General features: G+C 38.3%; 10 protein-coding genes across 14 annotated transcripts; 3 read left to right on the top strand and 7 right to left on the bottom strand.

Moving 5' to 3' along the window:
• Nucleotides 1-13,173: 13,173 nt before the first annotated feature.
• On the top strand, nt 13,174-14,784 carry LOC115633943 (glucose-6-phosphate 1-dehydrogenase). The gene has a single exon (XM_030531460.1). It carries the CDS (start codon nt 13,200-13,202, stop codon nt 14,709-14,711), a length of 1,512 nt encoding a protein of 503 aa, XP_030387320.1. The 5' UTR covers nt 13,174-13,199; the 3' UTR covers nt 14,712-14,784.
• Nucleotides 14,785-65,960: 51,176 nt separating this feature from the next.
• LOC115634447 (actin, larval muscle) lies at nt 65,961-67,714 on the bottom strand. Its single transcript, XM_030532157.1, has 3 exons — nt 67,647-67,714; nt 66,612-67,558; nt 65,961-66,549 (listed from the first exon to the last, which is right to left on the bottom strand). Exons 2-3 carry the CDS (start codon nt 67,534-67,536, stop codon nt 66,344-66,346), a joined length of 1,131 nt encoding a protein of 376 aa, XP_030388017.1. The 5' UTR covers nt 67,537-67,558; nt 67,647-67,714; the 3' UTR covers nt 65,961-66,343.
• Nucleotides 67,715-69,919: 2,205 nt separating this feature from the next.
• Nucleotides 69,920-81,155, bottom strand: LOC115621856 (delta-1-pyrroline-5-carboxylate synthase). Its single transcript, XM_030515678.1, has 12 exons — nt 80,874-81,155; nt 76,532-76,696; nt 76,262-76,402; nt 76,094-76,201; nt 75,825-76,001; nt 75,546-75,734; nt 74,828-75,023; nt 73,984-74,225; nt 71,912-72,169; nt 71,611-71,836; nt 71,258-71,536; nt 69,920-70,452 (listed from the first exon to the last, which is right to left on the bottom strand). Exons 1-12 carry the CDS (start codon nt 80,967-80,969, stop codon nt 70,190-70,192), a joined length of 2,340 nt encoding a protein of 779 aa, XP_030371538.1. The 5' UTR covers nt 80,970-81,155; the 3' UTR covers nt 69,920-70,189.
• Nucleotides 81,156-83,750: 2,595 nt separating this feature from the next.
• LOC115620071 (chitin synthase chs-2) lies at nt 83,751-93,799 on the bottom strand. Its single transcript, XM_030513228.1, has 10 exons — nt 93,748-93,799; nt 93,436-93,674; nt 93,211-93,380; nt 93,020-93,146; nt 92,367-92,573; nt 90,990-91,165; nt 90,371-90,913; nt 86,864-87,107; nt 85,105-86,334; nt 83,751-85,053 (listed from the first exon to the last, which is right to left on the bottom strand). The coding sequence occupies exons 1-10, from the start codon at nt 93,786-93,788 to the stop codon at nt 83,906-83,908; spliced, it is 4,125 nt and encodes a 1,374-aa protein (XP_030369088.1). The 5' UTR covers nt 93,789-93,799; the 3' UTR covers nt 83,751-83,905.
• A 7,125-nt stretch (nt 93,800-100,924) lies between these two features.
• LOC115630910 (solute carrier family 22 member 3) lies at nt 100,925-104,868 on the bottom strand. The gene is made up of 7 exons (XM_030527492.1): nt 104,742-104,868; nt 104,282-104,574; nt 103,961-104,222; nt 103,461-103,564; nt 101,724-102,496; nt 101,485-101,666; nt 100,925-101,425 (listed from the first exon to the last, which is right to left on the bottom strand). Exons 2-7 carry the CDS (start codon nt 104,518-104,520, stop codon nt 101,240-101,242), a joined length of 1,746 nt encoding a protein of 581 aa, XP_030383352.1. The 5' UTR covers nt 104,521-104,574; nt 104,742-104,868; the 3' UTR covers nt 100,925-101,239.
• A 4,407-nt stretch (nt 104,869-109,275) lies between these two features.
• On the bottom strand, nt 109,276-117,630 carry LOC115629781. 3 transcript variants are annotated; one of them, XM_030526339.1, is made up of 7 exons: nt 117,443-117,630; nt 115,309-115,642; nt 113,038-115,003; nt 112,575-112,979; nt 110,601-112,038; nt 110,442-110,535; nt 110,040-110,377 (listed from the first exon to the last, which is right to left on the bottom strand). In XM_030526339.1, the coding sequence occupies exons 2-7, from the start codon at nt 115,604-115,606 to the stop codon at nt 110,040-110,042; spliced, it is 4,539 nt and encodes a 1,512-aa protein (XP_030382199.1). In that variant the 5' UTR covers nt 115,607-115,642; nt 117,443-117,630. The 3 variants fall into 3 exon arrangements, with proteins under 3 accessions (XP_030382217.1, XP_030382199.1, XP_030382208.1); XM_030526348.1 differs by having other exon boundaries at nt 117,492-117,630; XM_030526357.1 differs by lacking the exon at nt 117,443-117,630 and having other exon boundaries at nt 109,276-110,377; nt 115,309-115,606.
• Nucleotides 117,631-119,136: 1,506 nt separating this feature from the next.
• On the top strand, nt 119,137-120,581 carry LOC115633896 (pancreatic triacylglycerol lipase). Its single transcript, XM_030531400.1, has 4 exons — nt 119,137-119,278; nt 119,354-119,516; nt 119,575-120,212; nt 120,352-120,581. Exons 1-4 carry the CDS (start codon nt 119,137-119,139, stop codon nt 120,579-120,581), a joined length of 1,173 nt encoding a protein of 390 aa, XP_030387260.1.
• A 2,012-nt stretch (nt 120,582-122,593) lies between these two features.
• Nucleotides 122,594-126,266, top strand: LOC115630034 (DNA polymerase eta). The gene is made up of 3 exons (XM_030526671.1): nt 122,594-123,090; nt 124,057-124,556; nt 124,622-126,266. The coding sequence occupies exons 1-3, from the start codon at nt 122,641-122,643 to the stop codon at nt 126,129-126,131; spliced, it is 2,460 nt and encodes an 819-aa protein (XP_030382531.1). The 5' UTR covers nt 122,594-122,640; the 3' UTR covers nt 126,132-126,266.
• A 400-nt stretch (nt 126,267-126,666) lies between these two features.
• LOC115623156 (larval serum protein 1 beta chain) lies at nt 126,667-129,239 on the bottom strand. Its single transcript, XM_030517371.1, has 2 exons — nt 129,030-129,239; nt 126,667-128,958 (listed from the first exon to the last, which is right to left on the bottom strand). The coding sequence occupies exons 1-2, from the start codon at nt 129,237-129,239 to the stop codon at nt 126,808-126,810; spliced, it is 2,361 nt and encodes a 786-aa protein (XP_030373231.1). The 3' UTR covers nt 126,667-126,807.
• Nucleotides 129,240-129,531: 292 nt separating this feature from the next.
• Nucleotides 129,532-132,547, bottom strand: LOC115623163 (solute carrier family 22 member 3). 3 transcript variants are annotated; one of them, XM_030517393.1, is made up of 6 exons: nt 132,204-132,547; nt 131,898-132,144; nt 130,966-131,069; nt 129,954-130,905; nt 129,722-129,901; nt 129,532-129,638 (listed from the first exon to the last, which is right to left on the bottom strand). In XM_030517393.1, the coding sequence occupies exons 1-5, from the start codon at nt 132,449-132,451 to the stop codon at nt 129,725-129,727; spliced, it is 1,728 nt and encodes a 575-aa protein (XP_030373253.1). In that variant the 5' UTR covers nt 132,452-132,547; the 3' UTR covers nt 129,532-129,638; nt 129,722-129,724. The 3 variants fall into 3 exon arrangements, with proteins under 3 accessions (XP_030373253.1, XP_030373242.1, XP_030373246.1); XM_030517386.1 differs by having other exon boundaries at nt 129,569-129,664; XM_030517382.1 differs by having other exon boundaries at nt 129,563-129,901; nt 132,204-132,546.
• Between the last annotated feature and the right edge of the window lie 11,632 nt (nt 132,548-144,179).

Raw genomic sequence — 144,179 nt, 5'->3', positions numbered from 1 at the left:
GACATAATTGCGTTCATAGAATTGACTGTCCTGCGTCAAAACTACAATTGCGACATGACTAGTTTCCACCTGACTAGTTTCCATCTGTCGGTCTGTATGTATATTATATTATTACATTTCCTTGACTGAGAATTACGGGATTCTGGGAATTGTTTACTTAGTTACATCGGGGTGGTACTTAGTACCAAGTTTCATCGTGATTGGTTAATTTGAAAGAAATGCCACGCAATATTTGCCCAAGCTCTACCCACACCTGTTCTCGTTGTGGCTGCTTTGCATCAATTCTCTACTCTACACACACACAAACACACACTTGCATAGCAAAATAAACACACATACATATGTATGTAGATGAAACGTTGAAGCTAATTTCTGATAACGAAAATGCACGTTAACTATATATAGTTATATATTATTTATATTATTAACTACGCTTAAATAATTAAGTTTGTTAAGTTGAATCCAACAAATATTTTCTTAGTTTTCGAACAGTCAAGAACAATTTGAATTGAATTCTCTTTAAACTCGACTACTATAATATTGTATAGGGACATGCAGTCTACTTCCTCAACATTTTAAGGCTCATATGAAATATATTTAAGCAATAAAATATTCGAAGTGCTTTAAATGTATAACAACTCCGCGCGCTTATTTATGTTGTATTCAGTAAATTGGAAAAGCCACACCTTCCAATTTCCATAAGCTTATAAATCAATCCCGATAAGCAGACAACGCGCGATTTTGCTTGCACATATATTTCATTTTATTTTAATTACAATTTTAATTGATTAATTCAACAGTCTCGTTCCGCATGTGGTTACTGATTTCCGACTGAGGATGTGTGTGATATATACATAAATAAATAATATAGAGCGCAAGAAATGGCGGATAAATCTTGTCAATTTCATGGAAGAGATTAAACATTAAATGCCAATTTTTATTTGATGTAGGCGGCAGAGGCTTATCTTCATTAATGTAATGTATTTTTTTAATAAAAGTACGCGTGAAATGATCGTGTTATTGTTGCCAGTGTTTCGCATAATAAATTGCATCTGAGAGTGAAGTATTTCCCAAAAGCTTTCGAATGACAATGTAGCAGTTAGAGACATGGGCGCAAAAACAAAACCCCTTAGCAACGAAACAAAAATAGTAAACGAAATACTGGGAAAAAACATTCAAATATCAGTCAGTAAAACGGAAAAGCAAACAGTTGGCAGCTTATTTGAAAGTCGAGCCGACAGATGACAGAAATACTTGTGAATTATTAAAAACGCTTTTAGGGCAGGTCGCGATTGGCTTGCGCGAGATAAAGGATAATGGATATGCCACACATATGTTAAGACATGCTTAAATTTTCATGAGAGCCTTGCCAGTAAATGTTGATGATTTTGATTAGATTTTATGTATGTAAATGCTGCGGGCAAGCAACAATGCATGTACAAAATTCCACAAAGTCTGCCACGTCGCGACGCAGCGGAGAAGCTGCAGATGATGAGACATGCTCGTATAGACATACGAGTACTGGCAAAATACGGAAGACATACTGGCAACATAATAAAACAGCCGGCGGGCGAGCCAAATCAAATAAATAAATAATCAAGCGGCAGCACCACAAAAGTATGCCGCGCTTTTTAAATTGGAATAAATGTGCCACACAACAGGGAGTGCACACAAAGCCAAGTGAAGCAAGGCGAGGGGGCCAGAAGCCCCTGCCCTGGCCCGACTCTGACTGATTGTGTGCGCCTCGCGCCAAACAACAATCTTACTTTACAATTTGCCAGTTACTTGTATTGTACATAGATAAAGCAGGAACGCAGGTACTGTTTTGTCAAAGACTGCTGCGAGGGCGCTCCCAAACCCATTGCTGAGCAGGACAACCATTAAACTGGCTCGCACCACAGCACGGCCCAGTAGGGAACAAAAAAGTTGTGCACAGCTTTTTTGAGGAGCAGTGGTGTTTAATTAATTGAAGGTGTTAATATGAAGAAAATGCGACATTAGATGGTGTTTCGGCATCCGCTCTACCACCTGTGTGTTTTCAAAAAAGGGAAGGAGAAAGGCGTTCAGATACTTTGCGCCTTTACGCTGACTAATCGTGTGCTCCAAAAGTAATTAGGTATAGAGAAAGGGTGTTATATGTTGTTGTGCTGCAAGCTTGCCACATCCACAAAGAAGAATGGTAGGCCACCCTCTATATTATAAGTTTATATATTATGCATTATGTGTGTGAATGATCAGCATGATGAGACACAAGCCATATCACAATCTTCCTCCGTACTATTGTATGTTCTCCACTCGTAAGCCCGTTATTTATTTATTTGAAAATTAAAAGCAAATCATACTGCCATGTTTGACAACAACGAACAATCTTGAAGCATTATACAACAGAAATTAATATTAAAGAAATGTTTTAGATAGTTTGTGCAACAACTCACAGCAACTGATTAGAACTGCATTAGTGCATGTGTATTCAGGATCGATTAGATATATTTAACAAGATGTTTCTGTCTAAAGCACTAGGAGATTGATTAGACGAGATAATATTAATACAAGTATGTCAAGATTCACGGAAACAAAAGCTTTTCTTAAATCTGTGTAAACAACGCCAGTTTGTCGATTTTTAAAATCTGTCGAAGAAAACTCTATAAGGTTAGTTGAGGTTGGTTGGGATTTAATAAAACCATGTTGAGCATCAGAAAAAATCGATTTACGGAAATGTTGTATCTGAGATGTAAGCATTTTTTATAACATTTTTGGTATGCCGATAATTTGGCAATAGCTCTGAAGCTCTCAACATCTGCCTTGTTCCCGTTCTAGAGATAGCAAATTAGAATTTATAACTTGGTCTGTTAAAAAGTTTTAAGATAGGGGGACTCCACGAAGGACCACAGTATTTTAAAACACAGCAGGATACCAAATCAGGGCCAGTGGAAAAAGAATTCTTGAAGATTTGCAGAAAATGGTCAAATGGTAAGAAGTTAAAATAATAAAGGTAGAAGATCTACAAGTTAATTGAAGAAATGTATCAAAAAGATTAGAAATGACACCAGCAGAACCAGCTTTTCAGTATTTACTAAATTAAATTTGAAATGTAAGCTAAAATTCTTTTAAATATTTTAATTCTTAATTAGCGAATTTTGGCATTTTTGGGCTTAGCCAAGTAACGTGTACGCCATGGGGGAACAAAAACATCAAAAAACCCGTACAGTGTTTGGTAAAATAGGGTTGTGGCGTCATCCAACCAATCAGTATGTCACAACATATACATAATTCATAAAAGGATAATCGCATTATTTGTATTAACTACTCTTTCCATAGCTTTACAGCCATTGCGCAATTTATAATATGTCTGTCAATAAAATGATATGATTTTAAAATGTGATATGATTTTAAAATTTTGAGAACAATTGTCATATTCAAGGGTGTTGGATAAGTTTTGGAATACGAATGCTGACAATGAATGACCGATTGTGGAATAAGAAGAAAATGCTGTGTTGACAAATTTTTGGGGCACATATATACATACATACACACATAAATACGAATAGATGGGTAGATTGGCGATGGCCATACATCTGCTGGAAGTAGCTTTAACTTATAATATACAGTAGGATTAAGTAATTCATTATTTCTCGGTTTTTGAAAACTGGCACGAAATCAATATTTTGATGAATTGAATTTAATATTAAATTCAAATTTTTTGTAATGAAATATTTGCGGAAACTGGTATCTAAAAGTTAGAGCCCCCATTTTGTACATAATGTTTGTAATATTTACTCACTTTTTTACGTTTTTCTTTTGTTCTTTTAATTCCTTGGAGGCTGCTTCTAGGTGTGTTCCACTATGTTCTTTTTTTGTCGTAACAATACAATATTTACAATTAATCCTTTATATATACTTGTATTACTCATTAATATTTTTGGAAATATATGTGTGGCGTCGAGTTTTATAAATGTTTCCAATATGCTTGCACTCGTATGTTGGACACTGAACTGAAACTGATAATTGGTTTAAAGTTGCGCGCGTAATTAAATTGATATTTTTCAGATAACTTTGCTGGCTTTCGTTTATTAAATTAAATATTCTATCACGCCATTATATTTAGAGTGGTGGTCTGCACTTGGCACTGCATGTCCTCGCCCAACGCGTCATCCAAAGTCTTGGCCACTCGACAAGACGTGGATTCTCTCAATGTGTAATGCGGAGATCGAGGCAGAGCACACACGTATTCACAGGCTTTCAACGGGGGCGAGCAGCAATTCAATTTGTTTAGAACGCGCCTGCAGTTGAATGACCACCATTGTCAATAGTGAAAGAACTTTCACTTTAACCGTTGCCGCCAAGGGCGAAGCGCTCAACTTTAAGTTAGCTGCGGCGTTTCCGATGCGAGGGCCGCTCTCATGGGGTACACACACGTCCAGATGTCGCCACAACGAAAGCAGAACTGAACAGCGACTGCGACTGCGACAGTGGCAGTGGCCGGAGCGAACTCTGTCGTCCGTTGTTCGTGCCATCCCATCGGTTCGGCGCTGGCCTGACCCGTGTCATGCGCATGGCGTATAAGTCGATAAAGCAGTCCCCGGGAAGAGAGTGTTTGCTGCTCTTACGCGCGCTCTCGCACTAGCTTGGCGATGCCAAACTGTTGATTCTTCGCTGCGACCGTCAAATGGATGGTTCGTTCGCTAAATGCATTAAAAATTCCATCTTAAGCCGCTCGTTTAGCTCAATTCTTAATATCTGAAATTCCTACTGGAAAGGTCAAATTTGAAATTGCTTTGCAACAACAACAAACGACCTTGTAAATGATACTACTAGTAGCTTATAAACGCATTTTGAAATTAATGCCAATGCTTGCGAATGGGTCCTTTTGAAGAGCAGTTAGTGTTGAAAAAGCCACTGCTGTAACCAAATATTTATTTTAAATTTTATTTGTCGACCTGCAATGCAAATTCTCAGCAGTTGACAATTACTTACTTATTTACCATTTAAATAGTAATTAGTTAATTAGTAGGAAATGAAAAGTCAAGAATTCTCGATTATCAAAATATTCTGTATTCTTTTAATAAACATTTAAAATTCTATGCTGCTCAAGTACCTGCATTTGGAACAACAGGATGTTTTGTTCGTGGCATAAAGTGAACAAACAGCACTCAGCATTCAGATGCCACCATTGGCGAGCCGATCTCCTTGATTAAGTGTTGCACATCAGTAAAGTCGAGTACATCCTTCAAGCTTAGTCTAATCTCACAAACCTCAACAGGCCATATTTCTTTATAAGCGCTGAGGCTTACTCCTGTGTATATACATAGCAGTAAAGGTGACAGGGCGGTGGACTGCTGAATGTAATCAATCTATGCGAGTATCTGTGGATAACTTCTTGTGTATGTACTTAAGTATTTATGATAACATCCTTTGACTTTGTTCCGACAATGACACTATTAATCGGAACTGTAATCAATATAAATACATGGACGAGCAGTGGACGAGCAAATTCATTCCTAGGAACCAACACTTTGATTTGATTACAACATGGTAAAAGGCTGACCAAGTCTGTATCAAACCATGATACTAAAACGCCTCCTCTTCTTATAATGTCACAACAACTACGGCCGTGTTATTTTTTCATTACGATTTTTCAGTTTTGACACGTGTGCATAATTTGCCACGCACTTAACCTGAACAAGAGGGAATGCTACAGTGGAGCCAGCCCGACAGTGAAAAACCCTAAACCCAAACTGCCGATACTGAGTTATATGCGCCCTATAGCAGAATAACAAAGGAGAAGAGAAGCCAACTTAATGCTGCAGTTTGTGGAGGTAGTACTGGAGTGAATTGGTTTCGCTATTAACTTTTGTTACAATTAGTAGATAATTGTATATACTTTTTGGGCACGAAGAAGGCTCCTTCTGCCTATTACATACCTTGCCGAAACCCTTTTTAGCCTACGCGTACTCGACTCGTCTTGTCATACTGATCAAGAATATATACGTATGTATAGGGTTGATATCCAGGTTAACCAGCAGGTAATCATCGAACTATCGCTATGGCTAGTCCGGGGTAGGCTAAGAATGTATATCGATATAGCAGTAAGAGTTTGAGTTCAGAAGCGAGAAGACGTTGTGAACAAGTTATGAATAAACTTTACTTTAATTTAATTAATTAATTTAATTAACACAATAATATGTATTGTACTCGATTGGGTAGGCTAAGAATGTATATCGATATAGCAGTAAGAGTTTGAGTTCGGAAGCGAGAAGACGTTGTGAACAAGTTATGAATAAACTTTACTTTAATTTAATTTACATAATAATATGTATTGTACTCGATTTATGAAAACGACGAAGTGTGGTTATTTACGGAGTTTCTGGAGCAGATTTTTACTCACTCGTAGGAAACTCACCAAGAATCTTTTCGTATATATGTATATGTATGTGTAGGGCTCTGTCACGATTTCTTCTGCATGTTACATATATTAATACTAAACTTTGCCATCACTTAAAAAAAAATTACGTACAATTCTGTAAGAGTGTTCTCATATACTACATACTATAATACAAATTTAATACATTTAACCTTTGAGCCCTTGTTTCAAATGAATCAAAGCATATAATTATAACTTTTCTGAAACAATCAAGTAATAATTTAAATTGGTTAACTTCTTATTCATTTGCTATGAATTTAATTTGGGTTTATTCATTAAAATTACTCATCTTGGGAGTTGCACGACCTTTTCTTATAGCTTTGCTGTGCTATCTATTAGCTACTATATTAGATCCTAGTGCCTAACTACAACTGTATACTATATGTTCTTGTAGAATACTTAAAAGCACATATACGCATTGTAATCGGGCAAAAGACGGTGCACCCCCGAAGCTAGAACAAAAACTAAAAATGCGTAGACACACATTTATAAATATGTATATACGAGTACATACGAGTACAAGAGCACACGGGCACGGACAAATTTGAATGCTGGCTACAATTTTCAATCTACCATTTGTTATTAACACTTGAATAAGCAATAAAGAAAAATGAAAAATTTCACTGTATTTTCTGCATATGAAAAGAGCTGCCAATTACAATGGCCACAAGCTGGACAGCCAATCGATACACAAAGTGCCTTCTATACATATGCATTTATGTATTGCGAATTCAGCTTAAATGGCGTGTCCGCCCGACTCTTGAATACTCTGTGCCCACCCTTTTCATGTTAAAACCATATACTACAAGTATATGTAACTAAAATATATGCGTACTTTGTTGATGCAATCATTGAGCTATTTATATATGAAATGGTCAAAATGTTGTATACCCTGTTCCCAAAACGTTAAAGGATTTACGAGCTTAGTGCGAATTTATGAAACATGCAGAAGGCGGCGTGGCAGTCCCTCCAAAGTATATATATTCTTGATCAGTATGACAAGTTTAGTCGAAAGAGCCATGTCCGCCCGTCCGTATGTCTGAGTGAAAGGATCTTAGGAACCACAAAGCTAGAATGACCAAACTTGGTATCCTTCCTTCCTTTCCTCTCAGCTCAGGCTCATATTTGGTAATTACATCCCGTTAGTGCATTTGGAATAAGTTTCATCTTGATAGGCCAACTGTTAAAAAACTTATAGGCAAAAATAAAACCTCCGTCCATGCTCCGAACACATATACACAACATTAATATAAGTTTTTCTATCGAAATTGTATGACTCTATGTACATATTATGTATTTTTAATTTAATATTTAAATATATTATTTTAAAAATATAATAAAAAATCAATTTATCCTGTTTTTGGAGGTGGAAGATAATACATACAATACACATAATCTCTATTTTTGTACAGGAGGGTTACAGGCCAGATGGCTTTACTACACCGATAAACTTTTACCGATAACATCAGTGGACCCTAAACTAAATATGTAGACGTGTCAGCAAACGAGTTCAGACCAACAAGCAAATCAGATGAGTTTTCTAATAATATTTTGATGTGTCGTCAACAATGCAGCTACAGGGAATCGATTGGCTGAGCAAAGCTAATATTGGTTGAACGACTGTAGATGAGCAAAGGGTAGCTGCAGGATATTTAGGAGCCGGGCTGGCACGACTTTAGCGTTCAACTCGTTGCTCTTGTATTGTTCTGCATTGGTTTCTGTGTGTGTGTGATTGTGCAGCTTTTTGGCATAAATGAATTGGCATCTTTTGTATGCCTGGGCACCGCTTGCTGCCCTGCACTGCATAAATACATCGGTGGTTCGAGCAGTTGGTTGTTTTCAAAGTATCCATTTGCTATTGGCGATGAGTCACAAATTGGTCCGGTTTCATTTCGTGGCTTGGGATGTTGTTTTAAATCCCTTTACAGAAGGTATTCAAAACGACCTCTTTTCATTTCGTTTATTTTAGGTGCATTTTGAGTCAAGATGCTATGGAGTCATGATGTTATGCAGCTATGTTCAGAGATTGAGTGATTTTGAGTTATTTATTATTATTATATTTTTTTTTGAAAAAGCTAAAAGTGGTTGTTAAAAGAAGAAAACAAGAAGTTTAGTATGAACCGAAAACATGTAAACTTACCTATTTATTATCACTTATAAGCTTATGTGTTGTACTTGTATTTATTGATTTTTTTGAAAGGAATTACTATCAAGTAACAGTAAGGAATAACTACTACTAAGAATGGTTTCTTTAAGTCGTCATGAATTGTTATTCCCACGCTGGTTATTGGAAAATTCTAGCATCGCCCATCCCTACTGTGAAAAAATGTCCGCCCTTGTGCCGCCGATGCACTGAACTAGAAATGCTAAAGATAGACGAATAAGGTTGATGTTTTTCTGGTATAAGTATCTATATATATAAAACAGTTTGTCCTGACTGACTGACTGACTGATTGGTGATCAACGCACAGCCCAAACAGTAAAAGCTAGGAAGCTGAAATTTGGGCTCAAGTATCCTATCATAGCGTGCGCACTGAGAAGGGATTTTGGAAAATTCTAGCTCCAAAGGGGGGAAAACGAACTCCAAATTTTGTTTGATAAATCCTCATTTTTCAACCGATAGACTTAAAACTTGGTTTAGTAAAAGAATACAAAGAAAGTTGTATACTTGGTTTTTTGAATATTTTCTTGGAGACTGAATTATTGGGGCTTTTTTGGGGCACAAAAGGAAACCGCGTCAACAGCCCACAGCCCAAACGGTAAGAGCTACAAAGTTGAAATTTGGGGTCAAGTATTCTATCATAGTGTAGGTTCGCACTAAGAAGGGATTTTTGAAAATTCGAGCTCGAAAGGGGGGAAAACGAGCTCCAAAGTTTGTTTGAAAAATCTACAGTTTTCTACCAATCAACTCTAAATTTGATTTTTATAATCTATAAAAGAATACAAACAAAACTGCATACTGGGATCGCAATTTGTGGTGGAGCTTGAATTATTGGGGTTTTAATATTAATTCACCTTTTCAAATGAAAAGTTATGTTATAAATTTTTTCCGACCGATTTCAAATTTGGGGACTGTAATCTACGTAACTAAATCTACAACTCTGCATTCAAGGATTTTCAAAATATGCATTTTACAAATGCAGGCAGAACAAACAATACAAAATATCAAATATTTGGGGACAACTAGGTATACATACACACACACACACATACAAGCAGCTGTTCGTGTAGTTGCGTGCAAACGATTGAAATAGCCAAAGCAAAATGTGAGACACTAATGTGTGAATGTACACACATACATATGTACACATCTATGTACATGTGCATATCTATGTATGTATGTATGTTCATTCGTCTTGCACTGACAGAGCAAGAAATGTTAATTAATTGAAAATTATATAACATTTTTAAAAGTAATTTTGTCTTTGTTTAGTGCATTTGGCATTAGGGTTTTCATTAATAGCTTTATGCAGGAACAACAAATATCAAATAGTTGGGGACATCACATACACACACTCACACACACAACAAGCAACAGTTCGTGTCTATGTGTGCGGTTCTCTACGTACGGTTGAAAAAGTAAAGAGAAACATACATACATATGTATTCATTCGCATTCGTATTAATGTATGTATACATTGGGCAATCGAACACAGTTGTTTGATTGTAAATAAAATAATGCTCTAAAAACAACAACAACTGCAAGTCATTAGCTCGCTCTTCTTTCATTTTGACCATTTAATGTTAATTTCAAAAGCAAAACGCCAAAAGTTTACAGTTACCGTCGCTAGGCAACGACTGCGTAAGCGATAGTAAAGCAGAAACCGAATATCGGAGCTACGCATATTCTGCTTCGCATTGCGGGCAGATGTATGTATGTATATGATTTGTTCTTATTGATCTCTATAAATAATTCGATTTTATTTTTTAAATATTCTGCTTATTGCATTCAAACTTCGATATTTTGATGACACTAAGAAAGGGGGGAAAACGAGCTTTAAAAAATATAATTTTTTGTCAAGAACACAAAATGTTCATTTAAATACCTTAAATGCCTTCCTACTGGTAACCTTTAAGGTGAAAACATATGGGTAGGTTATGCACACACAAAATAAATACAATTGGAAACATTATATTCAGCCGGGTTAAGACGGGCAATACCTGCTAGTATAGTATAAATGCTTTTAGTTATCTTAGTTCTTGTTTCTGTCGTAAGATGCAAATCGACATTTAAATAACGCAAAGCATTTTTATGACAATTATTTGTATTCTGTGTAGCCAAAAGGGGAAGTGGAACAGACATAACGAGGCATAGCAAAGTGTACATATTCTGGATCAGCATGACAAGACGATTCGATTTAGCCTGTCTTTCTCTTTCTCCGACCCTCCATATGAGCACATAGATTTCACAGGCTATAAGAGCTGGAGATTTTAAAATGTTCCCTTTCCCTACCTCCCATATATAGTATATCTTGACTTTTGAACTCAAATTTTCGAGATGTCAATTTAAAGAAAGGTATAGCAATTAATGCCCAAGCTGTGCCCCCATCTGTTGTTGTTGCTGATTTCGCTGAACTCTGTATAGCACAAATACTCACATACAGCGACGCATCGACATACATACATACAAGGGTGTACGCATTTGCAATATGAAGTCGACTACACAATCAGTATTATGGCGCATATTTCGCCTTAAAATTGAACTAAATTGGATTTGTTGAGGTTTTTTATCGATCAATATTCAATCAAAATTTTAATTATTTTGGCCCTTCCGTTGGCAAAAGCTGGGTAACAAAACAATTCCGATACAAATCTGCATTCATAGTCCTCTATTTGTAAGTTACAAACGTTAAGAGACCAGAATAGTATAACTTCTTATCCTCTGCGTGCAGTATATACTGATGCAAAAGGCTTCCTCAACAATACAAAGTACCGATATAAAAGTTTATAAATATCATGTCAGGATAAAAGTATTGAAAGCATATCACAGTTATCCCTATATAATTCACATATATTTTAAGCCGAGTATTGGTTCTGAAGTTGTCCTTTAAGTACACACTCGAAATCAGCTGATTAGTATGTTGTGCTCAAACAATGCCATGGCTCATTCGGCACTAATAATAAAAACTAATCAACCAAAAACTTTAATTGTTATTCTATTGCCTAATTAAATAGGTCAACATTTCGGCCGTCCTTACACTCTGATCAATTTATTGCATATTTCGGTATAATTATGTGCCTATTAGGCTGCATACATAAGCGCTTTAATATCTTTAGGCTTATAGTACAACATGCATGCCAAAGGCCAGGAACACTGCTGACTTAACCAAAGTTCCAACTTAAAAACCGGCGTCGCTCAATTGTTACGTCACACTTGGGCCGGCCCAACCCTTACGGAATAGCAGGCAGTTCGCCATGAATTATTAAAGAAATTAATTAGCAGGATGGTGGAAGGCGTAGGGATAAGTGGCACGTTAGATAAACAGCTTCCCTTAACGCCACGCAGCCGCCTCCTTTATAATTAGCCATATTCATTGCCTTGCCAGTTTGTCCTGTCTTGCCGGGTCACTTGCCAAAAATAAAGTGTACTTTTCATTATCATAACATTAATGAATTTATTGTTGAACTTTACGTGTTGGTGCCCATCGCATTAGGCAGACCTTTGTCTCGGTCCCAAAACCCCAAAACCTCCGAACGTTTAATAATAGCATAAGTTGCCACATGATCCTTCAGCTTATGACAGTTCATTTGCTTATCCTTGCGTAAGCAAACGGCATAAGCCTAATACAAGCATATTCAACAGTATATTCTGTGGGACAGCAGAGCATGTTAGGACAAATAGGAAATTGATTTCAAATATGTTTTGTTTTATTGTACGAGTTGCTTGCGTGCTCAACAAGTGTTTGATGATTCTGGCTTGGTAGCTTTGTAACTCGAGAGGCTGCCTTGCATCCCACTGTTTTATTATTACTCCCGACATGGGTCCTTATGCCCAGTTCGATCGAAATGGAAATTATAGCCAGTAGCTGCTGTTGTTGTTGTTTAAGTTTAACTCTACTGAACACAAAAGTAAAGTAAACCTATATGACACTAATATATAGCCAGGGTATAGGGTAAAAAGGGTATATTAGATTTGTGCAAAGCATGTAACAGGCAGAAGGAAGCATCTCCGCGATCATAAAGTATGTATATTCTTGATCAGCGTGACGAGAGAAATCGATGTAGACATGTACGTTTGTCTGTTTGTCCGTCAGTCTGGATGAACGCCTGGATTCCGGAAACGGCTGAGCGCACATTAACCAAACTTGGTATGTAGACGCTCCGAGTCCTTAGGCTACACGAGTTTTATTTTATTTTTTTGATTTTCCTCCCCCTTGCTCGCTACAAAATTTCGTCAATACTGACACATTTCAAAAGCTTTATAAACCAATCTTAGCACACGTCATTTATATACAATTATCTATTATTTCAAATTTCATCTAAATCTGTCAATTCCAAGAAATATTATTAGCGAAATACTTTCACTCCAATACGACGCCCTCAAGTTGCAGCATCAAGTTCGCTCTTCTTCTTCTTCTTCTTCATTTTGCTTCTTCTATGGGCGCATATAGTTCAGTGCCGGAAGCTTGTCTGGGCGCAGGGTATTTCACTGTCGGGCTTGCTGGACTGTAGCGTCTCTCTTGCTTATGCATGAAACGTACAACTCATGGCAACCGTTCCATTTATTTTCAAAATTCCTCACTTTTTTCGGTAAGCTTTTCCAAAATTAAGCCGCACCATGCAACCTCTCGATTTGCAAAACGAAACAGCCCATTCCTTTGTCGTGTTTGGCGCTTCGGGCAAATTGGCAAAGAGGAAAATCTTTCCAGCACTGTGGGCGCTCTATCGAGATAATCGCTTGCCACAGTTCACGCAAATATACACCTTCAGCCGCACTATGATGCACACCTCCGAGTTCCGCATCTGGTGTGTGCCTTACATGCATCTGGACAGGGACCGCGATCCGAAGAAGTACAACAGTTTTTGGACGAACGTGCACTGCGTGCAAGGACAGTACGACCAAACACAGGACTACATAACGCTGAATGAGACCATGAGTGCTTATGAAACCAAACACAATATGACATTGGCCAATCGGGTGTTCTATTTGGCCCTGCCTCCCATAGTGTTTGATGCGGTCACACTGAACATCAGTCGAAAGTGCGTCTCCAACACGGGATGGAATCGCATTGTTGTGGAGAAACCATTTGCCAGGAACGACATTACCTTCAAGCCCTACCAGACACAGCTCTGCCAGTGCTTCAAGGAGTCTCAAATCTACATGATCGATCACTACCTTGGCAAGCAGATGGTTCAGGATATGATGGCTCTGCGATTTTCGAATTGTTTGTGGGGAGATACGTGGGACAATCGCCATATAGCCGCAATTATGATCAGCGTCAAGTGCGACAAGCCAGTTGTGGCACGTCCCGACTACTTTGACAGCTACGGCATCATACGAGACGTTATGACGAACCACATGATGCAGTTGCTCGCCCTGATAGCCATGGAGCCGCCGTACACCGGCGACGTGGAAGGTGTGCGTGAGGAGAAGCTGAAAGTGCTTAAGGACGTAGTCTCGCCGGATTTGAGCGACGTGATTGTGGGGCAATATGTTAATAATGGGCGGGAGAGCGATCTGTTTAAGGTGGGCTACTTAGAGCATCACTATATACCCAAAAATTCCATTACGCCCACCTATGCGATGGTGGTGCTGCGCATCAATAATAAGCGCTGGTCGGGAGTGCCCTTCATTTTGCGGGCAGGCAAGGCGCTCAACGAAAGCAAGGTAGAGGTGAGGGTGCAGTACAAGGCGATGGAGTGTGAGATCTTGGAGGGCATGGAAACTAAGCGCAATGAACTCGTTATGTGTCTGGCACCCAAGGAGCATGTTTTTATGCGTGTTATGCTCAAAAAGCCGGGGGAAAAACTGTGCCTGCAGGAGTCCAACTTGAACTTAACATTGAGGGATCCGCGTATTTGTGTGCCCCAAAATTTCCACAGTCTGCTATTGGACGTGCTCGAAGGGTCACAAATGCTGTTCATGCGTTCAGACGAGCAGTGCGAGATCTGGCGTATCTTCTCGCCTCTTCTAAGTGCACTGGAAGCGGACCGTATTAAGCCCATTCCGTATGCCCTTGGATCCTGGGGTCCAATGGCAGCTTATCGAAAGGCGGTGAAGCACGGCTTCCTGTTCTACCACTCAGCCGAAGCCCACGAAGGCCGTCAGTCACTAACCCCCCAGTTGTAGGTAAAGTTGTCGTGCATTTATAAATGGGTTTATGGCGGACTAATAAACAAAACAACATAAGTTTTTTAATTAAGTGTGCGTGTGGCTGTTCTCGACTGCAGCTTCTACCCAGACGTCTGTCCACATTTAGACTGGCTTAGTAGCTTGCGTTAAGTTTCATCACGACAGTTCAAATGTAAACGAACTTATAGCCATAAGTGTAATCTCTCCCCATGCTCTGCTCTCAGGCACGCAGACACAACTTTTACAACTTTACTTTACTTTTATTAATTTTATTTAATTAGTTTTCTTTTACAAAAATTGGAAAAATTCTGGTTTTGTGGGATGGGTACAGGGTATTTAAGAGTTTCCAAGCTTCATATATTATAATTTCGCTTAAAGCAAGCTTAGTTGTGGTATTTAAGGAGTTGAGACATGCTTAAGTCTATAGACTTAGATCTGAAAGTCTATTATTAAAACAAGTAAAAAAGCTAAAGTCGGGTGTCCCGACTTTGAAATACTCTGTACGTATGTTTACAATAATTATAGAAAATAAAAAAATTAAGCAAATAAAAAAAATTCAATGATCGATTTTACCTTTCTCGGTATTCGAACTCACGTAAAGGTTGTATAATTGCACATTTACATAGCAATTGCGTCTGTGTGAGTGTATGTATGCCTATGCGCATCTATTCGTGTCTGTGTAAGCATTTTCGCAGTCAACCAAACAGCAACATCAACAACAGCCGCGGGCAGCGCTGCAGCAGCAAATATATTTATGGCTATAACTTCTCGTTAAATCGGTCTATCATAGTGAAACTTGGTATACAGACATATAATAACCAACTAAGGGTATTTACAAAATTTTAGTTCGAAATTCCAAGAATTACGGGAGTTACGATTTGCTGGGTAGAGGGGGGAGGGAGGGAAATTCCAAAATATATATTTTCTGCGTATTCACATAAGGCATCTGGGACTAAAATTTGGTGTTCCTAGGTCTTATAGTCTCCGAGATATAGGCGATTATACGAATGGAAAATCGAGAAAACCCCCATAGGGGGGAAGTGGGGGGGAAAATCAAAAAAATAAAACAAACTCGTATAGAATACACACATAACGCATCTTTGTGCAAAATTTGGTGTCTCTATCTCTTATAGTCTCTGAGATCCAGGTGTTCATACGGACGGACAGACGGACAGACTGACAGACGGACAGACGGACAGACAGACAGACAGGGCTAGATCGACTCGTCTCGTCATGCTGATCAAGAATATATATACTTTGTGGGGTCTGCCACGCCTCCTTCTGCCTGTTACATTTTTCAGCTCCCGCAAACCTAATATACTTCTGTACATTTCATGTACAGAGTATAAAAACTGTAACAGCTAGACACACCAAATTTCGCACAGTGCTGCCATATACTCGTATGTGTATACTGTAAAATTTTATTTAATTTTTTTGTGCCCCTCCACCACTCCCCTTCTATAAGTGATTTTCCAAAACTCAGTACACAGCCACAGATGCCTCTTATCTGCACGCAGTAGAAGTGCATCAGAAACTTGTCCTTTCCAGGAATTTGGAGAGTCTGGATAGCATGTTTGGTTGTACTAGCTTTATGGAATTTCCAGGACTTCTATGTGTTAAATACAATCGCACTTAACTACTTAGTATTCCCCCTTACGCTTTGGGTACAGGGTATTAAAATATGTCTATTCAGTACAAGTAAGGATGCGCTTGGCTTTGAACGAGAACACTTGTTGTTTGGGTATTCATAAATGAACACCTTGACTAGACGAATCGCTGCCAATTTCCCTGTTTAAACGCAAACTAGTAGTATTAGTTTAAAGCTATCACGCTGAATAGGCTTCCTTTCCTGCACTTCACTCTGATGCTAAAGTTGATGTTGTTTTTATTACACCTTTTGTTGATGTTGTAAACGTAGGTTTACAGCCTTGGTAGCTCTGATATACATACATACATTAAGCCCATGATTTGGTTGGCAAGGTCTTGTAGTGCACATAAAAGTCAGCTCGTCGTGTTGGCTGTGAGTTTGTTAAAGAGAAAAAGTAGCTTAAAAGGTGTGAACAGGAGAGCAGGAGAGAGTAATAAAGTTTCTTTGATTTCTGAGCACAACTTTGGCGAACTTGGGTGCAGTTGTCAGTTCATTGCTTTTTGCCCCGCTGTAGCTACTATTTTAATGTTGTTTCCTTGTGAACTCTTCGTATTGCTTTGTTTTTTGCCTTCGTTTTAGTTTAAGACCGTGTTTATTCGACCGCGAATGTGATTTCCGTGTGTATACAAGGAGAGCTCTAATGTAAACAGGACTTTAAAATAGGAAAGCAAATCAATTTTTTATTTTAAATAATCCCCTTCGGGCTGCATAGAGTGATTTGCGGGTTCTAAAAACATGTCTGACTATTTGGCGCAGATGTCCTTCAAAATATCGGCTCAAGTCTTTTGGGTGGCTTCTTCGTCCAAATAACGCTTTCCGTGCATCGATAATTGCATTCTTCAAAGGGACTCTTGATATGACTAGATTGATTTGTCTCGTTATGCTAACAAAGAATATAAACTTCATGGTGTGGAAGATGCTTCATTCTGCCTGCAATGTACATACATATGTATTTACATTTGGCCTTTACTTTTTACACTTCGGCTCTCCTTTTCGGCACGACATAGCCGAAACCACGCTTAAGGTAATTAGTCTACCAGATAATACATAGCTACAAACAATATGTGAAAATACGTTATATTATGTACATAAGCATTACTATCAAACATGTCTAACAAGGAGTAATTAGTATTTGTTCAACAACAAAAGGGCAAGACCGAATATACTCAGGCTTTTTACTGTGGGACCAGATGTTTCTATGTAAACTGCGCACTCATGGAACTCTATAAGGATCAATCAGTAGCAGTACAGTAACTGTAATCATACACCAAAAAAGTTACCCAATTAGATTTCGTGTTATATTCTTAGTGTTAAAGTGTACTACAAATGATCAACCTACTTCCTCCCTACTTCTCCAGCACTCGAAAAAATTTACCACCCGACCTTAACCGTACTTGGAACCACCGTACTTACAACACATATAGCGCAGTCGAAGGACTTACTTCCTTGTGCACGTACCATATAGGCATCACTTCGCCCTCCTTTTACCTCCAACACACATCAGACCGACTTCATTTCATTTCAATTTAATTCAGTTAATTATAAATTATTTTAAATTACTTATTAAGTATTAGCATAATTTAATTACAAATTTAATTTAGTTTTTTTTACGTTAAATATTACAATTAATAATTTTTACTATTTGCCTTAGCATTAATTATTATTGTTATTATAATATTACCATTTGTATTATTTATCATTTTATTTTTTTAGTTTGTGTTACTAATTTATTGATATTATTATTGATACTAAGTATTATCTGCAGCTTAGCTAAATTTCAAATATACATCCTCGTAACTAGATTTGCGATAAATAGTGATATTTTAAACATTAGTAACGCGATTATCCGCAAAGTGGTACAGCCCTTGCATTAAAGAAGTGCAGTTCTGTAAACTTCCTCCGCCTATTAATAAGTGGCACGCAAGTAAAATTCAAACAACTTGGACCACTTTTCATTTCAGTGATAATGTATTATGACAACATACTCGTATGTATATTTTCCAGGTGCAGAACACACCACACCACATCACACCTCCAACCTCAACGGAGACAAACAGCAACCATTTGTCAAAACTTGGATTGCATACGGTGCGGTTTATGCAGCTTCCGGCGCGCAGCACTTGGTTACGGATAACAAACGAATACATTAAGGTAATAACCTAGCCATGAGTTATGCGCCGGCGACGAACGCCACAAATTTGCGCGCAAATATTGCACTGCGTTTGGTAATTTGTAAATGTCCGTTTCGGCAGCTTTCCCATAACGAATAATTAAGTCAACGCAAGCCGCAACTGTTTCCGAGCACTTGTTGCCTCACAGTCGCCTACGACTGACCGCAGCTGAAATAGCTTGGCCACATGCCATATGAACTTTCGACGCATTACCACACTTGCAACAAGCGGCATTAAAGTGTTGGCAAACTGACACCAGTCCAGCACAACTTTGTCCGCAAGTTGGTTTGTTCAGACAAGTCGAGCAGTATTCACAGCATCTAGTAATACTCTTGTGCCTTATCCTGCACAGCTCTTACTATTTAGTAATGGTCCCAACTCATATTTTTTATTTTTTGCCAAAATTCAAATTTTTTAGGATATAAATATAATAGTAAAATACTAGGACACGTTAGTGCTCAAATTTTAAAAACCCTGTACATATTCCAAAAAGTTTTCGAAAATTTTATTTAAGAAGTCTCTAGTCTTAGAGTTTCAAATTTTGCACTGATCAATGAAATGTATTCTTCCTGCAAGCAGAATAATTTTCAAAACTAGCCACCACATCCTAAAAAAGAACAAGAGAGAACGCTACAGTCGAGCAAGCCCGACAGTGTAATACCCTGTACCCAGGTAAACTTCCGTCACTGAGTTATATGCGCCCATAGCAGCAGCAAAAAGAGGAAGAAGAAGAGCGAACTTGTTGCTGTAGTTTGTGGGGGTTGTACTGGCGAGAATTTGTTTCGCTAATAACTTTTCTAGAATTGACAGAATTCAATCAAATTTAAACAACAGTAGATAATTATATATATATATGATGTGTGCAAAGTTTGGTTTAGGTAGCATTTCAAATGTGGACGCTATTGACGAAATTCTGTAGCGGGGGAAGGGGGAAAATTCCCAAAAATAAAATAAACTCGTCCTTTCTCGGACCTAGGAGAATCTGGATGCCAACTTTGGTTATTCTAGCTTTTATAGTTTCTGAGATCCTTGCGTTCATCCAGACGGACGGACAGACGGACGGACAGACGGATGGAAAAACGGACAGACAAAAGGACACGTCTAGATCGCGTTCTCTCGTCATGCTGATCCATATATTTATACATTATGGGGGTCGGAGATGCTTCCTTCTTTCTTTCTTTCATACTTTGCACAATATAATATGCCCTTTTTACCCTACGCCTGTACCCATAAACATCAAGATGCAAATGCCCTTAGTTAGTTATTATGTGTCCGTATGCCAAGTTTTAGTATGATAAATATATTTGCTGCTGCAGCGCTGCCCAAGCCCTGTCCGCGGCTGTTGTTGATTTTGCTGTTTGGTTGACTGCTAACATGTTTACACAGACACAAATATACGAGCATATACGAGCCCTAACCACTACTAATTGGTACGGCACGGTTTTTTTCGACAGTGCAACTTTCAATGACTCATATTTATTTGTAGGCGATGATTGCCCAAACATATTTATACTTTTTAAAAAGGTCATTGAATTACCTTTAATTTCTTATCAAAACATGCACAAGTTTCATATCAACAAAATGAAAAAACTCAATTTAAATAAAACAACTTTCATACTACACGAAATATTTTGACCATTATTAATTGGTACGGCAACATTATTTTTCTTAAAAAAACGGTGAAAAATGTAAAATGTAAACAAAAACTGGACAAGTAACGGTAAATAGAATATTGTGATGAAGGAAAAGTAAAAACATATGACATTTAGTTGTAGTTTTAGTTTTATTCCCTGATTTATGAGCACGATGGCACGTGGCAAGCCAGTTTGTGAGGAAGTTCGAGCTAAAATTCTAAAAAAATTAAATTTGGGCAACAGCTATGGTGAAATATCGAAAAGTCTTATGCTTTCTAAGTCTACAGTTCAAAATATAGTGAAAAGCTACAGAAAGAATGGCAATATACACTGTAATACAGCAAACAGAGGTCGAGTCTCAAAAGTTACTTCGCGTGACAAAAGAGTATAATAAAGGAAAATCGGCGAAGTACTGTGAGAGATATATCGGCAAAATGGTCTGCAAAAATTGGGAAAACAGTGAAACGAGAATGGACTCGACAGCAAATGAAAAGAATTGGATATGGCTTCTATAAGGTATGATTGCGGTTCCTGCTTAGCATAACAGATAATTTTTTCTGTACAATTAATATATGTTGGTGTTTTTAGGCCAAAGAAAAACCATTGCTCACAGCTTTGCAGATGAAAAAACGATTGCTATGGGCAAGACAAAGGCAGAATTGGGAACAGAGGCGTTGGCATTCTATAATTTTTAGCGATGAATCCAAATTTGATGTGTGTGTCGGTGATGCTCGAAAACGAGTAATACGAAAACGTACGGAGGCATATCACAAAGATTGTCTTAAACGTACAGTCAAGTTTCCAACGAGCACAATGGTGTGGGGATGCATGTCAGCCAAAGGTGTGGGACAACTTTACTTTATAGATGGAACTGTAAATGCAGAAAAATACAAGTGTATCCTTCAAAGTAATCTCCTTCCATCAATACCAAAGCTTTCTGAGTGTGGGGAATATACCTTTCAACAGGATGGTGCATCACCACACACCGCAAAAACAACCAAAAATTGGCTTCAAGAAAATGGAATTGATGTCTTAGATTGGCCGTAATCAAGCCCAGATCTAAGCCCAATAGAAAACTTGTGGGCAATCATCAAAAGAAAGCTGAGGAATGACCCACAGCGTACTCTGTCAGGACTAAAATCAAAAATTCAGGAAATTTGGGATTCCATAACTCCAGAAGAATGCCTAAAATTAGTAAATACCATGCAGAAGAGAATTCAGGGTGTTATTAAAAATAAAGGAGATGTTACTCAGTTTTAATGAATATATAATGTTGCCGTACCAATTAATAATGGTCAAAATATTTCGTGTAGTATGAAAGTTGTTTTATTTAAATTGAGTTTTTTCATTTTGTTGATATGAAACTTGTGCATGTTTTGATATGAAATTAAAGGTAATTCAATGACCTTTTTAAAAAGTATAAATATGTTTGGGCAATCATCGCCTACAAATAAATATGAGTCATTGAAAGTTGCACTGTCGAAAAAAACCGTGCCGTACCAATTAATAGTGGTTAGGGCTCGTACATACATACACTCACATAGACGCAATTGCTTTGTATATGTGCAATTATACACCCTTTACGTGAGTTCGAATACCAAAAGAGGTAAAATCGATCAATCATTTTTTTTGTAATTCTCTTGCTATTTTTAATTTCAATAATTATTGTAAACATATGTACAGAGTATTTCAAAGTCGGGACACCCGACTTTAGCTTTTTTACTTGTTTTTTTACTGCATACAATCACGCATAAACACGATTCTGATGTAAATGTATGCTGTTGAAAATTGTACATAAACACTTATGTCTGTATGCATGTGTTAAATATTTTATATTTAATTAAATTAATAAATAAATTTATTTTTAAAATAATTTTTAATTTTCCCGTTTTGTGGAGAATACAGGGTATTTTACTGTCGGTCTTTGTTTTAATTGTTTAATTGTTTTTATTTAAAGTGACTGTTGAGAAGCATTCACAAGAAACACTTTGTTGGTTTTATCTCAGCGGTCAAAGCAAAGTTTGAACAGTATACAATTATTTGACAGTGAACTATTGATCTTGGTTGCCTGTCCCCCTCGTATTTTAAAAGCTGAAATAAAACTAACTATAGAGTGGTCATTTTCTGTTTTCCTAACAAATGAATTTTAAATTTAAATACAAAAGTGTTAACTCGAGGCTTAGTCAGTTTCCCAGAAGCTTTCACATCCTATTAAATTTTGACGCTTAGTTCAGTAATATTTCAAACTACTGTGTGCAAATATGGTCCGAAAATGTGAGCCTAAATTCTAGCGGGAGCCTTGATGAGGAGAAATCCTTTTTTAAGTTAACCAGATGTTGTTTACTTGTAAATGCATTTAGAACATGACTTGTTTTTGTAAGAAGCGGTTTTAATTTAATTGCATTTTATGCTGTCAGGCAAGAACTATTTGCCATGGCATGACACAAAAGATATATTTTTCATTTACTTATTATTATTATTTAACTCACAACTAACTAGAAAACTTTTAATACTTTGATAACTTTGTCTTTCCAGTGTTCGGAGCCGGGAAGAGGCAAAGAGTAAAAGTTTGGAAGCGATGACGACGTCAACGAAACCGCCACCGGCGCCATCGTCCTGCTGCTTGCATCCTCGAGACAAAAACGAAAACTTTTTTTTTAATTAAATAGGATTAAATCTCATAAAAATGAAAATAGTTTTTTAGCATGTGCTCGTGTATGCAATAAAGATAACATTGGATGAAAACATTTCTCCCATTACTTTCCCCATGTTGCTTAGTCAGCAAATATTTCGATATTTATTATCTGGATTACATTTCTCACATCCAAAGAGAAATTTTTGTCAAAAACATATATACCATTAAATACAATATACCAGGGACTTGGGAAAAAATTCACCACACATTGAAAGGGTATGTTATCAGAATATTGGTAAATCCCTATGTTATGTTTGTAACTCCGCTTAATTTTTTGTTTTATTTATTTATTTATTTAAATCAACAAGTAGTTCTGTCGATTTATTCCAAAACAATATATATGTATTAACATATTATATATATATATATATTAAGATTAAAATTAAAAATACAAATATGATTAATATAACAAAGTCTGAACTTACAAGATAAGAAAGTCTACAAAAAATACACAATAACGTACAATAACGTCTATAAATGCCCCCGACACGTTGGGGGAATTTTATTTGCCAGTTGGCCAGCTATGCCCCGATTCACAGCCATATGTGGTCAGAGACATTATAGACCTGACAATCTAAACAAATAGTATGTAGAAGAGGAAAATTATTTCTACTTAGGAGCTAATTAGAAAAAGCAAGGAGTAGAAAGAGACAGAGGTAAAGAGGGAGAGAAAGGAAGAGGAAGAGAAAGGGGAACAGAGAAACAGGGAAAGAGAAAGATGGAACAAGAAAGACAAAAGGAGAAAGAGGGAAATCTCCAACCCGGTGGGGGAACGTTTTAAGCCAGTCCGGCCAGCTATGCCCCGACTCACAGCAGTATGTGGTCAGAGATTTCCACGGAGATAACTATAAAGAAGAACTTTTATAGAATAAAGAGAGAGTTCTGTTGAAAGTAAATAAGAAAGCTCATTATAATTGGAACACATGACTCGAAAACGATTGTGCGCAGCGTAATCGGTTGTGCACCTAGACAAGACGAATGGCAAATAATTCCTTGTTGGTCTACAAGGAACTGAAAAATTAAGGCGACCTAATTTAGACTAAATTGAAACGATTATTATAGTTATTATTATTGTAATCAATCATTTAATCAGTTTTGATCGTAAACGCCAAGAAAAAGCTTTGATAAATAGTTAATGTAAATAAAACTAATAATTACCACAATCATTATATGTTAAGTCTTGAATCAAAATTGATTACTTAAACGCGGCGAAAGGCTTGGCAAAATGGAGAGTTCTATTACTTATTGACAACAGACAAGGGCAGGAAACCATTTCCAAGAAAAGTAACAGCTTTCTTGCAAATGCAAAGGCAGAGGTGACCGAGACACGCTATTTCCCAACAAAGGACCTGCGGATTATGTGTTAGGCAGCGAAGCATAACTTCTCTCGTCATTGTGCACATATGGTACAAAGCAAGAAGTTTTGAGTGCCTTTGGCAAGCACTGCATTCTATTAAAACACCTATTTAAAAACCTTACGATGAAAACGTACAAGTTGGAAGTTATTATGCAAATGCGAGTGTCTAGAGGAGATATAGCTCCGCCTGCAAAGTGAGCCCAAGAGCGGATTGATCTTAAAGAGAGATAATGTACATAATATCCAAAGCAAGCATACGCCAAAACGCATTTACTTTACATGGGAAAAATTTGTTTGCTCTTGAAATATGAAAGCGGAAAGGAGAACATACTGCTCTTCGATGGAATAATAATTGAGTTAACAGACAATAAGCTGTAGCCTAAGATACTCGATGCAAAAAGGTAGACAACGTTGGAAATAAATAAACGTTTTAAATAAACCCACACCTAATAATAAGTCCCTTTTGCGAAATGATGAGCTTTGAAGGAGACACCATAAAAGGCCATTGAATCTTTCTTTCGACTACCGTCCATGGTGATATACTTATTAAGCTCAGTAGGCCTCACACCAATCGGCCGCTGAAGTCAGCGCGATATATGTATATACTTATCTGACGTATCTTTTTTGGACTTCATAAATTGCAATGCATTGCACATTTAAGGGAAACATTGGCACTTAAAACCTCATAATTAACAAATGAATTTATAATTCGCCACCTCAAATCCTCCTCCTCCCCCCATTGACCGTATCAAGCCAGTCAACAGCTGCCTTTGTACACAAAAGGCGTTCCAAGCACTGCGCTTGCAAGGCAATTTATGCGTATTATGCTAATTTGCATGTCTCATAGCCTGATGCACATCCCATGCATGCGCTTACAAATTAAATTCTTGTTGTTCTGCCTTAGGCTGAGCTTACCTTTTTCGCTTTGTGGCACGCGCAACTGCCGCTGGTGGCAGAAGCAGCGCTGGCTGCTGGCCTAATGTATACATATAGTTGAGTATACGAGTATGTCTGTGTATGCGTTGTGTCGGCTAATGCATAAATTCTGTGCTACAAAAAATGTATGCCTGTGCAAGTAACAGTTTTCTCAGTCCCCTGTCTATGGGCCAACCGACAAAATGGGTTTCTCGCATGTCTGCCGGCAAATGCAACTTTATTAGACGGGTCATAATTGAGGTGAAATAGTTTGCATAAAAATGCAAATAGTCACATATCCTGTGCAGGCTGCATCACCGCAACTTTGCCAGTGTTGGTATTTCATCAAAAAAAAACTTTTTTCCTTGAATGCTATTTTGCAGCTAATGTGTGCTAATTGACACTCAACGGAGCAGCTATAAAAGCGGTAAATTGTTGGAAGAATAAGAATTTAGAAAGGAATTTTCAATGTGAATATATTACTTAAGAATAACACAGAGCGAAAGTTGAATTAATGCAGAAAGGAATGCTCGCCTAAACGTTAGATTCAATAATATACGCACTCTACATACTTTCATATAAATAATATATGTATAATTTATAAATAATAAAAACTTGTATTAAGTTAGTTTAATATAATGTTATGTTTAAGTTATTAAGCTTTATGGGTATTTTATTTTACCCGATTTACACTGTCGATTGTTGCTTAACTTTTTATTTTCCCAATTTTGTTTAATTAAGTAAATTTACCTCACTTGAAAATTGAAATTGAAAAACAACATAAATATATACGTCAATTCTGGACTCCATGGGAGTCCATCTGTGAGACATCTATATAGTTCTTTAAGTAAATTTCACATTGTCCTTAAGTAGCTGTAAATTGTGTTATGGCCAATGCCATTAAATGCACTTAGAACTCGCTTTCATTTTGTTATCCTGGCTAACACGATGGCCAACCGCAGTGCTATGACAGCAAACCACGCCAACATCGTACGTGTGTAGGTGTTCGTAATTGTTCGAGTAATGTATGTACATATATACATACAAGTATATATGTATGATGTATGAGACTTGTTGAAGGGTTCCATTGTAATGTGTTCACATAATGCATATATTCTGGGTCACGCGTTTACACCTTTGGATATGTAAATATTTACATTAAGGTGTTCTTTTGCTGAAATTTTGAAATACTTATATGAGCTCCTTGTCCTTGACAGTTTAGTCCTTTAAGACTTTATCGAACGAAATTAACTTTCTTCAATGTTCTTAGCGTCAACAGGAAGCAGATTTGATTTTGTATCCTTTTCTTTAGCTACAGAATTTCCTTAGTACTGTTCACTGTATGATAGTGGAGTAATTTTTGTAAAAGACAATAATGGATCAAAGGCAAAATAATATATATTAGGCAAGTGCACCGAAGAAGCTACAAAAAACCTTTGAATCATTATCATATATGAGTAAACTTAAAAATGTTGGCCTGCGCTGATGATTTAAAATACACTATGAAGCGTAAGTGAATATATTGCCAACTTCCTTGATTTACACAATACTCTGCGTATACGTAATATTCTTGATATTAACATTTTCCAGATTCGAATAATGCGTCCAGCCTGGTGCACACGTACAAGCATATAGCCTTTATTTGTACACCATAAGCCTGCAGGGCAGCAGCGCTTGCCTGGTCGACGGCATTGGAAGACTCCATGCGGTGAACTGAGTTGATTTGCCGGTTTGGCTTTCATGTTACTGCTGCAAATGCAGGATAATTGGCGTAAATATCAAAACAGCAAATTGCCATTAACTATTGAAAAAATGTGCGATGGGTGAGCTTGCCTGGCTCCTGAACGAGTGCACAGGTCTGGGTTGCCTGTGGCTGATCCACAGGGTTTCGGCTGGTTCTGAAGCAAAGTCTGCAGCTGCATTCCACGTAGATGTCGGTGATTACGCGAAATGTAATTAAAAATTTTTAAGCTCCTGCAGAAAGGACAACAACATAAATATATACATGGTATTTTTAAACCTTCAGCTTCTGCCAACAGATTTAAGTTTATTATGCGTTTTTTGCCATCGCTTCATGTGCATGATCTTTGGCTTTATTTAAAGCTTAACATGATGCATACAGGACGCTTACTGTGCCTATAAGGCAAGGCTTTAAATCATTGAGCAAGAATCTTTTCATTGAAATTCTATGGATAAATGAAACAAACAAAAAAATTAATTATATCAGAAAAATAATTATATAATACTATACTTTCGAATATTTATCCCTGTACCCAAAGAGTAAATGAGTATACTAGCTTAGTGCTAATGTATGTAACACACAGAAGAAGGCGTGGCGGACCCAAACATTATATATGTTCGTGATTAGGATAAATAATTCTTGCAATTAATTAATTATTAAGTTGCAATCATATATGTCTGTCCAAGCTCTGCTCGCAGCTGTTGCTGCTTTCGTTCAACGTTCTAATGCACACATACATGTAAATGTAGCTTTCCATAAACATATGCTCCTAGCTATGTATTGAACATTTTCTCTTTAATGTCACTAATTTACTTTTTGAAATATATTTATTATTAAAAATGTTTAACTCATCTGAATTGTAATATAAAATTTGTCCACCCAATGCAACATCGCTTCTGTAGCCAATGGATCGGGGTATATTTTGCACTTTCAAGGCATACTACTATATCATATCTATACTCTATATTCTCGATGAATTCGTTGCTTGGAAGAAATATCCTAACGGCTTGAATTTTTTACTGTATCTCTAAAAGAGCTGAAGGCGACAACATTGAATATATATTCGAACCGCTGGTGAGTTTTAAACATCGAAATTCAAATGTTATAATGTGAGCTCCGTGTAATATTGGAATTTGTTCATTTAATTGAAACTTCGAAGACATACATATCAATAATGTGCAAGAGTTGTTTTAAGGTTTAGGCATCCAATTATTATTTGGAATGTTTGTGAATGAAACGAGCAAAGAAATATTTTTTGCAAACTAAGAGGACCACCAAAAAGCATGTTTAACACTTTTCAAGCGGCTAATAATAAGATTATAGTATTTAACATAATGTTCAATATTAAATACTAGAAGTAACACTTAAAGCAGCGCAAATTTGAAAAGGAAACCAAGTTTCTTTTCCTTTGTTGAATTTTAAGAAAGTAACCTCATATTTTGTTTGACCCCATACGATCACGATTTCGCTTAAAACAAGGTTTTCTAGTAACGGAACCTCCTTGTAATGCGAGGCCTAGGTTTATATACATACATATACAAGTAATTATAGTAAAGGTGAAAACTAAGAGCCGTCGAGTGACTTTTGGTGACATTTGATGACATTTAAATCCGCTTTTAAGCTGAAAATGTCATGACCTTTAAATACCGCATTGTACTTTATGTTAATCATTTTGTACTTTTGTCCTTGACCAGACATAGATCCATCCGCCCCCAAATGATTATGTGGAGTGGAACAAAGTTTGGGTAAATGGATAAAAATTCGCAATGGGACGAATTGCCAAGAATTGCGCTCACAGTGCTATTGTTATTTGTAGCCATTATTATTGCTTGAGGTGATTTTATTATTATATAACAGAGGCTAACAATTAATTCTATTGGGTACTTTTTACTCCCGCCTTGCTTTTGTTGTGAGGTCCGTGGGCACGTGAAAGCATTAATAATAGAGAAGTCTTTACAACAATCAACAAACACGATTCAAACTCATTTCAGTCTTCGAAAGTGTGCCACACAGAGAGGGCTACATAATTGTTCCTGCTTTTAATGGGTTTTTGTACGTTTGTTATAAGTTTAAAAAATCGAATAAAGCAACCTACAGAGCATATTTATGTGACAAGACGCCTTATAATGGGCGAGGGTGAGCCTTAAGGGGGTTTTAAGGTTCATCCTATAGTGGAGATATTGACTGTCGCATTAGCTTCTTCAGTTAGAAATTGTGATCTTGGAGCTTTGAGACTATGATGAGATATACATACATATACAAATATATATTGTGTTCGACTTATTGCTTAATTATTTTGACAATAGAGTAGTCTTACAAAAACAAGTTTTGAACATGGCGTGCAAATATACTTAGTATATTAGCCTCATTTGAAGGCTCTGTGACAGCCTAGCCCACTTTTCATGCATTATTCATTATTAAAAAACACAGTCAGTTGATGTCGTGGACCATGAACAACAAAGTATCTGACTGATGTTGGACATAAGCTCACAGCTGAGCGCTCTCAATATTAGCTACAGCTGCGTCAAGTAATTTTGGGTTAAGTTTAAAGCCTCTGTCCACCAAAAGGCAATGGAATTATTTCTTGAAACTGACAATGAGACACTTACCACAGCAGCTGTCACCAAACTAGTTTCGACCTGACCCCAACATCAATGGTTATCGACCGCAGCGCCACGAGCAAACGAGGGCCGACTGGTTGACTGATTGATTGATTACAGGTGTTTTGCCTGGTCGAGCTGTGTAATTTTATGGCTTTTGCTATGGCTTCCCCTGCCATATCAGACCTACAACTTTCCCTTTTTTCACACTCTTCTCTTGGCCCAATCGAGCGACTGCTCGGGTGACTACCCACCCAAGTAATTGCATTTGAGTTTAAGCATTGGCAATTGATTTTCTAAATGTTCTTCTATCGAGTGAAGAAAGAGGGGAAATCGACTGGAAATTGAATTTCATTTCCAGACAATTTTCTTTAAGGTAGCCACCATGTCGAACATATAATTACCAGGCTAAGCCAACGACTGAAGTTACTTCGTTCCTCCATGTTTGTGTTCTGTATGAAGTTGTTTGTACTGGGCGGGCTATGCTCAATTGGGGACGGGTGCGTGTGTGCTTCCCATTAAACCTGTTTGCTGTTTAATAGAAAACCAACATATGCAGGAGTAAGAGAATCCGATGCACCGATTGGGACTTTGTTAGTGCTTAGATGTGTTGTTTCTCATTATTATACATGCAAATATGTTTTTGTTTCATTTCAGTGATTTTGTTTGCTATTGTGATATAAAAGGTGAAAGGGGTGTGTCTCTACACCTATTTTAAGTTCTTACTCCCTTCGAGCATTTCGAGACCCGAAATTAATTCCTGATTAGCTTGAGAAGATTAGTCCATTTAGCCTAATCTTTCTGTCCATCCGTATGACCATCTACTTCTCAGAGACTATATATGTAAGCAGTGTAAGTCGTGGTGGCATATATAACAATTATCGTCTTTGTATCAGTTTCGTACAGAAATTGTGAAGAAGCCGTCCCAGTTGCAAAGGAAACAAAAAGCTGTTTGCCATATATGAGTAGTTGTGATGGGAAAAATCCATCATTAGTAATACTTAAAATATTCTTTTATTTTCGGTTTTACCAAATCTTTCACAATAATATAGGTACATATTAGCAATATTTGATCATTTGTGCTACAATTTCTAGCAAATATTATAGAACTGCTTAACAGATTTCTTAGACCTACAAAATAAATCGTTTTTTAGTTTCACATAAACTTTGACCGCTCTTTCAGCCCAACTGCGGATCGGATTGTCTTTAATTGGGCATGCACCTAAAATGTGAAAAGTTGATATCAATGCTTTGTGAGTAGAATGTTTTTCGAATTTAAGGGAATGCGTTTGCTCTCTGCTTTGTCGCTTTGGGAATTGCAACCGTACTATCGCCACTGTGTATTTACTTCACCAATAAAATATAACGTTCATATTCATTTTGGATGGATTTAGTTTTGTAAGCTACTCTATCTATTAATAATTGCAATAATATTTTTGGGTAAAGTATGTAACAGGCTTACGTTTCGGATTCCCAAGTTTGGTAATTCTAGCTTTTGACCTTAGTATAAGGTATACAAATATTACCGTCTATTTCGGACAAGTTAAATGACAACAAAGACTGTCTCGTTCCGCCCTTCAGTAGTATATCTCCAAAATAAACTAATAGAGGTTTAATAGAGGGCCACGAACGTCAATTGTGTTGTCTTATGGGACGACAAAACAGAAGCAACAAACAAAACACTTCTACAAGTAATGTGTTGGGGCGCTTAAATTAGATTTACGAGAGCATGCAGTACCTATTAATGAAGTGTATCAATTGAGTCCTCAATTCATTAGTCTAATGGAACTTTGCTTGGCTGAGCACTGCGCTGATCCAATAGCCTTACGTTCTGCCTTTTGTGTTTCCTTGAATCTATTTTCGTTTCTTTTCACGGCTCCAATTTGTATCTAAGTTTGCCCGTTTCAGATTATATACTTATATGGTATATACTTATATGGTGCATGAGTTCTGACTTCCGCTGCCTATTTATTTAATATTATACGGACGCTTACATATGCAAATTGGGCCGACATCGTCTAAATGAAATCAGACGTGCCTATCTGTCAGATACAATGCTCATGTATAGCTACCAGGATTTATATGTGTTCGAAGTATCACAATGACTGTAGTATTCGAGACGATAATTTCGAGTATGAAATCAGCATCACAGTGGTTGAAGGTCGTAGCAAGAATTGCCAGCTTTTGCTTTTCAAACAGAAGCCAAGGTCAATTGAAAAATATCGAAGAATGAGAGTAAGTGAAAGACTTCGTTTGTTTGCTTAGTTGTCTGACCAGAGCAGTTTACGAATATATTGAATGAATTTCAGTCATGAACTGCCTAGAAATTTTGCTGACACGTGCCTCTTGATTGATGATGATAGTTTTAATATAAATGTACAACAGTTGTGCATTAAGAAGCATAAGACGTTAGACAACATTTTGCCATGATTAATGAGCAACTTTAATGGTTGTACTATATTTTACATCACGTGGTCGTCATAAACCACATCTAGTAAATATCACTTCCTAATTAACTTACAAAACATAAATACAACTGACAAATAGACTGGCACTCACAGCCAAATTGCCCCAAGTTACAGACACTTTATCAACATCAACAGCAATCATACCAGTGGTACATAACGCTAACGAAACAGTCAGACCACAATTAACGCTGCTCTGAGTCGAGTCGACTCGGGTGCACCTGGGCGTACAATTTAACTGCAAAATTGTAGTGAATTCGCCGGCGTTATGACGCAAGTTGGCCGCACACAGCCCAGTTTCGCGTTACAATAACAGTTACTTCTGTACTGTTCTGGCAGAGTCGACGGAACCAGAAATTGGCAACAGCGCGTCAACAATAAGCGACAGCAGAATTTAGTACAATGTCACAGAAGGCTTTATTAGTGCACTGAAGGCTTTATAGCGCAGGAACGAGCAGACAGCGCAGCAGCAAAGGACTAGGGCGACATCCGATAGCTACATTTTATGACAAACTAAGTATATTTAGTTGTTACAGGAGTGACTAAATTGAATTTGACTGCAGTTAGGTAGCACGATAACACAGTCTTAGAATATAAAATGCATTGTTAGCTGAAATTAAAAGGCAGCACGTACGCAGCACACGGCGTGTGTGCAATGCCTGAATGTTATGGGACATTACCACATACATACATACATAGGAGTATGTACATCTATATATATAAAACAGTTTGTCCTGACTGACTGACTGACTGACTGACTGACTGACTGACTGACTGATTGGCAATCAACGCACAGCCCAAACGGTAAGAGCTAGGAAGCTGAAATTTGGACACAAGATCCCTCTTATAGTGAAAGTGAGCACTAAGAAGGGGTTTCGGAAAATTCGAGCTCCAAAGGGGGGAAAACGAGCTCCAACGTTTGTATGAAAAATCTACAATTTTAATCCGATTAACTTCAAACTTAGTTTGTATACTCTCACAAAGAATACAAAAAAAACTGTATACTTGGATTTTAAATATTTTTCCTGCGGCCTGAATAATAATGATTTTCCGGTGGAAAATTCGGTAAACGAAAAGCTATGTGCAATCAACGCACAGCCCAAACGGTTAGAGCTAGGAGGCTGAAAATTGGACACATGTTGTCTTCAGTGGTGTAGGTGAGCACTAAGAAGCGGTTTTGGAAAATTCGAACGCCAAAGGGGGGAAAACGGGCTCCAACGTTTGTATGAAAAATCTACAATTTTCATCCAATTAACTTCAAACTTAGTGTGTATACTCTCAAAAAGAATACAAGAAAAACTGTATACTTGGTTTTTCACCATTTTTCCTGGGGCATGAAAAAGGGGGGTTTTCCGTGGAAAAATTGAAACACAATCAACACCCCACAGCCCAAACGGTAAAAGTTAGGAAACTGAAAACTGGGCTCAAGTATCCTATCATGGTGTAGATGCGCACTAAGAAGGGATTTTGGAAAATTCGAGCTCCAAAGGGGGGAAAAGTAGCTCCAAAGTTTGTTTGAAAATTCTGCATTTCTGAATCGATCAACTTTAAATTTGGTTTTTATAATCTATAAAAGAATACAAACAAAACTGCATACTCGGTTTTTCAAAATTTGTGTTGGAGCTTGAATTATTGGGGTTTTAATATTTATTCATTTTTTCAAATGAAAAGTTTGTGTTATAAATTTTGTCCGATCGATTTCAAATTTGGGTAATTTGGGTTTAACGATTTTTAAATTATGCATTTTACAAATGCAGGCAAACAGTTGGGGACAACTAAGTATACATACACACACACATACATATATACAAGCAGCTGTTCGTGTAGTTGCGTGCAAACGGTTGAAGTAGCCAAAGCAAAATGTGAGACACTAATGTGTGAATGTTCATTTGTACAAATGTATGTACATATGTATATACATACATACATATGTATAAAAGTACATTCGTCTTGCACTGACAGGGCAAGAAATGTTAATTAATTAAAAATTATTAACATTATAACATAAACATTTTTATGTTATTTTTTCTTTGTTTAGTACATTTGGCATAAGGGATTTTAGGACAACGGACTACAAGGGCGTACGCAGGTTGGGCAGGGGGGACATTGCTCCCCTTAGAAAGAATTTCGCATTATGAATTACACCAGCACCATATGTATTACATACGTACATACATATATACATACGTCTGTATGTATAGTATGTACATATGTACATCAATAAGTATGTATGTACATACATACATTCTTATATACATATATAGGTTTGTATGTATGCAGTGGGCCATCGAACACTGTTGTTTAATTGTAATAAATAGTGTTCTATGTTTTCAAATCAAAATTTTTAAAACAACAACAACAAGTTATTGGCTCGCAAAACTTCTTTCGTTTTGATAATTTACGGCTGTTAATTGCATACGAAAAATGCCAAAAGTTTACAGTTACCGTACACACACAAATACATTTGTATGTATGTATGTACATATGTGTACAGTGAACAATCGAATACAGTATTATAGTCAATAACTCTCAAACGATGTTTTTCGATGTATTTGTATTCGACATGTATTACGATATATCAACACAAGTATCGATATTTTCGATATATCGCATTTAATTTTATTATTGGGGTTTTAATATTTATTCACTTTTTCAAATGAATAGTTTGTGTTATAAATTTTGTCCGATCGATTTCAAATTTGGGTAATGTAATCAACATTATATCAACAAATTGGCATTCAACGATTAAAATATAGCAATATGTTTTTTACTTGCCATATATCAAATATCAAATAGTTGGGGACATCGCATACACACACTCACACATACATACAACAAGCAACAGTTCGTGTCTATGTGTGCCCATGCATACATACATATGTACATGCATATGCATGTATGCCTGTATATGTATGTAGCATGTACATACAAAACAACAACAACAACTGCAAGTTGTTGGCTCGCACATCTTCTTTCGTTGTGACCATTTAATGTTAATTGCAAAGGCAAAACGCCAAAAGTTTACAGTTACCGTCGCTAAGCAACGACTGCGTAAGCGATAGTAAAGCAGAAACCGAATAACGGAGCTACGCATATTCTGCTTCGCATTGCGGGCAGATGTATGTATGTATATGATTTGTTCTTATCGATCTCAATAAATAATTAGATTTTGTTATTTAAATATTCTGCTTATTGCATTCAAACTTCGATATTTTGATGGTATCGGTGGCTTCAACTATCGAAAGTTTTACTCTAGCAAATTCAGATGAGAATTGTCAGTGCTTTTTGATCGTGGCTCATCGCTGCACGGCATTGACACGAGTGCCGTGTTTCATATTCCGAGTTTGTGCGTGACCGTATTGACTCAATATGACACGAAAAGGCTCAAATGTGAATTTTAAATTAGGATATACCCTTATAATTATTCCCCCTTTTTTGCAAATCGTCTATCTTAAAACGTTGCGTTATCTCTATATATAAAACAGTTTGTCCTGACTAATTGGTGATCAACGCACAGCCCAAACGGTAAAAGATGAAATTTGGACTCAAGTATCTTTTCATAGTATCCATCATAGTGTAGGAGCACACTAAGAAAGGCTTTTGGAAAATTGTAGCTCCAACGGGGGGAAAACGAGCTTTAAAAAATATTAGTTATAGTGGTCATGTTCGTTGAACGAAATAGTTTGGCAAGAACAAAAATGTAACGGACTACTGAACAATTTTTTGTCAAGAACAGAAAATGTTCATTTAAATACCTTAAATGCCTTCCTACTGGTAACTTATAAGTTGAAAACATATGGGTAGGTTATGCACACACAAAATAAATACAATTGGAAACATTATATTGAGCCGGGTTAAGACGGGCAATACCTGCTAGTATGTATATAAAACATTATTCAATACAAGTCCGTTTTGAGAGCATTTACATTTTGATGACGACCCAAAGAAATATTTCTTTCGATCGAAAGTTCGTTCCGCATCGAACAGTGAGAGAAATAGCCAGTGGCATCTGGGGCCCGTGCCAATTCTTTTGATGGGGCCCTATTATTGTAATCAGTTCAATTTTAATAAACTTTGAGATTTTCAGCGTAATCAATTACACGATTATGTCCCACTAATGGCCATAGGCCTCGTCTCTTAGGCGATAGGGAACTTTGGAGACTTCACATTCATCCATAGAACATGATATCTCTAACATTCATCATCATTTTCATACATTTTCAATGAAATAAAAATAACAATTTAATGTTAATAAGATATACATGTATTTTTTATATATCTCAACAAAGTCTAGAGCTTTTTTTAATAGGATCAGTGTCATTTTAATCTTTTAATGTGGAAGGCTGCCAAACACTGAAATTTGAAACAATTTCATTCATTGGAAGGAATCGCGATTTCAGTTCGTTTATAATTATGTCCAATACTCGATAAAATATGTTCACTTTGAACAAACTTTCCGGATCTTGGAGACGCTCATCTTCGCAAAGCTTATCAAAATGGCGTTTTCGCTCTGACGAGTTTTAGAAAATTCAGGGGTGATGGACCATTTCTCTGCTACAGTATTTGCTTCCATTTTTAAATTTTCAAATTCATTTGATACCTTTTTAATTCTTCTTCCAAATTTTCAAACGGTTTAAGGCATTTGAATGATCGGTGGCTTTAGACTAAAGTGCTTTAGAGGATGCATCGATAGTAAGTAGGATCTTGCAATGGAAAACCAATAACATAATAAAATTGAAGTGTTCTATCTTCTTTTTGAGTGAAACAGCTTCATTCTTTAATCTGATTTGCAATTTAACAGAATTGTTTTCGTTAGCTCTGTTTGGTCTTCAACAAACCGAACTTTTAAAGCAAAAACGGCATCATAACGTCCTGCCCATCTAGTAGGGTTTAATGTTTTTAGCGTTATTGAAGTCTTGATAAAATATTCCAATGTAAAAATATATTTTTGAGCTCGTGGCCTCTTGGGTCGGGGGCCTGTGGCATTTTGCCAGCCCTGCCAGCCTATATGCAATTAAAAAAAACATTATAGCTTTTTGATGAAAGCCAATTTGTTTTATTTGGATGGATCAAGGCTTGGCTAAAGGTTTAATACAACTGCCAAAAACATTGTATTTACTTTCGATCCTTGTTGCATTTACTTTCGCTTTACTATTTATTTATTTTATTTTATTTATTTATTTTTCATCGACAAGCAATGCAGTCGATGTAAATAAAAAATTCAATACAATAGAGGGCTTAAACTAAATAAAACTAAAGAAATAAAAAATCTTCTAAAAATGACAAAAATATCTAATAACGAATCCGACACGGAGAGGAAATTTTATTTGCCAAACGGCCAGCTATGACCCGATTCACAGCAGAGAGTAGTCAGATACATTATTAGACCCATCAAAAAGGAAGTGAAGATGAAAAACTAAAGCAATAAAAGATAGAAGAAAACAAATTAAAATTAAAATATGTACTTAAACAATAAAAGATAAAATATAATTGCAAATTAAAGGTGAAGAATCACTGACCCGTTGGGGGAAAATTTATCAGCCAGTCCGGCAAGCTATGTCCCTACTCAAAGTGCTCCTTCCAGTCAACCATTCAGTGGTGCGCGTTTACTCATTCATTTATTTGCCGCTGATCTACCCTGTCTCCTATACTCGTAAAAAAGCTGGTAAGCCCCGTACATGTACTTATTATGTCTCAGTTTTTGTTATTGCCTGGCCGCTGTGACTCTGAGTGTGTAGGCTTGTGTTTTCCCCTTGTACGCACTGCAAACAAGCTGTTCTGACCGAAATAACGAAATGTTATATTTAGACGCCTTCACCACCAACGAAAAGGAGGCAGAAATGTGGCTGGCGTGTTTGCATGCGTGGCAGGAATTAACAAATAACAGAATTGAACGTTACTTGCCTGAAAATTACTGACGATTACAGAGAATATAACAATGCTTATCCCGAGTTTACTGAAATGTTAGCGCTAGCTACTGTTTAATTGACAAAAGGCCTTTTACATTCCTTTCCCTTCACCCAGGTCATGGCTTTTCGAGTCAACAATTTCGAGTTGGGTCGTTTCGTACAGAATAATTTCCTTTTCATACTCTGTACTTTAAGGGTCAAAGAGTATATCAGCTCAGTTTGAATGCTTGCAACAAATGTATAGAATATATGACAGACCCCGCAAAGTATGCATCCATACATAAATTCTTCATTAGTATGACTATTCGAGTCGATTCAGTTACTTTCGTCCGTTTATCTGTTTGGCATTCATATTCTTCTAGGCCGTAAATGAATTTGTGTTTAAACTCTGTAATGAAATAAACAATATATATTTTCTGAATCAGCATGACAAGACGAGAGAAACTATACGAATTAGAGACACGCACAACGATATTTTATGTGTGGACGCTGTGCAACATCTCCCGATAATGGGACAGACAGACATACTATATCTTTATTAACTAATCTCGTCATACTAAACTACAATATATTCTCTGTGGCGTTAATCAAATAAAAATGTAACTAATGTAAGTACAAAAACCTAGAGACCCCACTTCACGAAATATTAAATGCTTTTCTAACATAAATATTTAGGTGGGTGCTCAAACGTTAAGGAGATTGCGTGTACGCCATGTGTGCCTGCTATTAAAAATTTAGGAGCATTCAGTTTGTTATGGCCGCCACCTTAACCTTAGCTTTTCTAGCCATAACAAATAGAAAGGACTCTGAACCGCAGGCGTTGGCGTATCCGCTCGCCGAAAAGTTAAAAATACTTTTCTTTGGCATTCGCACTCTAGGAACAATACGCACAGGAAGAAAAACACCAAGCGCTTAACGCACACTTTTAATTTCCTGCTGCACTTGACTGAACGCCCAGCTGGGAGCAGCAGTAGTTTAATTGGTTTGCTGTCCTGACAGTGTAAATAAACTAAATAAAAATTTAAAACGCTATTGGGGCGCTCTGGAATCCCAAAAGTTAAGTAAAGCCATGGACGCAGGTCGTAGCCCGGTACTTAAGTTCAACAAAATAATGCACGATATACGGCATTAACAGCTGATGTGACTAGCTACTTATACGGCTTAGACATCAGGAAAAAAGTTATATCAATTTTAGTTATAAATAAATTAAATTAATATCAATGTTTGGTGATATAAATCCTCAACATTTGACCACAAATCCAAATTATGTGATCTACGACCCTACATTTGTGCCAATGTCCATTCACTGCCTTTAAAGTTTGCGAACAATCTGCCCAATAGAATTTTAATTTTGCTGACAATCTTTAATGGACTTTTGGAATCTGCCAAATTTTGCCGAAAATCTTCTTAGCCGTCTTTTGACACCAGTCTTAGCATCCTAGTGATGGCAATAGAGGATGAACTCGACTATTGGATATTATAATAAATCAAACAATGGTAAGTTGTTTCGGGACGGCGAACACTTAAGTCATATAAAAGTCAAGAAACCTGAAAGCGTATATACCACTAAGAACAAGAGAGAACGCTACAGTCGAGCAAGCCCGACAGTGTAATACCCTGTACCCAGGTAAACTTCCGTCCCTGAGTTATATGCGCCCATAGCAGCAGCAAAAAGAGGAAGAAGAAGAGCGAACTTGTTGCTGCAGTTTGTGGGGGTTGTACTGGCGAGAATTTGTTTCGCTAATAACTTTTCTTAGAATTGACCGAATTGAATAAAACAACAGTAGACAATTATATATAAATTATGTGTGCAAAGTTTGGTTTAGGTAGCATTTGAAATGTGGACGCTATTGACGAAGTTCTGTCGCGGGGGAAGGGGGGAAAAATTAAAAAAAAAAAAAAAATAAACTCGTCCTTACTCGGACCTAGGAGAATCTGGATGCCAACTTTGGTTATTATAGCTTTTATAGTTTCTGAGATCCTCGCGTTCATCCAGACGGACGGACGGACGGACAGACGGACAGACGGACGGACATGTCTAGATCGATTTATCTCGTCATGCTGATCAAGAATATATATACTTTATGGGGTCGGAGATGCTTCCTTCTGTATGTTACATACTTTGCACAAACCTAATATACCCTTTTTACCCTACGGGTACAGGGTATAACAATACACTAAAATGTGGATTAATAAAATTGTACATGCGATTCTAGATTCATAGTAATACTTAGAATTAAACAGACTTTATTATTTCGACATATAATTCTTATATATTAGAATATAGGCTTATGTCTAAGCAGTAAGGCCAGCCAACATGGCCACAACAAAGCTTAGTTGCGTGGCCATATTCGAACATTAAACAAGGATTTTGTGCATAGACTACATTACCAAAATGTGCACATACTTACACTCAAGTATGCAGCATGTACATACTATATAAGTACATACGAGTATATAGGGAATGGTCATACATAAATATAAGTATTAAAAGCAATATGTCTGGGCTCAAGCAAGGGCTTGTGAAATCATTAAAGCAAACCATCAAGAAGAACCTACTTGTTAAGTGAACGATTCGACATGAATGTCATAATTTCTGCTGCCAAAAGAAAAGAATATGGCCGAAAGTAGTCTTATGGTAAGCGAAGGCCGAAGCCTAATTAATTGCGAGCCTTCCGTATCCGACCTATTGCCTGTCTCTCCATCTGTGAGAGCGTGCATCTGTCGTGGCCAGCTTTTGGTAGCTTGCACTCATTTTGATTGATTAAGTACCTGCCGTTGACTCTTAATTGACGTGGCTCCTATGTGCAGGCACCTAGACATTGCCTGGGCGCCAATACTGAGACTTCTTTGTTTTCCGTAATACACGGAAAAGTCTCGATTGCTGCAGCGCGACGCTTAACACATTGCAAACAATTACAGCTTTTCAAGCGTTGACTTACGTGTCTACGAACACTTGTTCTGACACTTTTATACACATTACATTTATTAATATTATGCCACACAAACGCTTTAAGCGCCCTCACCGCAAGGCATGTGACAAACAAGAGACTTCCGTTTGGCCTGACAAAACCGCAGGCGACAAAGCCAAGCAGACATCCGGGCGCCTACCGCCAGTCCGTGCCGTGACATAGACAGGCACCGTACCTACCCTACCCTACCACCTCCGAACGAGCCCCTGCTCATTCACGTACACGTATATTGTTCTTAGCATCAATTTATACCCACTGCTTTATTTATTTATGCAAACAGCGCAACATGTCAGTGTCAATATGGGGCTGGCGTCTCGGTGTGCGGAAATGGGTGCCCGGAATCGCTCTGATTATCCTGTGAGCAGGGATGGAAATGTAAATGTATGAACTAAAAATTAAGAACGATCAAATAAGAGCAAATGGACTTCTGAAAGAGTGTGTTATTTAGTTATTAGATATGATACCGTTCTCAACTTTCAATGTGCTTAATATATCTTTACAATAAAACGAATGATAATCTTACATTCGAGTCGCTACTGAAAAAACACCTCTGCGGCTTCGAAGGTGAAATTCTTTCACAATACCTTAATTAAAAAATGTAAATAATTGGCTTTTCATTAATACTAACTGCTTTTGTAAAATTAAGAACGATCAAGTAACAGCAAATGGGTTTTTAGAAGAGTGTGTTATTTATTTATTAGATATGATACCGTTCTCAACTTTCAATTCGCTTAATATATCTTTACAATAAAACAAAAGATAATGCTAAAATCCAGTTGCCACTGGAAAAACACTGCTGCAGCTTCGAAGGTGAAGTTCTTTCACAATACCTTAATTAAAAAATGTAAATAATTACCTTTTCATTAATACTAACTGATTCGCCGCATTTTTCCCACGAGTACGAGTTATCCACCTGAAAAGTTTCTCACAGCCATTTGAGGATAGAAAATTAGCAGAATGTGAACACTGCAAATAATCCATTAATATTTGACTTTGAGTAGTAAATTGATCGAATAGTTACCTTCAAGTTAGTCGTAGTTTTAAGAATTTGTTTTTAGGGTATTTTCTATGGGATTGAAGTCCGTGCTCTTACCTAACCAATCAAAACATCAATACCCAATTAATCTTTTAAAAAACTAGCAATCAGTTAAATATTGACTAGGGAAGTTATTGACTTGTTAAATGTTCTGAGTTTTCCCTTTTATACCCTGTATATAAAATGAACAAGGTTGTACTATATTGGGTTTGTGCTAAGTGGATGAAGGAAGGAGGCATGGCAGCATGACAAGATGACTCGACTTAGTCCTGTCTGTCTGTCTGTCTGTACGAACACCAAGAGGCATAAAATTTGGCAAATGTTTTTTATGAATATGTACTCAGTACAAGTGTATTTATGAGTGATTTTCTCTAACTCCCGCAATTCCTGGATTTGTTTCGATAATAATTTGTTTTTTTGTTTATTGAAGGGGAAAAATGAAATGAAATAAATGTGTTGTCTAGGGACTAGGAGAGTCTACATATTTTGTCCAACATTTAGGCGTTCATTCAGAAGGACGGATATGTGTGTAAGAACATATACTTTTTTGGCGACAGGAATACTTGTGACTGTCACATGTACCCTTCTTGTGCAGGGTATAAGAATATTGGAAAATATTCACAAAATTCAAATATTGATTAAAAAATGCGCGGCGCGTTAAAAGTAACAATTTATGCCCATGATCAACAGAAATACTTTAACAAATCCAACTCAGTTCCATTTTAAGGCGAAATAGTGCGCCATAATAATGAATGTGTGCTCGACTTCAGATTGCGAAATTTCTTTTTAAAGAAGCACCCTTGGACATGACTATATCAACACGTCTTGTTATACTGATCAAGAATATTCTTTGTCTTCCACACTTCCTTTTGTGTGTTACATGCCTCACACTAACCTAGTTACATATGTATATCCTTTTACCCTTTGGGTACAAGAAATAAAACTAAATAAACGTGAGAGCTATGTAGCTTTGCAATATTTTTCGCAAAACTGTTATCTTTGTATGCATGATGTTGCGGCTGAAGTTATACGAACCGAGTCCGCTGACCTATTGAGCCAATTCACATCCCTGACTCTCGTCGCACAAAAAGGTGCCGCCTCTAGAATAACCTATTTATCTCACATGCCTGTGCAGGCAGGTGCGTTCTTATTATATGGTAAGAAAATATAGCTTAAAAACGGAAACCAGGTGCTCAGAGCTGAGTTTTCCAAAAAACCGCAGTAAACAAAAATAAAGTTTTGACAAGGAACACTGACATTATCGTTTAGCTTCCCGTCTGGCTTATGCAGAAATCTCTAAGTTCGCGTGTGTGCTTCTGCTTGTTTGTCTTTTTATTTGCTAGGCAGGCGGCCTCGTCTGTCTCCCCGTCTGCCAGCACGACAGCGCTCTGTTGCCGTCTACCTCTGGAGCAGTCCATCAGTCACAACCGCAGACGACAACTCTTTGTGTCAACGTGTGTCGGCTGCATTTTTCAGCACTTCGGCTATGTCGTCGGTCATTTGCTTGCTCATGTCTAAGCTCTTGATGCTGACAGATTTAACGCGGCCCATTTTCGAGTGTGCGTGTGCGTGTGTGTGTGTCTGTGTGAGAGAGTGTGTATGTGTGTTTATGTGTGTGAGAGCACTTCGGACGCAGCTGCGTGTGGGAGCACATGCGGATGTTAAGTTTTGCAATTCGAATTAAGTGCTTGTCAGAGGCGGCCAGAGCTGGCCCGATCGCATGAAGGATTTCCTGCCCGGGGTTGTGTGTGTAGGGTGCATTAAAGCGGGGCGACAAAGCTGATGCTTTCATTCCGATTAATTACTCGCTTACAGCCAGTGCGTTCGCAAACTGTTTGCAGGCCATTAAAATATACTCAGTCGACTCTTTTTACAATGCGACTGGGCAACAAGAACTTACATTCGTAGGCGCGCCAACTACTGATACTAGCTTTTAAAATTTAGAAAAACATTCACTGCAAGCAGAGTGATGTTGTAATTAGTAGTAAGTAGAGTTCCTCGTATATTTTGCCAATAACAAACAAACGAATATGGAATTCACAAGTTTTTATTTCAGATCGATATTTAATCTATATACATACCGACTTAAGTAAAACAGTTCGTCCTGACTGACTAATTGCTATTCAACCCACAAGATTCGTTTTGTGGTGTAAATGAGCCCTAAGGTCTTAATTCACGAGTGAAGTGAAATTTATGTATGATCTGTTTAATATAAAACATCCAGTTTTGCAAAAGCTCCCAAGCATTTCTGCAACCTGTTCAAAAAATTCTAGCACATTTTATGGTTACAATTATTGGCCATAGCGGAAAAATAACGTGCTGGAGTCGTGCGGGCCCAACTCCTAAGCACACAGTACCCACCCCAGTAAAAAAACAAAAAAGGAATGCTAGAGTGGAACGGGCTGAACTCTTAAATACCCTCTACCCACTTCAAAAAAAGGAACTATCAATTTTTAAAAGTATAAATAAATTTTTAAAAATTAAATTAATTTTATTGATTAATTAAACTATATGAAAACAAGTGGGAAAGTCAGTTGTTCCGGCTTTGAAATACTCTGTACATATATGTAGAATTATTATAAAAATTAAAAAATTAAGAAAAACAGATCAAACAATTTTTTGATTGATTCCTCTCTCAATCACGTAAAGCGTGTATTACTGCACATTTATGTATATAGAAATTGTGCCAATGCAAGCCTATAATAATGCAACTTGACATACGGGCACATAATCACTAACTAGAGGTATTTGTAAATTTTAATGGAAAATTGAAAAGAATTTCAAGAGTTTAAGACAGTCACTAATTGCGGTGGAGAGAGAATTTCTGAGATACACATTTTCTGCGTATTTATGTAAAGTATCTTGGAATTAAATTTTGTGTCGCTAGGTCATATAGTTTCCGGAATATAGGTGATTATACGAACGGCGTTACGGAAAATCCCCATTATAAAAATTGGGCGAAATTATTTAAAAAATTAATTTTAACAAATTCAATTAAGTAAAAAATATTGAATATATACTTACATTATGTACAGTTTGAATATCATAATCGTGTCTATGCGTGTTCTTGTGCGTGTATAAGTGCAGTACAGAATTAAATCAAAGCAACCACAACAACAACAAACGCGCGGCAGAGATTACATTTATGGCTATTACTTTCTTTATAATAGACCTATCATGATGAAACTTGGCATACGGCCACATAATCACAAACTGGATGTAATTACCAAAGTTCGAAATTCTGAGAATTATAGGAGCTATGGAAATAGACTGGAGAATCTGAATACCAAATTTGGTTATTCTATCTCTGGTACTTTCAGAGATCCATGCATTCATACAGACGGACGGACAGACGGTCGGTCACATTGCATAGACCTAATATACTCTTCAACCATTTAGTTACAGAGTATAATGACCTTTCTGTCGCAGTCGTTCCTATTGTGAGTATAGTTGTTCTTGTTTTGCTGGGAATTACTGCCCAGTCACCAATGGACATTGGCCTGCTTTCGGCGCACGCTTTCATTTTAATTGCTCACATGCTTATCATTTCAACAGCAGGAGGAAAACCAGCAACAATAACAGCTCGCATTATATATGCTACATGTTTTGTGTGTGCGGTTTGCGTGTATGTGTCCGGGCAACAAGGATAACAGCTCGTTAGCTCTCCATGCAAAGAGGAAACAACAGCCTCATCGACAAATACAGAATGGAATTCAAAATGCTTCCTCGCAATTTTTGCAGCGCAGTTGTTCACAGTTTTTTCAACGTGCCACGAATTTACAAATTCGCTGCAACAACAAAATAACGACGACGTCAACTGTTGAATAGGCAGCAGGAAAACCATAAAAGTCAGATCCTTAAACGCCATTTAGCTTTAATGCGAGCGAACAACAGGAACCGCAGCAATACAACAATAACAACACAGTTAAAAGACGCTAAAGTAGCATCAACAACAAATAAACAAGGGACGGCTCAGGCCAGAAAACAGATTTTCAAGTCAGAGTTGGCTATAAAAAAGATTAACTTGCAATATTTATGACTTTATCCAAGAAGCGTTGATGCAGCAAAAAAAAAAAAATAGTCTAAGCAAGTCAACTTTTTTGTTTTTCTCCAACAGCGCATTTTTTAAAGTGGTTGGGCACTGCACGGAATTCTTCCTACTTGAAGTAGGTTTCAGAGTTCCACTTAGTGCAATCAATAGAGCACTTCAGTTACAAAGCAGAGATTAACAAAACTTAGTTTTTATACCCTGTACCCGTAGGGTAAAAAGGGTATATTAGGTTTGTGCAAAGTATGTAAAATGCAGAAGGAAACATCTCGGCGCCATAAAGTATACATCTGTCTGGATGAACGCAAGGATCTCAGAAACTATAAAAGCTAGAATAACCGAAGTTGGTATCCAGATTCTCCTAGATCCGAGAAGAGTTTGTTTTATTTTTTAGAATTTGCCACCCAACACAGCCAAAAATGGTGAGAACTAGGAAATCTGAATTAATCAATCGTTCGAGATTTAACTTGATCTGTAAGGAACAAAACACTGCACATTGGCATATATATTGAGCCGGGTTAGGACGGCCCATACCTGCTAGTATTGGTATAAATAGATAATGCTATTGTTTGACTAATCTGAGATGGTAATAAATTTCTAATAGAAATTTGCTAATTTGACAAGCGAAATATGTAAGGAGTTATGAATCGTATGAAATATAATAACGCAAGAAAGGCATGCTAGAGTCGTTAGGGCTAATAACCTTTGTACCTCCAAAAAAGAAAAAAAATTTGTTTAATTATTATAAAATAATAATAATAAATTCATTAAATTTGCATTCATTAAATTTAAACAGCTGCAGGAAGAGCTTGGGCAGATATTACATTTATGGCTATAACTTTCTTCATAATTGACCTATCGTGATGAAACATAACATCATTCCAAGAATTGCAGCAGTTATGGAAAATAACTAATTACGGGGGAATATACGTATATACTTTGTGGGGTCTACCCTACCTCCTTCTCTGTGTTACCTACATTCACAAAACTAGTATAGTTTAGTTTACGCATTAGGGTACAAGTTTCCAAATTTTTTTAAAAAAGTTATGTAAAAACTGATCGGAATAGCTGCTCGCAGACAATGGGCAGATATAATATTTATGGCTTCAACTTCATTTAGATTGATTTATAACGATAAATCTAGACATGAGTACAATTAAGCACCTGGCTTAATTGCGGATGCCACGCCTCCTTCTCTCCGGTGCTAGTATATTCGCACTAAACTAAAAGGGTATCTTTTACCCTTTTGGGTAAATGGTATGAAAATCGTCAATGGCCATGTATCGTAGTTTTTTCATCCTAGCAGTCGTAGTTTCAAGTCTCCTAGATAACGGTTAACTGTTATTAAATACGGCTGGCAGATGTAGGATATCGAATAATAGGGCAGTCCACAAAGGGTAAACAACGGGCATGAAACAACATTGATGCCATTTACAAATCGCTTTAATTTCTTTCACAATATATACGCGACTTGTTTTTTCTGAAAATATCAGATAGAGTTGCAGGAGTTAAAGGATATGAATCTATTGAGCTTGTGCACTATTGTCTGAGTTTGAATTGAGGATGGCTTGGGGCGTGGAGTGGCCGTATCTGAGTTCGTATTTCTGTCAACGTCACTTTTGTTTCCCTTGACGAAAATGTGGAAAAAAACTAAAGGTGTAGTTGCCGCACTTGGCTGCCTCTGTTGTTTTGCAGGCATTCTTGTTGTCTCTTGTTCTCGGTACACTTATGAAAAAAAGAGCCGCCGATAACTGAAACTGTTTAATGCTGAGCGGTCTGAAAAATAAGAGCATCAACTAAAAACCGAAATAGCCGCCACGAGTCTGTGTTGGCAGCTTTTTGTGGCCTAGAGTTGGTGAGTTCTCCTGGATATTCGATATGCAGATACAACACATAACCAAATTTATGATGTCGTTATTTACTTTTACACACAGTTTTTGCGCCGTCTGTTTCCCGGTGCCAATAGATTTATATATTTTTTTCATTTTTCATTCACCTTGGTCTTCTATCTCCACTGCTCTACCTCCCACTATTTCTGGTACTTTTTTATTTTTTCCAGTTTATGCCTTTTAATTGGATTTTGCTCTCAGCCAACATTTTACTGAATCGAGGCTTCCGATTTTTGCATGCTACTATATGTTGTTCTTTTGGTTTGTTGTCGTTTTCACGCCACGCCGATATAAGCTATCCAGAATTGGCAAATTAAATGCTTGGTAAAAATAACAGACAGTGGAGCAGGACTGAGACTGTTATTTGTTGCTTTGACAAGTTGTGGCAGGCCACAGGCAGAGCTGTGACAGAACGTTCACGCAAAGAAGGCAGCTCCAAGCCGCCAGCACGTACTTTTCAACAGAACAAACTGTGACTAGTTGCTGAAGACAAGGCTGGTATGAACGCCCCGAAGGGCATTAAAGCACACACATCTGTTCAAAATATTACACCCCGTAGTACTGCGGATGCAAGGCTTCCCCAAATACCAACTGGTCGTTAGTCAATTTGTTAATGCCATTTGCAATTTTTGGTACGGTCGTACAAAATTAATTCGGAATCTTAATTGCTTTTCAACACCAAAAACTTTTAATGAGGTAGTAAAAAACAAGATAGACTTTAACTTTCTTCAGAATTGACCTATCATGATGAAATTTGGCACACGGACACATTAGTACTAACTGGATGTACTTACAAAAATTGATTTCTAAATTAATTACGGAAGTTATAAGAAAAAACACGAATTGCGGGGGAGTGGGGGCGGTGCATCGAAAAAAAACCCAAACTCTTACTTTCTCGGTCTTAGGAGAATATGGAAACCAAGTTTGGTTATTCAGACGGACGGACGGACAAGGCTATATCCACTCGGCTTCTCATCCTGATCAAGAATATATATACTTTGTGGGGTCTGCCACGCCTCCTTCTGTGTGTTACATACATTCGCACAAAACTAGTATAGCCTTTCACCCTTTGGGTACAGGCTATAAAAATCGAACATTTGATCCCAATTTGCGCCGAACGATAAACAGCATTGCTTTCCAGAAATTCAAGATATCAATGAAAAAATATAAATGTAGCAAAGTTTTTAAAAATGTTTTTTATTTGAAGAAAACTACTAACCCCAAAAACGCATTAGATGCTTTCACAAATACAAATAAGAATTCAGATATTATATATATGTATAACTAGCTGGTCTTTGCTGGGAAAAGTATAGTATTTTTTACAAATTTAAAAGTATTTACTACATGATATTTCTCTTCAGTTGCTAAAATACTGCGCAGTTTATCTTGTATTTTTCCTTAGAGTGAATAAACCAAGTATAAAGTTAATCGGATTTCTAATTTCCTTAAACCTTCTTCATCTTCTTAGAGCTCACTCCCACTTTGACAGGAAACTTGTCCAAATTTAAGCTTCCTAGCTCTTAACGTTCGGGATGTGAGAGTATACAAACTAAGTTTGAAGTAGATTGGTTTAAAAATGCGCATTTTGTATTCAAACTTTGGAGCCTAATTCCCCCTCAAAAATGTGGCGCTGTCTATGCATTACACTAATCATTAATAACAAAGAAGGCCATGGATTTTCGAAACCCACTTTCCCCCACTTTTGGTTCAAATTGTCCCCTTTTTATTGCTCACCTACGTTATGGCCAATTTGCGTAGCTCCTACCATTTGGACTGCACGTTGATCGCCCATCAGTCAGACAGCCAGGACAAATTGTTTAATATAAATTGACTTAAAGCCCCATACACAAGCCTGGACGTAATGGCGTCCGTTGAGAAACTTTAAAATAGGAAATAAAACTGTGCAAATGGCTTCTTGATCGAGGTCACATAATGGATCATACACCCGCTCTCAAGTCGACCAAATTTCAATGAATGATGCTACATACACAAGGCAAACAAACGAGAAAAGAACGAGCCGAAGGACAGAGTGCTACTTAAATTTGTACAATTTGCATCAAGTTTTTTGTTAAAGAAGACAAATGCTAGTTTGTGCGTGAGCGTATATATGTATGTACTTATATAAAATGGTAATTTGTCGAGGACATTGGTAGCGGCAGAACAGCGGCTGTTAGCCAGATGAATAGGTCGCTCGTTTTCTCATGGGTATCTATTAATGTGTATGATTGTGTGAGAGTATTCGTGTGTGAGAAAATGTGTTTGTAAATACTATTTTTGTGCACAGTGTCTTTGAACGCTTCGTCTAGTGCACAAACAACAAATATTTATGTAGGAAGCCATTTAGGCCACCTAGTCCATCAGTCACACGTCAGCTCATTGTGACAAGTAGCCCCAGAGCAGTAGTGACTTGAGCTTTGCCAATAACTTAGTTCTCAGCTCTGCAAAGTTCCTTAGCTTTAACTGCCTGCGGCATGGCAACCAACTCCCACACGCTTTATCCTTTGACTTACTACGATTTCAGGTCATGGTTATGATTGTGTCGTTATGGTCTGTCCTTGATTATAATTGGACATTGTCATTTTTGTTGGTCAGCTCTATTAAATATTGAGTTTTGTCTGCTCGCACACAATTTGCATTCATTTATTTTGAGTGTTCACATTGTTGTGGCCACTTTGCTTTCGACAGCTTTTCTGAAAATAAAAGCGAACTACGTTTTCATCTGGCGCTTTGTTTATATTGAACCGCAGTGTAGTTATGACTCAGATTGCTATCCACAATATACGAGTATAGTTTACGTACAAGTATAGCGCAGCAAGATCTTTTAGTGCCACTTTGTAGCCAGCGAAAAGAGATTGCATAATGATTTTGGGATGCAATTCAAATATAATCCGACTTTTATATTCTTTTGCTCGTTCTCGAACTCTTGCCCCTCCTCCGTCGGTGCTAGACCACGCTCTGTATTAAGAAATTCTCTTTATTTTACTACCACAGCAGTTGTTGCCACTGCTGCTTTATCTGGATTGCTGAAATCCAACCGTTGCATATTTCCAGGCGTGCACACAAGGACACCCATCCATGTATGAATGGAAAATATTCCGACATCAATTTGTATGGCTTTTCACTACATAATTATGATGGCTATTAATTTATAGTTTCACATGTACACAAAGCGCAGAACTGATGCAAAATGTCAAAAGTTAAAGTGCTTGAGCAAAACTGCATGTGCAATTCTGACGAATTGTGAAAAATTGCACAGCTACCCAGTTAATTTAAAATTATTTGTGGGACAAGAATTATGCGTTTGAAGCTACAGCTGTACTGCAGATAATTCGCCATATCACACCTCTAAGAGGTTACCGATTCCATACTTCACACTATGAACATATATTTAATATGATTAGCAGATATCCGGCCTCCTGCAACGCATTCTTGCCCTTCTCTTCCGTTATTGTACCCACAAATGACAAGATGGATTGATTCAGCCGTCTATTAAAACAGAAAGGATCTCAAATAATCAAACTAAGTATTCAACCAAATCTAAAGAAGTTTTTGACTCACCCACTTTTTTTAAGTGTTAGTCTCGTATTCCTTGGAATATAACATAATTTAGGTGCTTACTTATGTTGTTAGTTATATAATATCTGTTTTGATTCCGTATTGCTCACATAAGACAGAAGCTCGATTTAAATGTAAACCATTAAAAAAGCTTAGAAAGAAACCATAGAAAAAAAAACAATCTTAGGAACTTAGGAAAGCATAACCTACATACAGACGGACGGGCAGACGTACCCGGTTACTTTAAAAAAGTATTTTAGAGAAATTTACCTTTGCCCAGAAACGATAATTACGATGAGTTTTACGAGGGAGGTTTTAAAAACAGGTTGTACCAGAAAAAATCGGTATTATGCATGGATTGAGGCATTTTTGAGAGTATTCAATAATACATGAATTATCCTAATCCTAAAGACTCATAATTTAACTATCATAAATTAAAAAGAACGAGGAACAACTTTTGTTTGGCAGAAGTATTCTGTGTATTGAGGAGAACAACTTTTGTTTGGCAGAAGTATTCTGTGTATTGAGGAGAACCAACCGCCAAAACGGACACTAAGGAATCACAGACAACACACAACTCCTTCAGCACTTGAAGCTTCGAATTAAAGGAATCAATTACTTACTTTTAGTGCAACCAAAGCTTTAAGAAGATTGTGTTGGAGGTATCTTTCATCTCCAAAATGTAAGAAGCGCCCCAGTATTTTGTTATATTTGAATTATATTCCATTTCCACATTTAGTCGCTACCCACAAATGATGAAACATCGTCAGGTGTGACAACATTGATTTAAATATGCAATTTGTATCCGACTTCTTTCTTAACAAAAAGTTTGCCCTTACGCAAGTATACTAAGTTTGTAAAACTCACATGGAAGACCACATTTTATGTGAGATTACTTCCATATCAGTCGTATACCATTTATAATGCTGTTAATGTTTCAATGCTGAAGTTGAATTGCTGAGGCTGCCACACTGCGTGTAATGTCGATGATTAAGCTGTGGCAGCAAACAAAGCGCCCTGAAGGCACTGGATAACCATCTACACAAAAATGCATTCGCAGATTCACAGACAACACACTACACTAAAGCATATGGGTTAGCACTGCACATACTAGCAATTGCTTAGCACACTCGGCTGCTTAATGAAATATGCAAAGCAACTATTCACTGCTACAGTTACAGCTGCTGCCACCGTGCTACAGATACAGATACAGATACTAGTTGTTTCCATCTCGCACAAGTTGCAGTTTGAAATTGTAAGTATGTGGATTTATTATGTTTCTTTTTACTCTTCTTGGAGCAGCCTCCTCCCTTCTGACCCTATGTTTTGGGCGGGGTGCCTTCCTCAGTGCGCCAGTCGAGCGTATGCTATTACTTGTGTTGTGTTCTTGCCTGCTTGCTGCTGCTAAAAGCTTCAATTTTGTCGCCTGCACTTGCTGTTGTTGCCGTTGCGTGCTCTGCATTTCACTTGAATGAAATTTCCGGCGACAGCACTAAACAATCATAATAACAGATACATTTTGTTGCTTTTTGTGCTGGGGCTTCTGCCTTAACTTTTTGTCAAAATACATATTTCCCAGTCGTATTCATTCTTCGTGTTCGTCAGCCTGTCAATTCGAGGCCTTTATGGTCTCTTCATACTGACATATTACTACGCTGTACACCATTTACACATGGAAAATAGTAGACATTCTGTATTCATTTGGAATTGTGAATGTGTGCGACCATTTGTGCACCTAAGGGCATGCAATTAGTTCAAGTACCTCATCCGAACCGCTAATGCTTTGATTCTGCATTCTATGGCACGGCACTTTACTGTAATGGATAGCCAAATAGTTACTATGACAAACATTTCCGTATTTCCTGTAGCTCCAAGTTGTTATTATCAGTAAATAGCCATACTTTGAACTGTAATTATGTCCCAATGATTGCAATCGATTGAACTAAAGGAATGGTCAGACACGATGGTGTGATGATGGACGTAATGTTAGTATAACTACCGCGAGAGTTTGGTCCCCTCCAGAAGTAAATTCCAACGAGTATTGAAACAGCATTGCAGACTTCCATCTTAATATTAATTGAGAGCGATTGGAGATATCTCCATTGAAATAACCGTTACCCAATGCTCAACTTAATAAATTGGTCGAACCAGTATTCACAAATCAACTTTCTGCTACATTGAATACTTAGTTGTTACAAATAATGCTTACAAGTATTAAGTGCCTCACTATTTTGTTGGACACACAGTTAAATACTAGATCGTATGTGTTTTCTTGTCTGCGTGTTGTGTTTTCTTTCGATTCGTGAAAATGTAATTGTGTTAATGGCTTGACTTGACATGACTTCCTCTACAGCCGTGTGGTTGTGATTTTGGCCTGCCAGCTGTTTGTATAAAGAACTTTTGTTTTCATTTGCTAGAGGTAAAGGCGGAAATAAGAGAAGGAAGGAACGAAAAGCTAAGAGAACTCATTGGCAGGCTAAGAGAGAACGACGGGTCGATAAGGCAGTTCAAAGTGTCAAATGCAGGAACGCTGATGTGATGCCCAGAGTTACTGTCAGCAGAATGGTAAATAAATACACAGCCACAGTTCGACATGGGAAACGAACACGAACTGCCCGATGAATTCCCAAATATAACCGAAGAGCCTTAAGAGCTCTGACCTAAACGGGACCCTAACGCCCATTTTTGAACAAAATTCGACTGTTTGAAATTTTCCGCAACGATTTCGACCATATCAGAGAGCAATTAAAGTTTTAAAATGCGGGGCCGAAACTATGCGGCAAGAATAAGCGACGCTTGGCCTACTCCCAAGTCGCTAGTCCACCTAATGCAAAACAGAATAATCCGTTCGTTTTGCCGCTTTGCCGCTTGGCTGCTGCAGCCATAAACACGTTGAATTAATTGCGTTCTAAAGTGGAAAAAGTTTTAAGCTGCTGCAGAGAGCATCAGTGGAAAAAGTCCGGTTGTTGGTTGCTGTAGTCGTTGTCCGTTTGGATTTTATCCAATGTAGATGTGGCAATAAATGTCAACGTTTGGTCGTAAAATGAGGCTGCCACTACCACTGCCACTGCCTCTGCCTCTGTCGCTGCTGTTACGTGGACTGCTCTGACGCACAACTAGGCGTATGCGTTATACTATACGAGTATAGCGTATACGACGCGCATCATAAAGTTACATGCGGTGCTCGTCGTACTATACTTCACAATTTTTAGCAATTTCATAAAACAATTAAAAACCATTAGGGCTAACAAAAAGCACCCGCTCGGCATCCTTTGAACAGGCTTCTTGGTATTTTTCCATTATGCTCCTGTTACTGTTGTTTTCAAGAGGGGGTAATGGAATGTCATTTGCACTTTTGCGTGGCAGAAATATTGATGAAGATGTGTGCAAACAATTTTCATGTGGGAGCGAACTCCACTCGTGTATAGTCCACGCAACCGCACATAAAAATCGTCCCAATAAATTATAACATTATATTACATATGTATATAGTCCCTGTATGTGTATATGTATGCATTTATGTATGTATAGAAAACAGTTTGGACTGATTCAGTAATTGGCGGATTGAAATTTGGATACAAGTTTCATTTCATAGTGAAGGTGAGCACTAAGAAGTTTTTGAAAAATCCGAACTCCATAGGGCGAAAAACCGCCCTTTAAGTTCCTTAAAATAGCCTGAGTTACAACGTGGCATTCAGTGATATTAAAATATAGAATATGGTGTACACACACACACATAAACAACAGGTAGAGGCAGGCATGGGTTCACTTTTTCGTTTAAAAAAACACGCACGATAAATACAATATACTTATAGCGAAATTAACAGGACCAACAATGAGGAACAACTCTTAGAATTATTTGTGATATCTGCTTATGTATATGTATTTTATTGAAAAAGCGAGTTAATTAATTTGAAAACGTTTTTATGTAAATAAAAAAAAGCCATATATGCATATAAGATATTAATATTTTAAAAAATATTTTGCCATTAAGCAGTATCACTTTTACTTTGATATTGAAACTTTTGTCATGAAACTGTAATATTACAAAGAAATGTTTGACTCTCGGTAATCTAAGTAATATATACTCTTGTACATTTCATGTCCAGAGTATAATGACTACTTTGCACAGCGTTTGGCACCTAGGAATGAAAGTTGCTACTGGGTAGTATATAAAGAAACTTTTCTGGAAATAAGCTCAATATGAGAAGCGAAATTGTAAGGAAGTATGTATGTTAAATCAACATTGTTAATTAATAAATATATTTTTGTAAGCAAAATTACTTAGCCCAGCAAGGATGTAGCAGACCCGTTTTAAATAATCTCTTCGAAGAGAATATTTGAGGGTCCAAAAGTATTAAATTTTTAGTACACGACGGTGTCGTGACGACACTCGATAATTTGCAAGTAATATACATATGTTTCCTTGTATTGATTCCGAGCCCCATATCGATTAACGATAACCCAGTGTACTGTAACCTGTAACTGTAACCACATATACCTCGCATGAAATAAAGAATAATTCCTGGGGGTAAGAGATATAAAAATGTACTTCATGAAATTTAAACAAAATCGTTTTCTTCTCTTCTGCGTACTGCTCATCACGAAACAAATTTGTTGTATAAATAAGTATTATGTAGGAACCAGAGTTAGACGATATATGTAGTACTTAAATATATACCCAAACCTAAAATTACCGAGCTAACCTTAATAAATATACAATAAGGGTAAGCATGATCAAGGCAACCTAAAGACATAAGCTATTGAAACCATCTAAAGAGCCTAAATAAATATACGATAAGGATAATCACCATCTAGCTAACCGGAGCATAGGTAAATACTTATAAGTAATATAGCACAACCTGCTGTATACCTACCTTAAGATATTAAAGGAATAATATATTTAGAAGTTCGTTTTATACCCGAAGGGTTAAAAAAGTAAGTCTGTGGAAAGTATAGGAGAAAAGTAGGAGGAAGCATCCTTCACCTCATAACGTGATATATTCTTGATCAGCATGACAAAACGAATTGAAGGTCTGGCTGTCCACCTGTCCATGCGTTCCTGGAACGTTCCGTAAACGGCTGAGGCGATGTTGATCAAACTTTGTAGGCTCTCCTTATTTTTTTGATGCTCTCCTCGCTGCAGTTCAAAAGCAATATAAATTATTGTATGTAAATCTCTACCATTATTTCAAATTTCATCAAAATCTGTCAAATGTAAGGTAAGTTATTAGCGAATCAAATTCAATCCAGTACCACGCCCACAAACTGCTGGAAAGGGCGTTTGCTCTCCGCCTTCTTGTTGTGTCTTATGCTATGGTCGCATACAAGTATATGTAACACAGGGGCGGAAGCTTGATTGGATACAGAGTATTCTATTGTCGGGCTTATTCGATGTAGCATTCTCTCTTGTTTCTTTTTTAATCGTGCAATAGGCAGTAGTCACTTAATTGGCGCTCCTGCATTCGACTAGTTTTAATTAAAAATTGTGAAACATATGACCAAATATTCAATTCGAATTTGGAAAAGTGGGCCAAAAGTGGAACTATACCACGGTCGAAAAGTGTGCTATTGATGCCATATTTCGCCGCAGGACTGTCAATTTTTGCCATGAAATGTTAAGTTTGATCAGAAAAACCACAAACAATTCAAAAACTAATGAAAACTCCAATATGAAATTTAGGAGCTTTTGAATTGGCTTTTAGGGGATGTGTGATAAATATTAGCCACATTTCTGACTGCTAACAACTGGGGCCAACTGTGGCTGTCAGCTTTGTGTGACCGCAGAAACGCGCGAATTATGCCATTAAAAAGTGTTATTTATGGGTGCGCTCTATATGTAAAATAATGTGGCTGCGGGTCTGGGGTGACACATGCGTTGATGTTTGTGGCTTTTGCGGAATGGCTGCGCTTCGGCCGAATTATAAATCAGATTTTTCGCAACAAATTAATTACATTATATGTGTATGTGTATTGATACGAATGCTGGGCGAACGTCTGACTAAATCAACTTGTCATGCAAATTACTGCCGCAAAAAACTTACCATGATGCAATCGGATTGATTTGATTTACCTTTGGACAAAGTTTTGGGGAAATGCCTAATTGATGGCAATTGACACAAATGTAATTTACTGTGAGCGACAGCTAAACTAATTAATGTTTTATTACATTTTGAAGGGTGTAATTGATCCCAGTCCACTTCTATTGAATGCACTTTGAGTGCCAATCATATTAATTAAATAAGCTATGTATTGCCATTAATTTCAAATATCGGGTCACATTGTTCCATCAAAAAAATTTCCCATATAGATTTGAGCATTTCAGTGGTCTTGTTGATAATGTACATACTACATAGTACTAGTACAGAGTACTATTCTATAATAGGATGATTATAAGATCGCGCGGATAATAGGGACCTGCCCTCTGATGGGTATTTATGTGTATAAATAGGCATTTTAAATTTTAAAATTACTTCACTAAAAAATGTAATGATTGTAGTCTAACTATCCGATTTTGCAATAAAAAGTTTACGCTATGTACTTAGATATGCGTTTAAGTATACACTTCCAAGGGGGAGCAGGGGGGTGCCGTTGCCTCCCTATAAAAATGTTTGCCATATAAAGTCGACCACACATTCATTATTATGACGTACTATTTCGCCTTAAAATGGATCTGAGTTGGATTTGTTGAAGTTTTTTCATTGATCATATGCATAAGTTATTTTTTAAATGCATCGTGCATTATTTTATCAAAATTTTAATTTGTTGGCCCAATTATTTAATAATTAATGATTTTTAGGGGCTTGGTTTAAAATTATAATACCCTTACCCGAACTGAAAAAGACTATACTTTAAAGTGCAAATGGATGTAACATGTAGAAGGAAGCATGTCAGAAACTATGTAATAGATACATATATATTAGATCAGTACGATCGGACCTTATAAACCGTCCGCCTCTCATAAGATTTAGAATAACTAAACTAATTCAGATTCTCCGAGGTCCGAAAAAGAACAAGATTGTGTTTTTTTCCCATGCACCCTTCCACTCGCCCGCTAAATGGCCATTAGAGCTACAAATATTCAGCTGTTGTTTTTGCTTCTGCTTTGACTCAACTTAAGAATTCCCTTCATTTTTTGTATGCGCTTTTGCTTGAAAGGAAATTGCCAGTTTACAGGACATCTCGCCTATTACCATTTTCATAAAACTAAAATGCACAATAAGAAATTCCTCGAGCAGTATTTATATTCGCAGGAACTCAAGGCTATAGCTGGAAATCATTGCTTTTTTGCATTGCTACTATGTAAAGGCGTAACAAAATAATACAAAAGAGGCAACAACCTAATAGCCCAGAAAATGCCCTTATATAGTATAAAAATTTTGTCTGACACAATATACTATATTTTGCCTTAGCTCCCCTGGAGGCGCAGAAAGTTGCAGTAAATGGTAAGAGAAAGCATAAGGAATAATGCAAATTTATTAAAAAGTAACAAAGAACAACATAAAAGATGTCGACGTTCTTTGTTATATGGGGATGATTGTTTTTTATGTTGATTTCGGGCGCGCATTTGAGCAGAAAAGGCAAACGCACATTGATTGAAGGAGGTGACGCATGAGGGTTGGGGAAAACATCAGAGGATACCCATAAGCGTAACAATCAAATTTTCAATTAAAGCGCAACCGAAACGCAATAAAAATCATTTTCAAATGCAATCAAATTACGAGTATTTGTTTAAACTTTTCGAAGCCAGGCAAAATTGTTTTCTGAATAGTTTGTGCTCTCAAGCCTTAAGATATGGGACGTTACGCAAAGCCACGCCACGCCTCGCCGTTCAATTGAATTTGATTGGTCAATATTCATATAATCACGAAAAGTTTGCAATTTTCTGCGGTTTGCAACTTCAACAGGAAACTTTTATTGGCGCCCATGGACTTGGCACGGGCCCACTGTTCACAGCTTGTGGTTACCACCCGGACGTTCCACTTTCAAATGAAAATAGTTTGGCGCTCTTAGGTATAGACCAGTGGCGGAAGTCGGCGTGCATAGAAAAATGTTATATAAATGTGTGAAAAGCAATTCAAATACTTCTCCGCTATAAATACCAGAAAATTAAAGCAAGAAGTTTGTTGACTGGATGTGGGAAACGGGTTTTAATGGAACACTTGCATGCAAAGCGTTTGGCAAAGTACACAATTGGATGAGTATGCATATATTTACTTAGCCGCTTTTTTCCACTTCGTGCTGACTTCTGACCAAAGATGAAATTCGAAAACAGTACACCAAAAACCTTACCCGAAGGTACAAAATTAAAAGGAGCGCTGGTGGCAAGGCATTAATTAATGGTTGTACCTGTATTCTATGAAGCATTATTATGAAGCATTTACACAAAGCAGCAATCCTATAATCAATAGCGAAGCTGACATCAATAATTGTGTCTCGTCTTAAGCTCTCAATTCCAATCCACTACTCGTCCCAGCCCCGAGATAACATTTGGGCTCAAGTAACAGCCACATGGAACGGCTTGTTGCTGAGAAACGCCGGCTTCGAATTGATTGGTAGAATCATAGGCCACCTGCTGCACAAATCGGATCAGAAATGCGACACACCAACTGAGCAAAGCCCTGAAATCGGAGGACCAGCTGGCTCAACATCGACACATAGAAAAACTGTCGCCTACAAATACTAGATTTCCGTTGTTGGGCGCCCATGCAAATGAAGCCACCCGTCGAGACTGATGTTCCTGTGCGACGCCAAAATGGTAAATGGACTCGCAGTATTCAAGCAATGGTAAATGTCTACACTTGCCACATATAAATTTGTTCTAGCCAATTTTACAGAGTACCGGTTATTTATTTAATTTGAAATTCGTAATAAATAGAAGACTAATTCAAAAAAAAAAAAAAAAAAACGCGTCAGGGCGTCATAATCGAATCACACACAAATTAATTGTCTATCTTTCGTACACTGCTATTGCATACACCACAGAGCTTTTCCCATTTTTCGGTGAGATCACTTTCCTTTCCTGAGTAACTAATCAGAGCAATTGCAGCTTATGCTGATTACTTGACACCTTTGGAGGTGTGCCTAGCCAATTGTCGCATCAAAGTCATTCAACAAAAAAGTAAGCATATTACATTAACAATTATATATTTTTAAACAGTATTGTGGTTCCGCCAGTCGTTGTATAGCTTAGTATAGATTTCGACAGAATTGGGAAATGCATCTATTAGCAATACCTATATTATTCATCCAGGCATTCCCAACAAAAGTATCCACAATGTTCTTAACATTCTAACAGTAACAACTGTTATGCAATGTAAATATCCTGAAAAAATAAATCCTCATTCAAACCAACTCGCCCAATCCCTCACTCTAAAAGCAACGCACTTAAGCTTCAGAAGAAATGACCTACCAGCCCAGTACATCTAATTCTGTTTTTACACGGTTTTGATTTTACACAGTTTGAAAATTATAAATTTTATTTTTATTTATTATTTTATATATAGTTACATGATTATTATTCGATTTAGCATGATTCAAAATAACACAAAATAAATAAACAAAAACACACAGCTGACACAACAGCCAGAAACCATTCTTATATGGCGATTTAATAAAATAAACATAAATCCTTGCTTTTGCACAGATTTTAATAGATTTTAGAGATAAGGAACCAACGTATTTTTGCATCAATGTCCTTCTTTACACGATATTTTCTGGAAATAATCTACCATATAAAAACAGAATTATGTGTACTTCTTCCAAAGGCCGTGTAAACTACGTATTCCTTCAACATCAAAAATGATTTACAAAAGCCTATCTTAAACGACACACACGACATTCACTAAAATTAAATGAGCCCTCTTCGATAACTTTAATTTCATTTAAAATGGAGACAGGGCGTGTCGCATTACAGGCTCTGCCTTCCTGATCCCTGTTAGTTATGCACAGACATACGGTTGCGAGATTAAATTTACATCGATACGATATTAATGCAAGCTAGCCAATGCCTCCGGGATGAATGCCGTGCCACGTATTACGATTTGCATACATTTTTAAGTGACAGATTCAAGCGAAACAGTATGTTAATTAAAATCAAATACAGACTAGAAGGGTGGTGCCTCATATAGTCCTTCATAGGTGCTGCATGCATGAATCTACAAGTATATATTTGTTTCGTAAGTGTGTCAATTAAACAAGAAAGGAATGCTTAAGTCGAGTCAATTTTAAATGAAATTATTAAATTAAATGCAAAATATTCAATACATACTATACATAAATAAATGAAATAAATGTGTATGTACAGTTTCAACAGCATACATTTACGTCAGAATCGTGTCTATGCGTGTACGTATGCAGTACAGGAACAAGTCAAAGCAACAACAATAACAACAGCTGCGCGCAGAGCTTTGGCAGAGATTATATTTATGGCTATAACTTTCTTCATAATTACCGTATCGTAACGAAACTTGGCATACGGACTCATAATCACTAACTGGAGTTATTTGGTATTTGGAGGAGATATCTGAGTACAAAATTCCACAAAAAAGCGGGAGCCTTTTACTCTTTGGCTACAGGCTATAAAAACATGTTGATAAGGTAAGAAACTTAGAGGCTTTTATTGTTTTGTGTAAAAACAGCTACCTCTGCTTAGTTCTATTACTTTGAATCTAGCAGCCAGATGGGAAAGTCTATATTCACAACAAATTTCTTATGTATATATAATAATCTTAATCTTCTATGAATTACAACAGCGTTATAGTTCACATAATTGTTTATAATATTAGTGTAGTGTTCTGCCACCATTTGCTGGTCCTTCCGCCATAACAGGAACTGGCGTCTATGGCGATGTCTGGTAAGTAACACACGATTATTTTCTGAATGCGACCCGTCGAATGCGTGAGTTGGAGCCGACAAATCTGACAATGCCTTTGAAAAGCACTTAAAATGCAATTATTTAACAACTGTTGAAATAACAGAAATTATTTTTTGCACAATGTAATTAAAATCACACAAATGAAATGACGGCAAACGAACTGAAAAGAAGATAAAGTAAACATGCGAAGGAGAGGAAGCACGCGATGGCGATGGCGATGACGATGACAATGACAGCAACAGCAACATCCCACAATTGTTGATGAGGGCAAAGCTGCAAGCATGCACACACGCATAATACGTATACACTCGCATACACACACATACAAGTAAGTACATACGTACAGAGTTCGTTTCTGCTCACATAAACACAAAGAACGTTGCCTACTTTAAGGCTTAAGCCATGAATGAAGCGATTATCGCATCTTTGTCAATGTTGCCGCACAACAGCAACATCAGCCAGCAGGGCAAACAACAAGTAAAGGAACTCGGGAGCAGGGCGGCACATTGGCGCACACAGTGCCTGACTGCCTGCCTGCATGTTTGTAAAGGTATCGGCGGCTACCCACACAACTACAGACATAAACTCATCCACACACACAGAGCGGATTTTGTGTGTGGGGCGGGTTAGAGTTCATAAACTTGCTGAAATGCCTTCGCGTGTAACGACAGCTAAGAAGGCGGCCGCCCAGCCAGATCAGGCAGGCAGGCGGGCAGGCAAGGGCTCGGGTAAGCAACAGGGCTATGGTGGATTGTCTCTACGGGAAATCAAGGAGGTTTTTGCATTCAATGTTTGACGTTCCGTTTAGTTAGAGCTGCTGCATGCCAGTCTGTATTTGTGTGTGTGCTTCTAATCCAATAAATGGCAAACATTATTAAGTGCAGTGATTATTGAAACTGCTGCAAAGTATAAAATGCGTTAACTTCAATTTAAGTGCACGTGACTGGAAATGCGAGCATACGAGAGTTCAATTAGTAAATCTGATTAGTTAGTAAATCTGAAGTTCGAAAAAAAGTTACTTAGAAAAAGAGGGAATATATTTTTATTTGTCATATTTATTATAGCCTGTACCCAAAGGGTGAAAGGCTATACTAGTTTTGTGCACATGTATGTAACACACAGAAGGAGGCGTGGCAGACCCGACAAAATATATATTATCGATCAGGATGACAAGCCGAATCGATATAGCCATGTCCGTCTGTATGAACGCAAGGATCTCAGAAAGTATAAGAGCTAGAATAACCAAACTTGGTTTCCATATTCTCCTAAGACCGAGAAAGTACGAGTTTGAGTTTTTTTTCGATGCACCCCCCCACTCCCCCGCAATTCCTGTTTTTTCTTATAACTTCCGTAATTCTCGGAATTTTGAAATCAATTTTTGTAAGTACATCCAGTTAGTACTAATGTGTCCGTATGCCAAATTTCATCATGATAGGTCAATTCTGAAGAAAGTTATAGCCATAAGTAAAATCGCTGCTCATGCGCTGCAGCTCTGTCGGCAGCGCTGCCCGCAGCTGTTGCTGTTGTTGCTGCTTTGGTTCAACTTTGTGCTGCATACATACACGCATATAAACACGTATAGGTACGTGATGTAAATGTATGCTGTTAAAACTGAACATAAACATGTATTCTAATTTAATTTAATTAATTAATTCATTAACTTTTTTTAATTATTTAATTTTTTTTAAATTTTTTTTTTTTTAATTTTTCTTTTTTGTGGAGAGTACAGGCTATTTTACTGTCGGGCTTGCTCGACTGTAGCGTTCTATCTTGTTTTTAAATTATTTTTATAATTTCCTATTGCGACAAGAACAAATTCTAATAAATTAATGCATTGCTCACAGGAATCATACAACTTTCATTGAACAACTTTAAGACAATTTGATTAACCCACTTAATATATTTTATAACATTTTGAGTTGAATTGTATAGATTATTCTATATTTCAAATATTTTATGTTATTAGTTTCCAATTTTTAAGAACAAATTTAATTTCTCCCTAAAATGCGATGCATCACTAATTTTCTTTAAAAGTTGAGGTAGTTGATTCCAGCCAAGCTTGTACGGTATATTATTTATATTATATTTTGAATTTATATTCGTTGTTATTTCACTTATATATATATATGTTCAGTAAGGGTATAACACTATTACAAAATCCGATATTGTTAGTCCGTTTACCCAACCCTATCTAACTAAGCAAAACCATGGCACCTAATAGCAACGCATATATACGGTTCAATGCTTTACCAACCCAGCCAGTAGTCCTACTGTCTGTCCACTCAGTGGCCGGAACTTAATCAATCAGTGTGTAACGGGAGTGCCAACCAAATTCGACTATCAGCGAATTTCAGGCGCTGGAATTTTTATTTGTTTTCAATGCCGCGCATTTAATACCTAAAAACGACTTAATGCAAAACAGTCAGCAATGTTTTGTTCGCCATTACACTCGACAGCCGAAACCACGCCCTCCCCACTTTTAAAATGGGGCCACATATTTTATAGTTCTGACTATTATTCCGGGAGCTGTTAAATTTTACTTACCACTGCGGTCTGTGCATCAAATTGAATATGATTTCAGCCTTGTCGGCCATTCAGTCTAATGTTTGTTGTGGTTGTTTTGTACTGTCATATTTGAAAATTTGCTGGACACACTCGTATTTTGTAACTATTACACAAGTGAGCTGCAATTTAGCTGCTGGCGTTTATATTATGCTAATTGAATGCATTGTCCAGCCAGTGGCAACCACTACGGTTATAAAATTTGCTACAAAACCAAAAGCTTATGTTGTTAGACGATTATACGAAGGGTAAAATAACTGAATAGCGTTATATGTATTTGATACACATTGAAATTGTTATTTTCATTATGCAAACAAGTATATACGCAGCTTAAATATTGACAACAGCAGGAAGCTAAAGTGTGGCGCCTTGCCGGCCAAAACATATCCTGATTGGCAGGGCGCTCTTCTGTGCTTTTGACAAGCTAACAAATTGTTTTTCCGGCTTGGGGTATACCACATACAGGGAGGAAATTAATAAAACAGAAGGGCACATAACCCAAAACTGACCGCAACAGACTCAACTCTAACGATTCTAACGCGTGACGGATACAATGCAATGCCCTTAACAACATATTTAAAGTTGTTCGCCTGATTTCGAGCGCTGTTATCATGCGACTGCCACGAGCAGAAGACGCCGTAACTTAATTAATAACCAACGGAATATATATATAACAGATATGCAATTTAAAAACTAGATGATTGATATTAGTGGTTGATATGGATGGATAACGATGTATATTTAATTAACAAAATCACTTGGAAGGGATGCCATGTATTTTCCAGTATTTCTAAGTAGTAGATCGCACACTTGAGGCGTTTGTTATCTAACTAGCCCACCTTAAGTTCTATTGTTCCACTGACACCTTGATAAACACATGAGCATATCGAGAGATATCATGAACCCCACGAAGCGGAAATAAATCAAGGCCTCACGGCGATGACATCCTGAGAATTGGCCATGATTGTGTGGAAGTTCTGCAGCCTGTTTAGCACACACTCGTGTGTAGGTGAGAATCTATTGCCTTTGGAGGAAATACAAACGTGCGCATTGATAACAACGCAACAACTTGTGTGTGCCTCAGGGTGATTGAAGGCCTGGATGGCCGCTTTCTTTGGCAGCCTAATTAGAAAACTTTTTGACATGAATGCTCCATGGAAGACTTTTGCTGCCTTTTCGTTGTTATACATTCAAATTGGACGCCATTTTTTATTATACTACTCGTACATCCGATTCGCCTGTTGTCTTTTTACAGCTCCGTAACTTACAAAAAAATTACAATAATTCATAAATCATAAAAGATGTTGATGTCTTGCTCGTTTTCCCGTTTCATGTCTTGCCTCTAAAACTTCTTCAACTATATTTAATTTTAAAGATACGTTCGAAAAGTGCTTGCCAAAGCCCAGATGCAGCTAGCCGCATATAGCTAAACATATATCAATGTCAGATATAGGCTAGATATTTGTGGGGTTGGCTATATATAAACGCCACTTGTTGTTGCTGGTTGTGTGGGTGATTAGGGTGGTGGGGCAGTGGCTGTATATGGTTTGCATCACTTAGAAGCACTTGCGGTGCACAATTCCAGGTCCGGACTCATCATACTCCTGCTTCGAAATCCACATCTGCTGGAAGGTGGACAATGATGCCAAGATGGAACCACCGATCCAGACAGAGTATTTTCGCTCAGGAGGCGCAATAATCTTGATCTTAATGGTGGACGGTGCCAGAGCAGTGATTTCCTTCTGCATGCGATCGGCAATACCTGAGAAATAAACATGATCAGTAGAGTCCTCTTTCAAAAGACACTCCGACGACTTGTCTCACCTGGATACATGGTGGTGCCACCTGAGAGTACATTGTTAGCATACAAGTCCTTTCGGATGTCGACATCGCACTTCATGATCGACTGATAGACAGTTTCGTGAATGCCGCAGGACTCCATACCCAGGAATGAAGGCTGGAACAGAGCCTCGGGGGTGCGGAAGCGCTCATTGCCAATAGTAATTACTTGACCATCGGGGAGCTCATACGACTTCTCTAGTGAGGTGGAGGCCGCTGCTGTGGCCATTTCCTGCTCAAAGTCTAGAGCAACGTAGCACAACTTCTCCTTGATGTCACGCACGATTTCACGCTCTGCTGTGGTGGTGAAGCTATAGCCACGTTCAGTCAGGATCTTCATCAGGTAGTCGGTCAAATCGCGACCCGCCAAGTCCAGACGAAGAATGGCATGTGGGAGGGCATACCCCTCATAGATGGGCACAGTGTGTGAAACACCATCGCCAGAGTCCAGGACAATGCCAGTGGTACGGCCAGAGGCGTATAGCGAAAGCACAGCCTGGATAGCCACATACATAGCTGGCGAGTTAAAGGTTTCAAACATGATCTGCGTCATCTTCTCGCGATTGGCTTTGGGGTTCAATGGAGCCTCGGTAAGGAGCACTGGGTGCTCCTCGGGTGCCACGCGCAGCTCATTGTAGAAAGTATGATGCCACACTTTTTCCATGTCATCCCAATTGGTAATGATACCATGTTCAATGGGATACTTCAGGGACAAAATACCACGCTTGCTCTGTGCCTCGTCACCAACATAGCAATCCTTCTGACCCATGCCGACCATCACGCCCTGATGACGTGGACGCCCTACAATCGATGGAAAGACAGCGCGGGGCGCATCATCACCAGCAAATCCAGCCTTGCACATTCCGGATCCATTGTCCACAACTAAAGCTGATGCTTCTTCGTCACACATTTTGAGATTCGACTAACGAGCACTACGGACAAAAAACGACAACTATAAGTTAATAAATCCTAGCGATGCAACCAAAGTGCGACGACGACGACGACGGAGACGACACTCACGACGTGTAAGTACCACAGCAACAGCAATCAGAGTGATTCGTTTTGTTGTGGACGTGACTATTTAAATAAGTTCTATCTTCCCTTTCCCAGCATCATTATAATGGCGAACAATGGCCGATGGCTATAGTAACATGCGCTTTGTGGCACAGTTGGGATGGGGGGACGGTATGCAATCGGCATCACGTCATTTTTATTATGCTCTAACTTAGATTACGTACATCCCCATTCTCATCAAATATGTACACAAAACTATATAACCGCTACAAAATGACACATTACGAGGTTTAATCTACTACTTATAAGAGAGTTTTCAGTATTCATTTATAATCAAAACTCTAAGTATGCTCATGTTTTTCAAAAACTGCATTTGCCGTTGAATATTTTATATTTGAAAAGGGCTGGCCTATTTTATATTCTATGAAATATTTAAAAAGTAACACGTGCTTGAAACATAAAAAGAATAACATCTAATTCCCGAGAGTCTTCGCGCAATGTGAAAAAGTTTTAGATATTATTTAGTACAATCCTTTTAAAATATTTTATAAGCTGCGAATGTAATGTGTAAATATATATTATAATTTAAATTCCACGATTTTACTAATCTGTAGTAGTTTTCTTATTTATTGTGGAACTCATTCTTGTTTCATTTCATATTCGCATAATTATGTCTGTTGCGCCAGGACTTGTGTAAACATTTTACAAAAACTGTATTTCTAAAAGTTATTTCATATTCTATCAAATATTTCAAAGTAATAAGTGCTTGAAGCATAAAAAATAATTGCATCTAATTTACGACAAACTTCCCGCAATGTGAAACAATTTTAGATATAGTACAAGCCTTTTAAAATATGTTATAAGCTGTGGATGTAATGTGTAAGTAATATTTATAATTTAAAATCTGTAAAAGTTCTACAAAGAGTGTAGAATAGTCGGATTTGCCCATTCAGAACTCATTCTTGTTTCATTTCATTTTCGCATAATTATGTCTGTTGCGTTTGACAAACGCTCTTTGACGTTTGCGGCAGGACTTGTATAGGCATCTGTCGTTGTTATATGTATTTTTAAGTTGTATATTAATAGACCTGAACAATGCAGTGTACTACATACTACTCGTACATGCGGTTTGCCGCACTGCATGCCACACCACCACATGCCAACCCACAGTCCGTCACATTTGTGCCAATGATGTGACAAAATGTTTTGAGTGCATCAGTCCATAGATGGCGAGGAACAGGCTGCCAAGATGCATGCACACATTCATGATGGGTAGATTTCATTGAATTTAAATAAAATACACATATTTTACAAATATGAGGGCGCAACGCAGGGGACGGACAGGCAGCTAAGCGGGTGCATTGCCAAAGGTGCGGATGCATTTGCGATAATTTGTCGGATCTTTACTTAGCTCCTCCATATCGCCTCATCTTAACATTATGTTGACTATGAGATTTATGTGTTTTTTCTATTGTTCTGCCGATTAAGTGTAGCGCAAAATTTGTAATTTGTAGTATGTATAAAAGTACGATTTTATAATGAATGAGCAGACACATTGCGTGAACTCGCAACTACATCTACGATTTACGAGATCACTTAAAGTTGATAAAAAGTATGTCATTATAAGATTGAGGTTTTCAAAAGAAAATATACACATTAAGGAAGCCAAGAAAATAAATTGCAATCCGGTGTCAATGAAATCATATTCTCCTACACCTAGGAAAGCGATTGCGCAATGAACTATACTATATGCCTTTAATGTTCAATTAAGAAGGTATTTTTGAATTTTAGCATGCATGCACAAATATGATGTAACCTATTTGGTTCAGTACACTCTTATGTACAGTGTATAACTATGTGTGTATTATATGTGTAAGTTTTCGTTCTATACCAAAACATTATGTGGGTTTTTGCACAATTTTTCCCGTACCCTGCAATGTATTGTTTAAGATCCCACTACCCATATATAAATTTATTGAATAGAAAAAGAAAGAAGAGCCTTTACTTCTATAAATAAATTATTAGCAAATATAAAATAGCACAATTAAAATACAAGTGTTTGCCTTAATTTTCAATATCCACAATGATTTAGACACAGGTCTTCCGTTAAATCCAATACAGCAGGGAACATCTATGGAGATATATTTAAAGAGAAACCAACAAACCAGACCCACATATAAGTATACAGAAAACTCACACATTCATTGCGTTTTCTCCTACGCCATTAAGGACAACGAACTCGCTGACATCACAGCAACAGGGTTGACTCGACCCTAGAATTGTTTCTGTTACTTTTTATTTCTTATGCAATACAGCTAATTCCACTTTTCATTTTCAGCGGTTCCTGAACATTTGTAGTTTTTAATATACACATATAGTATGTACATACACGTGCACATCTAATATTTTCTAGAGGAAGAGCTGCTCCAAGTACTTTTGGGCTGACAGTTTGCAAACATCTAGTTAACGCATACAACTTTGTATGAGTGAAAAATAAAAAAACATTCTACGCTACATAATTTGCAACTGCATCAACTTTCTAACTTAAACTAGTCCACGGGAAGCGACTCATGCAGCCACGTACGCTGGCCGCCATCGGCGAAGTCGGCCGCGGCATGATCCTGGCCGCGCAGTATCCATTTGGTAGTCAGCAAACCCTCAACGCCCACCGGTCCACGTGCATGTATCCGCGCTGTCGAGATGCCCACCTCTGCGCCAAGGCCGAAGCGGAAGCCGTCGGCGAAGCGCGAACTGGCGTTGTGGAACACGCAGGCACTATCCACCGAGCTTAGGAAGGTCTTGGCCGTGGCATCTAAACAAAATGAAACAAAAAACCCGAAAATGGCAAACATGAGAACACACTGAATAAAATAGATTTCCCAAATGATTGAAATTTGTGGTTGTCGTGCCAAGCACCGAGAAAACTAGCGGAGGATTTGCCTGTGCTTTTAAAATCATGCAATTTTCCAACTTACTTCAATCATTCGCCATTATATTTTTAACGTGCATACTTATGTTATGCTATTTGAGGCACGAAATCATTTTCAAATGCACTTACTCCGAATACCTTTTGTATTCCCTTATGCAATTAATTTGTTTTTTTTTTTTTTTTTGCCCGTTTAAATAGTATTTACGTTCGGGAAAGTATGAAATAGATACATTTCCAAGTCTATCTGAACGCAAGGATTTCTCCTAACTACTATTAACGATCCACATTTCGGTTAAAAATAAAATGAACAATTATAAGTTTCTTGGCATTAAGAATTCGAAAACTAAAACTGATCTCATCATACTTTTCTTCCAGACTGATTTTTAAACGACTATCTTTCGAAATCTTTTGTACATTTTTAAATATAACAATACCACCTCTATCATCTTTTTTTTTTAAGCTTACATTTTCTTTCATCGATCCTAAATCATTCGAAAAGCACGAACCATTAAATATAAAATGTGCAAAAGGACCTACATTTTGAGTACTCGTAATAAAATGTCATTAGCTTTTACTTAAGCTGCTAACCCAACCACCACAAGCACCCGGTCCTGTTATTAAGAGGGGCTGCTGCAACCGTTTTTAATTTCAGCTGCACGAACTCGATATTAATTTTCAATTTTCGTACCATTTTCCGTTACAATAACATCCGTATGAGAGCTGCCATAGGTATGTATATGATTAATGGCCTCCTCCAGGCTGGGCACAATTTCGATGCAGCACTCTAGAGCGCCGTACTCGTGCTTCAGGCTCTTGGCTGCGGGCGGACCGAATGTCAGTTGCTGATTCAGACGAGGGCCAGCATATATCTTGACGCCCTCCCGCTTCAGCATGTTGCAGACATCGGTGAAAATGTCCCCACTCATTAGATCCTCGTGTATGAGCAGCGTTTCCATCGCATTGCAAGCTATCCGCGAATGTAAATAGGGAGCGTGTGTCACAAGTATAATTCCACGACTCATTGTAACCTAAGTAGCTCACCTGCCGGATAATCACATTTGGCGTCGCGCGTTATATGCAAGGCCTTGCCCAGGTCCGCATCCTTGTCGATATAGACATGGCACACTCCTTCTGCATGCCCAAGTACGGGAATGTGTAGCGACTGCTGCTGTATGTTGCGCACAAGCTCCGAGGAGCCGCGTGGTATGATCAGATCGATGTGGTTCTCCATCGACAGCAGATCACTGATTTCCTCTCTCGTTGATACCTGTAGTAAGATTTGGGGTTCGGCTTATTTCGAACGCGCCCTCTCTTAATCTGGCAAAAATATATTCCTACATACCAATGACACGGCATGCTCGGCACCCACGCTGGCCAGGGCCTCCTTGACCAGCTCCATTAACGCCTTATTGCTGTGCGCCGCTTCCTTGCCGCCCTTAAGTAGCAGGCCGTTGGCAGAGGCCATGGCGAGGGCAGCTACTTGAGGCAACGAGTCCGGGCGGGACTCAAAGATGACGAGCAACACTCCAATGGGCACAGTCACTTGCTGCAGCTCTAGTTGGTCTGCCAACCGCGTGCGACGGAGAACACGGCCCACATTCTGCATCAGAAATAGTTAAAATTACAATTAATATCTTAATTGGGCTATTAAGCCTTCCTCATAATTACATGGGAGAATGTAATTATTTTAGAAATTTGTTCCGTATTTGAACATAAATCATTCTTTTGTAAATCTTTAATCTTTATTTAAGATCTGTTCTAGGTTGGAAAATTATTTAATTTTACTTTTTTACTTGACATTTGCGGCGTGATATGAGCCAAGTGCCTACTCAGGAACGCATTATTCACATTATGGGACTCCTGCTAGCTTGTTGAGTCATAAATCATAATCTTTATTTATAGTTAATGGGAACGGACTGACTGCTACCTCAGTTTTCTGTTCAGAGAGCATGCGAAAACATCACGTAAACTTAATCTGTCCATGGGCCTAACTTGATTATATGGGCATCCTTATAGGGTGCGAATTTTAAATTATTCTTGGCGAGAATAATAAAATTAGCTCATGCTTATATCGTCGGGAGTTGCCTGCAAAAACGGACTTAAGTATGCTTTAACTTTTTCCGTTAAGTCGCTGAACTACGCCTATCGTTTCCTCTTTACCTCGTATCCACAATATGTGTGGATGTACATACACTATCTGTTGCTCGCTAAAGGACCCTTCAACTCTCGGCGGTTCTACCAACTTGTTTATATTTAATTTTAATGCTTAGCAAAAGTTTTGTTCATGTAAATTTCAAGTACAGAACATAGTTGCGCTTACGCAGCTTGGGTAATTGAAATTTCATGCCTCAAAAGTCCTGAAAGCAGCCGCTTCCATACGCCACTTTTCAAATGACCCTGTCGTACTTTTTCCACATTTTGCCAACATTAGGTGCGTTATGATTTTTTTTGTTCATCTTTTTGTTCCTGCTTATTTATTCGCCATACACACATTTTTGTTTCATGATTTATGCCCCGCCGTCACTTTGTGTCACCATTTTTAAAGAGTGGCTGGGCAAAAAGTTTGTGCCACCAAGGAGGAAAAAGTTTTGCGTTTCCGCACAATCAGATCCAATAAAACTGGCTTGCGAATACCAACATGAGTGAGGGCAAGTGGATAAATGGGCCAAGGGATGGTCCTGCAATATTCCATCAAAGTTCCGTGCGGGTTAATGTCGCTTCAGCAAACCCATGGCGCCGCTGTCGATGCGAGGGGGCGCCAAAATGCGTAAGCTGTCTCTTAGTTTTTTATGCATTTTCACACACACACACACACACATATATATATATATATATATATATATATATAGTCGCACGCAGACCCACTCATATCGGCCTCGCCATGGCCTTCTTGTGGGTGCCAATTTTTGTTGAAGTGTAAAATTGCCCGGAGATTTCATAATGTCGTTAAGGGCAGTTGGAAAGAATGTGAAACAATAAGTAGAAGAGCGTGAGCGGTGTTCTGTACTGTAATGTACGTGTATGGCTTGAGCTTCCTTGGAGGATATTACTGCAGTTGCTCCTTGCCTTTGTTGCGTAGTTTTTGGGAAAACAGCTCATAAATTGGCTTATACTCTTGCTCTTGCTGTTGCTTGCTATTTGGTTTACTCACCAAGGCAAGCGGAAGAAATTTCAAATCTATAGTCTCTCACAACTGCCGTGGCTAGCAACACACTTAGTATAAGTGGACAATTCATTATGGAGGGACTTTTTAGCAGCAAAGTAAATGCAATTGTCTAAGTTTCTATCACAAACGCTACCGCCTTGACTTTTAATAAGTTTTACTCTCGGCTGCTAATTAACCACCACAATGGCGTAAGTAATACAAAGGCTGAGCACCACTCCCAGCCCTACTTTTTTACAAATTGTACTCACCTTATGACTGTCTTCGGCGATTTGCTTAAGTCCAGTTGACAAGTTTTTTAGCTTAGCCGAGTTAAGCGACAGGCGGGAGAGCAAAGGCTTCGCCAAGCCATTCTTTTGCGCCTCGGCTAAATCCTTTGCATTTGCGTCCAAAATGAACTTCTCGCGGCTTACCAGCAACTCAGCCAAAGTGTCGACGGCGCTGGCACGTTGTGCGGCACTAAGGGCTTGCATCTGACGACTGCCGGTGCGGGCTGAGGAGCGGGAGGAGAAGCAGGCATGTTTGGTTATGTACTGATTTCGGTAAGGATAAGTATTTCAGAGGACCATAGAACCAGTTCATATTCCGAGGTATTGCTTAAAATGCATCGCTTATTCGCATTGCGTTCACTCGGATGGATAGGCAGACAGACGGACAGGCTTTGAGGAGTTAATCATGCATCTTTCTGGATGTTAAATACATTCTCAGAGATATGGTACTCCCTTTTAGTCATAGAGCTAAATGGCAATATCATAATCATTAATAATATTTAATACATATACATACTTCGAAGAGGTATTCTCTTCATCGTTCCCTGATAAGATAAAATATGCAGTTTGTGATAAACGCGTCTTAATGGCCATGATATGCTTTAAAATTTATCGGACTAAATACTGGTGGCCAGACGGCCACCAATCTCCTTCTATTTGGAAGGTGAGAGTTATACGAGGATCAAACCACTATATTGCATAGTTGCCATAAAGCCGATCGCTTATACAACCATGAAAATAAACTACTTCACAAGCCTTTCTATATAAGGTCGGTACCAGACAGCAATCCTGGCTCAAATATGTTTGTTCATCCTTTCCAACTCACCATTCTCCGCCATCACTTCAACGGACACTGTATTAGTGTTCTCAGTGCCTTCTGTAAAGAATGTTCCAACTTTTCTGCCGCCAATTATGGTCTTAATGGCCTTTTCCTGCATGCCATTGCATATAACAACGCTGACTCCGCGATCCAAGGCCCAAGTAGCTGCCTTTACCTTTGAGTCCATTCCGCCGGTGCCGACCTATAAATGCAAGACGAAACGTCAGCACAATTAATTAAACAAAAGAAAAAAGTAAACCTAATTCAGAACAACTGCAACGCACATTTCTTAACCCTTTTTCCTGGAAGTAGTCTTGGGTTCTTTTTCTACTATTATAACAAACGTTTTAGTAAATACCATTAAGATACGCCCCAACATACTAGGGCCCCTTTGAAAACAAAAGTAGCAGCGAGGCCAAGAAAAGTGTAGTTTTTTTGCAAGCTTCACACTTCACCATCGCCCCGCCGCACATCAAGAGCTCTCTTCATACTTTCAAGTTTCCAAGAAACTAGTATTGGGTTAATGTGTTGCTTTCGCAAAGTTGCAGCTCCTTGCGGCGTCAATATGTCCTGCATTTTAAATATTTAACTACATTTTATTAAAAATGGCACAGGGTAAGAGATAGTGAGAAAGGGAAAATAGCGCGTTTTCCACTTTTATATGAGTACCACTTTCCACGCCAAGTGGCTCCAGTAGGGAGCACTAATACATTCGCACGCTTACCTTTGACTTTTGACCAAACTGGATGCTGCGACTGTCGTCGCTGGTGTACGTGTGCATCAACTTGGCCCCATCCTCCCACGGCGGTTTGTTGTAAATGCCATCGACATCGGACATGAGTATTAGCAAATCGGCTTGCACTTCAGCGGCCAGCATAGCGGACAAACTGTCGTTGTCCTTGATCGGAATGCCCTGCAATGTGCGACACAAAATGGTGAGAAAGCTAAGAAGACACGCGCTCGCCATAGCCATGCAAGAGGGCAGACGTGCTGATGGCTTTACCTTTCTGCCGCCGCCAACTCCAGAGGGGACTTCATCGTCACGTATAAACATGGGCGGGGAAACGGCGTCGTTCGTATTTATGATTGGCACAATATTTAGACTAATTAATTCGGAGAGCGTGCAGAAGAGATTGTTACGTGTTTCCTCGTTGTAGAAATCCGGTTTCGTCACTAGCACCTAAACAGCATCGAAAGCTTTAGTTCGTTTTTTCTTACATACATATAGTCGTATGTTCTAATTAGCTGACTGAATGACGTTGGGCAACCAACCTGTGCAATCTTGACACCGTATTGCGCAAACATGGCATCGTACAGCGACATGAGTCCCGATTGGCCAACGGCGGCAGCAGCACGCGGTTCCAAAGTAGCGCCATCGAACTTTGAGGTTTGAAATGTGAGCATTAGCTTAAATTTAAGATTGAGGTCGGCTTATATCACCTCCTTGGTATCCTTAGGGGACAAAGTTTCACGCATGGATAGGGACATGAGCAGCTCCTGAGCCAGCTTCTGTTTTCCAAAAGCAACCGCACCGCTAGTGACCATCATGACTTCTCGCCCTTCCAAGTGGCACTCGGCAACCTGAAAATAAAAATAATCTTCTGTCGTCATTCAAATCGAAATGGGATGTAAACATGTTAGCAATATATGTGTAAGCACAACAAAAACTATGATATTTAAGAATTTAGGAACTATTTGTTGAAAGCTTACCTGCTCTACAATCGAAGCCAAACGACCCAATGCCAACCCATGATTATCCTCACGCGTTATGACCGCACTTCCCAATTTTACGACCAATCGACGCGCATATTTTAGCTGACTGCGATCGGTGAAGGTGGGATGTGATTTCTCCAGACGTTTTTCCGGCGAAACCAACTAAACGATGAAGGAAGGAAGTCACCAAAACATTAATTCAAGTCTAATTAAAATAATCATCAAATCTGAAAAAGCGGCATTTTTATTGCGTACGAGTATACTCAAAATATGTGCAATACCTAAAAATAAGTAAACTCAAAGTCCGTTTCAAATGTTATGGGCATATGAACCAGACGAAGCTTATCTCCACAAATCGTAATTTCAATAGAAGCCAAAACCGTAATGTTAAGTTCTTAATTTTTCGTGGTAAGGTTTATTTGCTGCTACCAATTTAGTAGTACATCGGCCACATTTGTCGGCTGGTTAGAAAATAAAATTCATGTAAAGTACTGGATGCGTTTTAACATTAGTATAGTATATTAGGATTGTGAAAATGAAAAATATAACAGGCAGAAAGAAGCCTGGCAGACCGCACAAAGCATATATATTCTTAATCACTATTAAGCCCGTCGGTATGTCCGCTCGTCTGTATGAACGCAAGTACCTCAGAAAATAGAAGAATGTGAATAACCAAACTTGGTATCCAGTTTCCCCTATGCAGGTAAAGTTTGAGTTTTTTTTTCCTGATACACCACCACTCCCGCGCTAGTAAGTATATGATTTTTCCATAGCTCCCGGAATTTGAGACTCATGTGTCCTCATGTCAATTTTTATTGTGATAAATCAATTTAAATTAAAAATATTTTCGAGTCCACTCGATACGAGTACCGGTGTAAAACCATTATAAAAGTGATGCTCGAAATAGTTGTACCCCAAGTTGCAGCACCTATTTTGGTTTACTCTGTTTTCTTATCAGTACACGCTTTTTCGCAGTCGGGTAATATTTCTATATTGCAAAGTTTCCTCTTACGTCAAATGTCTACAAACTTGGCGTGTAAGGTTCGTCTTTATTTTTCACGTCAATCAATCAAGACGCTCTCAACATTTTGATATTCGGAACTATTGTGCCTCATTGCAAACCTTTCATAACGAGCTCAAAATCAGCCATAGATCTACATTTACATTAGTAGTGACAATATTCTTATCTTCACACAGTTCTGCTCTCTGGGAGGGGAAAGTTTATATTTTTGTTTTGTTACAGTGACCTGTTAATGCGCGTGACGATTGCGGAATATATTTAAAACAATTCAAAACAACAACAACATCCAAGGGATTTGTTCATTAATTTTCCTGTTTAGCCTGCAATTCTTAGGCTCTTGTTTAAAACATTTATTCAAAAAAAAACTAGGCTGATTCGCTTGAAGGCTAACATAAACGAGCTTTGTCCCGAGCCTTCCCTGACTACTTAGATTTGTTATCACAAGTAGGTTTTATCATTATCGGGAAATGAAACCATTTCGACGGCAATTTATAAGTACAATAATACTTATATTTCAAGCAGCCCGACAACTTGCCATATTGTGATTACAATAGTACGTGTGTGTATCTTTTATATTCCATATTGCAATGAGCAGATCAAATACAATAAGCAACTATGGAAAATTCATTCTTTCCCTACGGCCGCGGTCAATTATTCTTTATTTTGTTATTTGTTTTGCTCCGCTTTGTTATCAACAGATTTTAGTACATGTCTAGATTACCGAATTATTTTCTGATAAGATTGTCGCCTACCATTGTCATTTGCTGGAAAGTGCTGGCCTCCGACACCTATTGTTCGGTGTTGTGGTGCAAAATCAAATTATAAAGCAATTAAGTTGTTGATTACCACTGCCCAGACTGATATACTATATGATATACTATATAGACATAACATTGCTAAAGGAAATGTGGCGATAACCACGCTAAGGTTATAAGAGACCAAAAATCAGTGATCTCTGAAAACATTTTCGAACCACGAGAGTGCTGTATATGTTTTATCTGTTATCATTATCACAAAGCTCCAATAGAAATGAGAAGATTTGTAACAAAATTTAAAATATACGTATAATACTAAACCTAATGAAAATATGTAAGAACATAGTGAATACTTTAATATTGGGTGCTCTTGTCGATTAATTCGTAGACCAAGGTTATATTGTTAAGGAGGCGAATATAAAGTAAATAATAAATATGGTGGTACTGCAGGGACCCTAACAAATTAGCATATAAAGTAAACAATAAATATGGCGGTACTACAGGGATCACTAACAAATTAGCGTGGATGCTGATTCTCACACGAATTTCGTGGTAAGCTGCATTTCAATGATTAAGGCATCTGTGTGTACAGATTTGCAGTAGCTCTTAGTCTTAGTCTCTGAGATCTGGGTTATCATACAAACAGGCACAGGTAAATCGGCTTAGTTCCAATGCTGGTCATAAATATATACATATTTTAGAGGGTCGGAGATTTTCCCTCGTTTAGAAATGGCACTGCACTAACCTTATAAGCACTTGACTTTTATTCAAGGTCGTTCGCAGCTTTTTCCAAAGGGGGAGCCAAAAAAGTAGAATTTTAGGTGTGACAATGCCCCCCCCCCCCCCTTCCAAAAGTCTTTCGGGTAGAAATTCAAGCGAAATCAAAGAAGCTACTGAATTTCGGAGTACTCGAAGTACTGAAAATAACGTTGCCATATGTCCATTCCATCCAGTAGGGAGTACTTTGAAAACCATATAATAGATTTCAGAATTTTGTTGTCAAGCCTAATTATCACTGTAATATGTAAAAAAAATTTTCTAATGAAACATAAGAAGATAAGTACAGGCCCTAGGCGAACAAAGATTTGGCTGTACGCATAGTTCGAGCCGACAAATTTAACATTTTACCTTACTTGGTAGTGCCCAACAAAATTCTAAAGTTTCATAAAAATTGAAGCACTTTGAAATAAATCCGTATTGCAATAATGTTCATTTAATGCGGATGAAAGAGCAGAAATCGGGTATACTACAGGGGTCGGGCTTTCTTCTTTTTTTCATCAGGGGCGACCTGCTGCCACGTGTAAAATCGCTCTGCAGAATGCGAACTGGGTAGATATGGCCGACCTTGACCTAGTAAAATCATTGGTCGTGTCGAAGTGGTCGCAATGCCAGCATAAATATGCAAATGTACCCAACTAGCTCCTGCCCAAGGGGTGTGATTGTAATGCATGTGAAGGGTGCGCTGCTTTGAAATTTGAAGGGCAACTGAGTAGAATGCCCCACCCTTGGTGTGGTTGCTGCCTGTTTCAGAGTGTTGCTTATGTTTGTCCAAGAGTGCTTGTGCATGTTTAGAAATACAATATTTACACTTTTCAATTTGTTTTAACACGCACATCCACATTAAGCAAGCCCCTTCCTCTCTGCGGAAGTAGCGTCCGTTGTTATGTCACTGTCAGTTGCACTGGCGCCTGCTGTCCTGCTGTGACGCCATTTTATCGGTTTGTCAGGATTGTTCAGATGCCGCTCCGTTTTCTCCTTCAGTTCACGTTTTTTCTACGGGGGAATGCCTGGTTCGGTCGCCTGTTTTTCATGTCGCGCCTCAACAACTGCTATTGTTTACAACATGCTGCATAACAACAAACCTCAACCTATTTAGTCCACAATTAATTATCACACATACTATGAAATGCTGTAATATTCAATAAGCCGAACAGCTCAAGAGTTTTTATGGCCAATTAATTCCGTTATCGGCTAGGAAAACTAAAACCTTTAGGCCAGCTGTCGCCAGCTTGTTAATCATAAAACTTCGCTACAAACTTATACAATAAGTACTACTTTCAATTTTCGGCCCCTAAACTGCTTGGTGGGGATAAATAATTTTTGAGTTCGCTCGACTTTATTTTCTGCCGTGCGCTCTTTATATACTCGTAGTACACTTAAATGTGTACAATGTACCCGAACTGATCAGCCACAAGTTAATTCCCTTTTTAAGGAGAAAATATAGTTTTGATCAATTTTTATGGAAGTCTCACTTCTTTATAAAACATTTAATACTGAGACGTAGCGTCCATTGTGTGCCTTTATGCTCTGTATTGTGTTAGGTAGTCAACGACGAGCAATCAGAGATAAGAATGTTATTGCTTTCGGAAATGTTTATTAAAGACAAAATAGAAGTTCAAGTCATACGAGTAGAACAAATTCTTAGTAAGATAGATGTCCCACAGTTTGAATCAGTTTTTTTAATTTTTCACGGCTCTGTTGTATTATTTACATACAAGTATGTATATTATTCTTATATATTGAAAGATTAAAACACTTATTTTAAAACTAAAATTACACTCACGGGTTGCCGAGGTCCATGAGAACTCATTACCCTCCAGGCATTACTCGAAATCCTGCTGCGCATTGCGCTGCACAGATTGTAGCTATTACGTAGCATAACGATTGGTTTTATATGAGTATTATCGGAAAATAGAATGGACGCTTTCTGCAGTCAGCTAGCAGCTGTGACACTATATCCCCTGAAGGATATTTTTCACACAACCACAAATATCACAGCCTTCAATTCACTACTTTTTGTACTACGAGAAGGTAACAATCGTCCCCGTCCACGTACCGTTAAACTGTACCGTCAAACAAAACGAGTTCTACTGACTGCTAGCCATTCACGCTCGATCCAAGTGATCCCCGACCTACTCTGCCAGTTGCTGATAATAAAGCGCAAATACATGCATATACTCGTACATGGAATGTGTGTTTTATATGAATATACACTTGTATGTGTTGTATGATTGCGATTAAAATTGGTTGGTCGGCCATCGTTGTTGTTGTGCCTGTTGCTGTCCCATTGCCTTTGTTGTGATTCAATTGGAAATGTTATCAATCACTAACACATGTAGTACTAAGTATATAGTAGTAGTATACTTGTACATGTATGTATACAAGTATGAACCAGATTATGGCCCACATTTACACTTTTAACACTAACGCCAATGTCGTCTTCGCTGCGAGCACTTCGAACCACTTCTCTAGTGAATCATTAGAACTTGGGACTGCAAACTAGTGCTTATCTTCTTGCTCCGTATTTTTATACGAGCCGTAATTATGCTGTTATGCTATGTTATTTGTTTGTACGAAGGGGAAACAACGTACACATGCACATTTGAACTTGGTCCCACAACCATTTACAGCTCCATTTTACTAAGTATGTAGTTGAAATTGTTTTACAAACAATTAATGAAGTGCGAAAAATGCGTTGCTGTTTATTTAATCAGCATGCATCCACATGTATATTCGCATACAAATTTTAAAATTTCATGGAAAAGTCAACAACATGACAGGAGACACGGCATAATCAGTGCGCATTGTACGTATACGTCAGCATCCTGCAGTTTTCATTTAATTACTTTTAAAACAGCAGTAGTGGTAATGGTTGTGTGCAACAAAATTTCCATAATTAATTGACAATAAAAACTTTTCGTTCAGCTCGCTCCTTGCTTCAATGGCAGCTTGGCTCGATGTCATTACAGAAGCCTCCAAACACAATAATCTGACTAAACAGGCCAGAATTATGTTCGCCAGAAACAGTTCATTGCGAAAAATCAGTTAATTAAAGACCACTTGTATTTCTCATCAGGCTTAAAAATATGCGATACCTTATAGTCGTAATCAAATTTTTCGTCGATGTGTTGCAAACTTTCAGGCGCTTTCTTCTATGCCCAATTTCCAATAGAATCAAAATATATATTTTGAAGCCCTACTGAGAAATCATGTTACTCATATTTCAATTTATTTAACGGAGTAACTGCTGAGAAGGTTGGACGGTCAAATTAAACTGTTTACTTTTCGTCTACTTATTGGTTACGATAACTTAATAAGCCAAACAACTATTCTTTTAGGTGCAAATCGGTCCTGGAGCAGCTACTCTTCAAATGTGGAAGAACGTCCTCATTAATTCTTGAATAGGGTAGGCGTGTAAATTCTCCTTTAAAACAGAACTGGACGCAATTAAAGTCAAACATAAAATCGGCATTTAGCCAGAAATTGAGATCAGCCGAGGTACACAGTTGACAAAAATGATCATCAAGTAAAGGAATGTAAGACACCGTTTTACAATTGCAACAAACTTGAAAACACCTCCAAAAATTTTGCACTGTATCTAATTTAAGCCGGTTATATGGGCCTTACTTATAAACATTTATGATCAAATACATGCAGTTTTTAACAATGGTTTATTCTATCTGGGATTTATGTCTAATAAGAGAAGGCTTAGTAAAAAAATCTAAAGGGTGTGAACTTAGTGAAGGGCAGTCGACACGAGGCATGGGCGAGGGCCAATTAAGGACTGTGGGATATTTTACAACTTATATACAAGTCGATGGCTTGTGTTTCGCTGCTACGTTTAACGTGGTTAAGCAGACCGACTTGAACTACATTGCTATAATTGGAAACAATGGGGCAAAATCTGTTGGCCTTATAGATAAAGATAATCCATTATAAGTCTTTTTCGTGAATTTATGCCATAACGACACAAATCTCTAATATTTTGCAACTAAAAATAGAGCAGGCCAATGTACCCAAAAAAACTTCCGGCGCTGATTTATATGCGCCCATAGCAGACTCTCATACATATATCAAGTCATATAATATCAATTTTTTATTATTATACCTGTACCCACAGGGTACAAGGGTGGTACAGGGTATTTAAGAGTTGAGCTTGTTCGACTTTAGCATTCCTTTCTTGTTTTTCAGTAACTTACTGGCTCGATGTCAGAATCGAAAAGTTTATGTACAATATTCGCACTTCTCATGTAAAATTCCGGTACTTTACATTCACGCCAACACCTTGGGTGCCCATCCACCCACTTTGTGAAACGAGCAAAAAGTTGTGCATTGCAGTGGAAGCTGCATTAAATCCAGGCTAATCACACTTTGATTTGCATTTTGTATGCAGAGTAGCGAACTTTTCATCGCCTCGCATATCCACAACTGCAAACTTCAGTAATACCGCCCTACATACTCGTGCTCGTATAGTGCGCTTTCCACTTGGTAAGCGAGTAGCGCGAGACCACTTAATTGTAAAGCGTCTTGCGCTTGCAACGACATTGATGAATTACGCCCTCGTCTTTCAATTATGCTAATGAGCCGCAGCCACTAAGATATGCTTTCCGGCATCCTTTGTTGGCACTGTTTTTGATGCAATTAATTAAACTGGTGTATATATTTTTAAAACTTCAATTACATTAAAACCCACTTCCAATTTCTGTACAGGAGCTTACATACTACTTGTAATATGTATGCCTGTCATGTACACATACATAGTTATTAGATTCTCCTTGATTATATGTATAGATATAGTACGAGTGTGCTATTTATTTAGAATGCTGTATGCTCATAGCCCCCATTGTCGTAGATTTGCATACTGTTGCGACTAAAGCTAACCTTTTTCACCAGCGGTGGACGCTGTCCCGTCTTTGGCGTAGGCGTTCCTCCAGGCGTGGCAGCTGCATTTTGCTTGGCTACCGAGCGTCGCTGCTGAAATAGTTTAATAGACTTGCGACTCAGTGGCAGATTCTTCATATTTAATTCGTCTTCGCTGAAGAAACGTCGCTCAAAATTTCGCACAAGATCGCTGTAGTCGTTATGCTGTTTGTTGCGCGACTCGTGCAGTCTGAAGATGGTCTGACGTCTCCCCATGCTCTCTCGGTGCTGGTCGTCTCCGGGTTCCGAGTGCAACTCGTCGTAATCCTGATAGTCTCCATCATCATAGTCGAATAGGCGCTTGGGGCGCTGCAAGCGACGTGCTATATTCACGGCGCTCCCATTCAACTCCAGTACCGCATCTTCCTCGCTCAGCTGGCCACTAGACCGGAACCAATCTAGCTTCGTAGTCGCCAGCAGTTGCGATAAGGTTGCGAAACGGTGAAAAAACATGGCTACAAACTGTATGATCAGTATTAAGCCGAAGAAGAGAACAAAGCACAACCCGATGGGATCAAGTTCCTTGTACTGCCTATAGATGCCCACTTGCAAGTTGTCGCGGTCGAAGGAAACAAAATCTGTGGGATCCATTGGCCACTTCAAGTGCAGATAATCCTTTTTTAGCTGCAGCAAGAAGACAATCAGAACAAAAATAGCATTGACCATCACAAATGCAAATGCGATCATATTGCGAAGCTCTCGAAGACCGTCATCCATGCTCTGCTTCTTTTCTTTGCTGAGCACCAGGGGTTTTAGGTACTGTTTGATCAAATCTTTCCAAAACCGCTTTTCTGTGAGTGATATTTCACCAAGCTCAGAGTCAATGAGTAAGGGGTCATTAAGCCAACCAGGTAGATAATCATCAGAGTCTTTAGTGGACGGTTCGTCATCATCCTTAATTACTGGTGCCTCTCGCGTTCCCCAGGAAACATCGTTCATGTTAAAGACGGAATAAATCATCAGCAACATGTACATTGATGGGATGGTGATATAGTATATGACACCGCAAAGCAAAGCCAGGAACTCTTGGGGATGCATCAGGCCTATAAAACCGAAGTTGAGTAGATACAGTCATAAATGAAAGAACGACTTACCAGCTATAGTAATTTGCGCGGCCACGAGCAAGAAAAACAGCGAAGCTGGTGCCAAGGGCCCATCCTCCAGCATTTGAACGATTATGCCAATGAGCACTGCCATCATAACTAGACAATATAGCGAACTGATTACAAATGCAATAAGAAGCTGATACTTTTGCTTAAAGTAAACACAACTCAGTATGAAGAATAAAATTGGGAAGAAGTTCCATAGAAACGCGGTCCAAATATCTATTGTGAAGACAGCTACTAGGGCGCCCACCATCATTAGAAATATGGTACCAGGACCTAAAACGGTTCCGACCATCAGCATGCCCTGGTACATTATATAAAGAGTGGATATGGAGTTATTCTTGTTTACCACTGTTTCTGCATCGGCCAAGATATCAAAGATATTGGCTATCGTAGAGGGAACCCAGCGACGTCGCTGATTATAGAACTCGTTAAAAATTTCCGGAGAGTGTGTATAGGCGTCCGAGGCAGCACAGTACTCTACACGAGACCCCTGTTTCAGCAGCAATGTACAGAGCCAACGATCCTCCCCCTGATCATATTGCACCATATCCATTGGTTCCGAGCTCACAGTCGTGTACCTTTTCATCACACTGTTCTCCATCAGGGCGCTTGCGCGGAAGAGGCTGAAACAGCCAGGACTACAAAGAACACAGCCGATCACGTGCTCCGTAGCCTTTTGTAACCAATGGCCAATTGCATATTCAAACCTCTGGTACCATACCATGGGTCCCCGGCCAACTGGATGAATGCGCCCGCAGGCTGCGCCTAACTCATCGATGGCCTTCATGCGATCGATCAATAGTTGCACCGCCCGCGGCTGAAAGTCAATATCTCCATCCAGAGCTAAGAGAAAAGTATTCTCTGCGATAACTGCTTTTCGAGCCGGCGATAGATGGTCCGTTTCCATAATTCGAAAGCCAAGCAAGTAGTACATGTACATTACTTGCGACCAACGTTTCTTGTGGCGTATCATATCCTTGTTTTTGAGGTGGGCCACCATCTTTGTCCGACCGGGTAGCGTCCACACCAAGCGACCTCCATAAGGCGTTTCAATTTTCAATGGTGGCTTGATTCTAATATTTACGCCATAGACCTCGAACAAAGACTTGTCTATGCTACGCGCCAAAGTTTTCACGTATTCATTGAGTGGCGGATTCCGTGGCTGCTCACAATAGCGTTCATCCAGAACAAAGGCATCATCAAAGAAAATATTAGCTGTGCGACAAAATAGTTAAAATTGTTAGGCTTCGTTATGTATCGCAGATAATGAATTAAAACATTTCGAGTGTTTGTTAAATACTCCTACTTAGAGTAGATTTTTAGCTCTTATTGCGTATTGAGAAAATGTATTCTTTACGAAAGTAACCAAGAAGACCCCATTATGAAGCCAAATACAATCTAAACTATTTGCTTATTCCCTATGTCCTTTGCGTGCAAGTCCTCCTTCGAATTCCAGTCAAAAGCAGCAATAGTCATTGACAGTCCTATAACTTCGTAATTTGAAAGCTTTAGTGAAATTTATATGGAGGACAGAAATATATTTTGCATGCATATACTTGTAAATGCAATGCCATTCTTAACCCACAAGCTAAAGTCTTAGCAGAGTAGTCAGCTGCAGACGACCAAACCATTGGACTGCAGTCGTCGTTTATGCAAAATTCTAAATACTTTGCCAAAAATTCAACGCATTGGCATCTGTAAAACCCATTACTCCAATGCACCAGTCTGTGACATATTTACATACTTTCCAATTCATAGTATTCATCATCCGCTTTGCCACCATTCAGATGCTTCTTTGCCATCCGGCGAGCGCATTGATCCTCATCCAAGCGTACAATTGATTTTAGAAATTCCATCATCTCCTCCTGCGTTTCGTGCCACATAGTTGCGCAAACAATCAGTTGCGGTATTTTGTCCTCCTCCTGTATGTCATTGCTAGCATTAATGTTAGAGGTTAGAGCAGGATCTCTGGGTGCCGACAAGTCGCTCTGCAAATGTACATAAATCATGGCACCAATAAAATAAATAATTTTATTTTTGCAGTAGAAGGACATCGGGCGTTGAGAGTCTGCGATTTTTGGGTACCATATAGGTACATACATACATAGTCTATGATTTAATGCAGCAAAAGCTTTAAAGTAAACATTTTTTGCTGGCTCAGAATAATTCATTTGTGCAACCAAGTTACGAGAGCAAAGGATAAAATTACCCCAAAATGTTCAACGGACCGAAAATGATGAGTGGCAGAAAAATGGGAAAAAACATAGCTACTATGCATTGCCGCACACAAATTAGGCGACATTATTGTCCGTAGAATATTTGCAACACTTTTGACGCTTTGAAATTAAATAAAACTCGTGCATTTTTTATTTCAGGTAATCCGGTATGGTGAGAAATCTCCACATAATTTAAGCTGGAGACCCCAACGGCAGAGCTCAGAACCACTATATATGCATAAGGAACATTTCTCGGAACTACTGTCGCAATTTTAATTTGTTTTTTTTTTTTTTTAACAAAAGAGAACACTACACTTGGCATGTGGACGCTCCTAGCCCCTAGTCTATTCGAGTTTACAAGGGCGTACGAGGGGGGAAACAAAGTATATATATTCTTGATCAGCATGACGAGACGAATCGATTTAGCCCTGTCGGTCTGTCAGTCTGTCCGTCTGTCAGTCTGTCTGTCTGTCCGTATGAACACCTGGATCTCAGAGACTATAAGAGGTAGAGACACGAAACTTTGCACAAAGATGCCCTTTGTGTGTACTCTGGGCAAGTTTTTTTATTTTTTTGATTTTACCGATTTTCCATTCGTATAATCGCCCATATCTCGCACACTATTAAAGCTAGGGACACCAAATTTTACAAGTAGTCCCAGATGCCTTATGTGGATACGCAGAAAATGTGTATTTTCAGTTGTTTTGCGTCCGTTTGCATAGTGGTACCTGATACTATAATTCTTAATTAAACGTATTTTAATATTTTGGCTATAAGACATAAATAAAAGTAGATCATTTGTAGTTTATTTACAATATATTTTACACTATTCTAATTTTATACTATTCTAAAGAACTGTACGAATTGACTGTAGGTTTTATTGGTATGGGTATAAATAGGTAGTAAAACCCCTTCGAATTACTACAAGTTGCAACGCCACGGATTTTTAAGAAATAGTATCAGGTACCACTGTGCAAACGTACGCAAAACAACTGAGTGTAGCTATAAGGGCTGAAACGGGTCGCGCACATTCTGCTTGAAATATATACACACAAGCCTGCCATCATACAAATTTCACACATCACACATACATACATATGCCTGCCTAGCACGATCGAGCGCTCGGCCGCCGCCTGCTTGCTCAAAGCTGCTCACCGTCTCTGCCGGCCTGCACGATACTGCTCAAGGCAGCGCTGCATGTGTGTGCAGCAACGAGCAGTGAGCTCGTCTTACGAACCCTGGTATATACATAACTCGGCGCTGGAAGTTGGCTTAGGTATAGGGGATTTTTCAGTCAGGCTTAATCGACTGTAGCGTTCCATTCTTGCTTTTAAGCAACATTCTTGATTTCAAACAACATTAATCTTAGTGACCCTTTTTCTATCGCAGGGGACAAGCGAAGCCATGAACGTGTTTGATTCTCTAAATATTTTATCCTACGTGGGTATTGCCTGGTTGTTGGTACTAGAGAATCCATCACAGCCCCAGCTACTAATAAGACTTTCTGCGAATGCGTCATCCACATCTTCGGGTCAACTAGACCTCACACAGTGTGATCCATAATGTCATGAAGTCTCATCTACCCATATTCATATTGGCTTTTGTTGATTGAGGTACTGCCTCTTTTTTAGCCGATCCAATTTTGTTTACCCAGGAAGACAATAGATATTTTTTCCCCTTTGACAATTCCAAATCAAAAAACAATGCCAACGCCTCATAGCATTATCAGTAAATTTGGTGTAGTAGGAATACTTTCCTTTATCCTTTTAAGCACCAATTTCATTGACAGCGCCTGCGATGAATGATCCGCAGCTATAGCTTCTTTGGCATAGGCAAGATTTCATTGGTAGTTGATGTACAGTGTCCATCATGGAATAAGGTAAATGTATGTATATTTTGGACAAACAATTTAATCATTTAGAAAAGCGAAACATCCTCTTACTTCTCTGAGCCGTCCTTGATTATATTAGTTGAGCGTTGGTCCAGTCCTATGCGGCAGTGGAGCAGTGTAGACCGCGCTACCGCTTAGCTCCCTGCAGACCGAGATGTGTCTGTAGTCTTGTAGGGTGAAGCTTAATGTTGCGCAAAGTCCTTCCGCAGCATTTTTGGCGAGTAGAAGTGCATAATCCAGGGTAGTGGGTTCGAGCAGAATCTCCAGGGCTTTGTTTGGAATGGTTATCAGCGCCCTGTGACACATAACAACGACTATCAGCCGTTGAGTATTTTCCATCAGTTTAAGGTATGTGAATTTCTCTGTGGCTTTAAACCATACCATTGCCCCACTATCACTGTTTAAGGATCTAAAGCATCAGTATTGGTGGGAGGCCCTAAATACTTCCCAGCATCGTCTGCACTGCATGGAGTGCGTTTGGGTCTTCTTCACCCTCTCTTAAACAAGACTATTTATTTTCCAGTATTAGGACGTGGTATTTTAGAATTATTTTATAATTTTCGCATCAACTAATTATGAATGGTTTAACGGCTCGTTTTGTCTATCTGTCAAGACGGTTTTTTTGTAACTTTATAAACGCGATTTTAAATTATCACTGAGGTATCTAATCAGTGGCAAACTTTACAAATGATTTGGTGATAATAGTTACTTTGCACAATATTGTTGTAAACACATGCGTACTGCTTCCGCTCATTTTAGCTTAAATGCTCCCGAAATGAGCAGCTTTTAATTAGATTTATAGTAGAATCCAACACACACTCATTTCCTTAACTTGGCAGTTTTCGAGTCATTTAACTTAATTACTAAACCGCTTGCCTTTGACTCGTTTTTGTGATTTAAAGCTTTCAAGCACTAACCCAGACCATGGAACGGGGCCGCGAGATAGAGCATTTGAATAATCAACAACATGACATCTAAGCATCACACGGGCTCTGTGCGGTAAATAATGTCAACATCTGATGCTGATTACAATAATAAATTAGCATGCGCTCTGTTGTTAATTCATTTGGCGGCGAACTTTGCATGCATAATGAGCGAAGCCAACAAGTGTAAGCGCTGGCTTTGCGACTTGGCTCACACTTACCTTTATGGCCAAATACTCTTCAGTCCAATCGACAATCCGCCTATTCATCATGGAGCACTGATCCACCAGCAGGCCGCAGTACCATGGACACACGTATAGTTTCTCTGTGGGTGCATTTTTATCGTTGCGCGGCTGCCAAATGTGGAGACATGTCCACAATTGTGCCACCCACCAAAGCGGCCAAACCCATAAGCAGTAGTCAAGGACTTGCGATCCCAGATCAGCATAGTCTTCGGCCAGTGGCTGAATTGTCAAGTAGTCGGGCAGCAGGCCGTGCAACGCACAGGCATTGCTGGCACGCATTTGGGCCAACAGCGTGGCAAGGCACACTGTAGTCGGTGTGGCCAAGCAAAGGGGAAGAGCGTAACTGAATTCCTGAATCTTGATTTTGCATGCGAACTTCCCAAAGATGTGGCACAAGTAGGCGGCCCCTACCTGCAGCAGCATCGAGTACACAACAGCAAACGAACTTGATTGCAGCGTTGATGGAACCCGAGTTAATGAACCGGCACTCAATGTTGATACCTGCATCGCATCAGAGACCTGGAAGCACAAAAATGGCACATTCGTGGTGGCTTGATGAGCTCAGGCATTATTAATAGCAGCGCCTCCTACTCACCATTAGGGGAATGGGGTGCGGCCGCCATGCCTCTATAAATAAACTAAAATACTCCTCGAAGCGCTGTCCATGCAGCAGAAAGGCCATTAACGCAAAAACCACAACCTTTAGAGGCGCCAGGTAGATATACGTGTGATAACGTGATCTCGAGCAGCGGATGGTGCGGATTATGTAAGCTAGGAGGACAGCAATAGGGATAAATAGTATGTTTAACTGTATGGACTAGTACATATTTTCAGCGATTTTCTATATGCAGTCAAATATAAATGCATAGACAGCTAGACTTCAATTTGTATTTATACTATATCTATACTTCTATGGATGGTGCGGATTATGTAAGCTAGGAGGACAGCAATAGGGCTATATAGTATGTTTAACTGTATGGACTAGTACATATTTTCAGCGATTTTCTATATGCAGTCAAATATAAATGCATAAACAGCTACACTTTAATTTGTATTTATACTATATCTATACTTCCACACTTATATTATGAAGAGGAACGATTTGATTGTTTGTTTGTTTATTTGGATTGAATACGCTCCAAAACTATGTACTAGACTGATTTAAAGGATTCTTTCACCCGGTTAACATAGGCTATAGTATATTTGCAAAAAAAATAAAGATCCTTACTAAAACGCTAATAATGTAAACCAATGTGTGAAAAAATTACCTAAAAAATGACCGAGGATACTGATGGTCCCAATTGATCTGTCAATCCCATTTCAATTTCCTGTAAAAAAAAACGTCTTTCGCGTCAACTATTAACAAGTCCCAAGGCCAAATATTCGAATTATGTAGTAGGGATCGACTTATGAAAGGAATATTTTCTCATGGCTTACTGAATGTTGGACAATCACAGGTCGGAGCTCCTGAAGATCAATTTATTTTGCTGCTATAAAATAAAATAACATCAAATATCGCTTAAAGAAAGGCTCTGACTCAATAAAGAATAACAAACAAAAAAAATCTAAAAAAGGACAGACGGGCATGTCTATATAGACTCGGCTTGTCATGCTGATCAAGAATATATATACTTTGTGGGGTGTACCACGCCTCCTTCTGTATGTTCCATGTACACTCGCACAAAACCAATATACCCTTGTACCCTTTAGGTACAGGGTATAAAAAGTCTAGCCTATAGTAGTATATTTTTTGGCTGCACCGATCTAATAGAAACACACAATCAGAATTTCTACATATTCGGATTGAAATCGGTGGACAAGAACATAATGTATATATGTATCATGTAGAAGTTCCGGCGGGTGAATATACGACATTGAAAAGGTGTGTCTGACTCGGATAGTGTACTTATAATATACAATACATATAGTATACATATAGCTTAGAGTAAAGAGTAAAATAACAGTCACATACCAATGGCCTCATGGGTGTTGGCAAAGTTCTCCCACCAGCGAAAGGATACCAACAACAGCGGGATAGCCAGTAGCTGTACCTCCAACTGAGACGACATGGCAGGCCACAAGAGAAAAGCGCTTCCCTGCAGTACCAGAGCAACAATAGAGGCACCATAAACCAGCATGTCCACAGACTTCCAGTGTAGCCGAGTGCCGGTTAAAATGTCTGAAATGAACAAATTGTGACTAGTAATAAGGTCTACCTTATTTGCAGCTCCTTCCTCCGGCTTGCTTCCTCAAGGGCTTGCAATTCGGCTGAAAGGAATTGAACAGTTCCTTCTAAATTCATTCTTAAGAGTGGAAATTTTAAGATGGAAATTGCACTTATACTGAGTATAATATGATACATTTTAGGAATTACGGTCAATGTGCGCTCAGCCGTGTCCGAAATCCATTCGTTCATCCAAACAGACGGATGGACAGATATTCGAATTGATTGATCTCCCTCGTCATGCTGACTAAGCATACTATATAGTATATATGTAAGCTTTATGGAGTTGGAAATGCTTCTTTCTGTCTTTTTACGTTACAGGTACAGGGAATACAATTGTAGACCCGTTCAAGAGCATGTCATAATCATGTCAGCCACTTGACTGATAAGAAATAACTTACTGAGCAGGGCAGGAACAAAGCACACGCAGCAGCCGAGCATAGCACCTCGCGTAATATCTAGTTGGGGAAGAACGGTGAAGGTGAGTAGCGCCAAGCCGATGACGTGCAACAGTTCAAAAAGCGTAACCTGAAGTTAATCAGCTCTGTCAATGAACAAGGAACTGGAGTGTAAAAGGCTATAAATAACTTACCAGTGCCACTTCTAAGATACTAGGGCGCTTCTCTCGCTTAAACATACATATTCGTAATGCGCGCAAAAACGTGAAGAGCTCTGGCGCAGCAAAGGCAAATATTAAGGCCCAGACCCAAGCGATCTGTTCCAATTTTGGGGGCGTGGCCATTAGTTTACCGTCCAAGAGCACTGCAAAAAATGTATCAAAACATCCACATGTTCTCATTAATACAAATCAACTTACGATAATTTGTGCAAACATGGGCCTTTCGAGCCCCGTTCGTATTTCCTGCCATATAAAGGTAAACTAATTTTGAAGTAACGCTAGCGGCCAATACCACAGAAAAAACCAACAAATATGTAAACAGCTTTAAAAGCTTCAGAAAGAATTGCAGTTTCTTCCAATCAGCTGCAGAGCCAGTAGCCTTTTTTGCTGGCGGATCCTGAAAAGAGTCCCACAGGGGTGGCTTGTCACGCGGTTTCCTGTAAAAATCAATTAGTGGGAGCTAAGTTAGCATCTGGTTATAACTTGATATGTCTACCTCATCTTACTTACCGGCTGCGCATAAAGTAATCGCTTTCATACTCAGCGTTCATTTCTACTTCTACTACCAGCCGTGGCAATTAAAAATATTGAACTGAATCGAACCTCTTAAGACACCTGTAATAGACCTCGGAACAGATAAGATCGCGCGTCGCACTATCACAGACAGCGATGCACGGAAATAACAGCATGTCAACAATTTCTGATAAGAAGCGCATTGGTTATCTGAGGCCACTGCAAGAGAACTGCAAGATATCGATTTGATTTTGTATCTTATTTAACCTTTAATAAATTGCGGCGAGTTTTAAACTTTGCACTTTACAAACTGCATAGAGTATTTGAAAATAAAGCAAGGTGTGGAAACAATATAAAGTACTTTATAAACAGCACAGAATGTTACAGTCAAGCAAGTCTGACGGCTAAATACCCTGTACCCAAAAGGCTTGAGAATTGTGGACCTTACTAAAGAGTTGACATACTCTGAACATATGTATGTGTAGAGTAATTATGCGTCATATTAACATATATGGCAATAACTTCCTGTTAAATCGGCCTATCATTATAAAACTTGGTATAAGGACTTATAATCACTAACTGCAGAGATTTCAAAAAAATTTCAATGAAAAATTCCAAGAAATACGGGGACGTTTGGGAAATTAGTGATTGCGGGGAAGAGGGGGGAGGGAGGTAAATTTCAAAATACACATTTTCTGTGCATTCATATAAAGCACCTGGGACTAAAATTTGGTGCCTAGCTCTTATATAGTATTGCCTAAGATATAGGCGATTATACGAATGGCCAATCGGATAAACCCCCATAAGGATGAAGTGGGGGGTGGGGGAAACAAAAAAGAAAAACAAATTTGCGCAGCGTACAAACATAAGGCATCTTTGTGCAAAATTTGGTGTCTCTATTCAAAGCTCTTACTATACAGTCTCTGAGATCCAGGTGTTCATACGGACAGATAAACAGGGCTAGATCGACTCGTCTTGTCATGCTGATCAAGAATATATATACTTTGTGGGGTCTGCCACGCCTCCTTCTGCCTGTTACATTTTTGAGCTCGAGCAAACCTAATAACTCTTATACATTTCATGCACAGAGTATAATTACATACAAAATAGACATGCGGTACACACCCCACAAAGTGTGGGGTCAGCCAATGGTCTGTATAAACGCAATGATCACAGAAAGTGTAAGAGCTAGAATAACCAAACTTGGTATCCAGATTCTCCTACGCCCGAGAAAGGGCAAGTTTGTTCATTTTTCCCGAGGCACCCCCCCTCCGTTCCCACCACTACCACGCTATTCGGTTTCCTATAACTCCCGTTATTCTTGGAATTTCAAACTAAAATTTTGTAGTAACATCCAGTTAGTGATTATAGAGTATTTACAGGGTATTACAGGGTATTTAAGAGTTGAACCTGCTTGACTTTAGCATTCCTTTTTTGTTATACTCTTACATAAAATGTACAAGAGTATATTAGGTTTGCGGGAGCTGAAAATGTAACAGGCAGAAGGAGGCGTGGCAGACTCCACAAAGTATATATATTCTTGATCAGCATGACGAGACGAGTCGATCTATCCCTGTCTGTCTGTCTGTCCGTATGAACACCTGGATCTCAGAGACTATAAGAGGTAGAGACACCATACGCAGAAAATGTATATTTTGGAATTTCCCTCCCTCCCCCCTCTCCACCACACCCGTAATTCTTGGAATTTCGAACTAAAATTTTGCAAATACCCCCAGTTAGTAATTATACCTTGTACCCGTAGGGTAAAAAGGGTATATTAGGTTTGTGCAAAGTATGTAACATACAGAAGGAAGCATCTCCGACCCCATAAGGTATATATGAAAGGTATATAGAAAAAGTGTCTATAAAAGTAGCGTAAAACAAGTAAAAAAGCTAAAGTCGGGTGTCCCGACTTTGAAATACTCTGTACATATGTTTACAATAATTATAGAAAATAAAAAAAAAACAAAATTAAAAAAAAAATTGGATCGATTTTACCTCTCTCGGTATTCGAACTCACGTAAAGGGTTTATAATTGCACATATACATAGCAATTGCCTCTATGTGAGTGTGTGAATGCCTATGCACATGTATTCGTGTCTGTGTAAACATGTTAGCAGTCAACCAAACAGCAACATCAACACTGAGCAGCGCTGCAGCCGCAAATATATTTATGGCTATAACTTGTTATAGCTTGTTAAATCGGTCTATCATAGTGAAACTTGGCATACGGACATATAACAAGAGAGAACGCTACAGTCGAGCAAGCCCGACAGTGTAATACCCTGTACCCAGGTAAACTTCCGTCACTGAGTTATATGCGCCCAAAGCAGCAGCAAGAAGAGGAAGAAGAAGAGCGAACTTGTTGCTGCAGTTTGTGGCGAGAATTTGTTTTGCTAATAACCTTTCTTAGAATTGACCGAATTGAAATTTTGAACAACAGTAGACAATTATATATAAATTATGTGTGCAAAGTTTGGTTTAGGTAGCATTTGAAATGTGGACGCTATTGACGAAATTCTGTAGCGGGGGAAGGAAGGGAAAATTAAAAAAAAATAATAAACTCGTCCTTACTCGGATCTAGGAGAATCTGGATGCCAACTTTGGTTATTCTAGCTTTTATAGTTTCTGAGATCCCCGCGTTCATCTAGACAGACGGGCAGACGGACGGACATGTCTAGATCGATTTCACTCGTCATGCTGATCAAGAATATGTATGTTACATACTTTGCACAAACCTAATATACCCTTTTTACCCTACGGGTACAGGGTATAAAAATTTAAATTTATTATTATTCTCATTCAGGCTTTTATTTTTACGACCACATACAGAAATTGTTGACGCATTCAAGCATTGATAAAGCATTGAACAAATAGTCGTAACTTTAAAATGCTTTTTATGGCAAAACCGCATTATGGGATTACAAAATACATTTATAACCAATAGTATAATGGATATTCATAGATTCAGTCGCACGACTGTATGTCGGATGTGTTTATACTCTGAACATGAAATGTACAAGAGAAGATTTGCGTGAGCTGAAAAATTTAACAGGCAGAAGGAGGCGTTGCAGACCCCACAAAGTATATATATTCTTGATCAGCGTGACGAGTCGACCTGTCTGGCTGTCCGTCTGGATCTCAGAGACTATATGAGCTAGAGACACCAATTTTTTGCACAAAGATGCCTTACGCTGTACGAGTTTGTTTTACCCAAAGGGTACAAGGGTATATTAGTTTTGTGCGAGTGCACATGGAACACACAGAAGGAGGCTTGGTAGACCCCGCAAAGTATATATATTCTTGATCAGCATGACAAGCCGAGTCGATATAGCCATGTCCGTCTGTCTGTCCGTCTGTCTGTCTGCCTGTATTTACGCAAGGATCTCCGAAAGTATAAGAGCTAGAATAACCAAACTTGGTGTATAGATTCTCCTGTGACCGAGAAAGGGCGAGTTTGTTCATTTTTTCTCATCCACCCCCCACTCCCCCCTATTAACGATTTTCTATAACTCTCGTAATTCTTGGAATTTTGAACTAAAATTTGCCAACACCCATGAGGCCATTGGTATGTGACTGTTATTTTACACTTTACTCTAAGCTATATGTATACTATATGTATTGTATATTATAAGTACACTAGCCGAGTCAGACACACCTTTTCAATGTCGTATATTCACCCGCCGGAACTTCTACATGATACATATATACATAATGTTATTGTCCACCGATTTCAATCCGATTATGTAGAAATTCTGATTGTGTGTTTCTATTAGATCGGTGCAGCCAAAAAATATACTACTATAGAAAGCTAGGATTTTTATGCCCTGTACCTAAAGGATACAAGGGTATATTAGTTTTGTTAATTAATTTAATTAAATTAATTAATTAATTTAATCACTTTTTTGTGGGGTGGTACAGGGTATTTAAGAGTTGAGCCTGCTCGACTTTAGCATTCCTTTCTTGTTTTATTTATCGAAAGGGTAAAAGTGGGTGGAAGTGGGGAGGGAGGGAAATTCCAAAATATACATTTTCTGCGTATTCATCTTGGAATAAAATTTGGTGTCCCTAGTAGGTGTCCCATAATCTCCAAGATATAGGAAATTATACGAACGGAAAATTGGGAAAACCCCCATAGGGGGGAAGTGGGGGGAAATAAAACAAACTTGCACAGCGTATTTTAAGGCATCTTTGTGCAAAGTTTGGTGTCTCTAGCTCTTATAGTCTCTGAGATCCATTTACATTTTTCATCTCCCGGAAACCTAATATATTCTTGTACAATCATGTACAGAGTATAATCAGCTTAAAAAACTACAAACATAGAACGACTTAAAAACAAACAGACCTTATCCCAATTAGCATTATGAGTTAATTTAAACATTAACGATATTAATATATAATTGCTGTATTTTATAAATTAAAGGCCGGGTCCAATTGGATGGCATGAAGAACCTCAACATATATTTTCGAAAGAAACTGGTTATAACAAGAATAACTTTATATAATTACAAAGATATCAATCATTTTATTAAACCCCTTACGGAAATATAAAATTAAAAGTTACGCAAAAGCCAACAGCCTCGAAAATCAGGTTGGATTAATAAAAGAGGACGCTATTAATATTAAATACAGCGAAAAGTCCCTAAATGGACAACTCTTTTATCCGGACACACATTCGATCGGTGTATAAAGGACACTCCCCTTGGGCAGACAAAAATTGGCCGACCGTCAGTGTCCGGCCAAGTATAACCAATTCATTATTTTTAAGGAAAGAAAAAGTAAACATTTAGCTAACATTTTTGTTTTGGTAATACACCAAATTCTGTTTTTACACGGTAGATTGGTTCCAGAAAAAACTGTGTAAAAAACGGTGTACATCCCACCAAAAAGAAAAAAATGAAAAAGAAAAGTAATTAATTAAAGAAAACAAGAATGGAATGCTAGAGTCGAGCAGGCTCAACTCTTAAATACCCTGTGCAACACACCCCCCCAACCCCCCCCCCCACAAAAAAATAAAGTGTACTACAAAAAGTTTATTAATTAAATTAATTATAAAATATTCCATACATCAGAATCGTGTCTATGCGTGTTTGTGCACTTGTACATATGTATGTATGTGTGCATTACATAATTTTGTCAAAGCAGCAACAAATACAGCTACAACAAGAGAGAACGCTACAGTCGAGCAAGCCCGACAGTGTAATACCCTGTACCCAGGTAAACTTCCGTCACTGAGTTATATGCGCCCATAGCAGCAACAAAAAGAGGAAGAAGAAGAGCGAACTTGTTGCTGCAGTTTGTGGGGGTTGTACTGGCGAGAATATGTTTCGCTAATAACTTTTCTTAGAATTGACCGGATTGAAATTTTGAACAACAGTAGACAATTATATATAAATTATGTGTGCAAAGTTTGGTTTAGGTAGCATTTGAAATGTGGACACTATTGACGAAATTCTGTAGCGGGGGAAGGGGGGGAAAATTAAAAAAAAAAAATAAACTCGTCCTTACTCGGACCTAGGAGAATCTGGATGCTAACTTTGGTTATTCTAGCTTTTATAGTTTCTGAGATCCTCGCGTTCATCCAGACGGACGGACAGACGGACGGACAGACGGACAGACGGACGGACATGCCTGTTTACCCTACGGGTACAGGGTATAAAAAGATCTTGGGCCTGCTTATATGGCTATAACTTTCTTTCTAATCAACCAATCATAATAAAACTTGGTATACGGATATAAATTCACTAACTGGATGTGACTCATTTTGACTCCATTTTTCAAAATTCCAAGAATTACGGGAGTTGTAGATAATCGTGAATAGGTGGGAGTGGGGGGGAGGTGTGGATCAGAAAAAATGACCAAACTCGTCCTTTCTCGGGCTCAGGAGAATCTAGATACCAAGTTTGGTTATTCTAGCTCTTATACTTTCTGAGATTCTTGCGTTCATACAGACACACGGACAGACAGACGAACAGACAGACGGACAGACAGACGGACAGTGGGACATGGTTATATCGGCTTGTCATCCTGATCAAGAATATATATACTTTGTGGGGTCTGCCACACCTCCTTCTGTGTGTTCCATATACGCTCGCACAAAACTAATAAGTATACCCTTTTACCCTTTGGGTACAGGGTATAAATATATTAATTAAATTATTTAATTAAATTAAATACAAATTATTCAATACATTTGTTGTTTGCTTGTTATATTAAAGACAAATATTAAAATTTTATTAAATTAAAGAGTTCAAAGCTTTATTTGCAATGGCGAAATATAGACCTACAAAGTTCAAGTTCAGGTTTTCGTCAGCTTCATATATTTTAAGAGCATTTTATCTTTTCCATTTACGATTCTAAGAGTTATTGTGCAACTGCGCTTTTTAGGCAAAAAGCTAGCTACAACAACAGCATACCTTCAGATAAATGCAGAAGAGCAAACCAATATCAATTAACGGTAAAATTGTTGATTCAGAAAAATATCATTTATTGTCATTATCTCTATGCTGATGATCGCAAGTGCGAAAAAATTTAAAATTAAACATTGTTTGATAAAGTTTATTAGTTGTAATAAAAATATAAGCAATTTATCAAATAGTTATTATACTCTGTACATAAAATGTACAAGAGTATATTAGATTTGCGGGAGCTGAAAATGTAACAGGCAGAAGGAGGCGTGGCAGACCCCACAAAGTATATATATTCTTAATCAGCATGACGAGACGAGTCGATCTAGCCCTGTCTGTCTGTCTGTCTGTCTGTCCGTCTGTCCGTATGAGCACCTGGATCTCAGAGACTATAAAAGGTAGAGACACCAAACTTTGCACAAAGATGCATTATGTGTTCCCCCCACTTCCCCCCTATGGGGGTTTCCCCGATTTTCCATTCGTATAATCGCCTATATCACGGAGACTATAAGACCTAGGAACACAAAATTTTAGTCCGTATGCGAACATGCTTACATAGGCACGAATATACGAGCTTAAAATATAAACAGCATTTATACACCCTTTACGTGAGTTCGAATACCAAAAGAGGTAAAATCAATCAAAAAAAATTTTTTTTATTCTCTTTTTTTAATTTCTATATTTATTCTAAACATATGTACAGAGTATTTCAAAGTCGGGATACCCAACTTTAGCTTTTTTACTTGTTTTCCATAATTTTTGTAGAAGATAATTAAATTTTATACATACATATCATAAATATTTGTGATTTCATATAAAAATTATTTAATTATGAATTTATGAATTCTTTATATAGGTGAATAAAAATTTATAACATTTTGTGCAACCGAAGGTTAGAAACGTGCTTCTTATGTATTTCCTGGCAGGATTTAATAGAACCAGATTTATTGGCAGACAAAGCTCTTAATTTGTAATATAAGCGTAATTTTTGAAAATCATACTTTCAAAATTGTATAAATTGTTTAAGCTATCTTTGGCATCTTGTTTTATACTCTTGTCTTTAGCCAATGCTATTTTCATCATTATCCTGACCCCGTCAGCTGAGAAGATTCGCTTTTCCGCCTTTTCTTGTCAGCTAAATCGCGCGCCTCCTCCATTGTAGTAGGCAGTGCCTTATCCGCAGTCTCTGGAAAATATAACGTCAAGCAACCACTGACCAACGCAAAGGTAGCAAAGAGTATTTGGGGCGCGTAAACATAATACTTGGCCTACAATTGGAGAAGACTTAAACATACATAGCTCGGAGGTCGGATTATTTATGGCTTACTAGCAAAGGTGTCTGCGGCGCCAGCATAGATCCTATCCGACCCACCATTGAGCAAAGGGAAAGCAAGCTGTTGCGCACATTGGTCGGATAGATTTCCGAAGTAAAAAAGTATAAGATCTGAAAACTGCAGGTGATAGCCATTTTTCCAATGAGAAATAGCGTCAGCGCACCAGCATAGTTGTCTGTGGGTATAAAAGAGCAATTAGAAGTAGTCGGTTCTTCCTTTAGATGAAACTCACCTGCTCCGAAAGCCGTCGACATGGCCATGCAGACAGCGCACACCAACATGGAGGCACAAAGCGAATACCTTCGCCCAATGCGATCCATAATAACCAAAGGCAATAAGAGTCCAGGTATTTGCACAATGCCATTGAGCATAAAATTATTATATTTGCTTCCGCCTGCTAAATTCACCGAATTAAGGCTCAAACCGAGGGCAATGAGGGTGTGAGTGAACCAGCAGAAGCAGCAATTGGCGATACGCCCCGAGAACAACTTCACGGCTTTTCCAATCGGATACTGGCTTTCGTTGGCCTGTTTAAGTTTCTCCCGATTGTTCGCCATTAGCTCATCAAGGTCCGCTTCAGGTAATTCTTTCCTATTGATTTTTGCTGCACGGCGCAGTATTTTCGCCGCGGGCTCTTCTTCTCCTTGGCTTAGCAACCAACGCACGCTTTCAGGCAATATCCAAAGGAGAAACAACTGAAGAAGAGCGGGTGCATAGAGCACCCGCAGCAAGTTACGCCATTGAAGGATTATTGAGGCCAGGAAGCCAAGAAGGGCTTCACCAAGAGAATAGAAGATGGTGATGATGGTGGCAGCAGCTACACGACGCTTCGGTCCGACCAGTTCGATGGCCAATAGGAAGGCTGTGGGGAAGAGCGTACTGCCCACAGCCATGTCCAGAAATTCAAAGCTGATGAACATGTAATAGTTCGTGGAAAAGGATCGAATTATACCCATGATGGCACTCAGCACACCGGAAACTGCAAGCATCGTACGCCGTCCATAGCTAAAAACAAGAATGGATTGCTACAGTCGAGTGAGCCAAACTTTTAAATACATAGAACCCACTCCCATCGATAAAGGGGAAAAGGTAAAGTCGAGTGCCCCGACTTCGAAATACTCTGTACCTATGTGTAGACTAATTATAGATGTTTAAAAAATTAATAAAATTGGAAATAAATGAACGAAATAGTAATAACAAAATAATAATTTCGATCGATTATACCTTTATTAGGATTCAGAGTCACGGAAAGGGGGCATGATTGGGAGTTTACATCGGAATTGTGTCTATATGTGCCTGTAAGTGAGTACTCTAGCACGCCTCTAGTACGCCTCCTTCTGCCTGTTATATTTTTTACTTTGCTCAAACCTAATATATGAAAATAGGGTATAATTATCTTGGGTAATTAGGACAAATTGTTAGCTTTCCGATAACATTACAGTTCTAAGTAATCATTTCGGGTCTTACTTTGAAATTAAGGGTTTTCATTAAAATCCATCGATATTTTCAGATGTTTGTTGTGGGGTTTCTGTATAGTTTTCAAATACTAAATCATCCCCGTATGCACATATAACGCGTACATACTTGTATATTTACTATTTACTTATTAATGGCATACGTTTTCAGGAACCAACCAATTTAAATTCGTTGAGTAGACAAACATTTTGTAGCTCAGTTAAGGCCTTAGATGTTATCCTTGCCCATGCCAAGTCTATAAAGTCTTAACGCAAAATGTATGCAACGGGCAGGGGGACATGTGGCAGACCCTATGTTATAGGTACAGACATATCCGCCTGTCTATCTATCTATCTGTCCATCTATATATGAAAACAGCAATAGGTGAAAAGTGGAATTATCAGAAACTACTGAAAATATGAGTATTTCCAAATATATCCGTAAACTCGCATTCGTATTTTTCTGAGGATGTTCACTAAAAAATGACTAACCTTTATATATAAGTAGTACATACCGATCCGCAAAAAATCCACCCAAAGGTATTCCTACAAATTGTCCAATGTTATTTATTGTTCCCACCATAGATAATTTCCATTCCTCAGCACAGAAGAAGCCGAACTGTGAAATTACACACATACAAGTATTATTAAAAACAGAAAAGGGTGAAAAATCAATTATAAATATTTATATAGAGTGTTTTCTTTTAAAAGGTATAGAACTTAAAATTGTTATATAAAGAAAAATTGACAGCAGACTCAGTAGGATGAATATGTTGCCCTAAGATATGCTAAGCTCCTTGTTAACATTTTTAATTACTCTCTGATTGTGGATAAATATAAATTGACAAGCACAAGTCTTCGCAGAATTAATTGCAATTACAATTATTTCGGTATGTAAATATGCAATAAGCTCTTTGTGAGACAGTAATGGTACCACATTTAAGAAAACACCCTATACTTGAATTTAGATATGTACATATAATTAGTATGTGCATATGGTTGTTGCAGTACCCACCTCATTTGCTATGGTGTGCTCCTCATCCCTGAACTTGAAATCCTTACCGCACCGCTCTGTATCATTGCCAAAATATTCAGCCACACAACAGTCACTTGAAGGGCTGGAATAAAATATGCTGGCTTGGCATTGGTCAGGGTCCGGTTGACGAGCAACGTAGCGACTACAGCCGTCTAATTCTGACTTCTTGTGGGGAATGGTAAAATCAACCCACGGTTCATTATACACACTGCTGGGGCTGTCACACTGTGTAATGTTGCATCTGTAGCGAAATATTGTACTTGAGCTCACTGTCGTGCTTTTCACTGCCCGTTCACACACCTATGCACCACAGTGCTAGCCGTGAAGACATATGAGATTGAAAAAAACGCATTGAAAATCATCGGCACACAAAGTAACACATAGTTGATTATCTGAAATCGTCCGAATTGGCCAATTCGAACAAGTATAGCGTCGAGCGAGTTGTCGTCATTGCTGGTAGTCGTCTTAGCCCTCATGCTCTCGGTCGCGTGAACATCAAAGGCTGAACTACCGTCGCCATTACAATCTTTGCTATCCATCGCATCCAATAGCCGGGATCAGCAGTCAATGTGTGCCTCACGTGTTGATGTTCTCTATTGAAAATGGATGTATGTATGTACATATGTATATAGTATATAGTATGTAATTATACCCATATACAAAATGCGTGCGTTCAGTTGCGCCCACGCGGGAGAACTCTACGTGTGCACAGACGCAAACACTTCGCACATACAAATACTACATATGTATACATACATACCTATTCTTATGAGTTTATTTATAAGTGCGTTTCTCTGCTGCTGCTCTGGAAACGTGTTATCGCTAGCAACACAACTATCTGACTAATGTGTCGGTATTTCGGGCGCACACAAAAATCGGTTGAGATCACGTCGGGCTTAGCTTCCATGCATTGCTTTTTTACGCTGACACGCCGATTGAAAGGGTATATCAAAAAGTCTGAACACCAAATATACTATTCTTGTCAGAAAGAGGCATGCCAGACCCCGTGTTGCATACTCTACGTCATCAACGAGACGAGAAGAATTGAAACAGACAAGTTCGCAGGTCATTGAACCGATAATTGGTATTTAACAGTTTTTAAAATCAAATTCGCTACAACATGTCATATGGCTATAATTTGTACTAAACAATTTGTATACCCTATACGTAATAAGTAAAGGGTACACAAGTTGACGGACTCACCAAAGTATAAATATCTTGATCAGAATGATCCGTCTCCTGGATGAACACACAAATCTCAGGAAGAACAAGAGGCACGATATCAAAACCTTCGTATGTCCTAGGCATATCGAGTTTGTTTATTTTTTCCGTGCATAGGCGCAATCCCGATAGCAATTGATGCTAAGGACCCATAACGTAAACATATGAGGTATAAAACAATGTAATAATTTTATTTTATTAAACAATTTAAAAACGTTTTAATTCTTCTTTGGAATTGGGTAGACAGTATTGAGGTGTTGGGCCCATGCCAACTCTATCTTTCCATGCATGTTTCTTTATTTCGTTTCTTTATTTGCAACTATTACCAATATAAATTTGTTATATTATATTTTTAGTGCCTCATCATAACCTAAAAATATGTCAAAATTGGTGCCTTGCATTATATAGGTTTGACGAACTGTAACCAAGAGAGAGAGGCGAGTACAGGGTGTTTAAGTCTCGGACCGGTTCGACTTTAAATGTGTTATCGTTTCATTTAAGAGCACTTTGGTGCAACTCACAAAAGTCCTTTTGGATTGGCATTTGTACAAAAAGTAATTCCGAAATAAATAGTAATGTGAAGACATTATTCTGCCATTATTTATAATTATGTCTTTAAAAAAAGGATTCCTATACACCCACATATTTATTAATATCGATTTCAGGAAGACTTAGCTGTTGCTTTTTAAAAACCGACTGTTTTCAACTATGTGAGTATTAACAAAGTAAGGAGTAAAGATGAACAGTCTAAACTGGTAAAATTTTTGTTTTTGTTACTGTTTTTTCATGAGCATTGTAAGCATTTGTATGTAAAAAATTAGAATATTTTATATTAATTATAATATAAAATTAGTACGTCTTGTGTTTCTTTGTGCGAGAAAAACACTTTTGCCAAGGAATATAACGCTGCGAAAAGCTTTTTTTTAGAGCATACGAGCTTCGGCACACCGCTCCAAAACTACTTGTTCATTTTTCTCTTCTTCGAGTCAGTCGTGTCTTATTCTCTCTCTCTCTCTCTCTCTCTCTCTCTCTCGCTTATCAAACTATTTTAATAATAACACAAGTCTTTATTGAGCGACCATAAAAACAAGACAGACGCCGTCCGCTTTTAAGTGTACTGTGCATTTAGAGATACGTATGGATTATAAAGAGAGCAACTCTTATCCCGCCACTATCTGGCTTATAACAGGGTTTTCCAAGCATGCGTTGTGAGCTTAAACAAGTAAAAAAGCTAAAGTCGGGTGTCCCGACTTTGAAATACTCTGTACATATGTTTACAATAATTATAGAAAATAAAAAAAAATTAAGAAAATTAAGAAAAAACAAGATAGAACGCTACAGTCGAGCAAGCCCGACAGTAAAATAGCCTGTACTCTCCACAAAAAAGAAAAATTAAAAAAAAAAATTAAAAAAAAAAATTAAATTATTAAACAAAATTAATGAATTAATTAATTAAATTAAATTAGAATATATGTTTATGTTTAGTTTAAACAGCATACATTTACATCACGTACCTATGCGTGTTTATATGCGTGTATGTATGCAGCACAAAGTTGAACCAAAGCAGCAACAACAACAACAGCTGCGGGCAGCGCTGCCGACAGAGGCAGCGCATGAGCAGCGATTTTACTTATGGCTATAACTTTCTTCAGAATTGACCTATCATGATGAAATTTGGCACACGGACACATTAGTACTAACTGTACCTACCAAAATTGATTTCAAAATTCCGAGAATTACGGAAGTTATAAGAAAAAACACGAATTGCGGGGGAGTGGGGGGGTGCATCGAAAAAAAACTCAAACTTGTACTTTCTCGGTCTTAGGAGAATATGGAAACCAAGTTTGGTTATTCTAGCTCTTATACTTTCTGAGATCCTTGCGTTCATACGGACAGACGGACAGACAGACGGACAGACGGACGGACGGACAAGGCTATATCGACTCGGCTTCTCATCCTGATCAAGAATATATATACTTTGTGGGGTCTGCCACGCCTCCTTCTGTGTGTTACATACATGCGCACAAAACTAGTATAGCCTTTCACCCTTTGGGTACAGGCTATAAAAATGTTGATCCATTTTACCTTTCTCGGTATTCGAACTCAAGTAAATGGTGTATAATTGCACATTTACTTAGCAATTGCGTCTGTGTGAGTGTATGTATGTATGCCTATGCGCATCTATTCGTGCCTGCGTAAGCATGTTAGCAGCAACATCAACAACAGCCGCAGGCAGCGCTGCTCAAGCGCAAATGAGGAGCAACAGCCGCAGGCAGCGCTTGAGCAGCGCTGCAGCACCAAATATATTTGTGGCTATAACTTCTTTTTAAATCGGTCTATCATGGTAAAACTTAGCGTACGGGCACATAAAAACTAACTGGGGGTATTTGCAAAATTTTAGTTCGAAATTCCAAGAATTACAAGAGTAAGAGAAAATCGCAATTTTCGGTGGAGAGGGAGGGAAATTCCAAAATATTTTTGCGTATTCACACAAGGCATCTTGGACTAAAATTTGGTGTTCCTAGGTCTTATAGTCTCTGAGATATAGGCGATTATACGAATGGAAAATCGGGAAAACCCCCATAGGAGGGAAGTGGGGGGGGGGGGGGGGGGGGAATCAAAAAAATTAAACAAACTCGTATAGAGTACACACATAAGGCATCTTTGTGCAAAATTTGGTGTCTCTATCTCTTATAGTCTCTGAGATCCAGGTGTTCATACGGACGGACAAACAGACAGACAGCGCTAGATCGTCTCGTCTCGTCACGCTGATCAAGAATATATATACTTTGTGGGGTCTGCCATGCCTCCTTCTGCCTGTTACATTTTTCAGCTCCCGCAAACCTAATATACATACATGTACAGAGTATAAAAACTGAGCTTGAAATGAAGTGCGTAGAAGAAATCTATCGAAGTAATTCGGCACTCTTAAAGTTATAGTATACATATATACATACGTATATACATATGTATGTACATACGCACATAAGTGCATATATACATACATATGTATATGGATTATGTACATATGTTGAGCGTATACAGGCAGCTAGTTGCTGGATGAGTTCTCAGAAAATACAAGAAAATTAAAATTGAAAAGCTGCGTATTATTACCATAACTGTTGGGTTTAGTAGATATAGTAAATATTAGCTACTAAAACAAATACTTGTAGAACGTTAAAGCTGTCAGTCAGAACACCATATTCCAACCATTTTCCCTCCAATCGCTCAACTAAATAGATTGCGTTTTACCAATCATTCATATTCATTGATAACATTCAAGATTATGATTGTGATGTTGTTTTTATACAAAAATGTATTTATCAGTTGGTACCTACATACATACATATGTCCAGAATATCAATTTAATATAACTCAAAACTAACATATTTTCTTTCGATGTCTTTATAAACAAAATAGTTATTATACCATGACATATCTAAATCAATTATGTGGTTCTAGATTTAAGGGTTAAAAAGTTTTCGGTGCTCATAAGGACGGACAGACGGACATATCCATCCGATTCGTCTCGTTATGGTTATTATTTATATGCCTATAACTCGGTGCCATATCATTAAATACTGTGACCATGTCGAGAGCCCACTTTATTGCAAATGAAATGTCATTATCTCAAAAATACCAAGCACTTTCTGCTCTTATCTCACAAATGAAATTACAGACATACGTATGTGTGTACTTGGCATCGTTACATGATTAACGTCAGAGTCTGGTTAGCAGGAATCACATGTCTTGCCTGGTTACCTAAAAACAATAAAACAGCTATACTGATCGTATAGTAGCAGTGCACTTACATATATGTTTAAAAGTCACGGCAATTTAGAAAGCCTAATAAAATCCTGTTACTTGACTTAGGTGGGAATATAATTTCCGGATCATCAGTTCAGTATTGGAAATAGTCATTGCTTCAAAGTTTTTTATGTAATTACCCTTAAGTGAAATAATAAAATAGTGCTTACGTGCTGAAATAAAATACTTTCGCAGGGATGCCAAAAAGTATGCGAGGAAGAATTATAGTATTATATTGGTTCATATTCATGAGATGTTACACATAGTATGTTTTTATTATTTGTATTTAATTAATTTTAATTAAAATAAAAAATTGAAAAAACATATGTTTTCAAGTGGGTACAGGGTTTTAAGAGTCGGACCCGCAGAACTCTAGTATTCCATTGCTCTTGTTTTTATTTGTGTAAGAATATTGAAAATAATGTCGATATTTTTAAATATGTATGCTTTCTGGTATACATATATTAATTTCTTACAAAATCCAACAATCATCATGAATAACCCGCTTTACAAAAGATGGCGCTGTTGGGTTAGTAAAATTAATTAGCTATAAAAAGTTAGAGCCCATTACGTAGATGAATATCATATCTCCGCATAGAACATCGCATTTTTCGAGCGAGTCGAACTATAAACGACATATCTCCGCGCGGAGTTATGTCGTTTTCGAGCGTCTCCGATCGGAGCTATTTCGTTTTAAGTTCGGCGGAGATATGTCGCTATGCCATTTTAAGTCGATTTTCGCAATGAAACAAACTAGTAACGAAACTTTGCATTGCGAAACGGAATTTGGAATTTGCTTGAATAGTGCTGCTTCAAAGATTACAAACTATGTTTACTGAACTGTGATTGTGGGTGGATATTATGCTTAAATTACGTTTGCTCCACTTCATACATTTACAAGTATATGAATGAGTAGTAGAGGAAACAACCTTAGCGCTTATTTAAAATCGTTATTTTTATACTTTTTTAAATGATACATTTATACGCTCAACTACTTAGAAACGATGTGTACCACTAATTACTCGGCGCTTCACAGATTATACATAGGATTGCTCGTTGCATCAAAAAGCTGTGTACCCGTCGACTCTATCATAGAGCGCAGGGCTATGCTACGTTGTTTGGCTACCGCCTTGCGCAGCGTCAACTCAAACACATTCTGCTCATCAATGTTATCCATCGGTAGGTGATCCCTGGAGCCCACTGTAGTCTGTTGTGATTTAAAAACCAGCTTCTCATGCTCATAAGTCACACAGGTATCAGCAAATTCTTTGGCAAAGTATTCAGTGGTGCGATTCTCAATGACGCCACTAGGGAAACATTGCAGCAGATCCTCGAAACTAAGTTCGGCAACCAAGTTGTTGAGTATTTCTGAAATGACAAATAGGCAAATTGGTATTAGAACTCAGGGAAATGAATTGAACAGTGTATGTACCTGTTATATAGGTCTTCCAATTTGGTAGTGTCTCCTGCTTACTGAGTATTTTGCGAAGTAATGACTCCCAGTGCTTGGGCGTAAAACCGCAGGACTGCATATAAAACAATATATGTATAGTATATAAGTTCAATAGAGCTGGATGTCAAAATACTTTACCTTGCCATATTGCCAAAGATAAGCAGGACAAAAGTTCATCATATAATTGATGGCCAAGTTCTTCGGAAGCACGATCACCAAAAAACTATCAATGCCTATTAGATGCGGAGTCTTTTGAATGAAGGCCAAAAACTCAGATATAAGCTCCTTTCCCGCTTTGCTCGAACTCAGCAGACTCTGTACCTTCAGAGTCAGTGTTAACAGCTCATTGTGCCAGCCAGTAAAGTGCACCTCGAATTCTCCCTGGTCCTTGTTTGGGTAGCTGAAGTCGCCGCGCTCAAAAGGCGGTAGTCGATTTAAATACTGAGGTCTCTCCAATAAGCATGGAATGGGTCTTATATATGTTGTAATATGCTGCTCGTACTCTTCCCCACTCAGTTTATAATCAGGTATGTATGGCACATAAACGAGCTTACCGGACAACGCATCTCCAGGGCTCCTTATACTAGGCTTAGCACAATAATACGGCGCCATGCCTACCATATAGGAAATGCATTCGAGGCGCAAGTTAAGGAAATCTTCGCGGCTGGACTGCTGCTCAATATCAGCGGATTGCAGGTCCGTTATGAGATCACTGAGTGCCTTCAGGCGACCCATATACATGCGAAAAAGTATTTTAAGCCCCTTGAGATTGGTAGCACTTATATCACCATTTGCATCATTTTGTGACTGAAATAGTGAAGCATTCGAGTTACGCTTGTAAGACGACTGCTGCTCCTGCAATTCATCGTAAACAATCCTTTGGTGGCGGCCACTATTTGAGACTGAGATGGAGCGTTCGTCGCAGGAACTTGACTCAGCCCCCGTAGAATTAGCCAAAGAGTCCGCATCGCGTTCACTGTGCATCGAAGCCGCCCTGGAGCTGCTGTTGAATTCTTCGTCATAGTCGTCGTCCAACTGAGGTGGTGTGTGTGATCGGACCTCGTGAGTCTGTAGCGCCGCGCTCACATCGTACAAATCGTAGAAATACACCTGCAGAATATTGACGAACACCTTTTGCGAGGTCTGGTAACCTTTCTGTCCAATGTGCGAGGCAATGTAATTAAGAAACAGCTGTAACAGTACCTCCAAGCTAAGACTGTGCTCAATACAAAGCGCGTGTATGAAGGCGTCACTGATTGCTTCGATCAGACCTGGCTGCTCATTGGGCAGCAAAATCGTCTCACAAAAATCCGAAAACGATATAATAGTCGGAACAGGAGACGTCTTTTCCGACTTGTTTTTAGGTTGCGTGCATCGCGTGCGCTTGCGCGTTCCAACATCCGGCTGCTGTCGGCGCTGATAAAGCACTGTACTATCATCGAAAAGCACATTCTTGTGCTTGATCAAGGCAATAGCTAAACTCCGACGCGTAGATTTGGAAATGATTTCCTGGGCTAATAAATAATTCGACATGCGGCAAGCGGTAACAGCCAATAGCAAGTTCTCATCAGGTGTTCTGAAAGAATATTCCAAAATGTTAGGTTGTTATATTTTACGATTTTAAAGTTCTTAGTTAATTGTAATCTTACAAAAATTAATAATTCTGTTATGAAAGAGAAATTTTTATAATACAACATTTTTATTCTAGTTTAATGCGAATATATGAATATGTATGTAGCACACAGATAGAAACAAAGTACATTATTTGTATTAAAATTTAAAAATGAATTTGTCATTTTAGGCTTAACTTTACCTAACAACAAAAGCTTTACTTCTTCATCCTTATATAAACTCATATAAAAACATATGCATGTAGGTGCCTAGTATAGCATGTAGTCTAAAATTCTTTCATCTGAGTGTTACTAAATTACCCTTCAGATAGAGAGTTTAAAACATGTACATGCATATAGGTGCGTTTTCAATTTTAAATTAAAATTTTGGATCATAGCTTGATTGCGTGCTTTAGGGATCACAACAGATTTAAGATAAGCATAAGAGAAACTAAGCGTATTTCTAGGAATATGGCTGCAGTTGAAATAACGGCATACTTACAAAGAAGTCAAGTACTTTAAATAATTGATAAGCTCTCCACTCATGGCGTCGGCCACCACGGGAGAACAGAGCATGACTTGTGGAATGTCTGCAGGTGCGTACTTGATAAACATGTTAAGAAACTCGAGAGAGAGCGGCACCAGCTTATAGCCCTGTTGCAACACGCGAGCTGGTGTAAAGTATGGGTTCACAGTCTGATGCAAATAGGAGGACTTGAGGCGATCAGTTCCCAAGCTGAGCAGAAAACCCTTGACGGTGTAAATTAACCCGACAAGCTGCGACGCTTCTAAAGGCTGCTCGGTGCCCATGCATTCCGTAATATAATTGTTATAGATGTCCACGAGCTGTAGATGACACATATTGTAGAAACCAGTGGCCTGCAGATATACCTCTCGCTTATTAGAGCTGTAAAAATGTTCGGATATGAGAAAATCTTTAAATATAAAGGTACAGAAGATCTCACCGTATTGAAAAATCTGCTAGCTTTCGGCAATTAGTTTTGAATTTCAACCTAAGTTGTTGCTCTCGCTCTGGTGCCAGTCTTTCGCCCTGAAGCGTAAGGCTAAGTCTCAGCATGACATGAGCTTCCTCCATGAGATCGTAGAAATTACTTGAACTCGCACTCCGATACGACTCGGCCATGCCTTCAAGATCTTCGACAATGTGCTCAACGCGCGGTATCTCCAGATTGTACAAGGTCCACTCGTTAGCCACACACTGTGGCTGCGTTGCATTGCTACTGCTGCGCAGTAAGCTGCTGTGCTTGGCCTTGGCCTCAGCGATCAGTCTGGCAGCTATGTTCCGCTTAACGGGCATAATTTCGCCTGTGCTGCGACGCTTAGCTAACTCCAGGGCGCCATTGGTGATCAACACCAGTTGCTCACGGCTAACGCATACTAGCTGTACGTGAATAAAGGCGGCTAATCCGATAACGGATATAGCTGCATTGACGTCGGGGCTAGACTCCTCCGGAAACAGTGCACCAATACTGGGATACTCAAATCGATTGTGGAACAGCTTGTGCCCAATGCGTGAAGTGTGTGTCTCCACAGATTCTGATGTTATAGCGTACACTACATAGTCATTTATATGGACATGCAACACGGGTGCGGTGAAAGAATAACTAGCCACTGGTTTCTCATTCTCGCTATACCACTTGCCTTGGGCACAAAACTGATATAGATAGCCATCCACACTACTAGCTACCAGGAGAGCATAGCCAACACAGCGCTGGTGCAGCGGCGACTTAAGTGTGCGACGATTGGCATGTTTGAATGTAGTAACAGCGCTGGGAACCTGCTGGTTGCCCATGTCGTACTCATCTTCCTCATCTAGAGGGACTACCTGTTCGCTGCGCTGGTAAATCGCCTTCAGATCCATGCAGCGCAATATGTCTAGGACGCGCGCCTGCGGCTCCGACGTTCGCATGCATATCTGCAGCAACTTTCGAACATCATACTGCACACAATCATCTTCTCCAGAAACGCCCGAAATCCCTCGTACGTTCATAGCCTTGGCTTCGTTGACTAGTTTTATTTTGATATCGTTAACGCGCGTCGGCGTAATTGTGATTTCCTGATTTTCTTCTCCGTTATGAGACTGGCTATTCTCGCATTGGTCCCACTGCGAGCGTAACTCTACTTCGAACTCTTGTCCATAGGCTGCGTTTAGCAAACGTGCAACATTGTAATCAACGGGCGTGCGGCCCGCTAGTCCTAGAGCCGTGTTCGACATCACAGGACGTGCGCTGTTCGATGATTGCAGCGAGTCGCTCTCACAGCTATGCTGACTGCGTGTAGAGGCCTCTCCACCTGCACTTGCCTTGCTGCCAATACTTAGGCTCTCAGAGACAGGATCATCTGGCGCGTCATTTTCTATGCAGCTTTCATCTGCCGCACTGGTCTTGGCTAAAGCATCCATTACTTTAAAAGCCACACAATATCGATGATTCAGGCACGCGATCACATTTTCTGCCAGGCACAATCGCAACGGCACAAAATTAAGCTGTACAAAGAACTTAAAAGGCAGGAAGTCGATAAACGCAAAACGGGGCTGGGTGTTCTCGTGCACGCACTGTGTATACTCGTAGAGATAAATGCGGTCCTTGCTGCTAACAATGATGTTACCAGAGTTTTGGCAACACTGCACGAGCTCTGGCGCACTACGCAATGGCAGCTCAATAACATCTATGCTCTCCACCAGCGGCGCCTTGGGAGTGGTCATCGAGGCTATGCGTATAGTAATTGGAAGCTCGTTGAGCTTGGCCTCCGGGAACTTCCAGAAATTCGCATAGATGCGTACAAACATCTTGCTGTCTTCCTCGCTTGTCACATTGTTGCTATTGCTGCTAGACGTGCAGCTAATGCTGGTGCTGTTTGAATGAACCGGACTGCCCGCTTGCTCTTTCTCCAACGTGAGCAAATATTTTCCTGCGAAATATAAAATATATACACATTGTTAAACTTGTACATAAATATGTAAATTAATCCATAACATCAACTCCATATATATGTACAACAAGTCATTGCTTGGTTGAAATCATGCAATATACAAAGCGACCAGCTTACGAAGTATAAACACATTATGATTATCTAAATTACGTGTCTCTCTTATATTCATAAACTTATGCATGCTAGAAAAGTTCAATGATCGGTTTTGCAAGGTCACTTTTAAATGCGCAAGCTAGTTTACCAAAATGTCAAGAATAATATGCACGGAAATATGAGGTACAAACCTGCCTCACAGTATATCAGCTGCACCACCTCGCCAACAGTGGCCAGCATGTATTTAGCCGGCAAGCGTTCATCGTTGGATATCGGAGCGTCGCCACTTTCTGCTTCAGACTGGGGAGACAGATCTTGCTGTAGATCCTGATCCAGTTGCTTGCTTCCAATATCGTAAATTTCAATGAACGGCTCCGCACTGCTAATAGCGATACGATTACATCCTATTAAGGTGGCACAAAGTATTTCGCCATTAAGTGCATATGTTTGCTGCTTGGCAAAATTATACGCCTGGATAATCTTCACCATGGTGGCGAAGGCAATTCTCTGCGACGCGGCCCGTTACTGCAAGCAGAAAGAGTGATTTTAATTTAGAACCTTATTTTGCGCCGCTGTACAACGCCCCAGTGACTTCATCATTTGATGCGCGTCAAGCGACTGCCTGTTAGTGAGCTACCTTGTCGGCTACCAAAGCGAGTTGACACAAACATATGTACGAATTGTACCTCCAATAGCCAATTGGACGTAAGAGAATTGTTGCCTGACGCAATCAAGTTGCTTGTCTTGCTACTAGTACTGCTAGTATTGTAGTCTGTGGCTCGACCATTAACATAATTGAGTGGGAATGGAGTGTGGGAGGGGGTGGGGACGGAAGGTATTGGAGAGGGACGGATATAAAGAGACAATGAGCATGTATTATGTAGTGGTTTTTTATGCATTGCATCGGATTCAATTTGCGGTATGCCACCACACAAGTAAACCAGACCATAACAGACAGTTTAATACTTAACGGTCAAGGCCCTAAGCTTAATCGGACATCTCTAAAAAAAAGACGCTTGGCCCGTAAAGAGAATGCAACAATCTAACCCTGACATGGATCACCAAATAGTGGTCGTACGGAATGTATCACCGAGAAATGTTAATATTTGTGTGGTTATAATAACACCTAGCATGATTTCCTTTTCTGCCGCAAGCTTCCGAAATTAAGTCCCATATACTACTATATGTATAATAAGAACGTTTATGCTTGCCAAACCACAAAAATTCGAAATTCAATTTGTACCCAATTTGCTTTATGGACTTTAGTTCTTTAATAAGCTGCCACAATTGATTTTCGGCAATCTAGCTCAGTTTTAATTTCATCCTCTATTCCACTGTCGGGCTTGCTGTTGCATTCTTGTATTGCTTTACTACACAGCATTTGTTTTGCACATTTTAACATGATGGCACTTCAATTATGCATTTTAGTTCATAAATATATTGAATTAAAAAAGTAGTTAAGGAAACTTAAAAAAAAAATTGGTGGAAAGCTTATGTAGTATAAACTCCTGGGACTACTTTTGAAATTACGATATATACGCAGAAATTCATAGAAAAATCGGCTTTAAATACACACATACATACATATGTGTTGAAAAACTATATACATATATATTATATATATTTCCTTAAATACTTCGACCTAATTCGCTCGCTAGATTTTTATTTAATTCCGCTTTTTACATAACGTAGTTCGATTGTGTCTTTCCATTCAGGTGGCATTAGAAATAATTCTCCATCAGCTCCGGCACTTCGACCTCAGCTCAGAACCTTCTTTTAATCTGCTTTTCCATTACTTAAATTTAGCAAGATAATTTGTGCACTTAATATTGAGGAACAATGTTACATACTAATACACTACAATAGGCAAAACCAGGCTTTCGAGTCTAATATGTTCACTTTCGTGCGCAACTTTAAACTATTGCTTTCACCTCTTGATGGTAAATGCTACTACACACATACATATTTAACTACCACTTGACTCTACTGGGTCGGCTCCTTCCTTCATTTAAATTACGTGCCTTTGCCTAATAAGGCCATCGCAGCGCAGCTACTTAAATCAGAAGCAGAAATGACGCACCGTCCAACACGCAGTACAACAAAAAAAAAAAGAAGAAAGGTGTGCCGTAGTCGGAAATGTTATATTTGGAGTGGCAAATGCCCTATTTAACCGAAAATCAATAACTGCGAAAATTATGCATGCAGTGCCCAAAGGCACTGAAGACCTCCGAAGTGCGTTCGGTTGTATTGGCTGCAAAGTTTAATAATTTGCCCTTTTGATATACTCAACTGCAGACACTTTTTATTGCACATTTATGAACATACCATTTATATTTTTTGGACTACCACCTTACGACTTTCCACATTAACTTACACTCGCAGGTAAGTACACACACACAACACTGGTGCAAGGATATAAACAAACATTGCGACTGACTGTTTGTTCCAAATCGATGAAGTTTGCTTAATTGCTTTACCATTCCACAAATTTAGTAATTTTAAATGGAGCCATTATAGCCAAAAACAAACCAGCGCCCAATGTCTTGTTTACATTTCAGCTCTATATTGACAGATAAGGGTGTTTTTAGGAAAGCATCGATGCAAAAATCGTCTGAGTACCGAAAACATCACATTGCCATATAGTTCTTTTTTAAACCAGCTGGTTAACGAATTTAAAATAAATATGGCAAGGCTGTTTTTTCCGTACTAGAATCGATAGGGTGACCATTTATATGCTTGAATATTCTACTTGGTAGTCAATTGTTTGTCAATATCAATCTAATAATGTAAATGAAATGTAATGATAAATAATAATGTATAAAGTGTATATTATAATGATCGTGACAAACGAATTTTTCATATTTAAAATATTGCGAATATTAAAAAATGAAATTTGTGAATAAATATTTTACTCCCTACTAGATTCATATCAATAGAAAAGCAGATTTGGTTTTTTTGGGCACAATGTTTATCTTTCCATACGAATTGATTTAAGAAACAACAAATGTTGAGTTACAGTCGGATCTTTTAAGATAGCCACTTTACTCGACTAAAGTCGACTCAAGCTTTTCCACTTGTTTGTTGTTGTGGGAGTGGGTACATGGTATTTCAGACTTGATTTAAGAATTAATAATGGACTCTAGCATTCCACTCTTGTTAAGTTTCCTTTTAATAAACATGTCCATTTTCACTTTGATTGCAGTGTCTATCAATAATAATTGATAGTATTGGTTGTATTGGTATTATTGAAAAACATTTTGAAAAAATATAAGCCATATTTTATTTTAGACAAAAATATTAAAAGACCGCACTCGTGGTTCAAGATTTTGTAAAATAATTTTACGAATGTGATTTCAAGTTGAGTTCGTGGATAGCTGAAATCGTTTGAATTCGCCTGTGGTGGGGCTGAAGGTGAGGCTTATATAAAAACTGTTTTGACCCGATTCACAGCGCCGTGTCTACCGCCAGCTGAGCTTGATAGCTTCTAAGACATTGAGGTTGATCCATTTAGCTAGTCTTGACAAGCAGCCAAGTAGTAGTCTTGATTGACACCTGTCCGTTTACGCTTATCGTGGCTTACACTTACACCTCCACCAACTATAAATTTGCTGCTCGGATTTACTTGTAAACAGTTTAGCTCGGTTAAAAGCCTGAAAAATCTGTAAAATGAGGGAACTCTGGTTGCTATGTTTGGCTGTGGCTGTGGCCTGGTTGGGTGAGTTATGATTAAGTCTTCTTTGTTTGTCGCGAGTGACCGACTTTTTAAGATGCGAAACCACCAACGCTTGTTGTCGTTACAAGCGTCGAGTAATTAATTGTACAACCGAAACAATTTAAAACCAGTTTTCGAAGCAAAGGATTAAAAATGCGTCAATACACCCAACGCACTTCATAAAACAGACAGCTTCAACATTAAGAAATCGTTGTTATCTGTAGTGTTTTAATTGTGAGACATCGGGTCAGTCGCTTTCCAGCAGACGTGGCGAGTGCGTGTAAACTTTATTCAGGACTCTCGAAAAATGTCTTCAAATGCGCTGGCCTGCGTGTGCAACATTATCAATCCCTGCCGCAATGAAGTGTCCACTACATTCATCGTCTTGCAGTGGCTAATTACTGGCTTTGCCGCATTAGCTCAGGTCGTTCGGCCAGTATTACTGCTCAGTAAATGGCAAATGCGACAAAATTATAAACAATTAATTAATTTTTGAACATGGATATATATCAAACTATTTGCAGTTGGCATAAGAGGCGAGGTGGCGCTGAATCAGGAAGATTACAATAAAACCTGGATATACATGCCAAATGGAGACGGAGAGCCCGAAGTAGCATATCTTGTCGAACCCCCACCAGAGAATCGGATCAGCTTACCTCAGCTAATACAGTTTGAGCTCTATAGCAGGTAAGGGGCTTTTTGAAACGGTCATGGAGGCTTAATTTATACAACCCTATTCAAAAAGCGATTCTCCCAATGACTTTCGCACTTCTAACTTTTGGATTAATGACAACGACTTTGACCGAAAACGGGTTAAGCGAGACACCTGGGAGGAAATGGCCGAAAAATTTAACCCGCAATTAGACACAAAGATACTCGTGCATGGCTGGAAATCGAGTACCATGAGCAACTCAATCGAATCTATTCGCGGGGCCTACATACAGCGAGGGCAGGTAAATGTTTTTGCCATTAACTGGAAGGATCAGGCAGACAATATATACTACCTGACGCCAGCGCGTTACACGGTGCAGGTGGGCCGGGCGGTTGCTAAATTAATTGATTTGCTGGTGGAAGAAAAGGGCGGCGACCCTAATCGTATACACCTCATTGGACACAGTCTAGGTGCTCATATTATGGGCTACGCTGGCTCATACACAAAATACCGGGTAAGCCGCATTACTGGCTTGGATCCGGCGCGCCCTGCCTTCGAAGACTGCATTGGACCGGAAAACCACCTGGATGACACTGATGCTAACTTTGTCGACGTTATACATAGCTGTGCAGGATATTTGGGTTTTCGTAAACCTATAGGTCTGGTCGACTTCTATCCGAACGGTGGCGGCCCCCCACAGCCAGGCTGCAACGAATTAGCGCAAATCTTCAGTAAGTATTTTTCTGGTCTTTTCATAGCCAAATAAAATTTACCCAACAACACATTTCGAGCTGCGAAATACCTTCAAATTCTAAGGATGCTGTGCGGCTTAAAAGATTAAAGTGCATTTCAATCTGCTTTCTCTTCTAGCCGGTTGTAGTCATGGTCGTTCTTACGAGTACTATGCCGAGTCAATCAACAGCGAAAAGGGGTTTTACGGCTCTCCCTGCACTACCCTGGACGAACTTAAGGGAAAAAACTGCACCGGCGATAAAATATTAATGGGCGATCCAGTGCCTCGGGAGGCGCGAGGCATTTACTTTGTAAGAACGTCTAATAAGCCAAGCTATGCGCTAGGAATGGATGAGGACTGGAATTGAACTTGTGGAAAACTGATACATCTTAACTTTCTTATAAGAAACTTTTTATTTATTTAGGTTAATCATTAAACATTACGAATTTGCAATACCAAAAATTCTTTGTTATGGGCTAAATATGATAATGAGTAGAGGACTTTTTGAAGATTTTCAATCGGCAGGTAAAGACACATAAGTATGTGTGTATGGAGATCCTCTAAAGTGAATGTTCACTTGAAGTAGGCTATCTTAATAAGTACTTGCTATATGACAATCACATGATTTTAAAGAATGTCTGCACAATTTTATTAAATAAAGATAATGATTCCATATTGAATAAAAATTAAAAAACGAGTCGAATACTGTAATATAGTGAATACAGTAGCATATAAGGAATATCACATATGTAAATTCATAAGCACATTAATCGACCGCGGTTGCGTTATTTCTCACTTGAAACGTTTATATTAGTATCAAGCTGATTTTGTTTGTTCCTACTCATCCTCGTTTTTTACTTCATTTAAAGTTATTGGATTTGCGTTGGGCTTAGCGTTGGTCTCAGTCAAGTACGGACCACTTGTTCGACTCAATATTATTATATATGGTACACTGGTCCGGGTCCAGTAATTTATTAATAGACATCTTAGAGGCAATATTACTCCTAGCTTTTTAAATTATCTGACAAATTATTATCTCTCAACGACATAAAATAAGATAGAATCGGGCGGGCCCAACTTTAAATACTCTGTACATAGTACATCAACAAAATAAACATATTTTTTACATTTAATTTTTGAACTAATTTCGTTAATTAAATTATAAAAAAACAAAAAGTTTGGTTATTCTAACTCTAGTAGTTTCCTAAATGTGTTTCAAATATTTTCTCTTTTGATTACCCAGCCATATAAATATAATTTGCCATATTTTTCACATACTCTATTTATTTGTATATAATTAAATTTAAATAACATTGTTATTTTTGTGAGATTGAGTTCAGGGTATTTTACAGTCGTACCCGCTCAAATCGAACATTTCATTCTTGTTTCTGTTTCTTTCATCGATATTTTCTTAACGAACATCTACACAGGTACATCTAGGTGGTTCCACGATAAAAATTTCACAAAATAGAAGTATAGTAGTTGTAGTTAGTAAAAAAATATAATTACCTTATATCTTAAATAGATTAAGTTGATGATTATGGATTATGATTCATCTGGAATACAAAAATTTGGCACGCGACATATACGGACTCTTTCCAGCTGACCCCTTTAAACTCAAATATAAGTTTAAAACTAGTACTGCTTTCAAAAGATAAATCCAAAGCTCTCTTCAGAACTGCACAATATCAACAATACCCAATCGTTCCCATAATAATGTACTAGAATTAAACGTATAATCCATAAGTATTTTTTGTACATGGATAAGTCAGTGTTAAAGCTTAACTATGTAAATATTTTTGATAAATTATGAACTGGTTTTAAAGTTGTAACTTGATGACGAATCCCTCGAAAGCCATTGCTTGATCTTTGGTACCTTAACTATTATTTTTTATTATATTTGTTAACTTTCCAAATAAATATATATAATTAAAACTCTTATTTATGTAAGATTCAAAAGTTTCATCATTTAATCGCACATCGTGTTTCTTCTGCTTTAGACAGTGCTGACTATTAAAACAGGGCGTCTCTCCAGCAAAGTGGCGGCTTACGAAAACAGAATTCAGGTACAGTAATATTCTTTTTGTATATAGTAGTATTTTTAAACAACTTTATGGTACATAGTACATACATACATATATGCAATTAGGTCACAAATAACTTGTTATTGCAATGTGGCTTTGCAAAAGAAACAACAAAATTTAGCAAGCATGCCATTGCTATATAATTAACGGTTTTACTTTTATAAGAACAGTTTTATATGGTTTTTTGGTATATTTGTGGTATGGTATATTTGGTATATTTTGACGGTGGAGATTCGGTCCCACTGGTCTTAAGTGAATGCTCAGCTGTTTTCCCAGTTGCGCGCATTTTCTATAAACTGAGTTTAAATTATCAGATGAGGCGCTGAAGCGATTATTAGGAATATGTCAACATCAAGTAGTTCCGCATCCACACGCAACTTTGTGAGCATGCAAAACAAATACGACCGAGTAATTTTGCTCGTGGACATGGATTGTTTTTTCTGTCAAGTGGAAGAAAAAGAAGATCCACAAAGACGTGGAAAGCCGCTGGCGGTCGTACAGTATAATCCATGGAGAGGAGGAGGTATCATAGCAGTTAACTACGAAGCGCGTGCCAAAGGCGTCACACGACACATGCGAGGGGACGAAGCAAAAGATCTGTGCCCCGACATAATACTCTGCAAGGTGCCGAACCTAAGGGAGAAGGCCGATACAAGCAAATACCGTGACGCCGGAAAGGAGGTGGCCAATGTCTTGCAACGCTTTACGCAGCTGCTGGAACGCGCGTCGGTTGATGAGGCATACCTGGATGTAACAGATGCAGTTAACAAACGCATGGAGGAGTTGCAAAAAGTATGTATGTATGTACATGAGTGAGTGTACGTCGATATGTTTGTGTACTTGTGCATGATGGAGACTAGAAGTATTGCATTGTACAGGCCTTTTATTCGGTATCAATAATCGCTGCCAGCGTTGTCAAATCAGAAAGAGCAGTTTTTGGGCAGTTTTTGGTTATTCTAGCTCTTATACATTCCAAGATGCTTGCGTTTATGCAGACGAAGAGAAAAAGCGGACACGGCCATATTGATTTGTCATACTGATAAAAATTTGTGGGCTTCCCCGATGCACTTTACATTAAACTTTAATTAAAGTAAATTAATTAAACTTTGACAGTAAACTTAAAAATCATTTTACCCTTTGGGCACAAGGTATAAAAAGATAAGGTAACATTTGAATTAAAATTTGTAAGACAAAAAGAATACAAATACTCACAGTCAGCTGCCATCTTTTTGAATAATATCGTGTCTATGACAGCTATATGTACAAGTATATCAGATCATATCTGATCGGTCTCGCAAAATTTTATTATTATATGTATATATAATAACAATCACCAGAATAATTTGAATTTTCTATATTCATAAACACATTTCAGTAAATAACGAATAAATAGATTCCATAAAATTGAATTTGCTTTAAATTACCTGCAGAGCACATTATCCAAGGACTAATGGAAAAAAGTGAACTCTATCTTTTAAAAAATACCATCCAATATATATATGTATAAACTTCTTATGTTTGATTTAGTTAATATATAGTATATAAACTGATTCGAAACAATGTCGTGGGATTTTGATGGCAATATAAAGTTAATAGACTGTTTGATAAGGAACCACGGAAGGATTAATAAAAGTATACTATCGAATGCATTAACTCTAGTCTTCGTAACATGATAAGTACATATGTGTTTTTGACTTAATTTGTGTAGAAACAGTGGTCACCAACTTTTTAACACCAATTGTTATACCCAATCGACAGGGCTCCTTTGCTTTGCAGCCGCAAGAATTAGTCAACACCTTCGCCGTGGGTTACACAAACATCGGCGACTTCGTGAACAAAATAACTAATAATTATCTAACTAATCCATACATTGATGATGAGCGACTTCAATTGCTTTATGATCACAACGATTTGCCCGCTGTCCGTGTAAGCGACTTACGACTCCTAATTGGTGCCTGGATTGCGGGAGAGGTGCGCGCGGCTGTCAAAGCGGAAACAGGCTATGAATGTTCGGCAGGAATAGCCCACAATAAGATTTTAGCCAAATTGGCCGCTGGAATGAACAAGCCCAATAAACAGACCATTTTGCCTCTTTCCGAGATACCAGCGCTGTTTGACACACTACCTGTGGGAAAGATCAAAGGATTGGGTGGAAAGTTCGGAGAAGATGTGTGTGAGCGGCTAAGCATTAAGTTTTTAGGCCAACTTTTAAAGTACAGTGAGGCAGAATTGCAACGCAAATTAGATGAAAAAAATGGGTGAGTGATTGGTAAATTGAAGTTTATTGGAATAATTTTATTCCTTTCAATTCATACATTCCCAGATCTTGGCTTTACAACATTTCACGTGGCATTGATTTGGAAGCAGTCACACCGCGCTTCTACTCGAAAAGTATAGGCTGCTGTAAAAAGTTTCCCGGCCGAAACAACATTACAGGCCTAAAAACGCTGCAACATTGGTTTAATGAGTTGGCAAGCGAAATTAGCGATCGCCTCGAGAAGGACTTAAACGAGAACAATCGCAAAGCAAAGCAAATGGTGGTCCAGTTCGTACAGGAATGTGACGGCGAGGAGGTCGCAAGCTCGCGTTCCGCGCCACTAACGCACTACGATCAGGCGATGATAGCCAAAAATGCGCTGGATCTTGTGAAAACTAATACGAAAACGTTCTTTCGAGCTGGCAGCGATACGGCGCTTAACAATCCTATTAAGTTCCTTGGCATCAGCGTGGGTAAATTTGAGACACTCACCAATGGGCAGTCAAAGCTCCAGGAAATGTTCGCCAACCAGGCGGCTAAGAAACGAAAATTGGATGAACAAGAACCATTATCCAAGCCCCAGAATGAGCCAGAGCAGAAAAAGCCCAAAGAGTCCGGCCAGAGCAAAATGATGAGTTTTTTTGCAAACTACTTGCAAAAAGAAAAAAGTGACCAGAAGGACTCGGGGACGCAACCAAAAGTCCAAGATGAAAAAATACAGAAGCAGCTGCTTACTGATATGGTTGAAGTTTCAACACACCGAAAAGGGTTCTTTAAAGAATACAATAACTCATTAAAACAAGCTACTCAAAAACAAGATGTTGTACAAGAGCAACAGTTTATTGCCCCAAAAGATCAATCCGATCCTGATATTGAAACTCTAGCTGCTGAGCTAGATGAAATTGAAGCTGCCAATGCGAGCATTCCTGAGCCGCTTGGTCAGGAGCAATCAACAACATCGATACGCGACTTGAACGAAAATTCAGATCAATCGAGCTTAAATAAGGACTTTAAAAGTAGATATGTCGAGTACGCCCAACCAGAGTTGCGGCTTGACCTAATCAGCATGATAAAATGCGACCAATGCGGTACACAAATTCCTGACGATCCAATAGCTATCCAAACCCATCATGATCATCACTATGCGCAAGAGCTAAGACGTCAGCTACATGCCGAACAACAGAAGACAGCACAAAAAAATAAACTAGATGACGCTAAAGGAAATTTATCTACGACATCAACATCTAAAAGACAAAATAAAACAAATTCTTCCAGTGCGAGTTCCGTGAATAATATAAAAAAATTCCTGTCCGCCAAGGTGCCTACTGAGCCCAGTCATGCAAACATGGAACGCTGTCAGGAATGTCAAGCTTATATCAACTCCCAGTCTATGCCGGAGCATATGGATTATCACGTGGCAAAGAAGTTGCAACGGCAGCTCAACCAGCTTGAGGTCCGTACAGTAAATGTGTCAAGTAAAAAGTCTCCATCGACCCACGACAAAAAGCAGCATAACGCAACAATATCCTCCGCTGGAAATAAAACTATTGCTCAATTTTTCTCCCAAGCCAATTAAATTGGATAGCAATTGATTTTAAGCAATAAAGTTAAATAGTGGGGTTCGACTCTTAAAAACCCAGTCCACATAAAAAATAGATTTAACTACATTTTTTTTTTAAATTAAATTAAGTTGTAAAAATATATAAAACGAATAAACCACGAACGTTGACGTATATATTTGCGTACAGTTTCATATTCATAAATGTACTTACATAGCGATTTCGTCTATGTGTGAATATAAATGCATATGTGCCGTACAGAGTTAGGCCAAAGCAGCAACAACAACAGCTGTCAGGTGAAACTTAGCATGAGAACACATAACGACTAACGGGTGTAATGGTGGACCAAATCTGAGCTTAAAATTCCAATAATTAAGGGAGTCTTGGAAAATCACTAATATTGATGGATGCATTCGAAAAATAATGTTTGTCCTTTCTCGGACTTAGGGTCCCTGCGGTCACACAGAACGATCGACATTTCTAAATCGGCTGCTTCCACATTAAACTAGTAAACCCGTTTACCCTTTGGTATTCATTAATTGCCTCAGAGTGTTTTTTATTTTGAATATCTATTTATTTTGCTCAAGTTTAAAAGTAGATAATAAAAGGGGCATTTACCCGTAACAGTTTCAGAATGTTCGTTCGATGTTAGTCGCCATAATCGCTCCGTACTTAGTAGAGGCACAAAGGTGCTTAAAACTTGAAGTATTTGGTGTAGTAGTCACGGAAGAAGCTGTAGTCGAAGTGTCCGTAATCGGTATAGCCCTTGTATTGATAATAGGGCTCCATGGTGTCAATATGATGAATCATGACATCCTTGAAGTACATGTTGGGCACGAAGAATTCGTATTCATCGATCTCGCGATCGAACGGATAACCAAATGGCATGCTATCGACATAGCGAGCTCCAGAGCCGACGCCGCAAGAGTAGGTGTAGTCGAACGTGGAGTATTGTTCATGCGAAATCGGTGCCTTGTATGGCATAACCATGAAGAACATTTGCATTGGCATACCCTTTTTCCAGCCCATCGGCAACACGAGGCGATCGGGGAAGCCGCAGTGGGGCTCGCTCATGTCCAGAGGGAAGTCATAGTTGCCATTGTACGCCATCATTACGTAGTAGTACAGTTCTGTGTAGGAAGTGCGATCCTTCACGGTCCAGGAGAAGTCGTTGGAGCTGCGCTTGATCACGTTGTTACCTGCGGCCAAATCATAAACGAACTCGTCCAGTTCCATAAAGTTAGCGCGGTTTTCCATCAGCGAGATGATACGACCGTATTCGTCAAATTTGGGTCCAATGAATGCACGAATGACTACCTTCTCGGTCTTGGCCGACTCAATAGTATAGGTGTAGCTGAAAGGCTTGTGGTTGAGGCGCATCTGACGCGCGTAGAGGGACTTGTCCCACACAAACTTGCCGTCGTGGAACACCATCTTGTCGTTCATTAGATTGGTAACGTCGAAATCAACCAGATCGAAATAGGTGACCAGTTCGCTGACCTCCACCTGCTTCATAGTCACGCCCGGCATCAGAAGCTGCTCCTTAGTGTATTTTGGTAGATAATGCATAAAGTTGAAGTACACTTGGGAAATGGACTTGTAGAACATGTAGTACATGGGATCGCGCATCATCGTCTCAAAGTTCAGCATTACGTTCGGGTAGACATCCATCTGATGATAGTCAGTGTCAGCGAAGTACATATGTGCCAGCATATACCAGAATTGGTAGAACATCTTGTCCATGGCATCAACATTGCCCTGCATCATGCTGCCAATGTACTCAATCGACTCGGGCTTTCGCATATCGATCATATGTCCATCCACTGTCTTGTAGTAGCCCATCTCGATGATATTATAGACGCGCTTCATGAAGCTTGTAATGCGGTTGAGCATGTCGAAATTGCCGTATGTCTCCATTTCGTAGTAGTTCTTGCGGTAGCTATATCCTATACCGTTGTAATAGATCAGCTGAGGATCATAGCCCATCTCGATCTGATGGTACCAGGCGAACTCTGGTATTTCACCATATCCGTGCGACAAGCGTTCCATATAGTAGCGAGAGAGCAACTGGTGGACGTTGTACAACCACCATTCACCACGACGATCGTTTTTCAAACCGAAGGTGTTGCCATCCAAGAAGAACGAGTAGTCCAAATTTAAGTAATACCAGTAAGCGTTCCAGCCCAAATCCTCGGTAAAGTAGGACAGTTTGGACTCCTCGTTGTAAACATCCAGATCGCGGGTATAATCGACAGGCATCCACCAAACTTTGAGATCCTTCATCATGGTCAACCATTTGGAGTCCTGGTTGAATTCGTAGATATTTTCGCGCAGCATGAACTTTTGCTCAGAATACCAGTGCTCGCCAAGACCCATCAGCTTCCACCACTGCCACATTTTCCAGTCCTTCATGTACATGTAGTCACCATATTGGTATTTGTTGCCACGTCCTTTGTAGAACACATCCATATACTCTTTCTCATACATGTTCATCTTCATCCACATTTCATAGTCGAATTTCTCAGCTTCATAGATGAATTTGCTGTTGAAGAAGAACTGCGGGAAGATTTCATATATGGAGGGAAGCATCAGGCCGTGGAAGTCATCGCGGTGGATGACAGCGAGCGTCAACGCGTAGACGAACATGCCCTCGTTGACGTGCATGCGGGCCCAAGCTACGTTGTGCTTAAAGGTCTCCCAATCCTTGGCATAGTAGAAGAAGTTGAACAGACCGCGAGCTTGTTTAGCATGAGACATGGCCAGCTCGCCGAAGAACTCGCCCTTGGGCAGCAGGGCGTTAATCTTATAGGCTTCCCAGAATTTCGTCATGTACAGGTCATAATGCTGCAGTAAAGTACACGTAGAATACAAAATTGAGAGAATTTTTCAGATTGTGCGCCCAATTTTTAACTTACGGTGTAATATGATTCATCGAAGTAGAATTTGTCGCCCATTTTGATATACTCCTCAAACATCAGAGGATCCTCAACACGGTAGACAATTTCGAAAAGGAATTTCTGCTTCTCGAGGAATGTCTTGTCCGCAATCTGGACCTCATGCGTCTTGTGGAAGCTGGCCGCTGCGACCAGTCCCACGCATGCCCATAAAATAATAGCAATCTTCATGTTGACGCCTGCTGTCCCTCCTTCTATTCGCCTTCAACTGCTCCGGATTAGACTCACTCAACAAGGTCCAATGCCTAAAGACTGTTGCATTTTGGTGCGCACAGGTGCCCTTATATAGCACAAAGCGTCGGACAGCAGTCGCCGTAATTTGGCAAAAATAGCACAAAGGTGCTACCGAGATCAGTAAGTCAGCTAAGTGTATCTCAGGTGGGCTACGCAGCCATCTGTTGTCAAGACTTCAGTCACATTTGTCGTCAGAGCGAAGGCTTATCAGCAGCCAAGTCAAGTGCACGCTGCTGCAGTCGAATTCAAAACAACATATCTGGTGTCTGCAGGCACATACTCGTAAGTATGTGCAGTGTATTGATCATATAAGCTCCATGTGGGTGTAGCTTGGAACTAAATATATACGTGTATGCTAGTACCTATTTGATTTGTCTTAGACTAGGTTGTGTCTTACTGATCTATTTATTGCTACTTACTGCCTATATGGCTATATCATTACTCTTAGGAGGCTTTTTCTTTACACCTATAGCATCCGCCTCCTTCACTGTAGTGGGCAGTACAATATTGGTAGTCTCCGGGAAGAATAGCGTTAGACAGCCGCTAATTATAGCCCCACCGGCGAAGAGTATTAATGGAGCATTTGGGTAATATTTGGCCTGCAAAATAATCAGTTAGTAATTTCGTATGGCTTTGAAAGTTCTTACTTGCCAAAAGTGGTGTCTGAGGGGCCAGCATAGACCCGAATCGTCCCATCATTGAGCAGAAGCTCAGCAAACTGTTGCGCAGATTTGTGGGAAATATCTCAGACGCGAAGAAGTAGAGCACCTGGAAACTGGCAGTGATGGTCAACTTGCTAACCAAGAAGAGGATTAGCTGCCAGATATAGTTGTCGCCATTCACAAAAATTGTCGCTATACAGCAGAGCCCACTTAGTATCATCAGTCCGCTGAGAGAATATCGTCTGCCAAAGCGATCCATGACCAGAAGTGGCACTAGGAATCCCGGTATTTCAACCAAGGCAATGTAGGCGAAGTTGTTATATTTATCACCATCCAGCAAAACCACATTCAAGCTGAGTCCATAGTAGACGAGGACGTGAACAATCCAGCAGAACGAACAGTTTGCAATTCGCCATTTAAAGTTGCTGAAGGCTTCTTTGATAGGGAATTTGCTCTCTTGGGATTGTTGTAACTTTTCGCGATTGCACACGACTAGCTTATCGAGTGCGCTCTCTGATAGCTTACGTCCATTGACTCTAGCAGCGCGTCTCAAAATGTCCGTAGCTTGGCTCTCCTTGCCCTGACTAAGAAGCCAACGCACGCTCTCCGGTAATATCCAGAAGTAGGCCAATAAAATGAGCGAAGGCATATAAGTGACGCGCAAAAGCGCGCGCCAATCCTGAAAAGCCTTTGCAAACATGGCCAGGGCAACCTCGCCTACCGCATAGAAAATAGTAATGAGGCTGCACGCCCACACCCGATACTTGGGTCCAACCAACTCGATGCCAATAATGAAGCATGTCGAATATAAGGTACTACTGGTCAGATTGTCCAGGAACTCGAAGATGATAAACCATATATAGCTGGGGGAGAAGGAGCGTATTACACCCAGCAGCGCCCCCAGAGTGCCTCCCAAGGCAATGGAGAAAGTGCGGCCATAGCTGGTGAGAAAATTCAAATAGGTGGATATCAAAAATAAACAATAAGGCGAAAACGCATACCGATCTGCAACGAATCCACCAATAGGTATTCCAAAGAATTGGCCGAGATTATTTATTGTGCCTACAAGTGATAATTTCCATTCTTCATTGCAAAAAATACCAAACTATAAATAGAAGCGACATTGACAAAAAATGAACCAATCAACATTCATATGCTTATAACAATAAAAACCTAGTGGAAAAGTTTCATCTACTCGTATACCTACAAATATATCGGTTTGAATGGCGCGATGTACAATGTAATGTAGGAATAATCCGAAATTATTCATATGCCATTTCATTCTTTGTTTGTTAATTCGAATCTAGAATTGTTGAATCTTGTAGCGCTGCGCATGGGACAGCCGTACCCATTGAGATATGTGCGAGAATCGTATGACACACGAGCAACCAGTCTCGCGCCTACACGTCAATTTACTGATTAAGCCACTACGCTCCTTCACATTAACTAAACCACACGGGCCGCCCTTTGCCCGCTTCCACAGCTGCTACTTATTCGGTGAATGTAATTCTCTGAGACGTGATGTATTATCGAAAAATTTCTGGAAATTTTTTTTGGCATTTTTAGCGGTAAATAAAAATTACAATCAAGTTATGTGAACATGAAACTAAATACTTATATACCTATATTAACAAATTGTTGCACTGATGTGGTATACAATATTAGGCATTTGCATAGCGTAACATGTAATATTTCGCGCCCTTATTTGGGCGCCTGTATTTAATTGGAATCAGACCCAAGACGGGAACATGTGGGGAAATCGGACGATTTATTATCAATATTCGAAGCACTGCTACATACTTATAAATTTGTCATGGTCTGCTAACGCAGCGTCAATTACCTGATAAAGACCCCCCTTGTCAGACAAAGTCGTCGCGCCGCTGGGGTCTGCGCTAATCGCATAGTCACTCGGCTTTCGCACTTTGATACTCACGTCATTAGAAATGGTCACTTCTTCATCCCGAAATATGAAATTGTTGTTGGGACAACTCTCAGTTGGTTGGTCTTCATAGTTTTCGACAACACAAATGTTTAGCTCATAGGATTCGTTCCCCTGGGACATTTGTTTGTTAGCAATCCGGTTACACTTGTCCAGTTCTTTGCCGTTCAGCGGAATGGTGTATTCAGTCCATGGCTCTATGTACTGACTCGCAGAATTATCGCATTCTGTGATATTACATCTGTTGTTTGGATACAGCCTTAGATATTGCTCGTGCATATGGAATCGGCCAAATCTTACCTATGCACCACTGTGGCGGCCGTGAAAACATATGTAACCGAGAACATCGCATGAAACATCATGGGCAAGCAGATAAGCAGAAATATAACCAACTGAAAGCGCCCGAACTGTCCAATGCGCTTCAGTATGGCGTCCAGTGTAAACTCATCCTGGTCGCTGGCAGTTACAGTTGGAGGTGGTTGTGGCTCTGCCGCCACCGTACTTACTGTCGGCGGTGGCGCCTCGGCGGCTGTTACTGTCGGTGCCATTTGGTAATGGAAATTAGTGTCCGACTTATTTCTCTTTCTCTTAATCTTTTCGCCACGATTTTACATGAAATATATACACCTACGTATATAAGTTTATTTTTACAACATACTCATGCGCTGTGCACGGCACAGAGACGCGAATCGTACTGTCTGCCACTGCCGCTGCCAGCAATCTACTATCAACATTAACAACACGATCGCATGGCAGCGCACGTTTCTCCGCAGCTCCGGATTGTGAATGGGTTGCTTTCGAATTTTCTCTAAAAGCTATATTCTCTTTGCATGCTGATTATGTCTCTCTAATAATGTAGCGCCCAAAGCAATCAAGCACTTCTGATAAGGTTGCTTGAAGATTTTAGATCGTAGGTTTGATTAAATGCGATGGTGCCTTGGGCTTTCGCACTATTTAGATATCTTTTATCAAATGGCAAATTATATTTTTAAATGGTAAGTCATTTCTTCAACTAATATTGATTAGTATTGCCTTTTCGGGCTTTTTGTAAACACATATCACATAACGCTGTAATTCCGACCCTGTTATTATTTACTTAATTTTCTCTCTCAATGTGTATTGCAAAACTTTGTTAATTTCCATACACATATTGCTATTAATAATTGCTTGTGACATTAGCCAATATATACATATATTTAACAGTTTCTCCTGACTGACTGACTGATTGATAATGAACGCGCAGCCCAAAAGGGTAAGAGCTAGGAAGCTCAAATTGAAACTCAAGTATCCTTTCAGACTATAGATGAGCACTCGGATGGGGTTTTGGAAAATCCTAACTTTAAAGGAGGGAAAAGGCGCTCCCAAAATTGCTCTTAAAACACTACAGAAAATTAAAAAACAAAATTAACTGCATACAATATTTTTTGATATTTTTTTTTGGGGTTTCCCATGGAAAATTGGAGCACGGCAAGGCTATCATCAGGCATCAAGAGTGCTCATCCCAAACGGAAAGAGACTTAAGTGTCCTTGGAAAATTCTAACTATAAAGGAGGGAAAAGGGGCTCCAACGTTTTTATGAAAAATCAACATTACGAATGCGATTAGCTTGCATAAGTTCTAAAAAAATCAAAATTTGTGTTTTTATACTAGTACAAAATAAAAATATACAACAACTAAAAAATAATGATTGAAATTAATACAAGTAAAATTGTCAAAATCTGATATGGTAAATAATAATAAAAAAAAAGAGCTCACACAGAGGATGTTAATAATTTATTAAAAACAATCAGATTTCTTTATATATATATTTTATATTCTACTTTTTCGTGCCATCTTTTCGAGCTATGTTTACTTAGCCACTGATACAATTTAGCTAGAAGGTATGGTATTGCTGAAATCTATTCTTTGGAGCTCTCTCTGTATTTGACGTCACAAACAGCTTTGTGGCGTAGCCATAATATCTACATTTTGATAATAACTGCTGCCACGAGTGAGAATGATTTGATTTTACGCAAAAAATTAAGTAGCCACATTCAAGTAAGCCGTAAAAAAGTTCAACGATCGAGCAGGCCGTCGATTTCAGATTCGGCTGCCAGTAATTTGTACATACAAGCATGTACAATATTAGCTTCTTTGTATTTGGATCTGAGCCTTGTATTTATTATACTCGTATCATTGGTTTTGGATGAATAAGTGGGCATTCAAAGCGCACAGTACGACACCCCAAATGTGCAAGTAAGCTACAATAAACCGGCTTTGAGTCAGTAAGTTAGTTAGTATAAAATGTCAACACATACATACAAGTATTTGCCTAAGTTAATGTCAAATTTAATTTACATCTTTTTGTAGTAATATAGTATATGAGAATGAAAAGTTGCAATTTTTATTGGCATACCTCCTATCTTCTCTGTATCATGATCTGACCCCGGTATTTCTAAGGTATTGGCCTATTTTTGGGTAGGGGAATTTATACGTGCGACTTCGTATAAGCGGCAATAAACCGGCACCAGTACGAAATGTCTAGCTACATGTATCTATTAAGTTGTCAAATTTAATTTGCATCTTTTTTCCAATTACACAATTTAATTTATTATTTCCGCAAACTAATAAAATGTTCCTAGTATTACAGATGTACTATACATACACAAGGGCGTACGCAGGGGGAGGGCAGGGGGGTTGGCAACGGCCCCATTTGTTGCTATATAAAGTCGACCACACATTCAATATTATGTCTCACTATTTCGCTTTAAAATGGAAATGAGTTGGATTTGTTGAAGTTTTTTTATTGATCATATGCATTAATTATTATTTCAAAGCATCGTGCATTATTTAATTATAATTTTAATTTTTTGCCCCTCCCTTTGCGCCCCCCTTTGCTGCGTACGCCCTTGTACATACATATATGTATTTATGTAAATACCAAACCGCATTAGCAGTAATGATTGCGATCTTTAAAGGCCATTGAAAATGCGTCTGCACGTGCTTAAAGCTTTGTTTTATAAATAAACACATTCACTTGGACTACATACATGTACTATACATACGTACAAATAATTTGAGCGCGGAATTTAAATGTTATAGCACCAGCAAGTGGAGCTTGCTGACAGGTTTAACTACGTAGTCAGTTGTTCTTAATGAATATAGGGTGCTCCATATAGGGTTATTCTGTTCAAAATATTACGTTATTTTTGAAAGTGACAGCTCCTTCCCGCTGGAAAGAGGGCGTGGGCGATCTTTGGTCTCGGTGAAGTCAGTTGATTTGACGCCGTTCGAATTTTAGTGTGGGGTTCCGTTAAGGACCGATGTTACCGATTTTGGCCCCTTAGATGAGTACCTAGGAAAGCGTTCGTGAGGAAGAGCCACAAACCGTCACCGAGTTCTTAAAAACCAGAATTAATAGGATGCGGGACTGGGAAACTAGGCGAGGCAGCCACACGACTGTAATCGTGTTTCAAAAAAATTGGAAATGTTTGCTCTTTCGAATAAACTGTTACTGGTGCCGTTCTTGTTATATTTTTTGAATTTTTGAAAATAAACCACTTTATGGACTTTATGGAGCACCCTATATCTATATTATTTTTGAGTGGTTCTAATTGGTGCTCGCAAATTTGTAAACCAAAATTGTTGTGCAGGTTTTGTTTTCTAAACAACTTTTTAAGCCACTATTTGTTAAAAATTGTAGATAATTATAGCCTGTACCCAAAGGGTGAAAGGCTATACTAGTTTTGTGCGCATGTATGTAACACACAGAAGGAGGCGTGGCAGACCCCACAAATTATATATATTCTTGATCAGGATGAGAAGCCGAGTCGATATAGCCTTGTCCGCCCGTCCGTCTGTCTGTCCGTCTGTCCGTATGAACGCAAGGATCTCAGAAAGTATAAGAGCTAGAATAACCAAACTTGGTTTCCATATTCTCCTAAGACCGAGAAAGTACGAGTTTGAGTTTTTTTTCGATGCACCCCCCCACTCTCCCGCAATTCGTGTTTTTTCTTATAACTTCCGTAATTCTCGGAATTTTGAAATCAATTTTGGTAGGTACATCCAGTTAGTACTAATGTGTCCGTATGCCAAATTTCATCATGATAGGTCAATTCTGAAGAAAGTTATAGCCATAAGTAAAATCGCTGGTCATGCGCTGCCTGCAGCTCTGTCGGCAGCGCTGCCCGCAGCTGTTGTTGTTGTTGCTGCTTTGGTTCAACTTTGTGCTGCATACATACCGCATATAAACACGCATAGGTACGTGATGTAAATGTATGCTGTTAAAACTGAACATAAACATGTATTCTAATTTAATTTAATTAATTAATTCATTAACTTTTTTTAATAATTTAATTTTTTTTTAATTTTTCTTTTTTGTGGAGAGTACAGTCTATTTTACTGTCGGGCTTGCTCGACTGTAGCGTTCTATCTTGTTTTTTTTTAATTTACAGGAAAATTGCTTGACTCTGTCAAGTTATTACAATCAAAAAATAAAATAAGTGCTAAACTCGTGTACCCTACCAAGTTTGGTTAATTTGCACTCAACAGTTTCGGAAATCCAGGCGTTAATCTAGCCTGTCCAACATGTCTACATCGATTTGTCTTATCATGCTGATTAAGAATACTTGTATATACTTATACGGTCGGAGATGCTTGCTTTTGTCTGTTATATACTTTGCCCAAGCCAAATACAAGTATACCAATTTTACCCTACGGGTACAAGGTATAAAAATGTAAACCTAAGTATTTAGCCATTGTACCCAAGCGAGTACACTAAGTTTTGGCTTCAGGTCAAGCAGATACAAAGGCAGGGAATGGGTTAATTTCCCTCACTACACGTTGATTTAATCGGAATCGCTCCTAATCCATGGGGAATTTTTGAGCAAGGAGCAAAAGCGAAATTTTGAATGCATTTGTTAGTTGAGACAAAAAATTTCACAACCCATCGGACACATTGGACAATAATACATTATTTTACAAACCTCGACATCATTTTTCTATATTCACACTTTTTGATAATGCTCACTATTAAAGTAGTACTGAAAGTTGGCCAACGTTCTTAAATACTTATTAAAAAGAAATTTACTCCACAATAATTGAGATTCTTTTCACTAGTTTTCTAGCTATATACGATTAAAGTTCTGCACCGATTAAGCCAATTCAGGTTATGTTTTGCGTATTTCTTGTGGAAATATTCATGCAAACCCGATAAAACCAAGATGTGTAGAGAAACGAGAGCCCTTAACAAAAGGAAAAATATCATTTTAACAATATAACTAAGTAGTAACCGGTATAACCACCTTTATTTTAAATGTATTTTGCGCCAAATCTCGACCAGAATTTCATAAAGGGGTTTTTCTACAAATTTTCATAATTGCACGGCTTTTCGAACCGATTTTATATTAAAGGTTCAACTTGTTGTCGTTAAGCGAAGCAAGTCAAAGGCTTCGCGATGTACTTAAAGTCAATATCTTGTTGGAAGAGACATCTATTAAAGAATTGTATTGTTATTGTATTAATCAAAATATCTCTGTACTGAAAATTGGTTACAGTATTAATTATTCGATGCATCGACTCGATACTCTAAGTAAAACAGACCTTTATACATCCACCTTCATGCTTGATGGTTTTGTTTTTAAGCCAGATGTGGAAATCTTTGAAATCTTATCCAAATTCTAAAAGTCGGTTTCAGTAAATCTTGATAGGTGACGCCTATGGTCATATATTTCATTTCAACTTTGGTTATATACTTACGTACACGCATATCGACCCAAACTAAGGCTTTGGAAATGAGTTTCAAGACGGTTTTCGTTTTTAATATATCTAAACACATACCTTTATTTAATGAATTCAAAAATTGTGTTAAATTCTGGTATTCCATTCTTATGAATTTGCTTCTGTGGTATATTTCAATATATATATATATATATATTTGTTTTTGCAATTTATTGACACCCAAACATTAGCGGGCTGTGTGGTGTTTGTTGTTGTGTCGGTCTTGTAATTACTTTAACTGGATTCAAGAAAAATACATATGTATGTATGAGTCGAAAACATTTATTTGAACGCAACACATTTATCGTATTTTTATATCTTGGCTAATTTTACAAAGTTGTTTGTTGTTTTGTTGAATTTATGGTGTGATTTAAGTACGTATTTACGAGTACGTGGGATTGATGCAGTACGATCCGCTTCCGAATCGAACATTTCCAATTAAATGTACATATCTTTAGCATATGAGTATGTGGTTAAATGTGTGTTTTTGTGTTGAATACTGGTAATAATAATCATCATTTATAAATAATTAATGCCACTCAATTAAATCTATAAATTCAATTATAATGCACTTAACTTTGTGAGTTTATATTTTATTGCACATAACTTTATTTTAAACATACATACATATGGTATGTGCATATGTATGTACCCATTTATTTACGATGCGTATGTAGGCATGCATGTGTGTGTGTTTGTGTGTGTGTGTGTTTGTGTGTGTGTGTGTGTGTGCATGTGTGTGTGTGTGTCGTAGAGCATCTTGCACTGTGCCAAGTCGTACATACATACCCGTACATACCCATACACCTGTCTTGTTTAGTTTTATATTCGTTAAATAGGTATGTAAATATTTTTAAATATAATGTATGTATATAGAATTGTAAATATGTTGTAAATACTGTTCGCTTTTGTTTTCTTCTTTCACTTAACATCTTGTACATTTCGCACTATATGTATGTATGTATGTATGTATTTGCATGTGATTAATACAATGGTTTATTGGGGTTTTATGTTTTCGGTTATTAAGTTTATCATTACTCTGTACGTGTGTATATTGTTATGGGTGACGCGGTCTTTCTGGCTTCTTCAGAACTGCTATTGCAAACCAGAGATCGTAAATCGTCCATATTAAGCATGCCCTAGTCGTGAATGTATGTGTGTAGGTGTATGTACTGTTATGTATGTATGTATGTATGTAAATACATGTCTTGTTTTTGAATTCTTTTGTAATCCTTCTTTAGTTTGTATAGACATTTAAGAATTATATATATATATATATATATATATATATATATATATATATATGTATATATATTATTGTTGTACACAGATAAACAAGATTAACTTCACTTATTCGCTTAACGTTTTTGTATCATTAAATACCCTTTGTGTTTTCCGTAGTCTAAATATTTGTCAGTGCTGCATTCAAAGAGAACTAACGATAAACATCAAGGTGCTGATGTTAGAGGAGTAGTTTAAAAGTCTCCAAGTTATTTGCATTTTGTTTTGTTAATTGTTATTATCATTATTGTTATTATTATATTTTTTTGTTTTGTGAAAGCCTAAAATTGGTTTCAAGCTTTTTGTACGCTGTGCTATAAACAAAATCTGGTCTTGGTGGAAGTGAAGTGATTTGTTCTTCACATAAACCACTGCTTTATCCCGGTACTGGGGCTTATTTACATCGATATTAAACAATATTTTGTGACAATTGGCCAATACTTTAAATGTGCTGGATTTCAAATATTACGAGTATGTATGCATGTGGTTTGTTTTCGTTTGTTGTAATTTCCAAAAATTGGTGGTTTTGAAACCAACGGTTCATATTTTATGCAGCTTTTTTGTTGACTCACACGGAAAGTACTTGTATCAATACTTATTTGCAGTAACTTTGGCTTTTTGTTTTTGTAATACCATTAACAACGGAAATTTGTAAAAGATTTGGTTTTTGTATACTTTAAATATATATTCAAAAACATTTAGGCGTACAAAGCATTTTGTGGCAAAGTTTAGTTTGTGTTATGAATTTATTTGCATGCCATTGTTGGATTTACTTTTTGAAGCTCTAGTTATATGATTGCCTTGCAGTTTTCTTCAACTTGTAACATGTTTTTTAAACATACTGTTTTTATTTTTACACATAAGTGGCCCTTTAATTTACGACTGCTTCTGTAGTACTAGTCTGAGTTTGTAATTCTTAAAAGGAGCGAGAATTTCCCAAACATAACTTTAGGGATTCTACTCCAACTGCGTGCTGGGTTCAAGAATTCCAATTACACAAAAAACATAAATATTGGGTCCGAGATTTTCACCAATTGTGAACTTAGGGTTCCTATCCTTCCTGTTAGATCTTTCCTCTTATCCAAGTTGTAGATTTGGCACCCTTTAACAATTCAATCGGTTTGCTTGAGTTTACGAGCGTGAAGCTCCGACACAGTGGGGAGCCATCTAACAAATAATGAACATTTATTTTTACTACGACCGTGTTATATGGTTTTTATTTCTCTACATAAGCTCCGTAAAATTTGTCTGGCGCTATGAACATTAAATAGTACGAAGATATGCCAGATGTAACTCCGAAATGATTTTGCCAGCTGTATACGTACATGTATACTTGTATGTGTAAGGCTGAAATTCGTATAATTCCTATGTGTTGTTCCCAGAAAAAAAGAATCAACTTTGGTTGTGATGTTTAAAATACTACGTTGTGTTTGGCCAGCTGGTAAGGGTTGACTACTTTGGCACAATTTTTTCGTTTCATTTTGTTTCGTTTCTACTAACTGGGGCTGTGTTGCTCACTTATAGGCTTTAATAATGCTTTTGTTATTAATTTAATCTTATATTTTAAATATAAGTTGATCCCAATTGTTCAGTTTTATCAATTTTACGATGCATTTTCATTCTTTTTTGTTCAGATGACAGAGACTTACGAGCTAGACAACTGATTTCCTTTCCGCTACTTCAAGTTGTTTGTCAGAAATGTAACTTGTTGTTACTGTTATAGTAAGTACTACACATATACAAACACACACATACAATACAAACACGTTAAATTATTTAAAAGTGTTTAGGTTAATGTGATACGCCAATTTCCTACGTGCTAAAGAGCCATTCTATTTCTATTCTCCTGGCTCAGCTCGCCAGTAAACAATTTCTAGATATTGTCTTATGAACATGTTCATAGTGGTTGTCATTTCTTGTTTAATATACGTGTATGTATGTAGTTTAATGAGTGTTCCTTTTTTTGTTATTTTAAATTTACTTTGGAGAAACCTTAACTGTTTCGAACATTTCTGGCAGGAGCTGCCCTTTTGCTTATGTGATCTATTTTTTTTTTTTTTTTTTTTTTTTTTTTTTGAATTGCTTTCATGAACATGGAATACACGCAGTTTTCGAATTGTTGTTTTTAGTTACATTCGAGCATTTGAGCCATGCCCTAGTGAGCGACAAAGACGTACCTGTTCTGTATCTCAACTGACTCCATCAGTGCAATCGAACTACAAATATATTCAAATTACATATTCTCATCCCTCATACCATAACACATGGCCTTTCGATTAATTAAGCGCAACATACATTGTTTCATGATTTCAGCTTACTCGTATATTCGTAACAATTCATACTAACATCAATTTTATGTTTGTTGGTTTGTTTGTTTGTTTGTTTTTTCTCAATTCTCTTAATCCTGCTTACATTTTGCTGCCCGCAATAACTCGCACTCGTGTGCTTAATGAACAACTACGACTTTAGCTAAATTAAAACATTTCATTTTGTGTTTTGGATATTAAATAAGAATATCTAAAATACCTTAATATATAGTTCATTTTCTGTTTATTATACTCGTATGTATAAATACATACATAAGTTTTGTCATATTTCGCTACAATTTTATTTTTTAACATTTTGTGTTGTCAACCAATTATTTTCTTAAGTGCCTTAAATGCCTACACATACATATGTACTTATGTCTGTATACTATACTTGTATGCATACTATTTGTTTTTTACTTCATTTCATTTTAATCTTACTCTGTTTTTTTGTCTCATGTGTGGAGTAAAAGTTTGAGCAAAAACACATTCGATTAAATTGTAATTACACACATACATTAGTATTACACAAGTATTTTCAAACTATGCATATGTATGTATGTATGTATGTATATTGAATTCGAGTCTCGGTGTCTTTTTTGGTGTGATGGCGTGAGCTCTCAGCTGTAGCTATACCATATAGTATGAATGTATATACGTATGCATGTATGTATTACTGGTTCCCTAATCCACATATAAAACCCTGTTTAAGTTCTGCATAATTGTCAGTATAGTTATGTGGATAATCCGAGTTAAATTGTCGACACATACTCATATGGGCAGGGTGTCCGACTCTTTTTGATAACGGGCAACTATACGCACTGCTGGAAGTTATGGGATTGGTTCGAAAAACTGACTGCAACAAGTGTACGAGTGTACGTAAGAACGGGTCCAAGGAGATAAAACATTTATATCGAAAGGTAACTGCAAATTCAATGCATTTGCACCCAACCATCCATTCATTACACAGGCCCTTACCGTACGTGATGGAACTGGGAAAGCTTGGAAGTATCTGAGAACATTTTAATCGGACAGGAGAATAATAGAAAACTCGCATGCCATTGGCAACGCTAAACAACGCTACGGTTGGTTTGTGGGGGCAAGTTTTTCAAGAAATTTGCTTGGTTTGGTTTTTAAGGCACCATTAAAATTGCTTTTCTTACACGTATTTTTCCTTGGCAAATTTACAAGATTTCAACAAAATGCTATACTTTTAATAATTACATACAAATATTAGTAAAAACCTCTTGAAATATCTGAGTCTTCATCCACATTCACGTCAGTAAGTATTGTACACATACACTTATGCATTATTCTTATTTTACAAATATGTATTCCCAGTTACCCACCGCTGATCGTCTTCCTCTGTGCTCGCTCATTTTATATTAATAACTCTCGCAAAAAATTTACTAAATATTTAAAATACAATTAAATACAAGTGTACATAATAATTTGTTTAATATGTATATTTCTATATAGATATAAATAATTTGTTAAATATATATATGTATATATATTTATATATAGATATACGGGGTTTCTGTTAAAGTTCGATTTAACACGTTTTTTGTTTCAAAAATGATTGCTTTAAATTGTTTGTCTCCAGCGAAATATTTGTCACTAAAATCACGAAATAGTTTCGCTTGATATTTTGCCACCCGCGTCGCAATTTTTGCTTGATCCACTTCATGTTTTTCATTTTTTTTATTTTAATTAAATTTAACTTTTTAGCATATTCGTGAGCTTTTATGTATTGTTGTATTATCGCTAAAAGTTTCAATACATGCACTTGTGATGAATGCTTATTATTTATAAACACTTACTTTTGGTATCATGACGTTTAATTCATTTATGTTTATGCTATTAACAATTTCCTGTAATCAAGTTTATTGTTTCATAAGGTTCTCTTCGTGTTTCGATGCAAGGCATGAAAGCGTGAAAAACTAGACTATGTTTGGAAATTCGATAAGAACTTTTGAAAAACAAAAGAAACTGCCATTTACATATGTATATTGGATTCGTGTATAAAGAGATGAATTGCCAACTAAGTTATTTCTTAATAACCAATTACAAAGCCAAGGCGGTCAGAAAACTGCATCACAAATTTGAAAACTTGGAAAGCTGCAGCTTTCAAACATTGAGAAATTCTCCTTAAATTATGAAAATTAAGTGCTTAATTTGGCAATATAAATTTGTATGTGTATATGTATGTACTCTCGACGGGGTATCGACATTTTCTCAAAGCCACCCTTGGTGCCCATTTGATGGGCCTAATAACAACAAACAACTTCACTAAAAGCAGAGTTTCTGTCAAAGTTGGCATTTTGTAATCTAAGGCTAATCGAAGACGGACAAACGATTAGAAATTCATATTTGTCCATTTTTGTTGGTTTTGAAGTGAGTGAGTTTGTGTGTGTGTGGTGTGTGAGTGTTTTTCGGGATATGTTTGCTTTTATACGTTTGTTTTGTGTTCTGCAAAAATCAACTTTGTTGCTGTATTTGCAGTGATGATATACATATGTTTGTATGTATATAATTATGTTGTATTTAAATGTATTCTCTTGCGGATATGTTTTGGTAATTTGTTTATGATCGTTTACATACATATTACTAAATAATTATGTAGCGGTACATTAAAATTTGACACCTTTTGCCACTGAGAGCAGCGTAGAGCAGTCGCACAAAGCGAAGAAGTTGCAAAACAAGTTTCACCTTCACTGATTGTTGTTCTGGCTAAGTGCCTTTGCCACCTTTTGAGACTATAATAGACTAATTTGAATATAGCTATAATTGCTAATAAGACGTTCTTGGTTTTTTTTTTTTTTAAATATCTGTGGCTTAAAATTAATTGGTAAATATTTGTTATAGCACACCATTCTACAGCATTCTGCAGCCGTATATTTAAATAATAAAATATTTTAATATGTAATTT

This window comes from Scaptodrosophila lebanonensis, unplaced genomic scaffold (assembly GCF_003285725.1).
Source record: "Scaptodrosophila lebanonensis strain 11010-0011.00,11010-0021.00 unplaced genomic scaffold, SlebRS2 tig00000001-arrow-pilon, whole genome shotgun sequence".
NCBI classification, from domain to species: Eukaryota; Metazoa; Arthropoda; class Insecta; order Diptera; family Drosophilidae; genus Scaptodrosophila; species Scaptodrosophila lebanonensis.
This window is presented reverse-complemented; position numbering and strand designations above follow the sequence as displayed.

Coding starts and splice junctions, on each gene's coding strand:
- LOC115630910 (XM_030527492.1), bottom strand. CDS start 104,520: ATGGATAGCAAAGATTGTAATGGCGACGGTAGTTCAGCCTTTGATGTT. Junction 104,223..104,281: donor GCTAGCACTGTGGTGCATAG/GTGTGTGAACGG, acceptor ATTTCGCTACAG/ATGCAACATTACACAGTGTG. Junction 103,565..103,960: donor AGCACACCATAGCAAATGAG/GTGGGTACTGCA, acceptor GTAATTTCACAG/TTCGGCTTCTTCTGTGCTGA.
- LOC115623163 (XM_030517393.1), bottom strand. CDS start 132,451: ATGGCACCGACAGTAACAGCCGCCGAGGCGCCACCGCCGACAGTAAGT. Junction 131,070..131,897: donor AAGTGACCATTTCTAATGAC/GTGAGTATCAAA, acceptor TTCTATTTATAG/TTTGGTATTTTTTGCAATGA. Junction 129,902..129,953: donor CCCCTCAGACACCACTTTTG/GCAAGTAAGAAC, acceptor ATTATTTTGCAG/GCCAAATATTACCCAAATGC.
- LOC115630034 (XM_030526671.1), top strand. CDS start 122,641: ATGTCAACATCAAGTAGTTCCGCATCCACACGCAACTTTGTGAGCATG. Junction 123,091..124,056: donor GCATGGAGGAGTTGCAAAAA/GTATGTATGTAT, acceptor CCCAATCGACAG/GGCTCCTTTGCTTTGCAGCC. Junction 124,557..124,621: donor AAATTAGATGAAAAAAATGG/GTGAGTGATTGG, acceptor ATACATTCCCAG/ATCTTGGCTTTACAACATTT.
- LOC115633943 (XM_030531460.1), top strand. CDS start 13,200: ATGCAACCTCTCGATTTGCAAAACGAAACAGCCCATTCCTTTGTCGTG.
- LOC115629781 (XM_030526339.1), bottom strand. CDS start 115,606: ATGGTGAAGATTATCCAGGCGTATAATTTTGCCAAGCAGCAAACATAT. Junction 112,980..113,037: donor CTAGCAGATTTTTCAATACG/GTGAGATCTTCT, acceptor ACATTTTTACAG/CTCTAATAAGCGAGAGGTAT. Junction 110,536..110,600: donor ATCTTTGGCAATATGGCAAG/GTAAAGTATTTT, acceptor TTTTATATGCAG/TCCTGCGGTTTTACGCCCAA.
- LOC115634447 (XM_030532157.1), bottom strand. CDS start 67,536: ATGTGTGACGAAGAAGCATCAGCTTTAGTTGTGGACAATGGATCCGGA. Junction 66,550..66,611: donor TGGCACCACCATGTATCCAG/GTGAGACAAGTC, acceptor TTTATTTCTCAG/GTATTGCCGATCGCATGCAG.
- LOC115620071 (XM_030513228.1), bottom strand. CDS start 93,788: ATGAACGCTGAGTATGAAAGCGATTACTTTATGCGCAGCCG. Junction 86,335..86,863: donor TGAATACTATGAATTGGAAA/GTATGTAAATAT, acceptor TTTGTCGCACAG/CTAATATTTTCTTTGATGAT. Junction 85,054..85,104: donor CGCGCAAATTACTATAGCTG/GTAAGTCGTTCT, acceptor TCGGTTTTATAG/GCCTGATGCATCCCCAAGAG.
- LOC115623156 (XM_030517371.1), bottom strand. CDS start 129,239: ATGAAGATTGCTATTATTTTATGGGCATGCGTGGGACTGGTCGCAGCG. Junction 128,959..129,029: donor TCGATGAATCATATTACACC/GTAAGTTAAAAA, acceptor ACTTTACTGCAG/CATTATGACCTGTACATGAC.
- LOC115621856 (XM_030515678.1), bottom strand. CDS start 80,969: ATGCTACGTAATAGCTACAATCTGTGCAGCGCAATGCGCAGCAGGATT. Junction 72,170..73,983: donor TCGCCGAAGACAGTCATAAG/GTGAGTACAATT, acceptor TTTCTGATGCAG/AATGTGGGCCGTGTTCTCCG. Junction 71,837..71,911: donor CCGAGCATGCCGTGTCATTG/GTATGTAGGAAT, acceptor ATCTTACTACAG/GTATCAACGAGAGAGGAAAT.
- LOC115633896 (XM_030531400.1), top strand. CDS start 119,137: ATGTCTTCAAATGCGCTGGCCTGCGTGTGCAACATTATCAATCCCTGC. Junction 119,279..119,353: donor TCGGCCAGTATTACTGCTCA/GTAAATGGCAAA, acceptor AACTATTTGCAG/TTGGCATAAGAGGCGAGGTG. Junction 120,213..120,351: donor CGAATTAGCGCAAATCTTCA/GTAAGTATTTTT, acceptor TTTCTCTTCTAG/CCGGTTGTAGTCATGGTCGT.